General features: G+C 39.7%; 1 protein-coding gene and 2 long non-coding RNA genes across 5 annotated transcripts; all 3 read left to right on the forward strand.

Moving 5' to 3' along the window:
- Positions 1-11,199: 11,199 nt before the first annotated feature.
- On the forward strand, positions 11,200-44,714 carry VRK1 (VRK serine/threonine kinase 1). Of its 2 annotated transcripts, none has more exons than XM_048070444.2 (13): positions 11,200-11,299; positions 16,123-16,284; positions 17,839-17,894; positions 22,434-22,503; positions 22,901-22,988; positions 24,392-24,500; positions 24,643-24,735; positions 25,718-25,850; positions 27,113-27,233; positions 28,248-28,306; positions 29,461-29,639; positions 34,631-34,724; positions 43,356-44,714. In XM_048070444.2, the coding sequence occupies exons 2-13, from the start codon at positions 16,128-16,130 to the stop codon at positions 43,436-43,438; spliced, it is 1,242 nt and encodes a 413-aa protein (XP_047926401.2). In that variant the 5' UTR covers positions 11,200-11,299; positions 16,123-16,127; the 3' UTR covers positions 43,439-44,714. The 2 variants fall into 2 exon arrangements, with proteins under 2 accessions (XP_047926401.2, XP_013036934.1); XM_013181480.3 differs by lacking the exon at positions 11,200-11,299 and adding an exon at positions 11,580-11,600.
- Positions 44,715-64,796: 20,082 nt separating this feature from the next.
- LOC136790980 (uncharacterized) lies at positions 64,797-70,337 on the forward strand. The gene is made up of 3 exons (XR_010831986.1): positions 64,797-66,606; positions 67,676-67,737; positions 69,773-70,337. It is a non-coding gene; the product is annotated as an uncharacterized lncRNA (long non-coding RNA).
- Positions 70,338-71,323: 986 nt separating this feature from the next.
- LOC106036171 (uncharacterized) lies at positions 71,324-80,862 on the forward strand. Of its 2 annotated transcripts, XR_007165763.2 has the most exons (5): positions 71,324-73,042; positions 75,934-76,011; positions 79,179-79,273; positions 79,574-79,678; positions 80,447-80,862. It is a non-coding gene; the product is annotated as an uncharacterized lncRNA (long non-coding RNA). The 2 variants fall into 2 exon arrangements; XR_007165764.2 differs by lacking the exon at positions 75,934-76,011.
- The last annotated feature ends 63,317 nt before the right edge of the window (positions 80,863-144,179 follow it).

Below are 144,179 nucleotides of genomic sequence, written 5' to 3' on the forward strand. Positions count from 1 at the left end.
GAGTAAAGATACCAGCCTGCACAGCTGGTTTGTGGAAAGAAAAATTGCTGTAGAGATTCACTTGATTGGAATTAGATTACGTGCAGACACCAGCAGTGACTTCTTGAACTACCCCTTGATCATATTATATTAATGCTATTTCAACTTGCCTGCTATTTTGTTTTAAATTATACTTAGTGTTGCCACGATGAAAAAAAAGCAAGGCAAATAGGGAATGCTTTGGAGAAGAATGAATGGGTGACCACAAGAACTTCTTTGATATCGTAAGATTGCAAAATGAAGTTGAGATATGTTTCTCTAATGTTAGAGAAGAAACCAGCATTTAATTCTAGCAGAGGTGAACCTCTGAGGCATTAAGAAGAGTGACAAACTAACTCAGAGAAGTTCAGAACGTTAATTAAACCTAAATAAATTCCCTTCTCTTCAAAAGTAACAGAAAGGACCACGATGTTGTCTGCTATCATTATCATGAGTTAAAGAGTTAAAAGCCTATATTTTTTTTTCCCTCAACTCTCCTCTTTATTAAATCAATGTCAGGAGACCCCTTCTGTTTGACCTTAAATGATTAGGAATGTTTATTGCCTTCAGTTCTATTTGCAATATTCACTAAATAAATATTTTATTGTTGTGGGTTTTTGTTTGTCTTTTTTTTTTTTTTGTAGTCACTAATAGAAATCTCATATAAGGAAAGTGACTGGAGAAATGTATTTGCAAGCACGTGTAGTAGTTTGTTTCAGCCTGTGCCACTGGATGGCTCAATGTGTCATAAAAGAAATCTCTGCTAGCAGTATAAGTTAAATTCAGGTTGTGAGGAAACTGTTCCTCTAGGAGGATTTGAACATATTCAGGTATGGATATGAAGATCAGAGTGGCTGTGATGGTCATATTTTTGAGAACTGTGAAGTTTTCTCTTGACTGCTATTCTGTCACACTGCTTTTAACGACTCCTGTAAAAGAATGAAATAAATTCTTCACTGTAAAGAGCAGAAATGGCTTTGGATAACACAGTTTGCTTCTTGATACCGAGAAATCAAGAACAACAGGGGAACACTAACTTGGTCATTGCCAACTCAAAATTTCCCTGCTCATTGACTTGATGAGAAGCAGCTACATGTTGCTGGGGCTGCTCCTTACCACTGGCTTAAACAGATCAGGACCAAGGCACGTGTATGCTGGAGCACGTGCCTCTGGTTGAAATAACACCAGCAAACAGGTAGATGCTTCAGAACAGTTCCTTGAATAGATAAGCTCTAAGACTTTGCTGCTATTTAGTCTGCCGTGATGATGCCAAAACTGAGAGCGCTGCTGCCCGTACTCTTTTTTTTTTTTTCTTTTTTCCTTTTCTTTTTTTTTTTTCATTAGGAATTGCATTGGGCCAACCAAACTATCCACAGTTGCTTATATGAGTTGGCAACTATCAGATGGTTTCTTACCAGTCTTGACAGAGCCAAGAGTTCAAATCTAGCCTAAAGGAAAACACTCCATGCTGCAGGCCCCCGTGCTGCCCAGTCCCTTGTGTTTTGGATAGTAATGATGACAGTAAAAAGGAAACTAAGCTTGCTCTCTCTTGTCCTCCCCCGTGGACCTTGAAAAGCATAATGCTGCTTGTTAAAAATGTGACCTTTTCTTTAAGATGCAATATAATTATGTGTACCAGCCTGAAACTTCTTTTCTACCTGCTGTATCTCACTGAATGGTGATATATCGAATCCGCATTAGAAACCTGCTTTTGGAGTTGCTGTGTTTTGTGTTGATTGCCGTGTTGGATTCTGAGTCATAAATGTTACAACACTGACACAAGGGGCTGTATCCTGCCACAGAAGTGGCACAGTTCGGTGTGACTGAGTCACTGCTCTGACGAGAGGCGGCACTGAAATTTTACACGGGGTATTGTAAGTCGAGCTTGAAGTGCATTGGCAGAGCCGCACAGTAGCAGGCGGAAAGCTAGTCTTTGGTACAGACCTAATTTCACTTGTACAATTCACGTTTTTTCAAGATATTGCAGCCTCACCGTATAACCTTCTAAACTACATCCTGGGTGTAAGTGTCCCCAGATCATTTCACGCAGTGAAAAGGGAACAAATACAACTCTGAACCGTTGCAAATGGTCAACGTAGCAGGTGCCAAGCATAGCATGTGTGGCCATGCTAAGAAAACTTGGCTGGGAACTTGAAGTTGGCAAGTATCTTCTACCTGCTGCCTTGTCTGCTTCAGTTTCCCTCCTTCCTCAGCTGGAAAATCCTTACTTGCTAGAGCAGTGGAAGACCTTTTAGACTGCTATGTCTCATTTTTTTTTTTCTCCTCCTCCTCCCCCTGCTTGTCCTTTTCTTTTCTTTTCTAACCAGTGCTTATCTGCAAAGGCTTTCCAGTTGGCCAGGACTGCTCTCCAGTATTTCCAGCTCAGTTCTCCTTGCCCTCTTCTGTCTGGATTCTCTGCCCTCTTTCTGCTTTACCTGCTTCCCAACAACTTGAGTGCCCAGAAACACCAGGTGCAATTCTTCCGTCCCTGCCACCAGACCAGACCCCTCAGCTGCCCACTCCTACCTGCTGTCATTGCTGCCACTCGTCTGTTAAATCCCCAGGCTTCCTTCATTTCCAGGCAAATGTCCCTTCTGGTTCTTTCTTGGAACGTCTTCTGTGGTTTTGTGAATGTTTCCCTGTGTATATTTTTCATGGTGGTTTTTGATTTTTTGTGCGTGTGTGTGTGTTATTTCCTCTCTTGGTGTATGGTAGAAAGCTGAATTATTCCCATGTTCTGACCAGTGTGTTTATTCACAATTCACAATCAATCAAAGGGATATAAAATATTATTAGATCACACCTTTAATGGTTTGTATTCTCTCCTTGTTCACATTGCCTTGGTAAAAATGACCACATTAAAGACAGACAAATTGATTTTTATGATGCTACATTGTTAAGTTAAAACAAAACAACCTTGCGTAAAAATGGTGTTTTGCAAATAACTTTTCAGATGCCTTATAATAATTTGCATCCTTTATCCTACACTTGTCTTTCCACTGGGGGAATGTGCGATGTAATTGATTTGATCTATCCAGTAGAGGCTCTGGCAATCTAAAGATGTGACAAACATTTGCAGGACAAGGTTATATATCTTATTTGACCAAGTGCATACAGAAAGGGCAAACTTCCATGAATCTGAATTCCTCTTCTGATTCTTTTTGTAAGGAACATCTTTCTTGCATCTCATGCTGTGCATTACCAAATGTAGCCTCTCTTTCATATGACACTTAAAGTGGTCCCTCAATAACTGCACTTTGAGTAAGTGCTTAATCCACATTACAGCACAAAGATACCAGTACTGATGTGGAGGAAAGCATAGCTCTAGCTGATTATACAGGATGTACCTTCAGATCAGGTTTTTGATTTCTGGAGTAGGTGTTTCTGTTTTTTTGGGGGAGCATGGGAGCTTGTGTGCAGGTTCCTTGTGCTGCGTACCGTGCCAAAGCAATGGTGGGGTCTGGATTAGAAGCAGCGTAGCATCTATGGTGAATTGGCACTCCGTGGTTGATGACTACAAGGAGGGAGCTTTTCATCCCGGAATGAATGTTTGAATAGCAGTCTGCATGAGAGGGGGAGAGATGTGGAGTCTGCACTTGGGCTAATTCAGCTCTCTCTGCATGCAACGTCGAGCAAATGGGGCTGGCAATTCTGTGCCTGAACCAGGCAGACCTGGCCCTCTGCTACGAAGGCTGTTTCATGCTCAAACAATAGAAATACAAGTCAACAGCAAATGCTTAGGAAATATTTTCAGCTTTAAAGAAATAACTTAATAAAAAAGCATAAAACACCTGATGAGGTAATCTAATCTTTTAAAAAGTAGTTGTTCCCTCTTGAATTTTCTGAACTAGAAACACGGGCAAAGCAAGCTCTATTTTGGGGCTCTGCAGATAAATTATGTATTAAAAATATGCTATTACTTTAATGATCATTCTCCAAAGACTCTTCAAAAGTGAAGCAAAAGCAAAGTTTACATTGGTGAAGGACACAGGACACAATTCCAAGAAATATTCAAGAATGAGTTATGCAAAATTCATGAAACTGGAAGATTTACTCTTTTACTCATCAATTTTGGCCCAGCTCAGTTACTTTCATCAAGAGAGATGGAATGCTTTATACTTATAGCCTTTCTAGCAGTCAATATAGTATTGACTGTATTGCAGCCAATGTAGCCAGTGTGGTGATGAGATACTGACTGTAGTTTTCACAAGCTTTCATTAGGTTTGCTGTGAAATGCCATATTCTCATATTAGTCATCCTCCCTGCTTTATATCTTAGAAGATGCATTTCAAACTGTTTTTAAAGTACATTATTATTCAGCTGTTCACCAAAATAGACCAATATACATTATAATATGTTTACGAGGTGGCAGTCTTACAATTCAACAATGTAAAACTTGCATTCCGTCTGAGATAGCTACAAAATTGTTTCAAATGGCTGTACTTACTTTTTGGAGCAAGTAGTTCTAAATGAAAAGGTTGATGGCTGCAATTTGATTATTAGCAAGTAAAAGAACACAGATAGAAATATTGCAGTCAGTGTGTTGATATTCCATGGAGAATGAAAAATGTTTAGTGGACAGTTTAGAATAGTCAGTAGATGGTGTCGTAAAAACTGCTGAACTCGCTTCTTTATTTATATCATTGAGGTAGGCTTAATACCATTTAAATATCTTCAAAGCCAGGCCTTTATTGGCAAAATTAGCTGTTTCAGTAATAGATTGCAAATACTTGGCTCCCAGCGTTTTTCAACTGAATACAAGCTATTGGCAACTGGGGAGGGACAAAGCTTGGCATGTCCTGCCAAAAAGTAGCCAGTCTGGAGGGAATACAGAACTCATCACCTCCTCCACAGGACATGCAAAGTGTCTTTCATGTGCGTGCATGGAGACAGGTTCAGGTGACTGAAGGGAAAGAAGGAGGTGATGGGATGTAAAGAAGAGGAGGAAATTTAACCTATTCTCAAGGCATAAGACGGGGAACCTACGTCTATATGCCCCGTCTCACTGCCCTGGTAGGTTCATTGTGGTAGAGCTCATTAAACATGTTTTCTTAGTTGCTACTAGTACATTAGTTAATTCAATCCTTTCAACAGATGTCTGGACGAAAATATGAAAACTCAGCTAGAAAAAAAAGCAGATCTTATGAATAGAGATCTTAGGAGCTGTGATAATACCCAAGTGAAACAGTACTTCTCTGAATAACAGGGCCAGTACCAATTTATGGAAAATAAGCAACTGGGACTCTGAGGACAGAGTGAGCATGGAGAGAAGGAGCACATTTATGGTGCATCTCTTGAGGTCGAGGTGGAAGAGTGCTGGGATTATATGTGAAGTTAGACGCGTGCTTCTGCAACTTCTTAAAAACCTCACACATCTCTCCAGTGAAAAATCCTCACCCAGCACTGGAAAGGAAGAAATTAATTATTGATTCGCTATTGGCTGAGAGGTTGTCTTAAGTTATCTAAACGCATTTAGCTAAGTTATTCCAGTGCAACACCTGTCTGGAAATATACAAGCAAGTGGCTTTTAAAGCAAAGAGCACCGGTCATGTGAAAGATGCCTGAATTAACAACACTGCACACTGAAGTACAGCACTTTTGGTGGTATTGAAAGCATCCCCTACCCTCACCTCCCTCCTCACAGTGAGGAGAACACTCTCCTGCCTCCAGTCCGTTCATCCTGAGCCCTTGCTGCTGGCAGCACTTGTCACAACCGTTGCCAATTGTGACAGTTGTTTTTGTGAAGAGAGACAGTTGTCTACATAAAATCAGGCCGGGGTCTGCAAACTCATTCACAGAGGCCATGAAATAGTCATCAGATGGTAAAAATTACCTTCTTGGTTAAAAGACAAGCTCGTGTCCCAACAGTGAGAGAGATTGTATCTGACCAAGGCTCACCAGAGCCAGCCCAAAGCCTGTGTTATTTGTGGTCGGGGGAACCCTTGTGACTGCTGACAGATGGGTGCCCACCTAAAGGGAGCACCTCTAGGGGCATCTCATATGTTCTGAAGTGCTAACATAAAAAATATGCTCCCCGCCATACACCCAAGAGCAGGAACGTGGAATTTTTGGAAAGGACATCGCTACGTACTATGGATGTCTCATCAGGAATGCAAACTGTTTGCAAACTTTAATCAAATACCCCAGTTTTGTGGATTTCCATAGACAGGACTGACTAAGAGGAGTTTCAACGTGAGCCCTTGGCATCTCATTTCTCTGCTGGTTGCTTCTCTAAATCTTGTGCTTACCTTACGGGCTGCAAGCCTAAAAGCTAAAAAGCCCCCATACAGTTGGTGCCAAGGAAGTAAATTAAAGCTATAGATTTTTAAACAAAAATAAAAATGACACGGACAACATTTCAGCATTTAAAGCATGACAAGAATGTGTACATTATTCAGTGAATGGGCAGGCAGTTGTATTAACTCTTGACGTTCTACCCGATGAGACATATTTGCAGGGTAAATGCATTAGCAGCTCAGTGTTTCTTTAATTTTTGCACAGAAGCATCAATTTTTTTTGTCAGATCACATTTTGTAACACAATATCAATCTTGCCATATCCATGTTCTAGACGGGCTGTAGGGATTCTGCTGTAATTATGTCAAAAAATGAAATATTTCAAAATCTGATTGACAGCTTGATTACAATAATGCATGTGATTAAATTCAGGGTGTGCTGGTGTAACGAAGGAGGGAATGTCAGTGGTAATTAACTGTATTTTTGTTAAATTTTGTTGAGCATTTCTTGCTCCTAGGTTGGAGTATATTAAAACCAATGAGACACCTAGTGGTAGGATTTTTTTAGAGTTACTCACTGCCATTTGGGACTGAGGAAACCAGTTCTTATGCAAATCATATATTTCGTTATATGTCATGTAAATTTTATGTAGATTAGTGTGGTCATGAACACCACAACTACACTGCAGAGCAGCCTGACAGGAAGGATTCCATGCTATGCCTGGGTACAGAAGAGTAGCAATAAGTGTTTTTATTTTTCTCCAGACAGCTAGTTTTGGGTAATAAAGCTTGCCAGAAGACAGAAAAGTGTAGATTATAAGATACACTATTTTCTTTTTAATTTTTGTGGTATGATATCTTCTTTTGATGAAACATTCAATGACTTCTGCCCCTTCTACTTTCTCCAAGAAAGTTTGTATGAGACAATTAATCCACCAAATACTTGTTTATATGAATACGAATTAATGTTTTGTATGAAAAAGCATGTGATATGCACTGGTTTTCTTTCTTTCTTTTTTTTTTTCTTTTTCTGAACAATAAGCTTCTTGGATAAAAACTGCTGTGTCCAATCTTACAAAAGGTCTCAGGTATTTAGGGTGTTGCTTGGATGTACAAGAAAAACGTTGCCTATATGTTAAATCTTTAGTGCTCTCTCTCTGTAGTTCTGCTCTTCCTCCAAGTGTTAAACTGCTGGATAAAAGCAGAGATGGGAATCTGTTATTTCCTAGATTCCAGTAACTCCAGGTGCTGTGCCAGAGCACCAGGGGAGGAACGCAAGAGAACTGCAGCCTTGTGTCCTCACTGCTCTGCCAGTAATTTCTAACCTTGCTATTCGCCTGCCTGTCTCTTCCACCATTTTTACTGTCCGTTTACACGTCTCCCTTACAACTGCAATATCCATTCCAGACCAATGTTCTTTCTCCCCTCCAGCTTTTATTCCCTTTTAAAAGTCATTTACTTGTCAGAAACCACGTTACCTGTATTCATTCAATTTTTTGGGAGTGAGGGGACAGGTTAGAACAACTAACAGAAAGCTTTGGAATTTATTTGGTATTTACTGACCGTAAACTCTTTGAAGAAATGAAACATTTTTCTCTGTATCTGGGTAACATGCAGTAAATTTTGCTTGCTTGCACGATACAGATGGTAAAAATACATAAATAAAATGCAATGTAATATAATAAAGTGAAATATAAATATATAAAGCTGACATCCTCATTTATTTTCTGTGAAAGGAAACCCCAAGGAGATTGCTAGAGAAAGTAACAAATATATGGTAAGTGATTCTTTATTTTTCCCACCACACAAATACATTTTCAAAAAGTAAGGAAAAAGATGGTTTTTTTTTTTTTTCTTTTTTTTTTCTATTTTCAAGCAACAGAGTTAATGCTGCAGTTGTTCAAAAATCTGCTGTGGAAAACCTGCAATAGCCTCGTGATCTTGGGAGCAATGGTGACGTCTTTAAGCAGCGGGAAATATGGAACTGCAGATAGGGAGTAATTATACAAGGTCTTGCAAAGCATGGAGCTCTGCCTGTTTGCACCAAAAGAGGGTTTAAAAATATATAACCTCATTCTTCCTTGCATTTTGCTAGTGACTAGTCACCATAAGAAACCACTATTTGATCAGTAAGTCTATTGCTAAGGGTAAGCTCACCTCATTCAAGAGATCTCTATCCTCTGAGCTACAAAGGATTATAAATAATAAGTTTATAGATTTCTGATTTCTTATTTAGATAGCATGCAGTGAGAACACCACTACTATTTAGCAGAGAAGTGTTTGGAGGTATGCTAATGACCACAAGAAAATTTCAAACCTCCATAATGTGCTTTAATCACCAGCTGGAGATCAAAAGCCACCATGTGATTTTATACAGCATGGGCAGCTTCCAGAACTGCCTTACATGGAAGCAGATCAATGGTAAAATTGGTAGATACAGCAAAGCTTTTGCAGTAAAAGCGTTTTATGTATCTTGTTCAAAGCATTTAAGTGCCTTTTAGATCACTGATTGAACCATAGACATTATAAAGTGGAACCTTTTAATACCAAAATAAATTTGCAGAGTAAAATTCCATTATAGGAAGAAGCATTGCACTGCAACAGGATAGATAATAATTCTTTCACATGTAATGGGATATATGAAATGTTTGATGATAAACAGAAGTTCTTTGTGTCGCTATAGTTAGACTGCCTGTACTGTTGTTTGTCTGCAGATGAATGTATCTACAGTGTAGGATATCCAGCGTTCCCCAGATAAAACGTGTGCATACCTATAAATATAACTTTTAACTAAGATGGGTGAAGACACTTCCAAGACAGTCTGGGTGTTTATTTTTAAGTAGAAAAAAACTGCCTGCGCATATGAGTTTTGGATCTTGACCAAAGAAAACATACAAACCCTGTAGAAACTCATACAAGTCCTATAATTTGGATTAATTTAATGTGCTTCAAACAAGCTCTTGCTTTAGAAGCTTCAAATTATTTAAAATGATTCCCTTTAACAGCTTCAAATCATGCCTGTTAGCATCAGAAAACTGCAGGAAAAAGTGAAATTTCCAAGTGATCTGGCTCTGTAGCATTTCTTCCACACTGTTTTCATTAATGCCTCTAATACTCCATCTCTTTTTCATGAAATTAATAGGTACTCTGTAGAGTTTGGACCTCTTCCTCCCTATCTTCCATTCCTCTATTTACCTATTCAGCTACTTAACGTGAGGAATGAACACAGAAGATATTTTCAAAGAACTGCAAGATCTTAAAAGACCATTCCTCCCTCTGCATCTTAATTTTGAATTTAATATGTTTTGAATAGTACAATTAATAATGACCTTGTGATTTGTAATACAGAATTAGGAGTCCAGAAATCCATTTCTTACTCAGGCATTGAATACAAATTTCCTTTGTTACATCAAGCTAAACAAACTCTAGTCAGCATCTCTGTGTTTGTTTCTTCATTTGTTTTAAGGGCGAAATAGCTATTTGCTGAAGTGATTCTTTATTAAGTTCTTTAAGGACTTGATTCTATTTTAAAATGATATTCTACCTTCCTTTGGTGAGAAGAGCTGAAGTGTCAGCCCTATCTCATGTGGAATTTTTTAGACAGAAATGTAATATCTTTACTGAACAGATCAGTTTTCTCATCAAATTGGTTGAATATTCAAAATTATAGTTGATTCTCTCTGGGTTCTGAAGGAATTCATAAACAAAAATGTAAGGTCCTATCTAAGCAAATACAAAAATTAGTCCAACTTGTAAAGACAACTGGAAAGATCTTAAATGTGTCAAAAAATTATTTGTGGCTACCTTTTAATAGCATTCTGTACAATAGAGTTTTTTACTGCTCTCCTAAAATATACCAGAGCTGTGAGGTTACCGGGCAGATCATCTCTAATTTCTCTTGGAATATGTATTAATGGGTGAACAAAGACAACTCTGCGGCGCCGTACTGCTATTCTTAGGGAACGGTGGCCATCCTTTTAAAGGTTGATAGAAGCACATTAAAGGAAAGAAAATACACCTTTCATTTAATTTGTATACATTGTCCCACTACGGAAAATAATATGAAATGTGAATGAGAGGGGAAAAAAAGGGAAAAAAAAAAAGTTGTTTGAAGTTGTTTGCATTTTTGCCCAGCGTCAGTACAGTCACGCCACAGGGTACCAGTTGGATATGATTGGAAGTGTAACTTTGTGCTCTGTGGTGGACGTGAGATGAAGTGGCTGAGTCAGGATCTGTTTCTTGGGACTTGGTGGTGCCACTGTTTGAAAGAATCGTAGAATCACAGAGTGGTTTGGGTTGGAAGGGACCTCAAGCATCACCCAGTTCCACCCCCCTGCCATGGGCAGGGACGCCTCCCACCAGCCCAGGTTGCCCAAAGCCCCATCCAGCCTGGCCTTGAGCACCTCCAGGGATGGGGCACCCACAGCTCCTCTGGGCAACCTGTGCCAGGGCTTCACCGCCCTCTGAAACCCTTTGTTTCTTCTCAGACATTTTGTGGCCTCTAACCTCAGTTTTTTAGCAAGACTTTTTGGGTTTAATGCTTCGTAGTTTGACTCAGACCTGAGAGAAGTAGACAGGGGCAGGGACAAAGGGGGCAGGAGTGTTTCTGGGGGGTTTGTGAGGCGTTTGGGTGAGGGCAGAGCATGGGGATCGCTGGTGTGGGTCCTTCATGGCCTCGGCACCAACCACCGAGGCCTGAGGGAGAACTGCTGCGCCACCTGGTCCCCCACACCCCACGGCCTGTGTCCCACCATGTCTCCCGGCCAAGGACACCTCCATCGGCCTGCCCAACCCCTCCCTGACGCGCTTCGTTTTACAACCGCGCCGCTTTCAAACAAAACCCCCAAACTCGGTGGCTTTCCGAACTACATTTCCCATCATGCCCTAGAGCCCCAGGCGGGGCGGGCGAGGCGGGAGCGCGGCGGCCAATGGGCGAGGCCGATGGTGGGAGGTGGGCGCCGCGGCGGGGCGGGCCGCCGGCGGGCAGTGCGGGAATTTCGGACGGGGAGGCGGCGGCGGCGGCGGCCGGGCCGGGGCGCGGAGGAGGTACTGGCGGCCGCCGCGGCCCGGGCGGGCCCTTTTTTCCTTTTGTTTTATTTTCTTTTTTTTCCCGGGGACGCTATTTCGGCCTTGCGGGAGACGCCTCGGGCGGCGGGGCCTGGCCGCGGCCCTTCCAGCAGGGGCTCGGCGCCCAGCGGCGGCGGGCAGGGGCTGAGGCGCGGCGCGGAGGGCCCGGTGCGGCCTGCAGGCCTCGTGGCCCCCTGTCCGGGGCTGCTCCCGAGTAAACCTGGGTTACTGCCGTTGTCAGAAGGCCGCTGCCGCCTTCTCCGGAGGAATGAACTGTTGGGTAAATTCCCAGGGGTAATCCCCCAGCTAGGTGGGGTTCCTGATGAATTTCAGAGCTGGTAATTTTATACAGTATGCCAAGCTGGTAGGCAGCCTCAAAGTTGGGTCACTTTCACGTGCGTGGATGTTTACTGTTGGTTTGGAGGTGATTTGGAGTGACAGAGGCACCTTATGAAGGGCTCCGTGTTCTTCATTGCAAGAACTATCTGAAGGCGCAGCATTTTGAGGAGAACCTGACCTTCTCTTCTGTTCAGAAGAAGAAAATGTATCTGCTGAGGACACTTGAGAATTAGTTAGCAGCACAGCAGTTCCCCTTGTAAATGACTGCCTCCTTTCTCTGAGAACTGTGTTCTGAAGTTAGAAGGAAAAAAAAAGAAAGTTGTGTTGGTGTGCTTTTAAAAAGCAAAACCAAAAGCCCCACAAAACAACATATAAAGTTTAGATTGCCTAGCATGATGCAATCGTGATGAAGAACTTCTAATAAATTATGGTCTAACAATACGCTTATTCATTTCGTATTAAAAAAATAATCTGTTTCTTACAAAAAGAACTGTAAGACCTCATTTTCCATATTATTTGTTAGCTGTCAATCTCTGGGAGCTGAGATTATAGCAGTACTCAAAAATGTGAGAAGATAGTAGTGAGCAAAGACTTTCTTGCATATACCGGACACACGAATTGTGGCTGGTCCATGTACCCCTTGGTATTGCAAGTCACTGCTGCTTCAGGTACGTTTTTATGTGTTCCTTCCTGTGAAGCAGTCCTGCAGCGCTCAGAAGTTTTCAGGTGTCGTGTTCTTTCTCTCCTGCTCCCTGAGTGAAAACATTCCTTTTGTTTCTGCTCGTCTTTATTTCCTTTTTTTCAGGCAGAGCTAGGTGTGTTGCTGTGACTGATGAGCAGTATTAATGATGCGCAGACTTCAGGTCTTGCCAGGCCTACGTGTTCATGAAAAGGAGCACAGGTCAGCAACGTGCCTTGTCAGCGCTGAGAACGAGAATAGGTCCTACTGAGATAAACAACCATGAAAACGACAATTTCCAGAGAATAAAAGGAGAAGATCAGAAAGAAACCAGTCAGACTTGTCACGCAGCAGAAATGCGTCCTTCAAAATAAATTTGATTTATATTAATTACAAAGTTTTATTGAGAACGGATGCCACCGCCAGTTGAGAAGTGGCTATTCATATTTATTCTAAGAGTTCAAGTGTAGCTAGAGTAGCAAGCGTTGCAGACACATTTGTAAAGATAACACTACTAATGGAACTATTGATGCAAAATTGTCTGCATATCTCAAGTACGGTTTATTCAGTTTCTTCCAAGATGTTTTATTAGGTAGAAGAAGGAGAAATAGCCTTTGTGCTACTAAGAGGCTTTCAGAGAGAGTTTAGACAAATAGGCTTCTGTTATTCATACTTGTTAGAAGCAAGATCTTTGTTTTGCACATACTGTGACCACATAAAATGCTGCTGTTTACAATCATGCACCTTGAAAATTGTTCTTGTCAGATACCTTAGCTAAGTAGGGTCAGATCTATTTGCTACTTGAATGGTAGTATGGTACTTGACACGGGTGGCACTCTCTTCCCAAGGACTTCAGCATGGCTGCAGGCACTAATGAATTGAGCTTCACAATACCTGTGAGATAGAAGGTATTTCCATTTACTGATGGGGAAAGGTAATTGAGATGCAGGAAAGGTAAAGGTGATTTCTCTTAATGAAATTTTAAGGTGATTTTAGGGAAAAGTAGATGACTGTATTCCAGCTGTTGAAAGTACAGTAGGCAGTTCTGCATCACGTTTGCTGGTTCGTACGTTTCCTGACAAACCTCTCGTGTTTGCTGCTTTGTGAGGAACGCACGGAATGATACAATTTGCACTAAAATGTCATCATCTCGTTTTTTCATTATTTCTGTTGTTATTTTCAATTTTGTACTTGCACGTCGAAAGTTCTTGCAGCCTCCAGGTATTTCTGCTTTCAATCAATAGACGATCTGTGAATGGGTTTACGCACATACAAGTGAAAGCATGTGTGGCCATTGCTTAAATATTTCTAGGGATAACAGCTTTTTTGCAATAGACTCTGTGCTTAGCGTTGTGCATGCTGCCCATTGAAAGCGATCAGTGTTTGGCACCTATGGCCTACTGATAGTTTGACCAACTTGTAAGTAGGCACGCTGCCATCTTAACAGATGGACATGAATATAGGCAGCCAGGAAACCATGTATGTGTATCTAGTGTAGTTGGAAGGGCAGGGTTCCCAGCTGGGGACGTTCAAACTTATGTCCATTTTGAAATTTTGCTTTTATGGATGAAGGGAAGACATTGTTAAATTTGTTTTAAACTAAATACCTTCAGGCATATAATTATTAACCACATTGAATGATAACGCCAAAAAAAAGGGAAGCACCAGCTCCTTTTATACTCTTGTGGACCTATTTTAAGTAAACTTAATTCCCTTTCAAGCGAATCTATTATCAACAGACTTGCTGTGAATGTCAAAGATGTGAAATGTATCAATCGTTTTGGTTCACTGCCTTGCTAGCTTTATTGAAAAAGAGGTTGCAAGTTGTACTTTTACCGGACAGAGGATCAGGCCCTCCCAAGTCTCGCAGGGATGACGTGCAGTAACTCAGAGGTCAAGCTGCAGTCTCTCCAGTCCTCTTCATGTCTCTGAAATTGTTCTTAGCTTGAGACCTGTTTGCTTACTTCCTATAGTTTTGTACTCATTAGAAAATGACAGTGAATGCAATCTTGTCCCACATCTGAGTCCGTTAGGCAACACTGCGGCTTTTTGCACTCTGTTTTTTCTTAAGTGAGTCAGTCTTTGAGTTCCAAACTTTTTTTTATTTTCCCATTACCACTTTCTGAAGGCTTCGGTCAGCCCTCTGTGTTAATGTCTTTCTTCTTCCTGAAGCTGGGTGTCCTGAGAAGCTGCTTAGAAGTCTGCTCTGATCTTGCTGGCCTGCTCTTCTGAGCAGTATCAACATGTTGCCATTCCTTCCTACCTGTGTCTGCTCCTCCGGGTGCTTTGACACCATCGCATTCCCATTGGTATGGTCCTAGCTGAGATTGCATCTGGTGCTTGGCCATGTTGTTTTTCTTCTGCAGAAAGTCTAGGGGAAGAATCTTCCTCTAAGACAGTACAGTGAGTATCACCTTGAAGATTAAAGAAAAAAAGAGATAGGGTGTAAGTTAGCCTTAAATTTTGAGTGTAGAATGTCACAGTTACATCTTGACTACAGGGGGAAGGTTACTTTACCAAAGTAATTGGAAATATGGGAAAGTGATGCAGAATTAAAACATCCTGTTTTGTGATACCGAGGAGGTGTGTGCCGTGTAGGTCCTTCAGAGGACCGTAAGAACTAAAAAAAGAAAACTGATGTTAAGTAACTGCACTTAGGGTTATTGTACTGAACAGCTAGACTAATGAGGAAAAGAGATTTTGCTGTCCGGAAGCTTCCTGAATTGTGTATTAATATTCTTTTCCGCTTACATAAGCAAAATAAAATACTAATCCCAACAGTCAGAACTTTATCTTTTATAAAATAACTGTGTGTGTTTGTATGCCTTTCATCTCCATAAGGTGGTGGGAAAGATCACGTCTGTGTAAAAGCACTCATGAAGGTCTTTCATGCAAGTAGAGCTAGTGCATACCTTGCCTTACAGCCACATCTTCAGTAGGTTCTTTTACTGAATCAAAGCATGGCTCTGTAAAAATCCCAAACATGTATTTGCTCACAGAGAAGGCTGTTCTAGAAATCCTGCTTGTCTGGGACCTGAGGCTGGGAGGTGGCAGCAACAGTACTTTTACATCTCTGATTTCCAGATACGTAGCTGCGTGCTGTTTTCTTGGTGATCTGCTAAGTGCTGTCCTGTGACCAATAAGCAGACACTCACTTCTGTTGCTTGCAGTTGTACAGAAAAATAATTAGCAATTAGTTCTCTATTTTTCTGGTATTTTTTACAGCTAAGAGGAATCCATGAGAAATGTTGAGATTACTGGTGGTGGTGGTTTTTCCTTTTTGGTGTAACCATTAATACCTTTCTGTATTATCACTGAAGACTTGGACTCTCTGGTATTTCTTCACTAAGCAAATTAAACCCCAGGAGAACTGATGAGCTGTGTTTCATTAGTTTACTTTTTCTAAGTTTAGAGTTGTGATTGGGTGTGATTGATTTCGTACAATAGATTCTGAGATTTTTCTAGCATGTGTTCTGCAAAGTCTCCTCATAGATTTCTCTTGTGAAGATTTTTGCTGTTTGATTTTTCCGATGCCTGGAAAAATTAGTTATTTTTTGTTTATAATTCACGCCAATAAAATTACTTGCTGTATTTCTTTTAAACGATCTTTGTAGTACCAAATTAAACAATCTATCCTTACGTGGAAATCTGTCAGAAGGAAAAACAAGGGTAAAACACTGGCATGTGAAGTAGCAAGGCAATAATTCTCGTCATCATGTAACCCGTGTTTTTTTTTTTTTTCCCCTATTTTTCCTTTCCTTTTCTCCCTTCCTATCCTCTCCAGTGAAAATGCCATATATTAAGAAGACGTCTGGAAAAAGAGCCCCTGCAAAAAGGAAGCTTGCTGAAGTGTTTGCTCTAGGGGAGGTTCTAACAGATACATCGAAAAAAGAATGGAAATTGGGTGTCCCTATAGGGCAAGGAGGCTTTGGACGCCTGTACCTTGGTAAGTCTGGTTATCTTTGGTAGTACTTTAAAATGGAGAGTGAGAAGTTTATCCTTGTTCAAAACAATGACAAATTGACACAGAGTATCTTTAGCAGATGTTTTTGACTACAATCAGAGCTTGGTTCATGTTCTTGGAAAAAATTGGCAAGAGTGGACACATGGTCATTGTAAGCACCGGGTTGTGCAAGGTGTTCCAGTAGCAGTCAAAGTGGTGGCTCATTCATTCTTCTTATCCAGGATCTTTATTTCTTTTCAGCAGTGAAAGGATGGTCTAATATTTGTTTAAATGAGATTTTTGGTCTGGCTGAAAGAAAGGATTTTTACGTGAGTGTCCTTATTTCACAAATTCTGAACTGGAACTGCCTAAGCACATTGTATGGAGACAACTGATCAGCCGATGTGTTGGCTATTTTTGACTCTGTGCTGATTTTGACTTCCTTATTGCATTGTGAATTTCTGACAGAAGTCGTATACTTCATCATGTAACCAACGTTTGGAACAGATTGCAATCTTGGACCTTAACAGTTTAAGGCATCGCCACAAACCTTGTCTTGCAATGCTCTTTTATTGAATTCAGAGAGAACTTCTTTTGGTGAATACTGTTCCCTATTTAGTATCTGTTTTGTGCAGATGAACAGAGGTCTTGAGGATACCTCAGGGAATCAAAAAACTTGTTTTGTTCTTAGTTATTTTCCAAACAAGTTTGAAGGGATGAAATATAAGGTGACTGTGTTAACAAGGTTTTCGTTTTCTGTGCACTTACATCCTTCCTCTTTGTGATGAGGTTGGATTGAATTCACACTGATTAAAAAAAATAAAATTAATAATCTGTCTTGGTTTCTAAACGAACAGAGTGCAGTGTAAGTGGATTAAGAAGGAAACGGGACCAATGGGTGGCTTCTTGCCAACCCTCTACTTACTCAGCCTTGCACATTGAGCTAAAAATTCACAGAGACTGGAGTTCCAGCTCTCTGAAGTTGTCTAGTTCTTGTGTTAGCAAAGCTTGCATTGTTCAAGCCCAAACCTGCCCTCTGTTTGCTTACTCATGATTTGCACAAAGCTGCACACCTGACTCCTGTGCTTGGTCCTTGCCTAACTTGATGTCCTTTATACCAGTGGTAATTTTTTGTGGTAATTTTCAACAGCTTGGTACCAAGAGAAAATCATTTTTGGATAAGTGACGTGACAAAAAAATAGAGAAATAGAGAGAATGTTGTTCTCATGTTCATATCCACAACTCTGTGTTCATCACAGTCCTAGAAAATGAAGGAAGTGCTGTTGACTGAGGAAAAAGCTTTTGAATAATAGAAAAAGAAGAGCTTTCAGTAGTAAACTGCCTGTTCTCCTGAAATAGAAGGGAGAATGTGGACCATGTCCATACAGAGTAGTTTTGTCATATATAGTAGTTCTCTTACCAAACCCTAAGATACTAATACAGGCTTCTGCTTCATTAATTGCACTGTCATTTGGTTGTCCATCCTGCATAGCAAATACGTGTATGTTATGTGACGGTTTCCTCTCATACTACTAATAAACTCTTCCTTTTTAACAGCTGATGGTAATTCTTCAAAGTCGATTGGCAGTGATGCACCTTATGTTGTAAAAGTGGTAAGACAGCATTTGAATCTTACTTCACAAATTGAAAATGTTTGTTCTAGAGTAGTATGTGTAATTTCAAACATCTTCTGGCTGAAAATAATGTAGTTTTAGTGTTTTGTTGAAGTGTGCTTTGTTTAAGTCTAACATTGAAAAGCATGGTGATGCAGAGGAACTCTGAGATTTGGGATTCTTGTGTTTGAGGGTGGATAGTGGAACATCAGCAGAGTTGAAAAAGGTTCCTGAAATGGATCAGATTCTGTTTCATTACAAAATTTTTTGTAATTTTATTGTAAGTAGCCCAAGTACAAAAAAAAAAAAAAAAAAGATCTAGGTAGCTTTGGACAATTTCTGTGATTCAAGAGTGAGTCTGTGTGAACTGCTGCTCACCATTGGATGTTGGTAAGCTGACAGATGGCTCGGGAGTAGAAACAGCAAAACTTTGATTCCCAAGGGCCCCACAGATATAAAGTCCTTTAAATGTTTTATCATAAAATACACACACATTCTAATTTCTAGTGAATTAAAATGGCATTGATGCATAATTTTTTAACCTCAGGATTAGGTAGAAGAAAAAGCACTGTTGGTAGCTCAACTTTTTTAGCTCACTGAAGTAAATCAGCAAGTTCTTTTTATTAGTTGAAGTTTTCTTCTGTTCTAATATTAAACTAAAAAAAAATATTTAACTTTGTTTGGCTTTATATATTTAACTTAGGAAAGAACATTGAAGTATTTTTTCTTAAATTTTGCTGGATTATTTTTTATAGATCCCGCTATTATATATGGTTCCCTGGTAAAATCATAGTAAGAGAAAATGGGAATATAGCAGTAGACATAGTAGATCCAGACCCTTCGTTATCTTGGTATGGTTTGTGGTCTGTGACAAAAGCAGATATCAGGAAATTCTACAGGTACTTCTCGATGTGAAAAGTTACTTCTTCAGCACAGGTCGGAAGTTTCATCTTTTCAATATCACTATGTGGTTTAAGAAATAAATGCTTTACTGTAATATCTGGCCATTTATGCAAATACGTTAATACTCCTAACGTTTTTCTCCCAAACTAAAAGATCAGGTTAATTTAGAATAAAATGCATTTTAGTTAGTATGTGCCTTTATTCTTGATGGCTATGTATGCTGGCCAAAGGGAGATTCGACAGATTTTACAGTGCTGTTTTTGATACTGTTAAAGCGCCCCAAGATGCTGTTGGTGATGACCCTCTTTCTGAAATGCCAGTTGCTTAAAAAAAGCACTGCTTACAAAGCAAATATCAAACTACCATGCTTTCAACATCCGTGTAGTGCTGCTGTAGGTGTTGGGCAGGAATTCCACATGGCCTAGGAGCCCCAGCCTGCGTCCTGCTCCTGCATGCCCAGCTGTGCTGTCCAGGGCAGGGAGCGTCCGTTCTGCAGGAGCCGTGCCCTGTTCCAAAGGCAAGGAGCAGACACCTCAGTTAACCGCAGTGCTTTGCCTCCTAATGCCAGCCTCCTGCTGAGTCAGGACAGTTGGAACTGGCCAGGAAGTACAGAGCCTTGCAGTTTTCATGGAGGAATGCAGTTTGACTTGATTGGAAAATCGTCAGATACTCATTATTTTACACTGTGCAAACCCGTGCACCTGCTTTTCTTCCCTCTGCTTTGGGCTCTGATTATAAGAAGAGTTGTCATAACTTTTGGGCTTATTTTATGCTGCATTCACTTTGTTGCAGCAATTCGTAAATACCCCCAGTTCTAATCCCCCCCGATGACCACTCACTTTTAATTTGTCTTTTATAATTTTGCATTTATGGCAGTAAAGAGTAGCCCAGTCCTTGGCTGCCCTCACAAATGAACGATAACATATTATGCCTCCACAGTCTAGTAAAGCACAACTACAGATAAGGGCCTATTTTCAGATGCCTGGGTGATTCCTAGTTGATCCAAAGCAAAGTGGTTAACAGCTTTGAACAATTATTAGCGTTTAACAAAATATGTGCTTCTATAGTAATGTTCTTCAAATTAAGCTATTAAAGTGGGATGGAAATTGGCTTAGTCTTTGACATATCCACGTAGTATTGATGCCTGAGCAGTACGAAATGAATCAGAGCTTTTATGAAAAAAGAAATGCTTTTTAAACATGTGGACCTTTCAGGTGTCATTGTTCAGGAGTGGATGTAGAGTTTAATAACACTTCATTAAGTTGCTGACTGAAAAAGATCGGAATTCTTAAAATATTACCTGAAGAAACTTGTTGGGTTTTGACATGTGTTCTGTAATCTCTTCTCTTCTATCTTTTCTAATTAGACTTCAATTTCAGTTTTGCGAAGTGTGTGTCTGGAATGACTCTGAGCATGAAGTTGGAGAACTTTGTGTTCGGAGTCCTTCTGGATTTAATGTGTTATGAGATGACAAGTACAGCAAATAGCGGACATCATTATGTGAGCCTTTTTAACTCAGCACATGCACTCCTTTCTCTCTATGTAGAGTTAATGATATTATGGGAAAACAGCAACACAGCATGAATTTCTGTTTTGTGGTTAAATTATTTCTTCATCCCCGAGAAGTATGAAAACATAGCAGATCTTCAGCGTTTGTTCTGACTAGAGAAAGATTTTTTTCAGCTCTGAGGCATATTTTTTTTGATAATTTATTTAAAGATAAATATTTTAAGAATTTTTAACACAGTTTTTCACTGCATTTTAGTAACAATAACATTCTACAAATGTATGTAAATTGAATCAAAATCATATGTAGACTTTATGTTCTAATTAAGTTGGAGTGTTACTGGAGTATGCTACACAGAAACAAGCAAATAGGTCAGATAACATACGTCCAAGATGACTGCAGTAAAAGACTTCAACTGTTTAACCCTTCTTCTCCATGTATATAACCTATATATCACCAATTTATTGTCAGTAGTGGAGATAGGAAGTATGTGAAGGTAGTTATGCATGTTCCAAAGTTTCTTTGCATAGATCAGGTGGTCTGTTTTTTTTTTTTTTTTTCAGGTTCATTGCTCAGGTCTAGAGCTTGGTTGCACAGAGGGGCCAGAAAACGGTTGTCTTGGCTCCACTGTTTATCAGGGCAATGGTGCTGGAGAATGTGAGGTGGAGATGGGCTTGTTAATAGTCTCCAGGCCTACGACTGGTGCCCAAGCTGGTATCTGGTCTCATTCTGACTGGTTTTCCTACTCTACCTGTAAACCAATAAATCACATGTACATTAAAGGCCATGTTCGTCAGTGTGTTTGATCTCTTTGCATTGCTTTGTCAGCATCAGACAGCAGTAAACCTCTATTCACTGTGGTGCCGTCTGACATTTAACAGGTTTCTGGATCACTGCATCCACATTTAAAAGTTACAATTAAAACCATTTAAGATCAATGTTATATATCTTGGAAATCTGCTAATATCATGTGATTGTATTTCTCTGGTTTTTCTTGACAGTAAATATATACCTTATTTTGTTGTTTCCTTAAATTGTAGGATATTCCGGAAAGGGGAATTTTCATTGAGAATGAATGAGTTTGGATGTATTTGAGTAACCAGACTAAAATCATAGAATCACAGAATGGCTTGGGTTGGAAGGGACCTTAAATATTATCTAGTTCCAACCCCCTGCCACAGTCAGGGACACCTCCCACCAGACCAGGTTGCTCAAAGCCCCATCCAACCTGGCCTTGAACACCTCCAGGGATGGGGCATCCACAACCTCTCAGGGCAGCCTGTTCCAGTGCCTCACCTCCCTCTGAGTGAAGTAGAAAATAAGTTGCTGAAACGTATCTCAAAATCAATTGCTTAAAATTGCAAGAGTTGAAGTCACTTTTTCTTTTCTGCACAAACTTCTGGAAATGTACAGTGAAGGTACTCATCCACCTGCAATTCTTGCAGTATTTCAAAGCTTTGGTGTTTTCAAACCAATTTCTCTTGCGGTTTGCTTGTACTATGTAGCTGACCATAGCTTTGTCCAAAGAAACTGGAACTGAAATACATTATGTTATCTTAAACTCAAGGTAGACACTTAAGTCAAAATTACTGTAGTTCTTTAGTTAGGGAGAAATTGTGAAATCCTCTGTAATTTTTACCTTGATCAACTAATGTGTGAAAGGAACAAAATACCTTATATTCAGTAAGAATTTAACTTTTGGTGAGATTTTTCCATCCTGTCATTTCAGGTGTTATTTTAGGCTCATTAATGGCTATTGCAACTGTGGCAATCCAACTTTAATTTGGAAAATCTGAGATAATAATGTTGTTTAATGTTCTTTGTTAAACTATTGCTGCCAATTATTGGTAATATTTCTATACATCTCAGTTAATTTGCTATTCTTTATTCTCCCTTGTTACGGGAATAGGTTATTTGATACTCTTAATGATAAGAAATTTATAATAAAAATAAGTTTTTAGAGCCAATCTTATTTTATAAAAAGAACACAGTATTGAATTTATCAGCACTTGCAGAGTATTTGAGGAAGAATGTGCTTTTATAGGGTGGATGTTTTTTTTTTTTGGAGCTTTTAGTAATTATTAGGCACTAACACAGCAGTTTTTAACTAATTTTAAATTGTCTTAAAGGAACCCAGCCAGAATGGACCTCTTTTTACTGAGTTAAAGTTCTACATGCGAGCTGCTAAGCCAGATGAAAGTAAGCAGTCTATTAAAATGTTTTTAATGAACTACAAACATTTAGGATAATAGAGCCTACAGGTATAATGTCGATCTTAAAGAGAATCTTTTTAGATAATTTTCAAAATTATTTTTAAAGAATTAAGAACATACAGACATATAGAGTCATTCAGACATACAGTAAAACTAGGCGTTTTGGTAATGTGTTCATTATCTTTGTGTTGATGACATTGTCTAAATTGAAACTTTAGTTGTATCTCTGTCCCTATAAATGATGCATCATTAATTTTCCAGTATAATTGGCATACTAGTTTCCATAGACGAAGCAGCTCACATGTAAGTGATGGGTAGATCACTTTTCTATGTAAATCTTCACCAATGCAAATTCATGAACTTATCTTTATTTGTATTCTCAGTTCAGAAGTGGACTAAGTCCCATAAACTGAAATATTTAGGTGTACCAAGATACTGGGGTTCTGGCTTGCATGAAAGAAGTGGAAACAGGTGAATATATCTCTTGTTAGCATATACTGGGATTTATTTAATTCCAACCACTGTCCCTTTTAACCTAATTTAATTTCTAAAGATGTATTTTCACTTATCTTCATATTAGTTTTGTTACAAAAGTTCAAGTTCATAACAGGTGATGTATAAAGAATAGACAAATAGACACATTTTATCTGTATCCTGTTTGTTACTCGTTTGTGTCTCATTAAAGATGTACTTTTCATTTGTCTGGAATATTGCTGGAAACAACAATATTGTGTATGTGGTAGAAGCTTTCTTCTAATAAAGTTAACTTTTAATTTATATGTCCTCGACTAATATGACTACCTTTAAAGTTTTTCCTTTTTCATTCCTCTGGCATTGTGTGTACTTAAGAGTATTTTCACTCACATATATGAGGGACTTACTACTCTCCCTAAATCTATTTGATTTTCCGTAGGGAGACTTACTCACAGACTTTATATGTGAGCTAGACTAATTCCTAGTCTCTTGTTCAAATGTGTCTCAAGTTTAGTAATAGTTTTTACTATTCTTGTGTGTCACAGAGGGTTTTTGTTACTTGGTATTGAATAGTGCGCCTATTTATTAAACAGTCCTGGTTTCCTAGTGGACCTTCCTTTCATAGCTGTGCTGCAAAGTTTTACTGTTTCTCTGGCAGATTCTAGTAGGTCTGGCTTTTTTGTCTGGACCGCTTCATGGGCCAGTTGGTATGTATGGCCTAATCTGCCAGAAATATTGTTTCAGTAGGTCCTTAGATTTAAAATTAATCTCACATAAAAACAACATTAATTTTAAAAGGCAAAAGTAAATGTAACAAAGTATATTTTTCTAAGTAAACTTGTATTCACGGTTTAATATATGAAACACTTTCATATAGCTGCTATGAACTTCTACAATAGTAGAACAGATTTGGCCATAGTGATGAATGTCAGAACACCTTTGGCAAGTGAGGTTTTTGTTTTTAATAGTAGGCTAAAAGAAAAGTTGCAATAGATTTTGAGAAACTAACTCTTTAAAGTAACAATGTTAAGTTACTTTGTCGTTTATAAAGCTAAAAATGTATTTCTATAAGCAATTGATTCTGGGTTTTACCTAGAATGAATGGCAATACATTTTTTTTTTCTGTGGGTATGGTACTGCATAAACAGCCAGGCATAAGGAACAGTTCCACTTATGGACAAATTTTCAACTTGCTCATGTAGAAAAGTTCACTGTTGATATAGAACCTTATAAAAAGAGTTTCCTATATAGTTGTTTTCTGTGTACCTGCAGTGTATATTTTCAGAGAAATGTTTTCATTCAGTAATTTGTACAATTAACACATAGATTAAAATACTTTGCTAAGTACAATTCAGTAACTTTGCTAGTTTTTTTTTGTTGTTGTTTTCCCTTGGATTTAGCTATCGGTTTATGATAATGGATCGATTTGGCAGAGATCTTCAGAAGGTGTTTGAAGAGAATGCAAAGCGATTTCCCCATAAAACTGTACTTCAACTAGGCCTGAGAATAGTAAGTTTAAAATATATACATACCTTTACAATCTGGCTTTCTCACATAACTCTTTCAGTTAAATCCCACTTTTGTGCTGAATACAGGTCCTCTGCTGGGTGGAACTGGGTACTGCATTTATGTAACTGTTTTGTTTTGTTAGCTTGATATTCTGGAATACATCCATGAGCATGAATACGTGCATGGAGACATCAAGGCCTCAAACCTTCTTCTGGGTTACAAGAACCCTAATCAGGTATTTCTGATGCATTTTATTCCTCATGTTTTAAACCTTCTGTTTGACAACACACGGAAGTGCTTTGAACCTGTGAAATCTAGCAGAAGCTCATTTTTAAGAATGTATATAGTAACATTATTTCTGCTTGACATTTATATCTAGTTAATATTCTATGATTTTTTTTATGCAATTTGCTGGACAGTTATCAAATTGACTATTTGCCCTAAATAATATTCTAGAGAAGCTCTCAAGATTAAAAAAAATTGACTCTCAAATAGGTATTTGCAGGTGGAAGCTTAAAATTATATAGCACACCAGTGAATTATGTTTGCCTGTCTGCATTGTTACTTCATTCTTTTGTTCAAGAAATCCATCAGATAAGTGTTCTGTTACTTGGAAAAAATGGTCTTTAAAGTGTTTATTGTTCCACTTGATTTACGGAAGTCTTTCATTTGTCTGCATTTTTAACTCTCTTTGCTATTCAAAAAATGTATATTAGAGTTTCAGAATTGTGTATGTATTCTTGCCAAAATGTTTTGGCTCATGAAGTAAGTAAAATAATGTCAGTTCTCTTAAAGTAACTGTGGTGTTAGTGAGGGGTAATAGTATATAGTAGTCAGCGTATTCAAATGGGACAGCTGACTTTAAAGAAGGTAGGGCAATAAGTGTATTTATAACTCCGCACGTTAAGATGTGGTAGGATTTTTTTTTCTTGCTTTTCATCTTGCTGGTAATAACTGACAGTTTTGCTGTATTTGTCCTCTGCATCGGCAAGAAATGACTTTCAGATCAGACTGCTATATGGAAAACAGTAAAGCCTAATACATTGTTTTCAAATCATGTGTACTAATCTCAGTGAAGCAAGGATCATTTAAATTAAAAAAAATCACAGTTTTTGAGTCTTTTTAAGAACTGAGAATGATTGGGAGTTACATTTATTATTTGTGTATTTCTGTATTTATAGTTCTTTAACCTTGGAATTCTTTGTGGCAATTACTAGGTGTACTTGGTGGATTATGGACTTGCTTACCGGTACTGTCCTGAAGGAGTTCACAAAGTATATAAAGAAGATCCTAAAAGGTGTCATGATGGAACTATTGAATATACCAGTATTGATGCACACAAGGGTGTGGGTAAGGATGTAAAACTTTGTTCTCAGCAATAGACATTTGTGCCTCCTTTTTAAAATAAATCCTAAAGATGTTGTTTGCTGCATTGTATGTTAACAACCAGGTAACCAGGTTTCTGAATCTATAATTTTTTTTTTCCTCTATGGACTATGCTGGCATTTTTCTTCTTCTAAATTTACTAACTTTGATACTCTGTTTTTAATGCAACTTTCTTAAATAGGTTTCCTTAATTTACAAAGACCATTAAGATGTTTAGTGTATTACTTTTTATTAACTAGGTAGAAATGGAACAGTACTTATGAGATCTCGATAGACTAACAGGCCCTATTTTCAGGAGTAATAGTTTCTTCTATCAATGTGAACATTGTTCCTTCACGTTTGGCAAAGATACACAATGTTCTTGTTTATAGATTAATTTTTATATGATGATTGAACAAAGCTTTTGTTATGAAATATTAATAATTATGCTTATAGTCACCGAACATCAAAAGGCAAGAAGTAAGAAAATGTTGAACATTAAAAAGCAGATCTGTGGATATAAATTGTGGACCTATAGTGAACACCAATTTTATTTGCTTTATTCTTAAATTTTGTTTTATTAGCATAAAAGTGTGTCTTGCAAAAATGTCAGTTTTTGGAAGTTATTTACTTCAGGAGGAACTGTTGCACATGTGCTTAAAACTGAATGTAAACAAAGGTGACTTGATTTGCTCATTTATCCTTTTAAAGTGTAATCTGTGATCAATGTATGTGTTGTTTATTTTCTTTTTGGCAAGATTTAGGAATCTGATGTATTTTTATCCTCTGTTAGGTTTTCAGGTCACATAAAATATTTCAGCATTGTGAAGTAATTATTTCAGGAGCTGTGTTTCAGCACTATTACCTTTTTATAGAAAAGGGGAAGTAAAAACTGTTTTGAACAGAAAGTCAGTCACTTCAGTAACTTGATCAAATTTTTTTTCCACAATCTGAGTACTTAAAAAGCTTCCCAAATTGGGATAACTGCAGCATGTCATTTTCTTGAATAGAAGAAAGAGACTGGTAAAGGACTTGAAAAATGAAGTTATCCTTCCAGTTACAGGAACAGTATTTTTTCCTTCCTTGCTTTCATGCTTAAAATAAATAAAGAACAGATAGAGTAGTATTTCATTGCTAGCATTGGCTTTCTATTGTTTTAACACACATAAAAAATTTAACTGTAGTTTAACTGTGGTTTTTTTAGCTACTGTTACAGTTTTTTTTTTAATCTCTGTGTACATATTTAGCACCATCGAGACGCGGTGATCTGGAGATCTTGGGTTACTGTATGATTCATTGGCTTAGTGGCCATCTACCATGGGAGGATAATTTGAAAGATCCAAATTTTGTCAGAGACTCAAAAATCAGGTGAGAAACTACTTGTTTTCTTTCTCTTTTGAAATAAAAAACAGAAATGAAAATGTCTTAGTGTGGAAATGCTTTGTACTTTTAGTACGTTTCGTTTTGGTCACGAGGGTATTGTTTTTTATACACCCCAGTTTCTCTTCATTGTGTATCACATGTCCTTGGCGTGTAATTAAATTCTACTTGTACTGTTACGCTTTTGTCGTCTTTTGCATGTTAGATGCTGGTTTATCCACCAGTACTATTGCTTTACAATACTGCCATGCAAATACCATAAAGCATTCTTATCAGTATGCAGGTAACCATTAGTTGGGCTTTACAAAAAGAGAACTGAAGCACAGAGTATGAGTAGCCTTAATAGCATCATACTCTGAAGCTGGCGGCAGAAATGAGACCTAAAGGTAGATCTTCGACATCTTTGGGCATCATTCCAGCTAGAGGGCTGCTATTGTGGATTATTTTTATTTCTCCCTTACTTTGTCACCTTCCACTCAAGCCTTTCACCAGATATTTAGAATGGATAAGGTTGTCCCAGCACAGCAGTTTCTGCCTCGTTAACAAGTATTTGTTATCTTGTTTCCTGGTCTACTTTTAACATTTCTGCTTCTATCAGTGTTAGCAATGTTTTTTTGTCCCACCCTCCCTTTCCAGTTATTGCTTTGGCACGGAATCTGCTCTGAATAAGTCAGCTAGAGAGAGTCCTCCAGCAGGAGGAGTTACGGGCACTGGTATGTGAGGTTTTAAAGTCAAACAGTTGTTTTCTCATGGTCTTCTACTTGCTGGCTTTTATAAGAATCAAAAACTGATGAACAAAAAGTTACATGTTTCAGATAGCACTTACCAGGTTCTCAAACCTCCTGTACTCCTGAAAATAGAGGTAGTCTTACCAAATAGTCATACCAAAAGTTTGTCTCGTAGTGTTTCCTGTCTCTGACAGTAACCTAAGTCAAGTACTTAGGAATTGTCAGAATAGGGCAAGATTTGAAACTTGAAAGAAACAATAGTTTTGTTTTTCAGATGTAGAGATAACATTTCGGATTTGATGGACAAATGCTTTCCTGGGAAAAATAAACCAGGTAAGAGGAGCCATTTTAAATTATAGTGCTTTGATTTGTACCACTTGGTAGGCATTCTTTATTATTTTTAATGAATTTTTTTCTTTAAAAATAAAATATAAAAAAAATTAATGTTTGGTTGCCATCACTGAATTGTAGAAAGCTTTGACAAGTAGAAGCTCTGAAATCCCTCCTTACATTGGGTGTTTTGAGCATGTACAGGGGAAGGCTATTCTACTCTGTATTCAATTAAGAACAAGTGAATTAAGTTGCTGCAAAAGATGAGGAGTCATCAGATTGTCAGCAGCATTTTCTTCCTGGGAGGTGTGTGTCAGGCATTTGTACTCCAATCTGTTGCTGCTTTTAAGACCTCTACTGAAGTCTGTAACCTTTACTTTTCTCAGCAGTGAGAGTGGCACTGATTACCTTGTTGAATAGTAGCAGTTTACCCTTCATTTTGGCTGAAGTTATATGAACTGCAGTGACTGTGCTGCTTCTGACAGTATTACATATTTGCAAGCGTGCAAGTGTAAGCTAATTTTTACAACTGAGCTTTAGAAATTTAAAATATAAAGTAATGCAAACTTGAAGTCTAGAGTGTTTCTGTTCATCATTGGTGATGTGTTGAGTAGATGTTATTTTAAAAGCTGACTCTACTAGAAATCTACTTTCTTGGGATTTCAAACTTAAATGTTTAATTATTTCCAGCTACTTCTGGTGGTCAGTAGAGGGTTGCCTCTGTCAAGTGTGACTTGTCTGGTTTTCAGTAGTAAAATTTGTTTTGTGTATTTTTATATATGTTTCAGTCTTAAACTGATGAAATTCCTAGATGACATTGAGTTTCCTGTTCAACATGTTAAAATACAGACATAAGAAGTATCGTATAAATAAGCATTCATTGGTGAAGATTGGACTATTACATTTTTTACAACTGACTGTTTTCTTCATTGCAGTAAACGTATAAAAAAACCAGTGATGCTGTCATCACTGGGTAATGAACCTTGGTATAATTTTTTTTAAATGTGTTGTGATAAAGTGATAATTATGAGTTTATAGATAACGTTTTCAAAAAAATAGCATAAGTAATGCACACATAATTTCTGACTCTTTTGTGGTAAAAGTGAATGATTAAAATGTTTTCATATAGAAATTAATTGGAGGTACCATTTTTTTAGATGAACTTGGCAAATACATGGAAAAGGTGAAGCTGCTGAGCTATGAAGAGAAACCTGCTTATCAGCATTTCCGAGAAATACTTCTGCAGGGTCTTAAGTCTATTGGGCAAAAAGATGATGGAGTACTTGACTTTGGTTTGTCTGAGAATGGAGACTTGCAAACAAATCCCAGGCAAAAGGTTTTTTCTCTAAATATTTGTCAACTTTTAATGCTTTTTTTTTTGAGCTAAATGAAAGAGTTAAAGTGGTATTGGAAGTAGCTGTCATAAATGTATCAAGAAAGAAATAAGCAAATAGCAAAATGTTTATTTAAGTCCTACTCATACACATCATTTCCATAATTTAACACTAATTGTTATGAAAAGCTAATAAAGAATTATGTTTATAGGTGTACTTTTATAACAGAATATCCAATATCTTGGATAATGGAATGTGTATGTGTAGTTGTAATGACGTTTGAACAGATGAACATTTTGTTAATAGACTTTTTTTCCTTAAGTTGGTAAAACTCTCCAGATGGGTCAAAATACATGTAAGGTAAAATAAGTCTAGTTTTCCTTTTCACAGGATGATAGAATGATTTGGGTTGTAAGGGACCTTACAGATAATCTAGTTTCAACCCCCCTGCCATGGCAGAGACACCTTCCACTAGACCAGGTTACTCAAAGCCCCATCCAAGCTGGCCTTGGAACACTTCAAGACAAGGATGGGGTCATCCACAGGTTTTCAGGTGCTGTTCCACTGTCTCAGCACCCCTGTGGTAAAGACTTTCTACCTTATATCTAATCTAAATCTACACTCTTTCAGTTTAAAACCATTACCTCGTGTCCTATCACTGCATGCTGTTATAAAAAGTCTCTCTCCATCTTATAAGCCCCCTTTAAATACTGGGAGGCAGTGGCCTCCCTGGAGCCTTTTCTTCTCCAGCCTGAACATCCCCAACCTCTCTTCATAGGAGAGGTGCTCCAGCCCTCATGGCCCTCCTATGGACCAGCTCCAACAGGTCTATGTCCTTCTTGTGCTGGGGGCCCCAGACCTGGATGCAGTGCTCCAGGTGGGGCCTCACAAGAGCAGAGTAGAGGGGGAGAATCGCCTCCCTCGACCTGCTGGCTATGCCACTTTTGATGCAGCCCAGGATACAGTTGGCTTTCTGGGCTGCGAGTGCATGTTGCTGGCTAATGCCTAATTTTTCATCCACCAGTACCCCCAAGTTCTTTTCTGCAGGGTTTCTCTCAATCCATTCATCCCTCAACCCCAAACATCAGTACAGACTGCCTCAGCCCAGGTGCAGGACCTTGCACTTGGCTTTGTCGGAACTTCACGATATTAGCTTCCTTTCCAAAACCAGTTCAAAGTTAGTTTTAAATATACATCTTTATGCCATGTATTTGGTACTGGAATGCACATATTGTATTCGCAGTGACCTAGTATGTTATTTATGAACCCTAATTATAATGGTAGACTGGGGGTATTTTATTCCTTGTATTTAAAAAGCCTTTAAACTCTAGATTTGGACTTCCATTTGAATACAGCCTAAGAACTTCTTATGTTTTAGGAAAATAGTATGCAAAAACAGTTTATAATAAGAATAAAAAATGGGCAAGCAGTTGAACAATAAATATTATTCCTGTACTTCAACCTGCATTTATTACTTGTGCACTTGCATTTGTTAATAACAGGTGGGCAGTTTATTGGTTCCTCTAGCATGAACCAGGGAACCGAGAATTACAATACAGGATAATATTGCAAGAATTCTGCCTGCTTACTGACATCAGAAAAAGGTTGTAGGTTCTTAAAGTCTTCTAAGGATATATCTATCTCCAGCCTTCCTTGCTTCATTTTGCCCAGTAAATAGTACTTTGGCTAAGACTCCGTGGCCCTGGTATTTATAGTAGTATTTTCTGCCAAATCGAGTGTAAAGATCTGTCCAAAAGGAGAGTTTATTAGCATAAATTCTTCTGTTCCCCCTGTGGATCGACATGGCTCGAGACCTGTGTTTTGGAAAAAAAATAAATAAATCTGTTTGTAATGGTTGGCTGGCTTCTTTGCTGAGTAAGTTGGCCTGCTGCAGAGCCAGCAGCTGTGACCTTTAATGTCCTTGTCCCGCAGAGATGGCTGGTGCACGTTTCCAGTGGAATAGAACTTCAAAAATCGTATTTACATAGCCAATATCAGTCAAGACCATTCTCAAAGGGTGTTATAATACTTGTGCATAGGTTCTTATGTGTAGCATCAATTAATGTTTTTACACTTAGCCCTTCCCCCCCCCCCCCCCCCCCCCCCCCTTAAGAAGCACATGCACGGTCAGCTTGCTCAGTCATCACAAATGCATCCAATTACTTAGGCAAAACAAAGGATGTTGCTGGCCCTTTTGAAAAAGTGTGTTCAGCTTTCCAATTAATATTGCGGTGGACTTTGTACTAGCGACTTCGTGGTAGCTACTGCTAGGTTGTCCATACGGAATAAGATTGTTTGCTTGAAGTCAGGTTAACACAGTCTGCTTGCTTTTGACAAAATACCAGGTCAAAGGACTCTTGCTTCTGCGTTGGATTTTCTAGCCCTTGGAACCGTGGTGGTGATGGGCTAGATTAGGCAAATAGATTGCACTGGTCGTCCTTCCAAGGATGTATCTTGCACCTCCCTTCAAGCATGAATAGAAAGAGGGTTTTCAGCAGGATGCCTCCCTGCTCAGAATATATGTTTGGGAGTGCTGTCAGGGTGTCTTCCAGGGGGTATCATGCATTAATGAGAGGCCAGGAGAACTGGAAGACAAGATCTGCCAGCTGAGAGGGAGCTGGACTACAGAAATGCTGAACATTTAGATATGTAGAGGAAGAAAGGAAAAACTTAAGTATTTTCAATTAGCATATTATTTTGAGCAGTGGCAAGAAGCTTAACTTGACAACTGCTTGAAAAGTAAGCTCTCTTGAAGTTCCAAACTATCAGAACAAACTGCTTTCTGTAAGGTAATATACCAGTGATCAGTAGCATCTTGCCTCTGAAAGCCAGTATATTCTAGCACATGCTAAATTTCTTTTGGCATGCTTGATGTTTAATTTAGAAAAGAAAAACGGAGTCTGGCATCCATCCTTAAGAAGACGTTAACCTCTACTGTAGAGTATGTGGCATTTTGGTAGTACTGACTTTTCAGTTCTGGCAGGACTTAAGACACCTACTCATCAATTCCTTTGGGGCAATCTTCCGTAATATTGTCTAAAAAGCATTATTTGGTGTTCTGAAGTTATGGTATTTCATAACTAGAATAGAATTTTTACCTTCTGTCTAAATTGTTACAACGTAGGATTCTCTTGTGCAGTCAGCTTGTATGGCTAATTGAGCCACGATGTGCACTAAAGGTTGCGTATAAGCATGGTTGGTCTGGAATCTCAGACATTTTCCAGTATATGGGTATCTGGCTAAAACTCACAGATGCCTGCTATATTAAAAGTTAACATTTTATTTTCTGTATCATGACTCAAGTTTCCCCAGATGTATAAGTAAATGAAACACAGTCCACAGTTGTGCTGGAGATTTTTTTTACTTCTGTAAAATACATGCATGTCGGTTCATGTGTGTGGTATTTTATAATAGTTCTAGCTGAACAAGAAGCTAACAATACCATGTGTTGAAGGAGGTATCTGGAACTCTTGACTAAATTATTTAGGGCAAGAACCACATCTTACTTTTGTTTAGTGCTTAAGAGTCACTAGGAAATACTGGGAGCCAACTAAATTGTAAAATACGTTTTTTTAGTGATTTGTAGTTCCTTCTAACGTTCAGCATCAGATGCGCAGGTGTTGCTTTTGTCAGATGAATGCTGTCTGATTTCTATTGCTATGTAATTCACCTGCATCAAGATTAAGAAACCATTTTTATTAAATAAGCTTGGAAACAAGATAAATGTATTTTGCTTTTGTGTAGCATGTATCGGATATCTGTTTTTCTGATGAGCGTTTAAAATGTTTTCTAGTACAATTGGGAGGAATGCATTATCTCTCGTATAAAAGCAGTACTGCGCTGAAATAGTCCTCCTTAATTTTGGTCAGAATGAACAAAAGTGTCTGTGTTTATTCCTGCCTAATGCATCACAAATCTGCTGACATGCTAACCTTGGAGTCTTGGCTGGCGGTAATCAGGCCTGTGCACCGGCAGGAAAGATGTACCTAATGCACTCCATCAGTGCAGTTTGCATATGGAAGTTCTCACAGGGGAGCTGCCCTGTGCCAGCTGAGGGTTACCTGCCCACTGCAGTTATTGTATGTAATTATCGAACCAATCTGTTCAGCCCAGCAGGGTTTAGATGGTAATCATGAAGCAACACTTTGGAAAGGAAAGATGTAATGCACTCTCCCCTTCTCTCATGAGCCACGTGAAGTTGTAACCACTTTTAAAGCTGTACTAGTAAAGCTATAGTCTTACACAATTCAGGAAGAGGTAAACTCTTCTAATGCTTAAAATGGTCAGCTATGTCTCTGATACGGATACAGGTCAACTCATCCTTTGCAAAAATTATGTGGCTTTGGAAAAAAAAACCTCTAGCCTTAAGAATAATTTGCACTAGTAAGATTAATTATAATACACAGATAATAGTTCTATGCGTTTAGAGGTTTTAAGATAATGTACCTTGAATAGGGTTCAGCTTTCCCAAGTACCTCTCTTTGGAACAGAACCCATAGCTGCTATTAGACAAAAATAATAACGTACCATCAGTGGGTGTTAGGTACCTTTAAGCTGTGCAAAGAAAGCCTTCAGAAGCCAGGATCCAGATAAACTTGAATTTAATGAAGTGTAATTGCTAAAGAAAAAGCAATTAACATCAACTTCGCGTAAAATGTTTTTCTTTGTTCTTTAAGATTCTTCAGATTGATTCCTTTGTAACCAGTTACACAATGTAAATAAAAATAGGTTTTGATCATAAAAACTTGTGCTTTTATACATTAAAATTTCAACTCCTAATGTGATCTGTCGATAGGGGAACTGAACTTTTAAATTGTCTGTTGCCTAGTACTAGTATTCTTGCATTAATATATGAATAAATTTTCTCTACAACTGGAGACCTCATATATTATATGTGGGAATAATGGTTAAAATTACAGAATACCTTGTGAGGATATTTTCTACTTTGTGTGGTCTTCCCTTGTCTTGAGTTCAATTGCCATTTGTTTTACAGAAAAAAAGAAAGGCAGCAGTTGCAACTAATGAGAGCAGTGAAGCAGAAGTGGAAGATGCAGGAAGTCCAGCAAAAAAGAAGCCTACTTCTTCTAGTAAGTCAAATCGTTCTTACAGTCACATCTACTGTTGTGGTAGGTTAACCTTGGCTAAGGGCCAAGCTCCCACCCTGCCATTCACTCCCCACATCGGTGAGACAGAGGGAGAAAAGAGGTTGAAAAACCTCTTGGGTTGATGCAAAAATAGGGAGGGGGATTCCTTATCAGTTACTGTTGCAGGCAAAACACACTCAACTGGGGAAAATTGTTTTAATTTATTGCCAATTAAAATAGATTTTGGTAGTGAGAAAGACATTCAAACAACAACTTTCCTTCCCGCCCTTCCCAGCTCTGCTTCTTCACTCTAGACAATTCTGTTCCACTCCCTGGAATACAGGGGGCATAGAGTGTGTGTTATGGTCAGTACGCAGCACTTTGTCTGCCACTTCTTCCTCATGCTTTTTCCCTGCTCATGTGTGGGTGCCCTCTCATGGGCTGCAGTGCTTCAGGAAATATCTATCATGGTCAAGTAGCCTAAAAATAATAAAGTGGTGGCACTAGACTCTACCTCGAAACAAGTCTTGTTTAAAAAAATATTGATGGAGGAGTACAGCAGGATGGAAAAATGTAACGTTTCAAAGACAGTAATATTGGTAAGTTATGAATTTTCTCTAGTATATTTACTCAGTGTGGTACAAAGTACAAGTAATTAAGCTAGTATTATTCCAGAAGGTAACACTGATCTGTTCATTTTCAGCTGTTTATATTATAGAATTCTGATCATTAAAATCAGTGGTTATTTCTCTAACTTGAATGCCTTTTGAATTGTTGATCTCAATTTATTATGAATTTTCTAGTCTGTCAGCGGCTAAAATAACATTAGCCAGATTATACTTTCTTTGAAGGAAATACAGTTATTTAACATGGTGCTGACTTCTATTCTTGGTTTTAGCAGATTTTATTGAAGGCCTTGTAACAAAATATTTAAAAATACAGCTGACTACGTACTAGTTGTGTTTTGGTGCACATGAACAGAATATACTTTCACTTTATATTATATTATATATTACACTTTTTATTCCTCTGGGATTGTGGATTGAGATTTTCAAAGACTGAAATGAAAAAGCTTCAGGAGTTGCAATCTAAGTGTTAGCATCAGCTTTTTATAAATGTTAAGATTTTTTTAAACTAAAGGCATTTGGGAAGGTATATGAATTTTCAGCATCCAGTGGTTAAAACCAGTGATGAACATAAATTTACATTTAAACATTTTTTTGCTAATTCAACAGATTTACAAATTAAATGGTTCTAATTTCACCTTTTTCTAGTACTCAATTTAATGAATACCAAGCAGGGGTGGGGATACCAAATTATTTTAGATACCAAATTGTTTTAGATAGTGATGCATGTACTTCTTCATTTCATTGTCTTCAAATTTGGAATTAAAAGCTTTACCACTTACTACATGATTCATAAATCTGTGTTGAAGGAAAAGGCAACTCTTTCATAATCTTATGATTCTGGTGCTTTTGATAAATTGGAAATTGCTGATTACAGAAATATTTAGAACTGTATTTCCAAATCTGACTGGTTTTATGTTCCCGTGGACTTGTCTTCTCCCTTATGAGGTTAGTCCCGTGACTAAAAAAAATCCTAGTTTGCTATCCATTAAAACGGATAATTTCCTGATGCATCTTAATTGTAGAAATTGAAGTTTAGTCATACAAGAACATTTAACATATTTTGAAATGCTATTTTATTATAGGTATGTCTGGATAGGGGTTGCTCTTGAGGTGTTCAGATAACATCTCATGAGTATTTGGACTTATGGGTGGCAAGAAGATTGATGCCGCCTCTTGCTGTTCGGCTAATTGGCGTTAACCGCATCTGACGACTCAGTTTGTCTAATCCAGTCCAAAAGATCAGTTGGCCCCAAAAGACCCTGATCCGGCTGTGCAGCAGTTTGAGCACACCACGGTGCTCAGTTGTCTGTAGGGACTCTGCCAGCAAAGAAGTCTGTTACTGCTGAGATTAGGGAGACCCAGGCTTGGTGGGGGAGAAAGAGCAGAACTAAGAAAGGACAAGCAGGCTTGTCCCGTGAAAGGTACCCTTTCAAGGTAATATCGATGATGTTGAAATAATCTATTAGTCAATCTCTTTCCACCAGGAAAAATACTATCAAAAGATATAATTACTATTTGAAAGTTATTTTACACCTTGTTATAGTTCCATTTTCAGTATTAGCTGCCTTCATGTAAAATATGCAAATTTGTAAGTGATGATGCTGTTACAGCAAAATACCAAATTTTGGCATACACTGTACATATCCACCAACGCTTCTGCAGGGTTGTACTGCATGATATTAATAGTTCTAGTATGCTTTTTTAAAGTCAATGTATGGAATAGGCAGCTACTACAAGGAACTTTTGTGAAAATAGCATAAATACTGCAAAAATAAGAGTTTGCTGAGAATTTGTAAACAGTCCTATGTTCAAAGCTACCACCACTGGGAGTTTTCTTTAATCTTGGGGTCGATGATGGGTTGTATCAAACAGAATTTTTTATATGAGCTTTTTTCTTTTGTGATTTTTAAAAACAATTTTGCTTTTTATTAATTGGGATAATACAGAGGTAATACAGAGTGAAGTTCTAATGTAGACATGACATTCAAAGTCCTGCGTTTTTTAATGGGATTTTTTAATAGGTAATACTGCTAGGGGTAGGAATTGTGCATGTCTGTATTGCTGTACAGCATCTAACATGGTTAAGACCTTAACTGAGGTCTTTGGTTACTATTGCAGTATAAAAAAATAAAACCATGTGAACAGCTCTATGTGAAAACAGTTATATTCATGGATTGGTTAGAAAGCATTCAAAAGTGGAGGTTTAATAGCATTTCTCAATTAATAGGTACTTAGCATTATGCTTATTTACATTGTGTGGCTTTGCATAAATCAGTATCTGGGTTTTTGTCCTAGAAATCTTTTCTTTCGTGATTCAAGCAAGATTTATTACTTAATGTTGGATTAAATCTATACTCAGGTTCATTTTTATATTTACAGAATTATTGGTCTTGTCCTCAAGCAAATTATGGGGGGGGAGGGTTGAGCTTTTTTGTGGTGCTACTTGTTTCCTCATCTTTGTAGGCCACACCCATGCATACCTTATAGGTAAATTCTTGCCTCTTAATTTTATGTCTTTGTATAAACATTTTCAGCAAAACCAGTACTTTACAATAGTTGTAATCATTATATCTGTTATTCTTTTGTTCTTTCACTTATGTAATCTTGCTCATGATGATGGTAAGTGCCAAATTTAATTTCAAATTTAATTGTAAAATATGGGAATGCTCTTGTTTATGCCGGTGTCTGCTTGGAACACAGTTTTCTACTTCGTGTTCCTCTATGTTTTAAGCATTTTTCTGTGCATTTTTTTCTGAGTACTTTTAAGACGTGAACACCTTTAAAATATAAAGTACATTAAAGTTCCCTGTTGCATGTCATGGAACACCTTTCTTTCATTTGCTGCTAATGAAAATTATTAAATGTAACATATTTTAAGAGTATTAAAAAAAATCTAAGGAAAACTTTCCATGGGGTAAGTTTTTGTATAATCACTTTACTTGTTTTATATAATCACTTTTGCATAGCTTTATCATTTCAGAATAAAAGTGGTGTCTACTTTTTTGTTGTTTTTCCTGTGAACTGAAGATACAGCGCAGTATTCTGAACAAGTATTGCAATCCAAACTCAGATATAAAATTTGAAATTAAAATTTTTCTCCAGAAAATAAAAGATATATTTGTATTGTAGTGTAGTGACCCAGAATTTCATGGGGAACTCTAACCTTTTTTAAGATTTAAGTAATATTTAAACTTATTTCTTCCTGCAGATTGCTGTGTGATGGATAGAAGGGCTATTTTTACATACATGCTGCATGTGATTACTGATTTATATGTATAGGTACTACTGTGTTTTAATACCTCTTCAGTAAAGCTGTTTTTATAAATAGAAGTAAATCAGGCTTTCAGTTTTATCTGGGACAACTTTGTATTGAAATTTTTAACAGAACACGCATAGACTCAATGTTATCTTGAGGAAATATGCAGGTAGAAAGCCACAGAATAGTAAGTTCTTGTGTCCTGATGTCTTTCAATTTTTTCCACCAGAAATGTATTGGCTTTATTTGTTATAGGAAACATCTATCAGGAAACAGGACTCAGGACAGTACCAAAAGCCAAACCCACCCCACAACTATACTTTCTTTCCTCTCTCTCTTCCCCACCCCACAGTCATTTATTTCCTGGAATTCAAGCCCATGTTTCCATTCTTCTGGTCTCTCTGTTCCTTTTTCTGACTCAAGTTTCAGAGTTTTTTGTAGAGAAAAGAACTGCTGAGAAGAGGGAACAAGTCAACTAACCAAAACTGCTGCCTGTTGCCCTCGCAGTCGCTTCAGCAGTCTTCCAAATACCAGAAAATTATTGTTTGAGAAGTGTTACACTACAGGGCTTCATCAGCTATGCAGGGTTCCCTGGATAAGCTGGGAAAAGGCCTGTCAGAGAACTATATACTCATCTTTACTTTTTATCTTCTTGAAAGAGGGGAAAAAAAAGGAAACCTTACTACACTTGATCAATGCGCTCAACTGCTTGTGCTTCTTTTCTTTTGAGGTCAAGAAGTGATAGCTATATTGTTTAATGATGATTATGACAAGTGTAGTTTTAAGAACTTGTATAGATTATAATTGCTGGTGCCTTCCAACCGTTCTACAGAGCCTTTGCATGTGCTCAGTCTTTGTAAGGTGTAAATTCAGCATATGCAAGTGATGCAGTTGCTCACCTGCAGCATTCTTTCTGCTAGATATTTTTTTCACTTACCTGATATTTGCTTCAAGTCTAAAATCTGTATGTGGCTCTGTTTTTAAATATTCTAGCCCATGAAGTAATCTAGCAGTCACCTGTGACACCTACGTCATACCTGATTTCATCTGCTTAGTAGTGGTGTTTTCATGCTCAGAATCTCTCACTGTCCGTTTACATCAAAGCTGACAATTAAATGGGAAGCTTGGGACTCTCTCTGCTTGTTTTTACCAAAGAAATCTTTGTCATTTGTAGAAACTTTTCATTTTTTTGATTTGAGTACATTTTTATTTCTCTTTCTGCAAGTGGAATGAGAAGGGTGCACGTAGAATCGGAAAATAAGATGAGAAGGGACATGAAAAGGTGGTGGGCTCCATACACCAGCTTAAGGACAGGCTTTTCTACCTACACTTGTGTTAATCTTCATACATACCAAAATTTCCTTTTAAAACCTCCATGATGAACGTTCTAAAACATGCCTGGTCAATGCCTCTTCTAATACTTAACTACCCCTGTTACTGAAAAGGGCTTGATAAGATGGAGTATTTTCTTTTGATACTTTTAGTTGCTACGATGAATTTTCCATGTTGAAATTTTAAGCTTATTAGTTGTTACATCTAACCTGGATATGAAAATTGCTTTTTTTTGCAGCAATCTTTGATGCAAATTTGATGAGTACAAAAGGCTGCACCATCCCATCTCGCCCTTTTATTTTTCCTTTCTATAGATAAACTACATAAATTCAATTATTATTATTATTTTTTTTTTCTGGGGAGGTGGGTTGGGGGGCGGCTAGAAACCATGATCACCACTCCTGTTTTTTTTTTTTCCTCATATTTCTCATTTTTCAGCTTTCTTAAAGGATAGAACCCAAAACTACATAGAATGCTGCTGGGTTTCTTTTGTAGTATTGCTTTATAATACTGTTTACACGGAGAGGATCAGATAGTATAGTCAACTTGTCTAATAATTCCTCTAGAGCCTGTGGGACTCTATACCACTGCTGAACTTTGTTACAGTCTCAAAACAAGCTGTGCAGTGACACCATCTGGTTTATTTTTGCCTATATAATTCTTCCTTATTTAAATTGCTGTTTGAACCTAATTCAGTTTAATCTGCTCTGTAAAAGCCCTCTCCCTTGCTTGTAATAGCTGTGTTTGCACCCTCAGTCGGTGCTGCCCGCACAGGACTGTTGCTGTTTTCAGAAACAGAACTGATGTTTCTCCTACAGGAAAAGTTTGTGGGAAAGGGGCAATATATGTTACTGGGCTAACTAATTTTGGAAAAAGCAGTTGAGCTTGTTGGTATAGGCCTTCAGTTCTGAAATAGCTGCAAAATTTGAACCTAAACATGTTGAGAGCAGTTGTTTTTTGTTTAACGTAAGTTAATCAGATACTTAAAGATAGTACGTTTGCTGCGTAAGCTTGAAATTATGAATAAAGGGCCATGACAAGTATTTTTTTCCTTTTTGGTATGATCTATTTGGAGATTCTTCATGAATATGTTTGTTTAGAAAAGCTTTGAAAAGAACTCGCTAATGCAATAACGGTGAAGGAAAACTTGGAGGCAGGGTGGCTGTCTTCTCCTTTTTGGTGTGCCAGCATGGGCAGTTAGAAATGGGTAAGCTCTTTCTGAGCGAGGAGTTAGTAAGCTTCTTTTGTATTGTACTCGACTACACATGAAATACTACATTCCTGAAATACAAATACGAAAACTAGATAGCACATTTTTTCCTCAATAAACAAACACCTGTAGTGTTTTCCTTTCTAAGGTCATCGTTTGCATTGACAGTCTTCCTGATATTAGAGCATGAATTTGACCTGCCTTTGCTGCGTATGGTCATATGATTTATAATCTGATGAAAAGAAAAATCAGCTACCTCAGTCGAAACTGGTGAAGAGTAATGAATGGGAAAAAGATCAGGCTGTATATTATTTTTTTTTTGGAGGAGAAAACTTTGGTTATTCTCTACTTTCTGTTGCAATACAAAAATTCTAGGAAAAAGTCTTAGCAGAGTGGAAAACCAGTACAGTTGACAGGATAACTGAGCATGTCTGCCACTATAACTACTCAATTTAAAAGCTCACAAGATAAGTCTGTTGCTAGAATTCACAATGATAGTTGCTGAAATATTGTGTGACTTGAGTTCAAATATAAACTAATACTTGAAGGTATTGTGTATGTCAGCTGGGAGCAGGAATGATTTACATAGTGACTTTAATAGTCACTTTAATTTGATACCTGTTTGTACAGCTTTTCAGCTACCAGAACTTCTAAGGGTACCAGAATGGATTTGATTTTTATATAGCAGTTGAGGTTGGGGGGTGTCTGGTGTTTTGCCAGAATAGATCTTTCATTGATAAAGCTGCTCTTCTCAATAAGAAATCTTCCCTAGAGCTGTCGGTTGTTTTGTGATTTATTAATCAAAGATGCATTGTCTGACAAAATCTATTTGTAGTTTTATGTTGAATGCAGCAAATGATTTTGGACAAAAAATATTTCTTCATTCTCCATTTCATTTTCAAGAATGGAAAAATTCTTCAAAGTTGATTTTGGCATTTTCCATTTCAAAACATTTTAAGAGCAAATTAAGTTATGTAAAATAAAACAAACATGAAAGCAAAATAGGCAATAATTCTTTGCTTTTCTTGGTGTGGTTTTGGTTTTGGATGGACTGGAGACTATTTTGGTTTGTTGAGCATTGTTCTCTGCTTCCTTCTTTCCTCCAAATTTACTCATTGAGCTTGAATGATCAGTGACTCACACTGCTCAAAGGCTGTTATTGTCTTATGCAAGCAGTTTTTTTCTAAAGGACTTCCATGAAACTCAATCTTACATCATTTCTGTGTCAGTAACACAGATTAGGACGTTGACAGGAACTTTAGGGTTATATATAGGCTAGCAGGGAGAAATTTAGATAGTTAGGCATGTTGACTTCAAGGTGGAAATTGGGATTAAAAAATAATCATGAAAATACCATGAATAGAAGATGAAAAACTTGTCATTGCTACTGTGTATCTGAAAATGGTAGCAATTTTTATTATATGTAATATTTTCTCAGAAGTGACAAGATGAATGTGATTCATGTAAATGAGCAAAATTTTTTTTCCCCTTCATTTTGAGTGTGGTCTTCTTGAACAACTTATCTGCCAGGGTTTACTCAGGCTCAGTTCATTTCAGAGCCATTTAGACGGCTATGTTCATTATGTTTTTTAATAAAATATTGTCAAATAATAGCTTTGAATCTGAAGGTTAAGTTGCACTGATAGCTGAGCTGATATAACAATGCTGCCAAACAAAAGTCTTTTTTCTGTCTTTGTGCCTTCTACAACTCTTGCATAAGCTTGGTTGAGAATGGTCTAGGCAGCTGCAACTTACTAAATAAGCCATCAGCCCAAAAAAGAAAGTTCTTTACAGAACTTTACAGGTTACAGAGCTAGATCAACTTAGCACGAGGTTCAAAGGGCACCGAAAATGACTCAGCAGTGGGAGGGATCACAGAACAGGATTTTGGCATACGGGGAGGAAGGAGGAGTTTACAATTTGAAGAGGATCTGACTGTATCTTTTGGTGGAGGTGAGCTATTAAATTGGCTCAGCAGTATGTAACTGTGGTTTGAGAAACTGGCGTGCATAATGTGTTTTTTCAGGATAATATTGGTGCCCAGAAATTGTGGTAAATTCTGCTGTGTTTTTTCCCTCCTCATATAAATCAAAACTAAATGGATCATTGGAGCTAGTCTATCCTCTTAAAATACTGCAAAGAATCTTCTTGTCATCTATTTCTATTATTTTACAGAAAATCTTGTCTTTTTTTTGATTGAATTGCAGAAGCAGTAGCTACCAGAACACGGCAGATGACCTCACCAAAAGCCAAGAAAGGCACAGCAACCAGGAAGAGAGTTCAGAAGTAAATAATAAATGGAGCAAAAAATTATGTTGCTCTTCAGCTCATCTCTGGTTTTTTTTTTTTTTCAGTTACTGTAGCACTGGAATCTATTACTTTCCTTTTTACATGATTACTCCTGTAAAAAAGCAAAAAACACCCTTGGACTGCTGTTTGTACCTGTTTTTTAAGAATAAATGTTTTATTAAAATATTTGCATAATTTATGTATGCTTTAGTACTGATGCAAAATTTTGCCAACTTTGAAGTGAGGATGCATTTTTATTCTTTAAGACATGAATTTGTGTATATAAAGGCAAACTAAAAGAAAGGTTTTTTTCTGCTTTATAATGTAGAAATCAGCATTAATGTAGTTTTGTTATGGGTACTTTTTAAGGAACTGTAGTGTATCTGATTTCTTTTAATTTTCAATAAATTCAAAAGAGGTCACTTAGATGTACACTCAGATGATTGGAGTTAGGAGTCTGAAATGGTAGAGACATCTTCTAAATACTTCTCAAGTGTTTCAACCAAGAGAGTAAAAGAAAAATCACCTTTCCATTCTAGTTTGTTATAAAATGTTTAAACAATTCTTTGTAGGACAGGTACTGAATATTTTTTTTTTTTTGCATGGTGTTTGTATCATTTTCACATAATTCCCATTATCCAGAGTTTCTCTGGAAAGAAAAAAAGAGACCAGAACTTCAGACATAAGGCCCAGGGCATTAAAAATAAAAAGAGAAAAAAGAAAAAAACCATGCCCCTCCTCAACCCACACCTCAGGTTTTTGTTTTATACCAGTGAAGAGGCATTATAAATGTGAAGAATAACTTTGTAAGCTATCTTGTTCTAGTGAAAGCCTGACTCACTTGTGCTTCTCGTAAGAAAATAATGGTTTACCTTTTTTTAATAGTCAAGAAACTTGTAAGCTTACAAAAACTTCTTAAAAGCACTTCACTTGGCTTTGGGTCTTCAGTGTTGTAAGTCAAAAAATGCAGTATTTAATTTCAGTGTGAAATACCATTACTTTTCATTTAGATACAGCAAATACATATAATTAGGGTATGAGCATAATTGTCATCAGGGAGACTGCTTTATGAAGTTTGACAAACCAAAAGGAACCCATATGAGCCAATGGATTGTGTTTCCGTGCGGATGTCGAGTATACCGCTCAGCTGATTGTATAATGCTTGGGTAGCTACACACTGAAAAAATGTGCTCTAGCATCAAATGCTAAATGAACGATGAGCTTATGTTTTGAAAACAAGGGTATGTGTTGTTTTCAAATAAAACTGGAAAAACATATTTAGAAATTGTAGTGCCTTGGCATTTTGTTGTGACTGCTCTACGGACTTGTTTTCTTAGGTATTAGCAAAGTGTGCCTGATGGCTTTAAGCATAGCATTCTACTTCAGAAGTAACGGTAAGACTGCTGAAACCCCTCGTATGTAAATCTCAAATCAAGCTGCTGTTTTAACTCATTTAATAATTTTGTTCAAAAAGTGTTAAACTATTCTGAAGAACTATTATCAAAAAAGTATATTGTATTCTCTTGTCTTCCATACTCAAAGCTAACATCTTTCTTTTATACTTTACTTGTTTGACATTTTAGTAGCTTGTTTATTGATAAACTTACTCCTTGAAAACTTGGAAAGAATATGTTTTCTTTTGATATTACCAAAACCAATTGCAATAAACAAATTTTTGCATCCCTGTTTTGAATGTTTGAGCTGCAGATTTCACAAGCTGCCCTAACTCTTCCCACCCCAAATTGTCTCAGAAAAAGTTCTTACTGGCAAGTGTTCTATAAATCACCTTCCGTTCTAGATGACTATTGTTTCAGGTCTTGTCTCTGCTCGCAAAAAACAGCATATAAAACTACCGTCTTCATGGGCACGAATGTCTCTGGCTCACAGTAAACTGCAGTGATGTTTAAACTGTGGGATGGCCAGGATGAGCCAAGAGGAAGGCTGTGATAATGTCTGCACTACTGCTGTATGTATTGCATAGAGTATGTGTTTGTACATGTTTTTACTGTTTTGCAAAACAGTGATGGGGAAATACACCACTTTAGAAGAGGAGAAGGGTGCAGTAGATTTTTGTTGACATCCCCATTTGAAAGTAAAGCCCCTAATACAAAAGAAGCAAGCTGCCTTTAGACTGCATTTACTGCTCTTGATGACTCCAGTTGTGTGTAAATATTAGAAAACAGCAGGGTCCTGCATTCCAAGAATCACTTGAGCAGTGCCATGAAGACAAGTGTCCTTACTGGTATTGTAGTCATACTCCCAAGCTCTCCTGCTGTTTCTAATCTGTGTGCACAGCCGTGAAAAAACTGGACTGACATTTACAGGCACAGCAGGGAGACACTTGAGTAGGGAATGTTAAAGACTCCGCTACCTATGTTTCAAAGTGGCCACCATACATGATAAATCTTCACAGGAGAACTAGTCGGCACTTCAGCTGATGGTGTAATGAGGATATTGATAATGAAGCAGAGAATGCTTCTTTTACTGCTTGAACATTGTTCAGACAGATTGTTTTTTTATTTTTTTCCCTAATCTAAAATATCTGGAGAGAGAATCAAATTCAGAATAGGTATAAGTTATTTTTCAGATGGTGCTAGGTTGATAATCTTTACAAGAATATTTCCCAATAGTTCCAAATCAAATAATAATTCCTGATATCTGTTGCAGCTAGCATTAAGGGAGGGGGTCAGTTGCTTTCCTGAGTAGTTTGACAGACTTTACTCACTGTTTTGTCCCAGTGAGCTGCCAGTTGGGATGCCATAATACCAGTAATGCAATTAGGTTTTCTGCACGTTGTCTGGTTGACTTCTCAGTTAAGAGTTTCTTTCCCTTTGGGAATAAGACTAGACAGACTGTCATTTGCTATTACTAATTCTGCTTAGCATTATCACTGGAGCTTTTTTGTAATTAGCTATCTTAGTTGGCTCTTAAATTTTAATAGCCAATTGAAGCTACATTTTAGCCAAGTTCCATATCTAAATTGCATTCAGTCCATTAACAAAGTTGGTTAAAAGGCTATTAAAACAAAAGCCAATATATGGTGGTTAGCACTTGCATGTTCGCAGCAGTAGCAGTACCAGCCTCCAATGAATATTCTCAAGAAACGGCACTTCCTTCTAGCAAAGGAAGTGCACAAAGGATGACCAAAATTCATTTTGGGAACAAAGGCTGATTATCGAGAGTACTTGCAGGAAAAAAATAAATGGAAGTGTGTCTTTTCTGGGAGAAGGTGGGAGAGACTTGCGGGGGATACAGAAGGGGGCAATTAATGGTTCTGCTCAGATTTGACAGGTTCTGGAAAAGCCAAATAAATGAAGTGATGTTTTTCTCCATTTCAGCTGATCAAAATTATTAGCAAAACCATCTGAAGCACCTTCTGGTGGAATTGTCATCTTGCTGAGTTTAGTTTGTAAAACATCCTGCCAGACATAAAAAAAACTGTAAGCATGCCAGCACATAGGCTCGGAGCACCGCTTCTGTAATTGATAGACCCTATAATTTTCTTTTTTTTTTTTTTTTCTAAAGACTATGGCTGGATACCTCAGCTTCCTGAGTAATTTAATGTAACATCAGTCTGAATTTTTTATTCCTAGTAGCACTTGTTTAAATTAGATTTTTCTCCTTTGTTTTCTTAAAGTGCAGACAGGAGATTAACAGCCTTTGGATTATGCTGTGGCAAATAATGTCTTTCTTAGACATTCCTTTTTTTTTTTTTTTTTTGGATATCTTTACTATCTTGAGAACTAGATATTAATACTGCTACAGTTTCAATAGAGTCTACTAGTTGCTGATGTGTTGTTTCAATGGTGGTTGGCAGTGCCCGGTATGGGTGATGACAGATAAGCACCACTAATTTCATCGAAGGTGGTTTGAGGTAAATATCAGATTACATCTGGATAACCAGTTTTGCATATTCTTTTTCTAGCATATATAGTGGGAAGACTAAATTAGTTTCGACAAGTGTACCAGTTGCATTGTTAGACAAGACGTAGACCTGGTGCTCTTTGGACGCAAGCTGTATCCTGTTGCTTGTAGCTGGACTGGAACATCAAACTGGTTTGAAAAGCTCTCTGGCAACAGGTGCCAGCTCCTTCACTTATCGTGCTGTTTGGAGGTGCTGGACTTTTTGCACTGATGCAGTGAAAGGGAGAAGGAAGCTGTTTTATCTGTCTGAGGTTTGATTTTCCTGATATTCTTTTCCACAGACAAGGAGAAAGCAGGTATGGTGGCATCAACAGTTCTCTAGAAATTCCTAGAGTCCCAGTCAGGATCTTATGGGTAGCTTTATATAACTGCATGCTAATTCACATGCACTTGGGTTTTCTTCCCTGATATTTTCTAGATTGAACAGCTGAAGATTTAGAAGGTGAGTCCTTTGCTTCATTTTAGGCCTTCTTTATCTCTGTGGATGACACCTCTATAGTGAATTGAATTTTGCCTGAATGCAGAGCAAGCCAGACAGCTCTGAAAAATGCAACATGAAGTCACCATCAGTATCACATTTGTATTTCTTTTTAGTTCTCTGTTTTCTCTCATGCCAACCTAAACCTGTCTCCTTTCAAATAGAAGCTTCCGCACCAGATTTTAAATGTTTTTAAATTCCTTTCTTGCACTTAGGTCTACTGCATAGAAATAGTTTAAGTATTTTCAAATGGACCTCAAGTTCCACAAGTGCCTAAGCTGCTGACAGTTGAATCCTGACAGCTTTTTTCTTCACCATTGTGAATGCTGCAACAAGTCAACATTGAGGCTTTGCATTTTCTCATGGATATCCCAAAAGGTAAAAGAGTTGTGGAGGAACTGTCATTGGATAGGAGAAAGATTGCCTCCCATATTTCTACCCCTGTCGTGGGAGGTCAGCTTTCCAGCCCTGCAGACCATAGCAGCTGTGATAGATTTCTTGTAAGTAATGCTTGAAAGAAAAGTGATGAGAACACAACGAGACAGCTGTGAAGTACGGTAGAAGCGAAAAGAAAATACACATTTTTATGAATGTGAACTTTCCTCAACTAATTCCTTTTGCCAGACCACTCCAGACAGGAAGAAGCTGGCACAGTGGTAATCCGCATCTGCAGCTTCTGAGAGAAGAAAAATGCTTCCTTGGCAAAGGGAACAAAAAACCTAGAAAATTAAGGATTAATATGTTCATTTATACAGAAGCACTATGAATACAATAACATGAAATACAACCAAGGAGGATGCATTTAGAAGACAAAAGAGCCCTGGAAGGGAAGGTACTTAGCTTTGTTCAGAATGCAAACTATAACATGCAGTTCTGGGAATTGGTGAATTGCACAGCAGAATGTTAAAAGAAATTACTTGCTACCACAAGAAATGCACGATCTGTGCCTTGAAAACCTGAAGGTACTTTCCTTTTCCTTTCTGCCAGGAGAGGAGTGGAACACTGGATCTACATGAAAGTGAGTAACCCTCCAGCTAATTTTTTAGATCTGCTGCTAAACCTGAGCAAAAATAGTTTTCCTAATAAACTGAATTCCTGTCTGAAAACAGATATATCCATAAAAAATAAAAATGCCTTGATGCTTAGAGTCCCAGTAATCTCCGTTATGGGGCTGTTCCCTTGGAATGGTGAGAGTGGGTCTGCGATAGCAGCCGTGCGATCCCTGACTTGTAATAGTGCTTGGTGGGAGGCACAGCGGAAGGTGCAGAGCAAACAAACAGTACCATAGTTAGGAGACAACGTGTTGATGGAAATATCTGGGCCTGGTCTAACAACTACTTCCTTCTGTCAGTGACAAGAGCTGATCATCAGTAATTCATAGACTTAAAAAAAAAAAAAGTTTAATTTAATTGGTGTTGTCGAACGTGGAAGGAGGTGGAATTTAAAACTCATCCAGACCAGGTGCCGCTTGATACACCACTTTACAGACTGGCAATACTATTTTGCCTCTGTTATCTTCATACATTAGCTGGTTCTGTGTGTGGCAGGGAGTTATCTCACTGATTGCTTCTTTCCCTTCCTCAAGGCAAAGGCCTCCTGAAAACAATTTTGAAACTTGTCACCTGTTTCTGGCCTAAGCACAGCACCTTTTCTCTAAATCCTGCAATTAATTTAGCAGTAGGTGCTGAAAAGAAAGGGGAGAAACATGCACGTGCATTTCAGAAGGAACGGTAAAGAAACATTGAATTTTTAGTGTTTTTGCAAGATGATATGACTTCCTTGCAGAATTATTCGATATTAGAGCAGATAAAATGCAGATAAAACATTTGAATGCTTTTTTATCCCTTCTCTACAGAGGAATCACTTTCATAAGAGGTGGTAGTTTGAGGGTATTTCTGAACGGAATACTTTCTCTGTGTGGAACCTGGTCTGTTTCGGGGGTGAATTCTAGTGCTTTATTAGGGAAGCCTGACTTGGTAGTGCCCAAAGAATCGTTTGAAGCCAGTCAGAGCTGCAGGTATCCAGTATCTCTGAAAATCAAGGTTATGTTCCTCTAAAAATGTACTCCTTGTCTGCAAGGAAGACAATGATACTTTTGGCTGTTAGCACACTTCTGAATTCTCCTTTAAGCATGGTGATAGAACCAAAGCTGCAAGAGATGCCTGAACAGGGCATTGTAATTCATAAGTGAAATTGCACGCTGCAACATGATAACTGTTAAGAAAACCCACAGAACTTGTACTTGAACTTGACATTCCTTGATTAACTGTACTGTAACCAAGGTAATGACGAACCACAGGAGTGAGAAACAAATTTATTGAAATGTGTTTGTGTTTTGCTGTGTTCTTCACCGATTTTGCATGTCAGCTTTTTTTAAAACTCTTTCGAGAGGTGGTTGTCTTCTTACCCATCTGCATAGCACCTGGTGTACTAGAATGTGAGATGTGGACTGCTTATGGCAAGATGAATTTTATTTATTATTTTACTTAATTCATGTCAATATGCTTTTTCCTTTTGCCTTCCAAGGGAATTTTTGGGATATTCCAAGAAGTACTTTATCTTTATTAGACTAATTATTTAGCCTCATTAGTCTAATTATTAGCCTTATTAAAGTGTACATTGCCCTGAAGAGCATTGAAAACAAAGAGCCAGAGGAGACCTGAGGCATTGGCAGGCATTGGTGCAGGCCAGGGCACAACAGACTGTTGTGCTTCTAACTGGGGAAATGGGATTGCTGTTCTGGACAGGTTCTCTGCTCCTTGCCTAGGGATGAAGATTCAAGGTGTGGACTTTTCCTACAACAGCAGTTTCTTCATTGCTTTCTCTTCATCATGTCTGCCTGGCAAAGCAAGGTAAATCCATCTAGCTTCTTTCCTTCATCTGTCCCTTGCAGTCCTGCTCAATCTGATTTTTTCCTGCTTTCGGTGCAGAGAACTCTAGGTGATATGGGAAGCACTGCTCTAATGAGACGTGTGCAATGTTCAGAGCCCTGTGGAAGCAGAAGAGTGAGTCCTGCATGGGTACTGGGGAACCCATTAGGTCACTGTGGGTCAGCTTGGTTTCCCAGCTTGGCAAGGTCTGTGATATTACACGGAACCCTCAAGAGGACAGGAACAGTGGACAAGTTCTGCACTCTGCCTTAGTTTCCATCCCTCTGTTCCTCTTTTGCGCCCCAGCGTCTCCTCAGTCCATCCCTTTGTGGCATCTACAGACACTGCTTTCCCCCTTCCATCCATTTTTCCTCTACTTCTCCCCACAGCCACATCTGAAGACTTATCAGAGAAGCCAACAGTTCACCGTGTTTTCTCCTCATGCTGTTGCCTTCCACAATCCTATTTGTTTTTCTAAAAGACACTCAAACTGGGAATGAAAGAATTGTACCGAAGAAGGGATTTCTTCTGGAAAGCAGTTTTATCCAGATGCCAATTGCCATATTACTGTCTGATGTTCAGCCACCAGAGTATTCCTTCACTCTGCAGGCATGATAATTTTCTGTGGAGATATATTGTCTTGGTATGGCTTCTCACAAGTGTTTGAGTTTCGTAATGCCTTAATGTTCCCCAAGGGAGAGACAGCATAGATTATAAGTCTCTAATTATCTCGTGAGTTCTCAAGTATCTAGATGGGAAGATGGACAAAGATTTTTGTATATTGTCTCACGTTCCACTGGGAGCTTATTTGCTGTGGAAACCTGCTGAATGCATGGATGGCCCATGTAGGTCAGCAGCAAGCAATGGAGAGTATCCAACATCTTAAAACTGCAAGTGTTAATTCTAAATGGAGAAATTCTTTAGAGCAGTGCCAGGGGATATTGTGCCCAACAGTTGATCAGCCTAGTAGAACACCAGCCAAACAAAGATCTGAACCTCTGGTGGCAAAGGGACTTGCATCATTTACTGTCTTGAGAATGACTGCCTGCTCATGAAGTGGAGCTTTAACTGAGAAACAACGTTCATTAAATACATTGTTCATACAGAAAAAAATAATGAATCTCTATTAAGATTTCTGTTCTTTTGTAGCCTTTGTCACAACCTGAAGAAGATATCCTTCTCTGGACTGGTAAATTTCAAACTCTGCTCTAATAGGTGCATTCCAGTTATAGGCAAGAACATACCTGCTGTAGTATCACAAGCAGTGACATGTTTCTAGTGCACAATCTGCTGGCAATTTATTTAAGCCCACAAAAGACTATCAGAATTGCTTACCTATATATCTTATAGCAGAATTTATGGGTATTTCCAGTAACCTATACTTGTACCAACTCTAGTGGTCTGTTTTTCTCCAATTTATGGTGATGTCCCAATGGCTGAAGAAGACATTCATCAAGAGAAAGCTTAGAGAACTTATGGTAGGTGGATGGGAAAAAGGCACACTAGGATATCTGCACCAGAGATGCCTGGCTCCAAGAAGTCACAAATTCCAACTATTCCATGTAGGCTTCCATGTCAGCACCTTTGCCTTTGATACTAGTCTTGTCCTTGGTGAGTCCAGCCTATTTGACAAAAGGAAAGTGAAGAAATTTAAATGATATTTATCATCGTCCCCTTTGCAGCTGAACCCAATTTATTGCACTAGCACTATCATAGGATGCACTAGAAAGTATTTCATCCCTGTCATAACTTCTTCCAGGTCTTATTACAGAATATGGATTTCTTGCCTTGTATTTCTCCAGGGGAATCAATCAAACAAACGTGATCAAAGCCAAATTTTCTATGTTAGATTTCAGTGGTAGGTTAGTCTTGATAATTAATGAAGCACTATTAAATGTATTAAGGTAAACTCTTCTAACATTTCCAACACATTTGGAAACAAATACTGAATTTCTGAATGGAGCCCTTCTTCCTCTCCAAAAGCCTTTTTTTTTTTTTTTTTGGTCTTTCTGGCGTGTCAGCCCAGTCTGAGCACTGAAAAAATAGTGGGAGAATAAAAGTTCAGTGTGTCTTTGATCATTCAGACTCTGCAGAAACTCAGGGCAAATCATTGCTGCTTCTTTCTGTTTTCAGAACAAGGTTTTTGAGAGCAGTCAAGTTCAGCAATTACTATTTTGGAAATTTAAACGGATCACCAAAATGCATTCATCTTTTTGCTTCCTCCTCATCAAAGTATTTGATTACTATTTGATGGTTGGAGGACATCACAGTCAGAAACCCTTTGCCTCTCACTCTTGTATCCTTTGCAAAGAAGAAGATGAGTTCAAGACCTGCCCCAGAATTCATGCCTACTTTCTACCTCCTTTTGAGAGGTGGAGGGGTGTTAGGAGTTGTACATAGCTGTACTGAGGGCATGCACATAAGTGATACCGAATGGAATTGAACTATTTCTGAAGTGTCTAAGAGTACATCTGATGGGAAGCACAGTTCTTTTAAGAATTAGGGCATGCCTCTACAGTTCTTTGCTATGGCAAAAATGAATAAGTCAGTAGATTAAATATGTAAAACATATTTAGTTTTGCTTCACATTAGCGATGAGGGTATCCTGCATAGGAATTTATTTTTACATTCAGGATTTCTTACAGTTGGCCTGTTTTACAAGAGTTAAGATTCAGCTTATTCTCTTTCTGACTTTTGTGTCCTTATCAGCAATGACATTTTATTGATGAGATATAAATATGAAAGGAAAGTCTCTACAAGCTCAAACTCATAAAAAAGAGCTTTTTTAAGGCTTTTCCCCCGTTAAGCTGTTCTGTCCTCCCTACCCTACAAAACAAGCAAGCACTAGAAGAGAAGAATTAATCAACAGCAAACCAAGTGATATAAAGAGAGACATTATTTTTCACGTGTCCTTTTCAGAAGGGTAATTGAAAGAGACAGAAGTCAACTAAATTTAGTACACTAAAACAATGTAGAGTACTGTGAGTTCCCAAACCTAATGGATAAAATACAGTTCTTTAAACCCTTCCCATTGCAAATCCAAGGAGCAAGAATAAATACAGTAGAGGCTTTATATCTAGAGTTGTTATTCAATTAACTGTAAAATAATTCCAAAGATAAAAAGATGTCTTTAATGCTCGGCACAGTGTGGCTTCAAATTGAAATTTTTTTTTATCATACAAAAAGTTTTCATCACCAGAATCTCTCTTTCCTTCCTTGTTCAGGCATTTAAAAACCACACTCAGACTTGTCAAGTCTTATACTCAGAGAATAAGACTCATTCAGTTGATTCCTGTCTTGCATGTTTCTAAAGATAGGCTGGGTATCAGTCAGGGAGTAGATTCACATTGCAACTAAGCCATCTTAGGGGTGCATGGAATCAGTAGCACAGCCCCACTTCCTTTTGCTGCTTCCTAGCTGTGTGTTCCTGCCCCCTTTGCTGTGCCAGCATGGTTGCTCTTTTGAGTCTGTGGTGAGCTAGCTAAACCTGCAGAGGGTACGGCCTGTCTGTTAAATTAGGATTTGGGTTTTTCTTGTTTGCTTGTTTTTGGAAATGAATTTTAAAGACTCTTTTCATCTAGGAAATAATTCTTTTTCCCTGGCCTGTATTACTTTAATATCATCTGCTACTGGGCTGATGGAAAACATTCAGGCATTGGCCTAAAGGAGTTTTTGGGCAGCTCGGAATAACTGTCCCATCCTAAGTGTTCTACATTCCTTTCTCAGAAATTCCCTTGTGCCTTCAAACTAGCCAAGTGCCTGATCAAGCTGCATCTTGCGCCTCATCACTGATATTTTCCTATTGAGAAATATACATATGTAGCATGTGAAAGTCAGTTATGGAAAGCAAACTTTCACAGGCCAAAAGAGAAATGAAAAACCTGCAATTATCTCCATTTTCCAGTATTGCTTCAAGTAGTGGAGCCTCAAGAATCGCTAGGCACTGTCACTCTTAGCCTGGCGCTTGCGCTACAGTTTGATGCTCTCCTTGTCACCAATTAAGTAGGTCACAGGGTTAATTCTAGAATGTCCATTTCAAGCTGTTAACTTTGTAATCAGAAGAAGTGTTGGGTTGGAATGTGATGAACTGATTTAGAATAATTTCCAGGGCTGGCAAGATGCACGTGCTAACCCTCTGACTCCAAGAGACATGCAGTGGAAACTGTTTATATGGAAAGAATAATCAGTTTGCTCCTAGACCATCCTTTATGGGTTCTCATATTCTAATAAAGCTACACTCATACAATAGGTGGATTTGATTGTTCATAAAATGTACGACTAGTAAGCCTATGAGGTGGTCATGACATCGTCTTTCACTGTAACGTTGAAAGAAAACAAAATACACATCCTTTCATACAAAAGCAGTGGCCCCCAGGAAAGCATCTTTGTGTTGGAAGGATAATAAGAGCCTTCAGAATTTTAGGCCTTCACCTAAAATGTGCATGTCTGAAGCTTTGTGTGTTATAATTATGAAGGGAAGGTATTCTTCCCACAAGTCTATTGCCTGTTTGAGAGAGAGAAATTACAAAGAATGTGGAGGATAAAATCAGTCTTGATGTTTTAAATAGTATTGACTTGGGACTCTAAAGATTTTCATGGACTGCTTGATAAAGTAGAAAGAGACAATAGAGAATTTTCTACATGCTGGCTTTGCAGAAACATGTTCTATATTTGATTGTGTTATTGAGTGCAGCAACATAGTATACAAAACATTTAGGATCAATAATGATTTTGTATGTCTTTCTTCCAAAGAACTCAATCTATTCTACAAACATTGAGTCTCACAGCCTCAGTAGGAGGAACTCATATCTAGGAACTAGGTGCCATCTTCCTTTTAAAGACAGGGAAACAGGGGACCAGAAACACTGTTCAGATTGCTCAGCATCACATGCTAAGTCAGGTGCTAAACTGCATATAAAATCCCCAGCCATTACATGTCACTTCCTCTCCTGGTCCTTCATACAAGTCCTGAAAAGCATTTGCTCTTGATTCATTGTCCAACTAAATTATTTAGGGGCAATGTTAATATCCTATGGAGGCCTTGTGCAATAAAACAGCCTCAGTCAACTCAGTCAAATGTAAGGATGTGTCTGTAGTGGAATTTATACAGCTTCTTCTCTAAACTCCTTTGTCTGCCAGAAATGAAGGCTAGTGTGGGTACGTATGTCTTGAATTATTTGTCTTGGTCAGTTGCTTGTAAGTACCAGTGGCTGCCCTGAACTCATCATCTAGCCTCTCCTGGGCTGGGAATCGCATTAATCACCTTAAGATGGCAAATGGATGTGCTGTACAAACCAAGCATTCATGTGGCTCCCAATTTACCAGAGCCTTTTAACATTTAAAATATAATTACCTGGGCGGACAAGAGACGGTTGACTGACTAGGTTGTGTCGTCACCTTAATTAAAACGCTAGAATTCCTCTGGTGTTACAGAGAGCAAAAGTTAGCACATTTCTGCCTCCTTGTCTGAAGGAAACTTCCTAATGCTTACAGCAGTGTGCTGGGAGTCACTGCTGCTGCGTTCAGTGTCTGTCTCTGTCGCTGAGACTTGCTTAAAGAACAGAGGAAACTCATAGTCTGCTTCTGGGAAGTTCTTTGCACTTTAAAGATGAAGAATCCTATGCAAAAGCAAATTTTGATTGCTTAACTATTTGTAACAATTGGCATAATCTTTCCCGTTACGTTCCTGAAACCTTCCGCTTTGTACAGGTAGGGAAATGCAAATAGCATTTTGAGGATCAGGTGTTTTCTAAACGATAGCTATTGTTTTACAGGATGCTGCCAGTGCACCATTAGTAAAAGACCAGGTATATTTACCATTTGAAATAATTATTTACATTTTGTCAGTTTTGTAGTAACACTATGATTGCAATCAGTTCATCAGTTTGTGGGATGAATTCAAACTGTATGTTCATAGAGGGTATTTTCTCAAAATGGGAAAATAACAATGTTCATAATATATAAAAGAAATAGAATTCTTCTGTTGTTTTCACAAGTTCGGTTTAAATGGAAGGTGTTTTGTAATGGTAATAAAAATAGCCATTCTTCACTTTCTGGGGGTAGTGAGGGGAAACAAAACTGGTGCCTACATCTGAAATTTCAAGGGGAAAATGAGATTGTCGGGAAATGGTTTGAAACAGATGCTCAGGTATTGTAAGGAATGCAAACTACAGTGTCCAGCATTCTTAGGTCCATCAGTGTTGAATGTAGCCTCTCCAAGTAGACATCCCAATGCTCTTTTGTATTAAGTGTAATTAGCTCATTACAGAAATGTGTTCTGTCTTTATCTTCTCACTGCTTGCTATAGCAGCGTGGGAAGAAGTTGACCCTTCATGTTACCTTGTATTTTAATAGCTTTATATGCAAAATCTCCACTGCTTGTTGAATTGCCTGCTTGAAGCCAGCTATTGCCTGTCATTAAAAGCAATTTCTCAGGTTTCAAGAGCATGTCACAGTGGGGTGGTAAAACCAGGAGATAGTACAGCCATAATATTACTGTATATAGTAACACATGTAGAGAATATTATACAATCACGCAAGGTGATTTTTTTCTTCCCAGAAACAGAGTTCTAAGATCCAATTGACAAATCATCACAGAATGCAGTGTGTCACTGCTCATGGCTTTGCTCAAGGACAGAGCAAGGTTGGGAGCAGTACGACTCACTGCAGAGGAGCCCAGGGAAGTTTAGGGGTGGGATGTGGGGCCAAAGCCTGAGGGAGACTAAAGACAAGTTCTACATCCACCACTAGATGGGCAGTTGCTGATGCTCCCTTCTCCCCCTTCCTTGTGATTTGTGCACAGCAGGGCTGGGATTAAGACATGCAAAGCAACATCCTGCCTGGCTGAGGCCATGGCCATGGCATCTAGGGCATGCTGGAGGTTGCAGAGTCGAGTATGCACGAAGCTTGAGTTTCATGTCACATGCAAAGCAGCGTGGGCTGCAGAGGAGTTGGGGGGTTGTGAGACCAAGGGTGGCAGTGGGAGGTGATGGCTGGGGGGCTCTACAGGTCCCTGGGAGCAGTGTACTGCCTGAGATTTGGTGATTTGAGTGCTTACAGTGAGGCTCAGTCAAGAATTTGTTGCTGTAGAAAACCTGGGTTCTTACGCACAGAAGAAATCCTCTTTGCTTGGGTTACAGCTGCTGCTTAGCTCCACCTCCAAGTCCATAAAGGCAGTTGAAACTTCCCAGTGTTTTGATCCTCAGCTCAGGTCCCATAAACACACACTAGACCTACATCACAGCTCTGGCTTAGAGACTGCCAAATCTTTTAAAACTTTATGAAGTTATAAACATATATAAACTATATATGCACACTGGAAACACTCCAGTTACGAGAAGCATCTGAGAAAGCACATGGCAAACACACAGCCAGTTACTTTTTTAATATATATAAGCTATAGGTTTGCTTTAGAACTACAGAGCTCCCACCACAGTGAATTTGGGAAGCAGGCTGGCGTGACTTAAGGCAGACCTATTTCTGTGTTGGAGAAATGATTTCACAGGTATTTGGGGGATTTGAGGGAAAGGTAGAAGAGTATTTCATGTTAACTAAAAGTGGCTCCATGTATCTGAGCACCTTATGCAACCAGCTTCCCTAAGTGCACAAAATACATAGTTGTTATCCAGAGCACCGACTGGATCTGAGCAGAGTCCGCGGATTTCCATTTTTGCCGCCATGCTAAATCTCTTCAATTTATAATTTATTTTCCCATACACATTTATATTCTGCAGCTGCTTGTAAATCCACTAAGGAAAGCCAGTTCAAGCCTCCTTCTCCACAAAGAGCATTCACAAAAATGTAGCCATGGGCTTTTGTCCACCTAAAAGTTGTTTCAGACATGGGCACCTCTGTTATTTGTGAACAACCTGCTGGCCTTTAGTCTTATGTGCCACATCTCAGATAAACTAAACAGTGTATTTATCTAATAAATCTTCACATGTTCAGGACTCAAAGTCAGGTCCCACAAATAAACAACAGGCCTTGACTGACTCGGGTGGAAACTGGCAATGTAATAGAAAGATGTTTTAGTAAGTTGAGGAAGACCCAAAGAGGGGCCATCGAGGCTGAGTGATTATATTGAAGGGAGTTCATACAAAGCTGTCAAGAGGCGATGTGAGCAGGGTCTACAGAAAACTACAGCCACTTGCAGCCATTTTGTGGTAACAAAAAAGAGGAACTTTGCCAATAGGTAATTCAGAAAGGAGTTAGAAATTGTTTTCAAAGTAAAATCATCTTTAAGCAAGTGAGGTCTTATTCTCCCATCAGAGGGAAGGTGATTCAGTACTGGCCAGGCCTCAGGGCCCAGACTGGGTTGCAGTCTTCATGAACCCTCTAGCAGGGAGAGTGTGATTGTGGACAGGAGCTTTCTTAAAGAACTGTGCTTATCATGATTTGGATGTTTGTTTTTCTTTAAAGAATATTTGCACTCTCAGTTAAACTTCTTTGCTTCTTGCTTCTCTCTTACATTACCTCTGAAAGGTTAACAGGGAATGAGCTCCACAGCCAAGAGACTTCAGGGAGAACGGGGTCCTGGCGGCCCGCAAGGGCTGTGGGCCCAGTGCAAGGGCCCGGACAGGCAGAGTTCTGGGCTCTGCTGGCTGGACCTGACACCTGGCAATGCTTTTCAGAGGCCTTGTGACAGAAAGAATAAGCGATCTATCATCACTTATCCCCTCCTTTTGCCTTCCTGTGGGAGCCTGAGGGGACAGCAAGTGAAACAGCTGAGACCAAGGGGTGTCCGTGCAGGTGTGGGCTGAGCGATGACCACAAGCGTGCCATTGGAGGGCAGCATTGCCCAGACACAAAGCCGGACGCCTTTCAGCATTGCCCTGCGCATCCATGGAGGGGCTCCTTCTTCTGAGGGCCTCCGGGTGCTCCCTGGTTGGCAGGTGGAGTGTCCCCACCACCGGCCTGGGAGGCCTGCGGGACACCAGGCTCACGCAGCCTGCACGATCACCGCTCCCTGGGGAACGCGGGACTCTGCTGTCCTTGAGCTAGCTCATTTGTGTCTTTTGTCTTCCAGTGTCTTCAAAAGATAATTAGAAGGAGTTGGGGGCCATTTGCTCAAGTTACTTTTAATCCCCATGGTGGCTGTAATGAAGTGTGTACTGCACATCCATTTTACTAAAGTAGTGTATAAGGACACACTTCACTTGCTTTCCCTCTGCAGATGAGAAAGGACAGATCGTTAAGAAAACAGGTATGCTACCTTACTTGAGCCTTCAGACGGATCCCCCAGCCTAACTCCTTTGGAAGAGCTGCAGGTTGAGTGTTTGAAACCTTCAAGACGTTTGGTGGGGGCATTTAAAGTGCTTCCTTTTCCCTCGGTTCGGCTCCTTTTCTCCCAGCATTGGGGCATGGTCACACGGTTTATCTCGGAGCAGACAGATGGCCTTGGTTACCTCCTTAGGCACACCGATAAAGGCATGCTAGTGAGCGGGAGAAACTTCCATTAGAGGAAATGGGGTAGAAATTGCCCTTACTGACAAACAAATACATTTCTGAAGACTCCCACTTCATAACGCTGGCAGGTGCCATTCCCTCATGGCTCAGGTGGGGATTGGGGATTTGGGTGTTTGCTTCCACATGCCACCTGGCCTGCCTAATGTGTACCTGGGGCTCTTACTGAGGACAGACCTCTTCATGCTCAGATCCTCCTTTCCCAGTTCTCGACTGCCCAGAAGGCCAGTAGTTGCAGCACACACACGGATGCATGTTTGTTTGTTGTTTCCTGAGAAATCGGCTCCTCCGAGCTGATCTCCATGGAAGCTCTGTCCTGTGTTCACTCGCAGAAGAATCAGTGATAGGGATTAAAATCAAGCTCTTCCCACGTGTCAGAGGAGTACATAACTCCCAAGCTAGAGTGCATTTTGATGCTGAGATTACACTGGAGTTTTCAAGCTAGATATATTTTATATAACATAATTATGCAGTTTTGTGTTTGAGATACCCACTCAAGTTTCAGTCTTTGATCTAGGAAATGCTCATTTCCCAAAGTGGAACAGTGTCAATAGGAGAGACTCATACCTCAAACAACTTTATTGCTTTAGAGGTGGGGTGCTGTCCTGGGAGACTGAAAACCAGGCTGTTTACTTCAAAGTAATCTACCTAAGTGTGGCGATTTTTGAGTAAAAGACAGGGGTGAAAATGAAGAAAGTTGGCATCAACAGTTTCGTAACAATTTTGACTTGCATTTTCTCTGCTTTTTTGTTAAAAAAAAAGTTACCAAATTGATTTGTTTCAATGCAAACAAAATGCATATTTTTTTCTTTGTCATGGAAAACTTAGAAATGTATATGGTCTGGATCAATTTGATTTTTTTCCCTGTTCGTCTTTTATTTTGGTTCACGTGGTAAATACTTTTTTTAAAAAAATGATTTAAGGGGTCTGTGCAGAGATTCATTGAGAATAAACCTGTTCATACTTTTACTAAACTTTGGTCACTGGACTTAGCATTGTATCTCAAAGTTTTGATTGGCATGACAACAAGATAATGCGTTTTTGCCCTTGGTGACTGATCTGACATCTGCTGGGAGGGAAGAGAATTACATTGCTTTTTCAGGTCTTGCAGATATACAGGACAGAAACGGATGCAGACTCCAGGAAGGAATAGGAACGAATTCTTAATGTTTGTGAATCATTTGCTTTTATGTTATCCTTAATTTCTTCCCCCAGGTTTCTTCATGTCAGGACTTAGTATGCTGAAAGTATTAGGGCTGAGGTAACTGAGGAGTGGATGCTCTTGCTTACCATGAAAGCACCCCACTGTTGATAAGATTTTTCTTCACTGTTCTGCAATTCAAGGGAACTTTAAAGCCCGCATATGTAAATGACCAGAGTAAACTCTGCATGACCGTTTAGTGAAAGGAAACCTGTTTGCTCTTTAGTATTTTATAGCACTGCTGAATGGATGTAAAAAGAGAACACCTCATACTTAGTTGTCTCTGTAGGACCTGAAGGAATGGCATGAAGCTGAAACAGGGGAAATTTGGACTGGGTGTTAGGAGAAGTTTCTTGTCCGAGAGGGTGGTTGGGCACTGGAACAAGCTCCTCAGGGCTGTGATCACGGCACTGAGCCTGACGGAGTTCAAGAAGCATTTGGATGATGCTCTCAGACATGTGGTTTGATTTTTGGGTGGTCCTGTGTGGAGCCAGGAGTTGGACTTGATGATCCTTGTGGGTCCTTTCCAACTTGAGATATTCTATGATTCTATGAACATCTGCAGACAAAAGAGTCGGCATGCACTGAGAGCATATTTATTATAATCATACTACTACTCAACTACTGTGTCCATTTTCATAGTAAGGAAAAGATATTCTCCTTTAGGAATTACTGGGGTCAATCCGTTGCCCTATGTTGAACTGATGGTAGCTCAGACTAAACAACTTTTGTGGTCCTTCATCCCTTAACTATGATGAGTAGTTAAAATCTGCTACTCTGAGTTCAAAAAAATGCCATCACTGTATTAAAGCATTGGAGTGGTTCACAGGAAAGCTTTTGAACTTTTGATTATAATGAAGAGCTCATTCAGAAAACAGCAAAATTGTTTATTTTGCAGTGAGAACAAAACACTTTCTCTAAATTCTGCAAAGAAGATTTTCCTGTGGTAAACTCAGCCAGGTGGGATCTCAGAAGGAACAGCAACCAGAAAGCAATTCCTATGATGTTTAGACTTGAAGTTTGTTGCTTTGCAAAGTGCCACATAAAAAAATGTGTATTTTCAATTAGGTGTCACTGATGAAGCATCTACTTATTTGAAAGCTTGCAGTGCATTCTAATGATGTGTTTTTAAGTTCTGCCATTGTTATTTCAGGAGTTAGTGCTGATTTCTTCTCCACATTCCCCTATGGCAGCCTTAAATGCCTTTAATTTGCCATGAAGCATGATAGGTATCAGTCTATTTTCTTCCTTTCTTGCTGTATCTCAACTTGAACTGAGCTTTTGGTGGGCTCACCCCATGCTTCCCTTAGTATCACATTTAAGGCGTCCAGATGGGGTGACAGAATGGAATAAGACACCAGCCCTCCATCTGTTAAAAAAAAAAAAAAAAGAAAAAAAAAAAAAGAAATGAAATACAAGGTTTTATTGTTCTTTAAGTAAGAACAGATACAGTCTGTATGTCAAGGCCAAACTATATGCTATTAAATCTATCCTTTGAAGTCTTCCATTGGGCTGACCAAGGACAGATGGTAAACTGTTATCATTTGATATGGGATTAGGTCAAGTCGAAGTTCAAGTTTGAAGGTAACAGTGAGAGTCTCAGTTCAGCTGTCAAATGTATTAGTTTATATAATGAATAGCACGTAGTCAGCATCTCTGCTACTGTTCTGCTACTTTAAAAATTGGGAGATTTATTTAGCCACAGATCTCTGCGCTCTTTAGAAGTCTAAAATGGCAGCATGTATAGCTAACTTAGCTGATTATTAATGCAAACTTTATTCTTTTGGAGAAGAAAAAAGTTTAGGATGTACTGGCCTAAAATATAATACATTTTTTTGTATCTGGCCCATACATTTTCAGTATTCGCCTTTGTGTTTCTATTCTCTTTGCATGTGTACTGAAACCATAATATTGTTATTGGAGGAAATGATTACTATTATCAGATGTAGGGAAGGCTGTAGAACCATTTCGTTTTTTACACTTTATTTTCACACCCAAATAATGAACGAAGACCATTGACCGTGAAGCTGAAATGCTGCATATATGTCAGGCTGTCTGCTCTTTAAATTTGGCAGAGCAAATGAACCTGCCTTCTTCTTGCCTTAAAAAATTCCCATCGAAGGTATTTAGAAATAGATTTCACAGAACTGGCTGATGTTTGCCATATGACACATGCAGAGGACCTTAGACATAATTTGGAAGCAGGCAAAGTATTTAAGTGCGTGCCATTTGAAAAGCTGAGACAAAACAAACTTTCAAGATCTGGTCATAATCTACAAGTAATCCTGTGGCAGCCTCGTGGCTTAATAATATGTGCTGCTTAAAGATGCTCAAATGACTTCCTAGAGAATAGCTCTTTATATCTCTATCTCGTCTTTTTCTTCAACTCCTCCAGAAAAAACTCAGTGAAGGGGAAAGTTATGTTAGGTGTGTTGAGGCAGAAGAGAGGAGCGATAGTTATGCAGCCTGACAGTGTGAGGTGCTGTAAAGTCACAGAAGAAAAACGTGGTACTGCAGCATAGGGTTTGTATTTCAGGTATATAAGTCAAGAAAATTTTAAAAAATCTAACATTTCTCTGGTACTGTTCACTGTATTATGGGTACACACTGACTTCTCCATATGACATTTGTTCTTTTATGTACTTATTACATATGTTAATGTGTCATGTGAATAAGTAAATATTGCCAGAAAAGCAGGACTTTTGAAGTTGTGACACTTAGTGCTTCATCACTTGACATTCAACAGCTCTTTTTAATTTTTACAGTTGGGATGATGTGTAGCTGACTGTAGCGTTATACTGTGTTAGTAACACATCCAAACTAAAAAAAGAGACAACCCTAGAACTGTTTCTGGTTTACTCTCAGCTCGAAGAGGTTTCTGTCTAAAGGCTCAGGACTCAATTCCCATTTGAACAGATTTTTAAGCTTGGTTGGAGATGGTGGGAAAGTCACTTCATGCCATTTCTCCTGTCCCCTGGAGTTGGTCTGGCTGCAGCCTGTGGACTTCCTCCTGTCACAAGGAATGCAGGAGTCTCAGTGAGTATTGCTGAACTTAGAGGCTCAAATGCGGCACCGTCTCGTCTGCGGTGTCCTTTGCTGTGCTCCTTTCCTCCCCTGCTGCCTGCTTTGTAGTGCTGAGATGGCAAACCCCAGGCAGAGTGACGGCTGAGGGCTGGCAGGCAGACAGGTACCGCGCAGGTGACAGACAAGGCGTACCGTGGCCCTGCATGCCTGTTTTTTCTTTAGTGATCTGCAATGTATTGCGTTCTATTTGACCAGTCTCCTCCCTTGTACAAGACGTAAGTAGCAATTTTTTTAACTCCAGACTGATAAATCTGGAAACTTCAGCTCTGCAGACTGTTCTTTTCCTTACCCGTCCCCCCGAAGTAGCTTTATACATGTCTAGGAATGGGGATGGGGTGAATGCAGCAGTATCACTTGGAGAAATATTCTCTGGAGGAGAGCTTTGAGAATGTGTTGAGCATTTCAGTGAGCCTTTTCTCACTTCAGTATAAGCATTGTGTAATTACCATGGACTGCAAAAACGAATAACTATGACATCAAGTGGAATGAGGCTAGGATCTATTTTCCAGCCATGTTTTAATGTCACTCATCAAGAGCAAAACATTTTCCCTTAGGAATGCTGCTTTTTTCCACTTTCTTTTTGTTTAAGTTCTCACAAAGCTTACCTGATCTATACTCCCACTTTAATAGGAAGAAAGTTTCCATTATACACGGCCACATAAAGGAATGCTTAATAATCAAAATCAAGCTGCCTTTGCTTGGTGTATTTTGGTATCCAAATGTATACACTGATGTATACACTGATGTATACAATGCTTCGAGGTCCTCCATCCTCTTACCTGTGGTCCTTTCTGTTTGCATTTTTCCTCATGTTTTCCTCTTTTCTTGTTTATTTGAGAAGGGATCCACAGTCTGCCCAGTGTCAAAATACTCTGGTTCCTTCAGCTTCATTTATCTGAAACAAGTAGTTCCCTGAGACTTTAACTAGTGGCCTGATGGGTGGATCGAGAGTAGCCCTGTGGAGAAGAACTTGGGAGTGTTGGTTGATGAGGAGCTCGATGTGACCTGGCAGTGAGCACTTGCAGCCCAGAAAGCCAGCCGTGTCCTGGGCTGCATCAAAAGCAACATGGCCAGCAGGGCAAGGGAGGTGATTCTCCCCCTCTGCTCTTGTGAGACACTACCTGGAGCCCCCAGCTTAAGAAAGATGTGGACCTGTTAGAATGGGTCCAGAGAAGGCCACAAGGATGATCAGAGGGCTCCTACGAAGACAGGCTGAGGGAGCTGGGGATATTCAGCCTGGAGAAGAGAAGGCTCTAGGGAGACCTCATAGCAGCCTTCTAGTGCCTGCGTCTCAAGAGACCTGGACAATTCCCAGAGGCTGATGTGCTCCCCCAGAGGCTCCCCATAACACACAGGAAAGCATAATCTCCTCAGGCTGTGAGGTGCTTGGCTCATGAAGGTAAGACCCCCCAAAATGTGGGAGTCTCTGTATGTCTTTGGGGCATGTCTCTGTGCTCAGCACGGACTGCCTTTGGATGTTTGCACCAGGACAGGCATAATGCAAATAATGAAGGCAATATACTAAAGCAGTCCATGAATGTGAATCAACAGTTAGGCTCATAGTCATAATTTTTCTCCATAAACAGCAGCAGTGAATACATTACTTTGTAGGTGGTTGTGATATAATAAGTATAAATGGTACTATATAAAAAATAAATCCTGTTCTGCAATATCCGGGGGCCATGGCTGTCAAGGGCCAATGCAGCCATCAAGAAAGTCTAAAATTAAAACAGACAAGTTGCCAATGCATAAAACTGCCATCATTGTGTTCACTTCCCAGTTTGTTTCAATGGCCATTCCATCTGTGAAACATATTTCTGCGGGACAGTTAAGAGTTGTGAGCATAAACCAGGCCGTTCCTGTGGATGCCACGACCCAGGTGTCGCTCTTGTTTGAAAAATGCCTGGGTGGCCCCACTGCCAAGGCTATAACTGCAGATAATACAGTCCAGAAATCCCTCTCCAAAGCAGTGAGTAACTGAAATTTATGTACTTGCATAACTCCTTTATTGCAGGGAGAGCGGCGAGTCCAAGGTTGTAAGCTCCAGCCACGGGGGTTGTTCCTGGATCCAAGCGGCCTGTGACTGTCTTGTCTGGATGAGGCCGGTGGTTGGCACCACTGCTTAGAGGCTGGGAAGCACTGGATGAGAGGTGAGGGCACAGACTGCTCTCCTTGGCAGGAAGAAAAATACCTAGGCAGGGGTCATTTACATGAGTAAGGGTTTGGATGTGAGGCCTCAGGCCAATCTGATGGGCTCTAATTATTTTCTGTAGCATGAAGTGTCCCTGATTTGCTCCCATTGCCAGCAATATGGTAGCACCCTGATTCTTTGATTATTTCTATTTCAAATCCAAATGGAAACAGGTTTTCAAGATCAGTTCTGGTTTTATGCATGATTGTGAATGAGATTTGGTAAATAAGATCTGGATATCCAGAATTATATCCTGCTGGTAAAAATCCTTACATCCGGGAGATGTGTTTTCCCTATTTCTGCTCTGTCACAGATTTAGCTGAGTCTGTAACTTTTCCGTAGCTTACAAAGACACATATATGATAGCAAGATGGGAAGAGTTTGTTCTGTGAAGACTCTGTGAAGCTCTTATATGACAGATGCTATAGAAATGCAAAGTATTACTGTATTAATTTGCCACTGAGGTTTGTTTTAACAAGCAGGTGCTCTCATTTCAGGCATCCAAGCAGGGTCACAGTCTCAGCTTCTGGACTATGAGGTTCTTTGTTTTCCTCTCTCTCTCTTCTAAAGCACCCATCCTTACTTCTGGTTCACTGTGTCATGATTGCATTCTCGCCATTTCAGAAAGATGAGAGAGTTCTGTTTAGGACAAGATGATCCTAATGCTCTGTGAATCATTCACTAGCTTTCTTCAAGAGTAAAATCTGGAAATATTATTTCAGTTTCCTAAAGACTGAGACACCTGATGAGCAACCACAACATTGGAAGTATCCTGGTACCTCTTCATTTTTTAAAGCAAAATGAGACAGGATGTATACAATATATATATATTGTAGGGAATGATGAAATGAGACTTTACTTTTCACTTTTAGACCAAAAATATATACTTATATATTTTCTCTTAAATGGGAGAAACATATTGGCTACTATTGCTTATAGTGGCAAACCGTGCATTGAAATTGATACCAAGAATCTTTGCATTCTGAATGGGAGTATTCTTATTCCAAAAAGCTCTGTGTGCTTTCCAGATACTGCAGAAGTGAAACTTCCTGGTAGCCTTCCATAATCACAGAAACTGAGGCATGGAAAGGTCAGTCAAACTAGTCTTGCTAATGACCATAAGAGGACTTAAGCTCTACCCACTTTTCTTTACCTGACTTCACATTTTTCTTTGCACAAACAACTCTCCTATATTTGCCCTGAATCCTGAATCAACTGGATAGTGAGGACTGCGATAAATTCCATAACAGCGTCATCACTTCTTCCTTCCCTGGTGGTGAGAGACACTGGCTGAGCTGAATATATGACTTCCTACATCCCTTTAACCACAGGCCTGACCTTCTTCATAAAAGTCCCTATGTTATGATAGTCTTGGCAGGTTTTAGCGGTTGTGCTTATAATTAATTAAGAGGCACTAAGTTGAAAAAGTCACTAGAAATCAAATCACAAAGGATAAGTTAAAGACCTTTCTGTGAACTTTGGTGTGCCCCTGTATTACCTCTAAACCCACATCAACAAAAAGGGACATTAATAAAATCATTATATATTTGAAGAGTAACACCTTGCCCATGCAGAGTTTATGGCTACAAATGAGTACGTGTCAGGGAACATCATCAGGTCAATTAACCCAAAGATTTCGTTGATGCTATTCATTTAGAGGGCATGGAACTTTTGTCAGTGTGGTGTTGGACAGTAGCAGAAAAAAAGAATAAAAATAAAAGAAAAAATGCTATTTATCCTATTTTTTCTCCTGCTTTATGAGCTATACAAACTTCTGGGTAGGTATGAATAAAAATAAAACTTGCTGCCATGATTTACTCATTCATAATTTTTCTTTTAATCACTAGAAATCTATGCCAGTGCATGTAAAGTCTTAATGAGACCTAGCAACATTATGAGTGCTGGGAGCAATCGCCCTTCAGCCTCATGCCTGCAAACGCTCTCGAGGCATGCATATATCTCATTATGGCCGAACGCCCTGTCATGTGTTATTCCTTACTTAGTGACAATTTGTCACTGTCACCCTTGACATGTCACTCTGCTGCAGAAGGATTTGACTTCAGCGCAAAATGTGACAATCAGATGAGAGAATTTTGTAATCTGAACTGAAATATGGGGCTGAGAGAGACTAATTTCATTCAAACGCTATCCTAATATAACATAAAGGGGAAGAAATGTTTGCATTTAAGGATTTTTTTTTTTAAGGTTCCTTCCTTTGCCTTTTCCCAGCCCCCATTCACCCGTTTCAATTATTCCTTAGGATAATGCTTTTATTTTTGAAGGATGGAGCCTTACATTTTACTACCATGCATTTTCAATTAAGTGCACTAAGATCCATGGATATAACTATTACTTAAACTATAAGTAATGGTTACATGTAAAAATTAGGGAAACATATTGTGCTTTAGATAAATTACATTCAGATTACTTCTTATTATAAATGGGGTAGAAAATGGATTTTTAGCTCTGGCTGGCCAAAGAGCCAACATTTGTATCTACTTCATTTGTTTAAATATATTTCAAGCCAGATTGAAATCCATATTGCTTGACATTAATTGAGTACTGAAGCATCAGTGTACTCAAGTTTCATAAACCACTGATGAGTGAGTTTTTACAGGCTTGATTAAAAAAAATACCATCCCTTTTATATGAAAATTATATTCCGTTTATAGAGCGATTCCTAAAGCCCAGCATTAAATGGTATAAATCTTAATAAGATGAATGTAAATATGACATTTGTACTGATGAGTTGACATCTTGTTTGCTAAGAAAATTATATTTCTCTACTTGGTATTATTTTAAAATATTCTTCTGTGTGATATTCTAGGCAAATGTGTTTTTCTGCTGCAAAGCAGAATGGGGATGAGAGAGGGGTGGGCTGTGAGACCGAGTGTCCCTGAAGGTTACTTGTCGGGTCCTGGTTAGCCACCTCATCCCAGGCAGGATCCTCCACTCCTGGGCATTTTCTGACAATCAATCCTATCAGGTTGCCCAGTAATTTATTGGCTTTGTGGCACTGACAAATAGTCAATCATTTCACGGATAACCTATGGGAAGCCAGGTCTGAGCTCATGTTTCCAGAGGTGAAAGTCTAGGGCATTTTAACCCATTTTTCATACTTGCAGTTCTCGGAGAAGCAGACAGTATTTGAGCTAGATTCTGCCACAAACACACTCGGACACAAAGGAGGTGCAAGGGTATGATTTTTTTCCTTCCAATTTCATCAAATTTTCCTGCATAAAATGAATGAATGGGTAAGTTACTAACTAACTAAAGACGCCCTCATCAAGCAGCTTTTACTGGCTGAACCAAGTGTCCTATGGCCTTCAAGCTGCGCTCTATCTGAGGTAGAGAATGACTGCTTTTAAGTGAACGCATTATGAAGTACCATCTGCAATGTGCCGTCCTCCTGGATATTTTTAACAGGACTAACATAGCTGTCAGGATGTCAGGCAATGAATGTTGGATAATTTGTACGCTTGATTTCCCCCCCCTCCCCCTTTTTTTTTTTTTTTATAAAGCTCATACTATTATTATGATGATAAAGGCAGCTTTCTGCTCTGAGTGCATTGGAGCTTTCTCAATGTACTCACTGAAGTTTCTTTATTTAAAATCTTTAACAATACAAATTTTGTTTAATAATACAAACATCGTGAGGGAAGGCAGTATATACTGAATAAGCAAGGCTTCTGTGAGGAGTTCGATGAGGGGGAATTTTTCATGTGATTTCTATTATTTGTGTCCTTTGCTCACTGCCTTCATCGGAGCCTTCAGAACCAGGAGGAACTTGTCCTTCCTTGTAACACCGCACAACTTGGTTAAACCTTAGGTTTGGATGCCAGGCACACCCCTAATTTTCTCCGAGATTTAATGTGAATTGTTTGGGCTCTCTGTTTCTGAGTTCCCAGTCTGTAAGACACAGGCAACCTTAGCTACCTCACAGAGAAGTTAATGGAAATGCATTGAAATGGCTGCAGGCATTCAGATAAGAACTGGGTGAAAACACAAAGCACCAGGTGAAGTTGTAAACCATGACCAACAGCTTTTGCCTTTTTTGTCCCCTGATCTGTTCACGCTGAGCTGTGCACTCGGGTCCTCTCCCTTGAACTAGCTTGGCAATTATTGGATACTTTGTTGGCCTAATTAATTGTTTAAGCCAGTAAAAAATATTCATTGTATTTGCCATGGTTTGTTTCCTGTTGATACAGCAAGTTAGTTGGCTTAGTGGGACCTCCTTCTTCTGCTGAACTATAACATCACCAACATTTTCTGTTGAATTAACTTTGAGCTACTTCAGTTTTCTGTGTACAAAGGCATTTTTCCAGGACCATCTGAGCCAATCTACAGATCAGCACTGTCAAGAAATGGAATTTAACTGTCCTGCACCCTAACGCCTAGCCAGTCCCAGCTCTGTACATCTATCATTGAACTTATAATGGGTCTGGATCCTGGTGAGCCCTTCAGTTAGGCAATTCAACTCAACTACAGAACGTAGATAAGAAGAGGGGGAAAAAAGGAAGGGAAGGGAAGGGAAGGGAAGGGAAGGGAAGGGAAGGGAAGGGAAGGGAAGGGAAGGGAAGGGAAGGGAAGGGAAGGGAAGGGAAGGGAAGGGAAGGGAAGGGAAGGGAAGGGAAGGGAAGGGAAGGGAAGGGAAGGGAAGGGAAGGGAAGGGAAGGGAAGGGAAGGGAAGGGAAGGGAAGGGAAGGGAAGGGAGACATTTCTCTGCTGAATTACAGTTGACATATACTGACACCAGAGCCACTGACCCAACAGAGGGGTCCCTAGCAGAAACTGTGCAGCTGAGGCAAGGCAGAAGGAAAGAAGAGCTGGTGAGGAGGAGCAGGAAGGGAGAGTGAGAACACCCGCTTCCTTTTGTTAGGAGTGAGCTGTTAGGCATAGTTTTGTGCATGATTATTGGCTAGACTAATAGTTTGCTATGGCTGATAGATGGAGGTCTGTTTCCCCCTCCTGCCTATGTGCCTCTGCTATTCACCTTGTGTTGACCTCCTCATTTGTCCATATGGAAAGGAGATTCAATAAATAGAACATCAGAAAAATAAGAAACTTTTCAGCAAAAAGAAGTAGATATCTTCTTGTCAAGTTGATGAATTGAATCAGCAAGGTGTGAACAGATAAAAAAATGTCAAAGGAGTTGCAGCAGAGGAAGGGGCAAAAGAGGGAAAAATAGGGTAGTGGAGGGAAATGGAGTGAGAGCAGAGCAGAACTGCACTGCCCCCATCCTCTGATGACACCCAGAGAGACCACCCCAGTGATCCTATTTGCCTTCCCCTCTTTCTCATCTCTTGAATATTAGTGATGTTCCAATTTTTTGGAGAGGGACTTAAAGAACAGTTTAGGAAGCAAATCTAAACATTCTTAGGAACCTGGGGATATCCTAGGAATTTCGTTGATGAACTTTACTTGGATTCCCCTTCTAATAGGAGGCAATTTCCATCCATCAGTGATGAGAAACTTCCAGTGCTCTAGGGTCAGCCTAGGTCTTTCCTTCTCTAGGACCAATTGCATCTCTCAGTGCTCAGCTGGACCTTATTTACAGGAGAGAACCTCACATTATCCTTATCGTATATAAAACGTTTGGGATGATGAAACAGAGCTCCAAAAACATTTGTTGGAAGGAATTATTTAGGGGAGTGAAGTTCAGAGTTAATCTATTATGTATCAGATCACAGCTCAGAATTGATGTCATTTCTGCTCCCTTCCCAATACCTGTTTTCCTTAATATACATCTTCAAATTTATACTTAGCAAGACTTAAATTTATAGTTTTAAGGAAATCAGAGATGCTCATACTCTTCTAGCAGCTGGTATTTCTGGCATCAGGCTCACACTAGAAAGCTGTGGCTCTGCACTGGGATCTCCAGAGGCTTATTACAGCGTGTTGGCCACTAGGTCCATCTCTCCCTTGACAGAGTACATGCTTGGAAATTGCTCTTTTGCTAAAAAACTCCACTCTAAACCTCCCTAAAAACAAATAATTTTTCCACAGGATAAATTTCAGGGCTATGTTTTTTTGTTTGCTTTTTTGTTTTTCTAAAATTGTCACAATTTTAAAAATTTTGCTTTGATCTTTGAAGTAAAGCTTAGAGGAAGTTTTTTTTTTTTTTTTCCAATAGGGAAATCCCATGTGCCAGTGAATTGTAGGGTTGTGGGTGAAGCATGGACACCCTGTTGTTTCCTTTCACGTCTTAAGTTTTGTTTTGTTTTTTAATTCCAATAATTCTACAAAGATTGCTCTACACTGTTTACTTTTTTTTTTTCCCAGGGAATCAGATTTTTCTTCACACTGATATGCTTTTGAATTGAAATAGGACAGCCCAGAGAACTGGCCAGCAAGGCACGCTTGGCATGCTAGGAGCTGAAAACTCAGACATTCAGGTAAGCAACACAGGAAAACTTTTAATTCCCTTTACTAGACCCATGCAAATATTTATATCTGCTTTGGAGCCATTTTCTTTGTTCCTATATAGACCTTATGTGTTTTTTGTCTACTCACTTGAGCAAATTCAGAGGATCAGCAGCTAATACACTTATCTGTAGCAATGTCAGCATCCCTTTTTGAAACAGGTTGAAGCAAATGTACTAGGAAGTTCTGGAAATCTCTTTTTGGAGCCTGTACAAACAACAGCTTAGATGAGTTTCTTTACTTGAAACCTAATTTTGCATTGACGAGTTGACTTTGTAGTATAGCTGTCTGTGTATCTCTGTGGTTAAATAATTAGTCTTTTTTAAGATTTGACTTGTCACAGGTGTTTCAGGAAGGTGGTGGAATTCACTCTCCTGAGCATGGAAACATGTCAGCACTGTCCTTCCATACTACTGCTGCTGAAATTAATGAGTTTATCATATTCATATCCACCCTTCTGATCTCACAGAAGGAGCTTTGTCGTGTTACTCCTGGAGTGGCTTAAACTTCATAGGAACTCGTGCTTACTTGCTTATTCTTTGAAATTGCAGATTTTGTGAACTCCAAGATCTAATCAAGGTTAATTTCAGTATTCTAATGCTTTGAAATTGATACTTATGGGTACAGAAATCTGTTAGCCTGGTCACAGCATGAAGTCTACTATTAGTGTCACATGCAAGCTGGTCTTTGCATATGGACAGAATTGCATTAGGGGACAATTAAATGATATCGGTTTAGACCAGGGACTTTCCTAAGCAGATAGCCTTTAGAGCTATTGTGTTTTTTAAACATCAGGTTAATTGAGAACTGCTGTATATTTAATAGGGGGGCCTTTGGGATATAGCTACAAGGACTCTTTGTTGTGCAGCAGTCCATTAGGCGGAAACTGCGATTCTGAGATGGTCATATAAATCCCAGGAGGCGCAATCATTAATGGGACACTAAGCTCCAATTAAGGGCATGGCCCAAAAGACCAAGGTGGAAAACATGGTCCTTAGCATCTGTCCCAGAGGATCGGTCTGATCCAGCTGCTTGATTTCAGCTGCAGAAACATAATTGTAAAGAGCAAAATATTTACTTGGAAAAAAAATCATACTTTTTGTTGTCTGGAATGTAAATAGGAAAACAAACCAAAACCAAAGGATCTTTGCAATGGAATTCACCATTCAAACCAAGGCTAGACAGATAAGATAGCTGCATATCGTAGCTGCAAGTTCTGATCCCTTTCACCTGTTTGAAGAAGGATTTCGTAACACCTGCAGTCTAGTCCTTCAAAGTTCATGTTAAACCTGTGTGATTGAGCATCTCAATAGGTTTATATTCAGAATCTGTGAAGACCTTTCCACTGTGACACTGTTTCAATTTTGTTCCTGATTTGTCCTCTGAGTTTGGTGAGACACAGCTACTCAGTTTAGTCAGTGTGCTGGTTACTTTCCAAATAAGTTACTGGGTCTTACGACCTGCTTCTGTGTCAGATAGACAGAGATTTTCTGGAAAGCTGTAGATACACATTTTCCAAGGACATTGGGACCTATGAATCAAACGGAGGATCCTGCATGACTGGTGTTCTTTGGAAGTTTTATCCTTGATAATTTCAAAAAGTCTTTGCAATTAACTTAGCAAATCATTTGTTGCTTCATGTGAATACCTTCTGCTGTCTTTGTCTGCTTGTAATACACCACTCTTCTCTGAATGCTGTCATATATAACCTAGTTGTTTTTCCAGCTACACAGACCATCGGAGTGGGTTGTTAATTAATATGACACCATGGAATTCAGTTTAGTGAAGTAACAGAAAAAAGGAAATTAATTTCAATCATTGACAAACTTGTCAATTTAGTTGTATTGATTTTTTGATACTTCTACAGCACATGGCAAAGTTCATACATTGTGAAATACATCATTATTATTGGCTTAGTCTGCTGGATGTAAGTAGACCGTTATTTTTTCAATAAATTGACATTCTTTAAGTGTATGAAAATGCAAAATTATGTAAGTGGCTTTTATTACTATTTTTAATACAATATCAATTTGCTGTCTTTAATGGTGATTCTCAATCAGGGAGTTATTTCCCAATGCCTAAAAGCCAGCTGTTTTCAGAGCAATCTGAAAACCACAGCTTCTTGGCTTGGTAAAGTTTATCAGAAGAAAAGCAGGTGAAGTCAGTTGTTAATAGATGCTGGCCCTGAGCCTGCAGGTAGGAGCTGCTATTCTTTAGAGGCTCTGGGGCCCCCTGAGGCAAGTGTGATCGCCAGCCCTTTGGATGAGAGATGCTGTTAGAGCAGTGCATGTGGAGCAGTCTCCGGTCACCTCCTTCAGGGCTGTGGTGTCAAGCTGAACAATGAAGCAGAGCCCTCTCTTTAAGAGCATAGGTCAATCACAAAATGCTCCGTCTCTGCAGAGTTTTAGAAGGTAGTGTCCAATACCGTTTTTTGGTTTTGTCAGGCTCCTGTGATGGAAAATAAAAAATAAAAAAACAATTGTTTTGCCGAGTCCAACTCTAGTGAAAATATATTGAAGGGGTTCTGATTAAGTTCCTGATTTTGGTCTGTCTTTTCAGAGCATATATAAGAGTGAAAAGCCTATATTTGACTTCTGTGTGTAAGTTTCCAGCTTTTTAAATGCAGTACTCTCATATTCCCACCTGAGGTCATTAGCCACAAGGTAGGTTAAAAAAAAAGTTTGAAGGATAGATATAGCTGCATACAAGCCCCAGCAATCTGCACTCATGTTTACGCTGATGCTTCTGAAATTCATCGTGTTACTCTGTTAAATCTCAGAACTACAGAATGCAGTGCTTGTCTAAATTTTCACATAGGTTTTTTGTTTGTTTGTTTTGTTTTTTTTTTTTTTTTTGTACTTAGGATTGCCAGTAATAGAGGGAGAGAAAGCATGTATTCCTGATGAAATCCAATTGCTCTGAATTCCAGTATGTGAGACAGGTTGTATCATTTGAGATTTTTTTTTCCTTTGGAGCATCCTTAAATGTTGTTTCAAAGTCAGTAAAATACACATCAACTGCTGGGACAGCATTAATGCAGAGGGGAGGGGACATATAGTTAGGAAGCTAAATCCTAAACGCTTGAGGCTGAAAAGTTTTTTTTTTCCCCAACATTAGATGTATAATAATGGGACATTTTTCCTTCCATATAGGAGAATGCATTTAGTTACTGATGAGAATTTTTTGGTGAATTTTAGTACTCCAGGTAATTGCAGTCTTTCTACACACAACACAACGATTTAAAAAAATCAAAATACACATTTCTGCAGAATTCAATTTCAGAGCATTCTCTTTTCATGAAAATTTACATCTTCCTGCATTTGCTGTGGAACTATTAGAGCTTTTCCATTGAGAAACTAGATTTCTTTTTGGCAAAAATATCAGCAGAGAAGCCAGTTCTGTTAGAATCCCTAAGTTGCAATCCAATTATTTCAGCTGAAATCATTTAGACCAGCTAGAGCAGTAGTAAGTCTTAAGCAAGACAGCGATGCTTCCTTTTTTTCAAAAAAGTTACTGACTTCAAGGCTGAAATTTCAAAGCAGCTGTGTGTGATCAGCTAGTGTTCAGTCCACCAGACTGAGATGGAGTTGAACACTTAGCTCTCTTACTTGCTCATTAGAGTCCTATTCTAACAATTTCTTCATAATGTTGATGATGACAAAATTTAAGCATATGAAATAGGGGTAGAACTTTATCTATAGCAGATATAAATAGAGAAACTGAGGCAGAACAGGCAGTGACTCATTCTGTCTTCTTGCACATGCTGAAGGTAAGATAGGCTCCATTTTCAGTCCTGGGCTTACAGTGTTTTTCTAAGATAAGAACATGCAGTGCTGTATTTTATCCTTAATAAGGGAGAATATTTGCTGTCTCATTTCTGAGGAGGGGTTTTCAGATTTAGCTGTGACAGCATAAGCAGCTGTAGAGGCAATACTTTCTTTAGTTGCCACAGCTAAATCTGTCAGGGATCGTGAATCAGAGCCCTGAGATGACGTAATTCACCCAGAGGGAAGGACTGCTGGGGGTGGTAATTTCTTTGCCATGAATTGCTGCTTTTGTGTGTTAATACAATTAGGCACCTACAATTAGTCAGTCCAAGGACATAATCTGTCCATTGACCCAGATAGCAGATTGGGCTCCAGGTCATCAGGCGTTACTTCATTACAAGGCTCTAATTATCTCCCTCACTTTTCCCTTCAGGACAAAACGGGTAGGGATACTTCTCAGGAATGTTGTGAGGCTTAATTAACATTTTCGTGGGGTCCTGAAGACAAAATGTTGGTTAAGTACATGGGCCTGGATGACTTTTAGTGCCTAACTCCCACGGAAGTGCTCAGCACATGTATGTTTCAGCATCAGGTTCTCAGTGTTAGTATTAGTCACGAGCTAAGGATGGAAAAGGAGAAGTGATTCAGTCTGCTCCTGTGGTTCTCTCATCTCAGGCCTTCAGGTATAATGTGGCTTTCCGCAGTGGCAAAAAGAATCACACTTTGTTCCTTTTCCACACGAACAATGGAGGGAGGAGGAGAACAGCAGAGTTGAATTCTCTTGTGTGATCGCTGACGTAAGGCAAGAGCAGTGTTGGCCTCTAGGATTTAGACACCACTTTTAAAACCTGCCCAGCAATTTCATTAGCAAGTCCTGGGGCTGTTGTGCTGCAGTGGATACAAGCCTGAGAAGGCACCCTGGCAAGCTTTTCAGCTGAAGTCCTCTCTGCTGCATTAGGCTCCTCTGTACAGGGGACTCGTGCAGAGCCAGGAGGAAGTTTGCTGGCAGATCAGGGCTCGGAAAGCTTAAAACCCCAAGAAACAAGAGTGTGCAGAAGGGTACAATCAGCTATTCATGACTGAAATGTGTACATGTGAAACTACTCAGTAATAAGACATATTGAAAGTTGAATGCCAGCTACTGCATTTGGCCTTCCAGCTATTAAACATTGCCACAAAACAGGCAGCAGAGCAATGTCATCTAGACCACTGACACACTTGCATTGTACAATTAAGAGGCAATGAAGGACTTTCCTAAAAGCACATGTTCGACACCCTGCTTTGTCATGGTTTTTTTTTTTTTTTTTTTTGTACTGTTGCAGGGATGTAAAAAAATTAAATTAACTTTGTGCCAGTGCATATTATATTTGGACAAGGGACTAGATGAAATGATTAGAATAATAGCCTTAGAAAAGATCACGTTTCCCCACTGTGCCAATGTATTTGACTGCATACAGCAACCCTTTTAGGCCACTGTTCACAGTGAATTGTAACAACTTCCTGCAAAGATCTAAGTTCTGCATCTTTTGAATGGCAAATGATTAGAACTAGGTCAGGTCTAAGAAGAAATAACCATCTGAAGCCCACTTCTAGGGTAGTTCACATTAATAAAGCTCTGCAAACAAAATAAATATAAATTCACTTTGTCTTAATTACCATGCCTCAAAAAAAGAAGGAATGAATCATATACGATTGCTAAACATTACAGGTAAACTACCACCTGGCCAGAGGGAACCCCTTGGGAATTTTCTGTAAGGTTTATCATTAGTTTTCTACTTTGAAATCAACCAAGCAATAGAAGGTACAAAAACATGAATGAAAAACATTTGGCAATATTTACATATCATTTTCCTAAAAAGCATTTTCCTGAGCTGGGTGGGGAGTATCATTATGGCAATTTTAAAGCTGAAACAACTGAAGCAGCCAGTAATATGCAGAATGCATAGCTACGTTTTGAGGCACCTTCCTTGTTAGACTAAAATGTTCTTATAGCTCTCCAATGTGTTTTGTAATCTTAATACTAATCTTTATTGCATTTTATGTCAGAATTGTTTAATAGTGCAGGAGCTCTATGTAACATTCATGTCAGGCCATGGAGGCAAGTTGCTCATGGTTGGTCATCTTGTACTTATTAGCTGCTTTATTGTCCCCTTTGCCTCAACAAATCTTTTTCTTATCTTCTTTTTCATCCAAACTTCCTCTATTTGTGTGTCTTTGTTGTGGCCTTCGTGACATTTTGCTTCTGCTGTACTATGTTTGTGAGTGCCTTGATTTGTTACAACAGAACAACTTTTTCAAAGAAACCCAGGAAAAATTACAATTTTGGTTGTATTTTTTGTAGGATTAGGTGCCTAGACACTCCCTTAGATGTCTGTGAAAATCCTATCCAACATAAGAACTAAGTTCAGATGATCACCGTGTCCTCCTTCAGCTCAGGTAACTCTTACAGGCCACCTATCACAGACTGGCTCCTCCTTAGAATAATGTTTGCTGGAACTATCTGTCGCTGTGAGCTATCCATGTGGTTTGTTGGAAGCTCACTGTAGCTTCCTTTAGAAAGTTACGACAAAACACAGAGTAAATGCACTGAAAGCTCTGGGGAGGAATTATGTCATATGCGAAGACTGACCAAGCTAACCACTTTTATAAGGTTGCCTAATTCTTCAAGCTGTATGCTCAGAGTATTTGCCAAAACATACATACAGCTTGTTTTTTTTCTTTCTTTTTTTCCTTCAGAAATCAAGTCATGACAAATAACAACTGAAACCAGTGGAATGGATAGAAAATACTTGTATTTTGTGTAGAATTTCCAGCCAAGCAGAACAGCGAGAACATACTTAGGTACAGTAAATATACACATATTAACAAGCACGTACACCAAAAAAGATTTTTGTTTCAAAATAATCTTCGTTACATGAGGATTATCATAATTGTCATTTCAATTGACTGATTTTAGTCTTTAAAAGAGGGTATAATAGCATTCACTGTCTGAGACTGAATTACTGTCATTATGTTAAAGGTGCACTTTATCACTTAGCTTTTCTCCATTATATATGCTCATAGACGCACACCGCTTTCTGCCGCTGCAAAACCTTCAAAACATAATATGACAAAGTTTTGTATCCAGACACTTTGTTACTAAAACTTCAGAACAAAGGACTACTAAAGACAATCTGCCATTGCTAATAAAACCACATTACCAAAAAACCAGGGAGGATATTTTAGCAGTAGCAAGTTTCTGAATTCCTGCAGAAGAATGCAAACTGTTCACTGAGATCAAAAAGGTATTTTGTGTATCTTTTGCCAGGAGGCAAGACACAGAGTTGCTCTTCTGCTCAGAGCAAACTTATTAAGATGAATAGATCAAGCAAATATCAGCCCAAATGAGAGAAATAGCCATGCGATACTATCCCAGACTTGTCAAACTTCCTGCTGATGTTTAGATAAAAACCCAGACATTGCCATGATATTAATCTGCCAGTTTATAAATGACATTTATCACTTCTACAATCTCTTTTGATCTGGTATCTTAAGACACTTCATATGTAAAAGTTCTCAACACATTGCCCTGTCATCTTGATACATATGGGACATCTTTTACTTCTGCAGGCACAGAAGAACCAAGTCTGGATATGTCAGTACAGCACAACACTTGGGCAGAGCTCTGTTGAAGTAAATGTCACTATGCCTGGAGTAAGAGGCTATAGAGAGGCATAAAGGTATAAACATCAGATCTAGAGAGATCAAGGACAAGAATTTGCCGGAGGAGCAAACCTTTTTCTTTAGGGGAAGAAGGGAGTCTCAATTCTGAGATACTCAAAAAGGGACAATTTAAAAGAACCTGGTTTTCAGAGGCTGTGGTCAGCACAAGAAGAGCTAATTATAAGAGTCACTTGAACAGTTCAGTTCCAAAAAATACTTTGAAAAGCCTGGTCTAAGTGCCAGGGTACTACAGGGCCTTGCAAGTTATTTCTAGAAGTGACAGCACTTCCTCAGTTCCTCTGACCTTTCCTGGACTATACAAGAGTTTCAAAGGTAACTACTGATCCAGAGGACTTCCATTTTTGGTGCTCTGCTTGCCATTTCTGATCTACCTGACCTTTGGGAAATAGATTCCTGTCTCTTGAAAATCAGAGTATTGTGGGAGGTTTAAAGCTTGTCACCCTAGTCACTTCTGAACGTTTCAGCCTACATTCTCCCACCCCTTTATGGGATTTTTTCCTGTTGTAAAGTTTGCTTCTTCCTTCACAGTGATTATTAACAGATTTTTCTAAAATGCCCAAAGCAGCATACTTAGGTCAGAAGACAGAAGCTAGCATGTTTTGTCTGCCAGCTTCTTCCCTTATTTATCATATAACATTTCCCTTATGTATCCCCAGGTGATGCACAGGTCTAGTTCCATTGTTGCTTTGTGGGGGCAATAAGTAGGTTCTTGCCTGGAAACAGACAGAGTTCAAAGGTTTTAGAGAGAGGAGATTCCCTTATTTCTTTTTTAATCAAAGGACCTTTAATAGAATATAGAAAGAATTTGTGGACATTTAGAAATATCTGTCAAAAGAAGAATCTGTAGCTTTATGAAATATTTCTCTAGTGATTTTTTTTTAAATGCTCAATAATGAGACTGTAAAATACCAACAAACAAAATTAATAGCCCTGTGAAAACACTTCAAGAAATAATACTGGAGTGGACTGAGGTGTTAGGTGGACAGGTTAGTAGGCATTTTTCTTTAAAAGTATATGAATGAAACAGAGCAAAAAGATGTTTTCCTTTCTTTGGCATGTTTTTCACTGTATGTCATATTTAGCTCAGCTAACCTTGGGGCTAAGTGAACATTGCTTGGTCGGGAATTTGAATTCAGTCAGAGAAATGTTTGGGTGTTGGCACACTATGTCACCTGAACCTGAAAAATTAGGATGGAAACCTTGAAAGAGGTTTTCCACAGTGAGAGATGATGCTGTCAGCCCTGTGTAGATGTTTAACACTATTTTTTTCACAGTCTTTTTTTTTTTTTTTTTTTTTGGTGGGGGGGCAGGTGGGATGGGGGCGACGGGACATTTCAGCAAATAAGTCACAGGATAGGCAGGTAAAGGGCAAACCTCAGTTTAGGTAAGACTTCTGAGACTCCCAAAGGATACTTGGATCAAATGTAGTTACAGGATTTGCAGAGGGAATTTACCTTTTATCTAAATCTGATCCTCTTCTAAACTCCTGTACCATTTTTGACATAAAAAAAAAAAAAAGGAAAAAAAAAGAAAGGGAAAAAAAAGAAAGGAAAAAAAAAAAGCTTTTCTTCTAGAGAAACATGTAGCCACTTTATTCTGTTTCTCAAAAGTTGCCCAGTTCTCTAATACTGGAACTGACCCTCAGATTTTCTGTATTTAGCCAGGGAAAATTCATTTTGTCTTCAATGACTAATGAGCTGGGACTTTTACTCTAAATGTAGATCTCAGTCTAGTAGGAAAAGTATGGGAATGTGAAAGCACATCTGGTAATTGGAAAGATGAAAAAGGTAATAATAAAGTGCTCATTTTGAGGCAACAATGATGAAGATAATGGATGATAGCCAAGCAGGCCATATGCACTTGGCTAACAGAATTAATCATGGACTATGCAACGCAAAACAAGAAAGACAAGTACAATAAAACATTTAAAGACAAGAATGGATTTTAATTTTAGGAGCAGTATAAAACAATATGATAATAATGATGGCCAAGTTAGCCTTGTGATTGTACAATCCAAACAGGACACAAATTAAAGCTATAAATAATATTTAATCTGCAGTACCAATATACGTTAAAAAGTAATAATGACTAAAAATTATTAGAATTAATCAAATGAGGGGTGCTGTGTCTAGTATATTCAGAAGGGCTAAGGCAATCCCAAAACTGTCGCATGTAAAGTCAGGGTTAGAAATGGAAAAGGAATATTAGAAGTTCCTAACATGATTTAACAAAGACAATGTCTGAAAATGCGAGCTAGCAGTTAGATTTCAATTAATAGAGGAAGACTTATTATTAAAGCTTTGTGATTAGCAGCGTAAAATTCTCGTAAAGCAATTTTATAAATATCCCATCCTGAAGCCATTTTGCAACATCATCTGTCACTAAGCCTCTAGCTACAGCACCTAAGGGATCATGTTTTCTGTCGCTTGCTGTTACATCTTTCTGCTACATTTCTATATACTTGTATTTTAAATCATCCAAACAGTTTGTGTGTAACGAGCCCTCACCCAAGTACGGCATCTGTCTGTTCAAGAATTTCAGGTGAATCTTCAAGGCTTTCTGTTGGCCCAGAAGAGAACCTAATGAGAGGTGGATGAGTGCCCTCCCCTCCCCTCAAATAACAGTATCCTTTGGCCTTTACTGAATAGAAAAAATAATCATACCGGTACTAATAAAGACTACAACAGAATAACAAGTACTCTCTGTTGGTTACACTGAAATAAGAGACTTCTGTACAGCTTTCTGAATTGTGTGGCAAGGTCTCTTACGTCTGTAATACAAGGTGCAAAAAAACTTATGATCACAAATGAGTGACTATTAATTTGAACAATATCAAGTATGATTATGGCTGTGTTCTAAGCAGTCAGGTGCATTTAAAAAGGAGATTGAGTACCTAAAGGCAAGAACAAAGAAAGCATGAGAAACTTGGAAGTTGGGAGCAATTACTGATTTGAATAAAAATAATAAAAATGTAATAACCACAAACAATGAAAGGGGAGGTTGACAGTCAAGTTGCATCAATGTGTTTGCATGACAGGGTAACACCATTTCAGATGTAAAAAGAAGGATGGAACTCAAATGCGTCTAGAAATATTGTTTCTGTCTCTATAAACAGGATAATACTGTACTTAATACAATGGTGAACGTGGCAGTACAAAAGGTATTTCTTGGGGCTTTTTATTTGTTTCCAGTGCTTTGTCTAATCATATTGTGCATATATATCTGTAAGACCTAAAATTTTAAATAACCTGGGTTTTGCAAACACAAAGGATCATGCTAAACAGCAGTGAGTTCTTATTTCTAACCCAAAGAATCTTAAGAAAGGCTTATATTTGATCTTATATTTGATGGTAGCACAGTTTTTTTTTTTTTTTTTTTTTAAGGTCAGGTTTATGTCTGAGGTATGTGCATGTTTATGCAAGTTTGTGCTTATTCAGTTGGTCAAATTCCTTTATGTGTCTCTGACTATGTGTCACCTTTGCTTGCCGTGGACTCTCCTGATTATGGTGAGGGCAAAGATGATCAGCTGGAGACAGCTCATAGTTGAACTTGGGCAGGAAGCCAACCATGTTGTCAGCAGATGTTTTGCGGTATGTGGGTCACTAGGAATAATCTAAGCGTCTTTTTTTCCCCCTTTTCAGCACTGCACAGATCCTCAAGCTGACAATTTGACACTAGAAGCATAACTCCTCTACCCAAAAACTATTTGTTATATAAATTCAGTAAATTGTTAGCCCCCTTTGGGATTTCTGTAGCAAGCTGAACAACTGTTTTGTCAGAAAGGTGCACATGGGGTGTGTTCTCTTCTGCCATGGTAGCATGGTAGCATCCAGTGACCTGGATTGAAAACATTTATATTTCTTTGAGAGAGGCTGGGAGTTGCATAAAACCAAGTGGTGACATGTTCAGGTGGACCTGAAATCTATGCTTAATTTCTCATGATCTCAGTCTCTTCTGCTAGGAAGAGAATAGGAATTCATCTGATTTGTTACACAGGCACCATTGCAACCCCTTGAAAATGACACTGGCATTCTTGTAAGCCCTCTTCTACCTTCCATGCCCCCCCTCAGTTATGCATCCATTTCTGTCAGTAATATACATACATTCATATATGTACACACATACATATATATGAAGATCTTTCTCTGAGTGCATTGCCTCGATGTGGTAATTACAGGAAAGAGAAATTCTCTTTGCAATGGGTGTCCCAGGGCTTTACAGAGGATATGCTCATATCCTGAATCCAGTTTACTAAGAGCAAAGAGTGATCATGAAGAACCTAAACCACACAGTTTTTGGCCACAGATAATTATTTCCATCTTGCACACGTGGATCTCTTCCCCTTTGGACTGATGCCTGGGGCAGAGTCAGCCTGAGGCTCGAGCCTCTAATAAAGGACCAAAACTTTGTTGTGACAGTGACTTTGAATGAAGTAGTAAGCCTTTCTGCATGTCATTATCTGTTGTACAAAATTTGGCTAAAATTAATAAACGATCGCAAATGCAAAGCATTATTAAGCCTGGGTGGAGTCTGCACTAGGATTCATTCTGTTCCTCGTCTTTGTAGCTGTTGGCCAACCCATTCTCCACGCTCCAGCACCATTCCCCTGCAGCATCTGGATGAAATGTGTAGTGAGGGATATTTTCACATTGTCACAAGTACTCTGCGATGTGCAAATTGTTTTGCTTTCCTGGAGCTGCTTCCTAACTTCTTGGACAGGTAAATTGGATCTCCCAACACCCTCACTGGTTTTTGTGTGGGTTTTCCCAACTCTTCAATAAGATAAAAAGAAATTTAATTTCAAACTTCATCTTTTTCTTCTGCTGTAAATGATTAAATGCATGCACATGAAGGAGGCGGAGGAAAGACTTGGTGATTTGTACTGAAGTGTTCTTGTGAAACAAGAAACCCGTCTTGAAGGAAATTGTGTTTCTTGGAGGATTTTTCACAAGCTCATGCCATCAGCAGGATCATCCCTCCTGAGGTTTCATCACCATAAAATGTTTAGACTGACACTGTGGCCATTAGCTGAGAAGCAGGTTTTACTGTCAACAAGTGCACGATCCTGCGTAGCCCATGCTCTGAATTAGATGGAGATGGCAGCTGCCTTGGTGGCACCGCACTCGCGGGCCGAGGGATCTGGGGAGCAGGCGCATGACTCAGCCCAAGGTGGTAACAGTCATTAAGAGGGCTGTGAAACCACTGCGCACAGGTTTCTCTGGTAACCAGTGTACATTTTGTATGAAACTTGCCTTGGCAATAGCAAGGCTGGATAATTAGACTCCCCCGTCCATAGGAGGAAAAGGAAAACTTATATTGGTAAGAACTTCAGCATCCTTCCTTTTTGCTGAGCAGCAGGGAGGTAGGGAGCCATGACAGACACAATTACTACTCCTTTTACAACAAACCCATTTTTCTAGACAACTGGGAAACGGGTTTATCAGCCTGCTAAGCCAGACCTCACCACCACTTTTCATTTTTGGGTCCCCTCCAGCTCTGCTGTACCAGGGAAAAGCCACCGGAGAACAGAGCTGGTGGAGCTCCGTGCCGGGGTGTGTGTCACCCCTCGGTGCAGGACGTGTCCAAGCTGTGGGAAGAGCCTGGGGAGAGAGGCAGAAGTAATATGTGAGGGAAACACCTTCCTCCTGGCTGCGATAACGTGAAGGGAGAGGCGCTGGGGCCTCAGCCCTCCTGGGTGAGGGGAGAGTGGGAGATCCTGGAGAAGGAAGAGCAGCGTGGGACGGAGCGAGCAGCGCTGCTGTGGTGGTATGTTCAGGTCTGTTTGTGTGGCGGGTCAGTGCTGTGGTGGGCCTGTGAGGCAACAGCTAACTCACCTCGGGGCTGAACAGGCCCAGCCCTCTGAGAGGCTGAGAGACATGGGCCTGTCCAGCCCAGAGATGAGGAGAAAAGTATGCTCTGGGAGATCTCATCCATGTATACAAATATCTGAAGGGAAGGTGCAGCCAGCCTCTTTTCAGTGGTGCCCAGAGCCAGGACAAGAGGCAGTGGGCACAAATGGGCACACAGGAGGTTTCCTCTGAACCCCAGGAGGTGCTTTTGTGCTGTGTGGGTGGCTGAGCACTGGCACAGGCTGCCCAGAGAGGCTGCGGAGTCCCCTGCCTTAGAGATCTCCAAAAGCTGCCTGGACATGGTCCTGGGCAACCTGCTCTGGGTGGCCCTGCTTGAGCAGGGGTCGGACCAGATGGCATCCAGAATTCCCTTCCCACCTCAACCATTCTGTGATCCTTTGGTTACACTTTCCATTTGCTCCCCTCTTCTCACTCCAGAGTATCCCCCGGGGCCCAAGGGAGAGTTCGTCCCAAGGCAAGCTGCTCCTCCTGCTGATTAAAAAATTAAAGCCCAGCAATCAGGAGGGGTCTCCTTTCCACCAGTTACGAGGTTGTTGTCCCCCCATCCGTCCCCTTTCTGAGTGTAATGCAGACTGCGAGAGCAAAATTTCAAACATGACGGTACTGTAGGCGCTCTGTGTATGTAGAGAAATTGGAGGATTAAGAGCGAGAATGACTGAGTGGTAGAGCCTTGTATAAAAATGACAGATGCCCTGGTTTAAAAGGTGACAATTTGCCTATGCAGTGAAATGGTTCTGTCAAGGCGTCAGGAAATTTGGGGACTTGAATGCAGAGAAGGAAGCATTTGAAAATGCAGTCTGCCTTGAGCTTCTGAAGTAGCCTCCGAGCTCCAGAACTGATGTTTTGTAATTTTGCCTTATCATCTGCTTGGGTTTATCATGGTGGTAATAGGGATAATGACAGAGAGTCAGTCATTTCCACTTAGATGCCAGTTTTTAAGTAATAATAAGCTCACAGCGGGTTCGATTTGGTCTGTGCTGAGAGTACCTGGGGTTATTTTCCCTTTGCTTTCTCATGGTAAATTATCTCAGCCCACCAGGGCCAAGCTGATTTTCTAGCTGTAAAAACAGAGAAGACGAACATGCAGCACCGCACTGTACACTTAGCTGCTTCCTTCTTTGTTGTTTTCTTTATCTTATTTAGGAAGAGAAAATTCTCTAAGCCACCCAATATGGTTTGAATCCAGGTCATAAAAAAAAATGTAAACTAATAGTGGACTGTCTCCCCTAACCCCCTCACCCCATGCATCTCTCCTCTGTATTGCAATCCCTAATGGGAACATTTAAAACCAGTGCTTATGATAATGCCCTTGTTCCCATGGACACCACAGCGCTGCAGAACCAAGATTAATGGAGGACCATTGAGACTGGTCCTAAAAGATTGTCCCTCTTGTGTATTATGGTCTGTCATGCTGCATCCATTAGCAGAGGAGCAGAGGGTCCTCATCGTGTTGGTATCACTGGGACCAAATCGAGCTACTGCAAGATGGCATTTCCATAGCACATCAACAGATCATTTCACCACTGCTTAAGGCATCGTAAATTGGACTTATAGCTCAGCTGCTGGCATAAATAAGTCCCTTTGATAGTTAGTGGAAGACGTTATGACACTCCAGGGTACAGGAGGGGACATTGGCACTGTCATTTTTTTTCTCCAGCCCTGGCACCCTGGTGCCTCTGATCTTTCTGAAGATTCAGGGCACGCGCTCTTCATTACGGTTTGGGCACCAGGGACTTGTTTTTTTTGCAAGATTAATGAGCGCCACGGAAATTCTCCAGCGCATCTCGATAATTAAGTCTTTGTTTATCAAAAAACAAGTTATATTAGGAGCAGAAAATTCGCAGTAATTATTCATAATTCTAACAATTCAAGTATAGCTACCTCATTTGCCTGGGTAATTCTGCTTTTTAATTTCTTGCATACATTTGCATATTAATTTTGCCCGTCGGCTGCAGCAGGCTTTGACAGTTTGTTACTATGTGATGGTTTTCACAGGGGTGCGACTCAGTTGGGTGGCATTTCGACTGGGTGCAATGATAAATTATGAATTTTCTAATTTGCTGCATAATGAAGTAACCCCTTCCAACCCAATTAAAAAAAAAAAAAAAAAAAGCAAAGATGGTGTCTTTTAAATAATATTTCCCAGGTATTTCATCTCTCCATTTTTGTTGTTGTTGTTGTTTTGCAAGCATGTTTTTTCACTTAAAAAGCAGATGACTGCATTTGCAGCCTTTCAGAATGACTGTGCCTTTCCATACATCAAACATGATTCATGATTCATGTATCCCCAGACTATATTCATGCTGTAAATTGGCCACTCCTCAACCCTCAGGGCAATCACGGATGATAGCAAAGAAGTCCTAGTTTCTTCTCTGATGTCCAATTTGGGCTGTAGTGATCTGTGTGTATGAGTCTGTCTGTCTGTGTGTCGGGGAGCAGGGATTTCAAATGAGGGAAATAAATGATGTGTGTTTGTTTTACATACTTACTCAAGAGGCTGTACTGTTGTAAATTAACTGCTAAACTACTGTGTGGGTTTCCTTCTAATTTCTTAAAATGGTTGTAGAAATAAATGTATATGTATTTATTACTTCAGCATTGCAGAACAGGATCTGTGGAGACTTAATTTGTGGGTGAGAGATAAGGGATTTTAGTTCAGTGTTGGTAAGTGTGTTCAGTACGTTTGGTAATTTTATGCTCATAATGCAGCACTTAGAAAAGCACAAGTATTGCTGGGTAAAATTTGTGGTGTTTCATTATACAACTGCAGACGGGCAAAACAGTTTAGAAATACTGTAGGCCTGATGCCATCCCGACTTTAAAGAATCTGAAATAACCCAGCCAATCTGTTTAGCATGATGCAAATACTGTAATTATACAATTATGCTGCATTTTTAATAGAGAACAATTCCTATACGTTTTGTTGTCTCTTCAAATTCTGCATTATTAAGAAACCGAGCCACGATTTTATCGGAGGCTACACCACAACCACATGGCAGTAGATCACGGAGGATTTTGACATTAATACCCCACAATCAGGCGGCGGAGAGCACACAGCACTAACGCAAACCAACCACAAAGTGCAGATTACATAAGATTAATTCTGCACGTCCCCATAAGGCAGGCGCGGAGCCCTCTGTGCTACCATCGCCCAGCCTGGCAGCGCACCGCACGCAGCTCTGACACCGCCTCGCACCGCTACAGCAGCGCTGCAAAGTGCCGAAAGCCGCCGTTCGCTGCTTCAAACATTATTATAATACACAGCACACGATGTAAGCCTGGCACAACTGGGCAGCGCAGAGCACAGTGATATTATAGCGTAATCACACAGCTAAAATTCATGCCTACAGTAGAGAGCAAACAGCAATAATACTGAGCACAAAGCAGCGCTGTCATAACATATATTAGAGCGGTTCAGCACAGGCACAAAGCATGGTGGCATGTTGCATGTTTATACATTAAAGTGGAAGTGGGCTGCGCTCAGGTGGCAGCTGTGTGGGCTCTGCGGTGCCGGCACAGCTGGCCACAGCTGTACGCGCACCCCACACCACCAAGGGCACCTACAGCCAAAGCACCACAGTGAAACGCAGGCAGCAGCACCCACACACAGCTCGCAGTCTTCTGGAGCCGAATGTGGACCCACAGCACAAGTCCATAACAAAACCAGAATAAACACCTGAGATACGCACCCACTGCTGCACAGCTTGATTGTGTTGTGCTACTACAGCACAGTTGCAAAACACTTTGCCTCGTACTATCGTAACTCATGAGCAATAACTCATTGCAAATATACCACAATAACCTACTAGACAACACCTTGTTGTTGCTTTGTATTAATTATGGGAAAATCTCCCGACATTATATTTTAGTGGAAAATGCAGCTTTGTCAAAATGAGGACTTTTCATGGGAATGCCTTGATTTGATGGCATTTTAACGTTAATGGTTGCTAACAGGTAGATGCTAAGTAATCCACTCAGACTTTTTTCATTCATACATGCCTTCTTAGCTTTGAATTTTCGTATGATCAACAAGTTTTTTAATTAGTTGGAATTGTTCAAGTTAATGTTATTTTAATAGCAAAGGTTAACCTGAAATTTCCATCCCAGCTTAACTTTGTGGCAAACGTATGATTCTGATTAGGAACCATTCCTTAATATATATGTATATATTATTTTTTTTTCTGTGTGAGACAGGAAGTCCTTTCTCCCTCTTTTTTGAAAATGTCAGTGCAAAACCCTGGCAGTGCCTGGGTGATGCTGCCAGTAATCCAAAAAAGTCATAAGGTTTCTCGACACCATGAAGAGCACATGACTACCACAGCCAGGACAGGATGTATACTGTCCATCTGAGAAGTATGAGGAGTAGTGCTGCTATGTGGTGTGCAAAATGCAAAGTTTAGCTGCTGTGATCTTACCGAGATGCTATTTGTACATCCGCAACAACAAGCCCCCCCGTATATCCTGCTTTGGCCGGGGACTGTCGGTCTGGAGGGTTTTGTAGGTTGGGGTGCCCCGTGTGTGGGGCTGTTGAGGCGCAGCACTGGGAGAGCTGAAGTGAGCCCATGTACTGCTGTAACGTGGCACACGGCACAGCCCCATGGCACAGCGTCACAGCCTGGTTTTTGGTGTCTGCTTGACGAAACATTACAACGGTGTAAAGGGAAGCGACTGATCATTAAGTGCACACTAATAACATCAGCCTTTGACTGCAAATGTCGACGTGCCCCAGTAAAGTGCACAGTTAGTACATGACAAATAATATTTATCTAATCCGATTTATACTGGGGCTTTCTGTAATGCCCACTGCTGCATCGTCTATGCTGTGATCAAACACAGCAGACGTTCATAGCGAGGCATCTTCCCAGACTTCAGTCTCTTCCCTTCCCTCATTCTCCTTCACTTTGTTATTTATTATTATTCAAATTTATACATCACTAAACAAAAGAGCACTCATCCCAAGCCACTGATAAACTCTTAAAAATACATCTCATAAAATGAGCAGACTCCATAATTATCCATGGAAAAAAATGCAACAGCAACCACGTGACTACACTAAATTTAATCAAAACCACTAACAAATCACCACCAGAGTTCCTTCCAACCATATTTTGCTCAGCTTTTGCCAATGAGCTATACAGAAAAGACTGGTTTTGCACTGACACCTGAAGGCTGTTTTGAACCAAAAAATCAAATAGATTTGAAGGAGCAGAGCCTGACTGGGAAATGCCCTTTCCCTTTTAGTAGCACTAGCACATCCATTGAACTAGCACACACACCAGTTTGGGTGTAATGCTGCAGCATGGCAACACTATTGGATGAGCAAGGGTGACTCAAGAAAAAGTATTAAAAATATATAAAATTAGTTAATTCCTGAGTGAGGACATAGAACCAATAGTCCTATATAATCAGACAGTAATTTAAAGCCAGACTCAGACACCTTACACCAGCCACGAACTTCTGCTCTGAACTATAGCTCACGGTTGTTTCAGCAGCTGCAGTAGAGGTTAACCTGTGCCTTCCTGCACAAAAAGGAAAAGTCCAGGATGTCCTGGTCAAGAGAGGAGGCACTGGCACGTGTTTGGACCGACCTTCAGCCCTGGTGAGAGAGGTTATGATTTTGTTCTCTCACATGTCTGCAGAAGAGAGCGGTGTACTAGTAAGGAGAGGTCTCCGCGTGCTTGGGGAGGAGGCTGAAGGGTACGGCTAAATGGTATGAAGAGGATTCTGAGGCATGAAACTTCCTGGGATGGTTTTGGAGGGCTTCCTGTGATGGAGAAAGACAAACTTGGGATAGTCTTATCCCTCTGGGAGTGGTCCAGGAGGGGGATTAGCCTAAGGGCCAGGCCATGGTTGCTTCCTGGAAAGTGAGCTGGGGGTCCAAAACAGAGCCAGAAGGTGAGACAGTCATCAGGCACTGGGGCCGTCAGGGATCCAGTGCTCCAGGGCACTCTCCAACCCGCTTCTCTTTAGCTTGTACCCAAATTGCTGGAATCCTTTCCTGATTTCATGAATTACTTTTTCTCCACTTGTGGAGAAAGGTTAGCAGGTTTGATATTCACTTAAACATGTTCCCCACTATTTCTTGACCTGAAATCTGTTTTCAGAATTGGCTGCGAGGTGAGCCTGGTTTAGGGATTTAACTGTAGACCATTCTTTCATGGACCATTTCTTTTCCCAACACCGTAAGCCTCTGTGTTTGACTGTTACAAATGCTTCACTCTGTGGATCACTGTAGGTGTTCCAAATAAGCCAGCCTTTTGGAGGAAGTTAAATGCATTATATTCCCTTTATATATTCCCCATATTTGAGAGGTGACATTGTTCTGTTCATGTTTCTTCTTTCAAGAGTTTGTACTGCACTTTAGAAGTATGCTGCTTTTAAGGGAAGACAAACCCCAGGGCAGCTGGGCAGTGGGAAAGGGCCTCTGTATGCTTCCAGGCGCCTCATCTGCTACTCATCTACCAAGTTTTCTTACTAGTGGTGGGTATTTTGCCTGGAAAAACGTAACTATACGCCATTCATAAACACAAATTGAAAGACTGATTTCCCACTTAAAATTAAATCTGACTCCACTATTCTTGTCAAAAGAGATCAGCAGTATGTGTAACCCATCCATTCAGTCTCTATCATGTTGCTCCTTTATTCACCTCCGGAGAGGTGTGCATCAAAATGCTCCCCAACCACAGGCAGCTAGAGAAAGTTGTCCTTACAACGTGAAGAGTAGAAAGTTGTGTATTTAGTGCTGCAGGATATTGAAATACGCTGCTGAAAAATGTTGATGCATAAATGAAGTTCTGTAACTGTAACAACACTTTTTTCTTTAGGAAAATTTTCACTATTACCCCAAAATATTGAAGAATTACTAATTCATTAGTTAAATTAGATTTTAAAAGCTTCTTCTCAAATAGGAACGTGAATAAGGGGAAAAATAAGATTTTTCATTGCCATAATAAATCTGAAATCTGTTATAACCTGCCTAAAGCCAGAGTATCCTTGAGCCAGAGGCAACAGTTCAGATGGTCTTACCCTGAAGAATCAAGACCTTGTACATTATTCCCAGCTCCCTAAAGCTTCAACAAGGAGGAACTGCATGTTGTTTTCTCTTGTGTATGCAATTATTGCCTACTAGTTTCACTTGCTATTCTTTTAGCCATAGGAAGTGCTCACCCCCCCTCTAGGATGAGTACACAAATAATTTCCCTCCTCCTGTAGAAGTAGGTAAACTGAGGCAAGGATCAATGAAGTTTCTTGCCTAAATGCACACAGCAGACTGAAAACAGGTCAAATGCCTTTTTAGCTATGTGGTTTAGAATGTGAAAGGGACAAACAAAAAACATCTATGAAAAATCATTACCAAGTCTGTGAAGTGATTTTTCTGAAGTTGAACTGGAAAATGATGTTGAGCCCAGCTGGCCAGGGCTTGGACACAGTGCCTGCAGCTGGACTTCCCTCCCTTGTCCTCCATCAGCCGTGGCCAGCTCCTGGATCTGGAGCTGTATCTACCTTGCAAAAAAACAAATTAAAACCTGCAGAAGGTAGGCTACCCCATTCACAGGGTTAGTTTTGGAAGTGTCGACTGCTTTTTTTGTCTGTGTTGCAGTGGCACTGTTTGCCTCCATTAAATATTAGTGTGTCGCTAAAAATGAGTCTCAATTTTTCAAATAAAAAAGATTTCAACCGGTTATCAATCTGTAGTAAAATGTAATTGGCAAATCAGACTGGGATGATATCTTTTCTCATTAAGAATTTTGTTTTTACAATCGGCAAATTTATTTATTCATTTATTGCTTTCCAAATTAAGCGTGGGTATTCTGAAAAACCTAAAAAAGGAGAAGTCTGGATTTGAATCGCCAAAAGAAACTGCTTAGTTGAAAAAATTGCATTTGCCATAAAAGTGTCTTAACAAAATAAAACCTTCTACCCCATTTATTAACAAAACAATACCTGTAAATAATCTTCAGTGTGACAACAATAAATATATGTTAATAATTATTAATGATAAAATATCAGTGAAGGGACTGAAAACTTTTAAAAATGTCTGTGTGAAAAATATGCAAGACAGCAAGTTCAGAACCTAAAGCTATAAATACTCAAGGGAATAGTTATTTAACATGTGCTGTAATTTGCACTATTTAAATCTAATATTAGAGCTGCGGCTTTTTTATGTCAAATCTAGAATTTCTTCAGTGCTTTAGCAATGTTAGAAAAAAAATGGTCATTTCTGCATTTGCCGAAATAGATTATACTGACTTTTATAATCATGCCAGGTAGATCTAATCCATATTACCTGAGATCTTTCTCAAAATATGAGTAGGACATGCAAAAAATGCTTTCATTTTCTTACTTTCAGTAAAGACAAACTATATTTAAATTTCTGTAATGAACTGCAAAGATGCAGTAAAGTTTGTCAAAACGATGATATACATCGCCTTAACTCCCCTGTTAATAGGTTCAGTCCAGTTTATTTGTTTGTGATGTTGGGGGAAAAATTCAATAGGTAATTTTGTGTCATTTAGGGGAACCATGAATAAAATACAGGATGTATAATCAAGGAAGGGAAAGGAAGAAAAATAATAACTATTCAAGTAATTTTAGCCTGAGAAGCAAACAGATTCGACTGCAGTGCCCAACCCCCCTAACTGTATTTGTGTACACTGGTTCAGAGTTTAAGATTCAGATAACACTCAGTATTCAAATTTGTCGTAAGCCATATGTGCAGGTGAGAAATTGCAACGTTTTGAACTGTTTAAAATTCATTTTATTTGAAACTGTGCTTCAAAACCAGAACAGTCCTGCTAACATTCCAAACGTCACTCGGCGCTTCAGTAATACGGCTCAAGATATTTCGAGCAGAGCTAATTTTAAAGCACAGGTAGTTAGCTAGAGTTTAAACCCCTTACCAACTAAACGAGTTGCCTCACATTTACAGCAAACTTGATTATGCGACTTGCTTTTAGTCGGGCATCACATGCATACTGTTGCTTAATTTTATTGCATTTATAATTGGGACGGCACACACGGTGCTCAAAAAGAGGAAAAAAAAAAGGCACCATTTTAATGAGCGCCTCTGTAGCAGTGCTTTGGTAGGGTGATCAGGTTTTGTTGATGTATTAGTGTGTAAAAAGAATTGAGCACAGGCTAGGAACGGACAATCCTATTATGCCATTTTTATATAAGATATAAACCTCAGCCCATATATTGGCATCTTGGGGCTTGCTTATTTCACTGTCTCATATCATTGATGGCCAATCCTGGAGGTAGTTGGGAACGAGGCAAGTTTTACAGATTCACAGATTCACAGATTTCTCTAGGTTGGAAGAGACCTCAAGATCATCGAGTCCAACCTCCGACCTAACACTAAGTACTCCACTAAACCATATCCCTAAGCTCTACATCTAAACGTCTTTTAAAGACCTCCAGGGATGGTGACTCCACCACCTCCCTGGGCAGCCCGTTCCAATGCTTAATAACCCTTTCGGTAAAGAAGTACTTCCTAACATCCAACCTAAAACTCCCCTGTCGCAACTTTAGCCCATTCCCCCTCGTCCTGTCACTAGGCACGTGGGAGAATAGACCAACCCCCACCTCTCTACAGCCTCCTTTCAGGTAACTGTAGAGAGCGATGAGGTCGCCCCTGAGCCTCCTCTTCTCCAGGCTGAACAAGCCCAGCTCCCTCAGCCGCTCCTCGTAAGACTTGTTCTCCAGACCCCTCACCAGCTTGGTCGCCCTTCTCTGGACTCGCTCGAGCACGTCCATGTCCTTTCTGTAGCGAGGGGCCCAAAACTGAACACAGTACTCGAGGTGCGGCCTCACCAGAGCCGAGTACAGGGGCACAATCACTTCCCTCGACCTGCTGGCCACACTGCTTCTTATACAGGCCAGGATGCCGTTGGCCTTCTTGGCCACCTGAGCACACTGCTGGCTCATATTCAGCCGACTATCCACCAATACTCCCAGGTCCTTCTCGGCCAGGCAGCTTTCCAGCCACTCATCTCCCAGCCTGTAGCTCTGCTTGGGGTTGTTGCAGCCCAGGTGCAGGACCCGGCACTTGGCCTTGTTGAACTTCATGCAGTTGACCTCAGCCCATCGCTCCAGCCTATCCAGATCCTCCTGCAGAGCCTTCCTGCCCTCGAGCAGATCGACACACGCACTTAGCTTGGTGTCATCTGCAAACTTACTGAGGGTGCACTGGACGCCCTCATCCAGATCATCGATAAAGATATTAAAGAGGACCGGCCCCAGTACCGAGCCCTGGGGGACTCCACTAGTGACCGGCCTCCAACCAGATTTGACTCCATTCACCACAACTCTCTGGGCCCGGCCATCCAGCCAGTTTCTAACCCAGCGAAGCGTACGCCAGTCCAAGCCACGAGCAGCCAGTTTCTTGAGGAGAATGTTGTGGGGAACGGTGTCAAAAGCCTTACTGAGGTCAAGGTAGACCACGTCCACAGCCTTTCCCTCATCCACCAAGCGCGTCACTTGGTCATAGAAGGAGATCAGGTTCGTCAAGCAGGACCTGCCTTTCATAAACCCATGCTGACTGGGCCTGATCGCCTGCTTGCCCTGCAAGTGCCGCGTGATGACCCTCAAGATAATCTGCTCCATGAGCTTCCCCGGCACTGAGGTCAAACTGACAGGCCTATAGTTCCCCGGGTCTGCCCTCCGGCCCTTCTTATAGATGGGCGTCACATTGGCTAGCCGCCAGTCAACCGGGACCTCCCCCGATAGCCAGGACTGCCGATAAATGATGGAAAGCGGCTCGGCCAGCTCCTCCGCCAGTTCTCGCAGTACCCTCGGGTGGATCCCATCAGGCCCCATCGACTTGCGCACATCCAAGCTCCGTAGCAGGTCGCCAACCATTTCCTCATGGATAGCGAAGGCCACATCCTGCTCCCCATCCCCTTCCACCAGCACCTTTTGTGCTGAGGCTAGGGCTCAATGGGAGGCAGAGCTGCTGGAGTCTACACGAGCTCCATCCTGCCAAACTTCAGCATATCATCCTCCTTTCCCACCCAGTTTGCTAAAAGTTTTACAAGCCTATTGTTTCCTAGCCACCAATGATGTATTTTGGAATAACCTTTAATTTAGCACCCTGTCTTTATCAGCCCACAGTGCTTTTTGTTCTCCACAAAAGCAAAGTAGTGCTACTTGTTTGCTAACCTAAAAGCTGTGGCAATATTGAGGAGAGAAAGCAAGACAAACAAAACTGATTAGGGCAAGATTTGCTTTCAGAGAACCTATTTCTGTCACAGGGGGATGGATAAATAAAATAATGTTTCAATAATTTATGCGGTGCGCACATGAAAAACATTGGAAATCTGAAACAAAAACGACATGCAAAGAACGACTGAAGTTGATAACTGCTTTAATCAGTTCAGGTGATAATTCTAAACTAAACGGAAATATCGCTCTTATTTTCAGTTCCTGCACGGCAAGAGGCTTTTGAACATGCTCTCCTCTGCCAGTCTCGTTCTCCTCACTGAAATGTGGGGCCAGATGAGATGTGGCCGTGACCTGGCTGTGAACCAGGAGGCCGTGTGGGCTGGTGGAGCAAAGCTGGAGGAACCAGGCCCCTGCACTTGGTCCTCAGCTCACGACTCGTTTTGGGAACAGAGTGAAGCCCCTTCACTGCCCCGTGCCTCAGTTTCCCTGCCTGTAAGAGAGGTGCTGACCCACATCCCTGGCAGAAGGGATGTACAGACCGTGCTCTGGAAGCTCTGTGACCCCTGATCTCCCCTCAGTGGCGAGGACCTCTGCCTCCTTGTCACTCCCCGAGCTCTGCATGCCCGCTGGGTCGCAGCATCCTTCCTCAGATTCCCATGTCGGCTCACTGCAAAAAGAAAAAGGGAAGAAGTTGCTATGGCATCGACTTGGTGCTCTCAGGGAAGGCAGAGAGGAGCAAGCGGGGCTGCTCAGGGCCTGGGCAACGGCAGGGCCGGGGCAGGGAGGGAGCCGGGGGTGCTCTGGGGCGACTCTGGGGGCTCTCACACCTGCAGTCTCACAGCCCCTGTGTGCAGGGGCTGGGGTCTGCCAGCCCCTCGGTGCACACACCCTGGCTGCTGGGCTCTGGCAGGATTTATGGGAGGCATGCTATTGTTTGGCAGCAGTTCTTTGTGCCTGCTTTCGGTGGCCTGTGGGAGGCAGGGGCAGGTCACTCGTGTCACAGCCAGGAGGGCCAGGCCCAGGGCAGCGGCGGTGGGAGGTTTGGGCACTATGCTGGCACAGAAAGGTCGGGTCCCAAAGGGCTGGGCCCGGAAGGGTGCTGGCACGTCACTGGGTGAAGAACTTGAAGCCTCTCTTTCTGCCTCTCCCTCTCCTCTCTTTCCCCTCCATCTCTGCCTGCCCCCCCTCCCGCCAGCCCTTTGTCGACACTTGATCATTTACATCAAGTTGACATTCGCAGAGTTTACTCAGGGGTCTGTAATTGTATTCTTTCACCGGTTCTGCATTACCAACCATGAAAATGGAATCTTATCATCCCTGACCAATTTTTAATGTACAAAATGATTTGGCCGAGGTTCAAAGGGAGTCACAATTGAAATCAGGTGAATGATACATGTAGGTTTTTTTCAGTTTCTCCGTGCCTTGATTTGATTTTTCTCGTATGGCATACAGGGAGACGTAGCTTATTTTTATGTGTGTGTGTGTGTGTGTGTGTACAAGCTATATAAATGCATGTATATACTCTGCACATGTATCGATGCACTATCTGCCTATCTATATTTTGTGTACATATCACTCAAATTTACCCATTTGCAATGCAATGGGTGACAATGACGTTTGCTCTAATCCCTAAAAAGCAATCAAAGAATTGGAACAGGGTTAAAGCCTGCTGATAGTGCACTGCGATTAATAGGACATTATTAAATAGCCCCCCTCCTTCAGCTCCTTTTTGCTCCACCCCCCTCCCCCACCGTCTTGCCAGATGAAAAGGGGCCTGGGAGACAAAATAAATAAATAAATGAGGTTACATTTACATTATAAAGAATAGGGAAGAAAACAATAGGGAATCCTCCTCACTGAAAAGCATACCATCTCCAAAGGGACAGAGTCCTCAAAGTATGGGGGGGAAGGGGAGTTCCTGCTCTCAAATATCATTAGAATGTTTTTTATCTTTTGGCAGTTTCATATTGTGAATAATATGGACATTTATAACTCAGTCAAGCTGTTTCTTTCAAGAGTACAGTTCCTTAAGATCAAGGAATCTATCAACTTACATAGCTCCCTTAGCTATCTTATCTAAGTGCCTCACAAACATAAATGTATTTATCCACACAGTCCCTGGGCAGGAGAGAAATGTTCTTGTCTCCATTTTATAGATTGAGGAGAATGGGAAGGAGATTCAAGGCCTCAGAGCAGCTGCTGGGTTTGGATTGAGGCACCCAGGACTTTCTTCCTTCCCTCTTCTGTAGGAGCTGCCCTCTGGTCTCCCTCGCAGATGCTAGAGACCTCACCTGTATTTCTGAATGAAATGAATGTTTTCTGAAAACTACACTCAAGAAATGCCACATGAGTCACTGGACATTTTTAGAACAAGTGACTTCCTTGATGTCATGCTGAGAGCAGGTTGCCATCCTGGGAACTGAACCTGGCCCCTTCTGACCATAGGATTTTTCCTCTCACTCATGTAGCTGTGATTTTAGGATGTGTTTCCTAAGATGGTGGAGAGTCTATTCTGGTGAGGGAAGTGAATCTGTACTTTGTGTCCATATATACTTCATACATCAAACACATAGCTCTGAGAAAAAGATACACCAAACCTGGAAACACGCTTAAACAGATGTGCTAAGAAGTAAATCTTGTGGCTAAATTCTCACAAGATTCAATGTGCTTTGTGCAATTACCATGGATCTTCATTTGCAAATTAAGTTATTCGACATCCTTAAGTACATTTCAAATTTTAATCCTACTCCATTTTTAAAGTAAATGTCCCTAAAATATTTGATCACTATGAAAAAATTGGTCCCGGTAATGGAATTATAAGTTTATCTAATTTTTGGTGGAACTCAGAATTGGGAAGATTTCTGAATTCAGTGTCCTTGTGCCTTATTTATTTCTTTATTTAATTTCTTTTCCTGTGAAAGAGTAAGTGTAGAAGCTGTACTTCTAAAATTAACATTGATAAACTTTGGTCTTCTGATATATAACATAATGGGGAAAAAAATACTCCTGCAAGCTGTGTGTCTGTTAATGGTGACTTCAATGGCAGAATGTAGACATTTCTGAAAGTCTTCATTCAAGTTCAGGCATTTTGCTTGTTACATACTCTATTTCTCATCTCACTCGTGTAGCTGTGATTTTATACTAAAGACTAGAGATTAGCCTGACCAGAACAAAATTATTGTTCATCTCCCAGATGTATCCTGATAGTGTTTTGATGTTTCATGGTGAATAGTGTTACTAAAAAGGATTTGCATACTCCCTTTGGAGTTGTTCTGGCAGGGTGGTTTTCCAGACTGGAGTCAACACATTGCACACGACAACGGGGGGAACGCAGTTGATTTCCTTTCTTCAGAAGTATCCAGTGACACATCTAAAAATGTGATGATGGTTAAGCACTGGCTCAAAGACGACAAAAATCAAAGAAAGCTTTTCTATGCAAAGCTTTGTTTTCGCAGTCTCTGTTCTTGAAAAAGTGCACGTTGGTGACGAAGTAGTGGGCTCAGCTACTCCTCTCGTATATAAACTGTTTGACATTGCCATGAGAGAAATCAACAGAGCTGCAACTGTAAATAACAGTTTCCTTGATGCCAAAACAAAGGCAGTGTTTTATAAGGAACGTAAAATGGGAAACAAAATAACACGTAATTCCTGCTTGAGTTTCAGGATGGTGCTTAACATGATTGGTGATTGTCCCGTGAAACACATTTGGGAATGGCTCTGTCTTTCTTGTGGAAAGCTTTGGATCTTTTTTGTTTGCTTGTGGGGGGCAGGAAACTCAAATAAACATGTTAGTTCAGCTATTCTAACGTGATTTTCATGAAACCCAAAATGAATTACATCTTTGCACAGCAAAAAGAGTAGCAGAAAATAAAGAGAAATGCACTGAGATACTGGGAAGGTGAGAAGTATTCATTTCCTGAGTTAATTAGCCCAGCACTATGTATGCTATATGACCTCGTAATGTCCATGTGTGCAGAAGCTTTGTTCAGCATGGTCCAGACAAGAGATGAAGTTTATACTTTGGAAAACTGGCTATACTTCAACAAAACCAGTGTGAGTGACCTGGGGAACCGAAAAGACAGTGCTGTGGGTAGCTGTCAGGAGACTGTCAGGACGATGGCTCCGATTCTGGCACGGGTGAGATGTGTTACAGACCGCTGGGGCATTTTTACAGATGTTTAGTTCATTGACTGCTGCATTCTGATATTTAATGATCTAAGTATGATTAAAGACCGTAACTTTCTTTTGTCTTTGCTGTGGTACAAATCCTTGTCATGATATAAAAATATTAGCACCCACTTGACTGTTTTACATATGATTTCAATATGCTAACTTCCGCATTTAGCTTTACTGTAAAAATGATTATGTATATAGCACATCATAATTCAAGATGTTCTTCTGGTTTTGGTCACAGTGATATAGAGGACAGTAATATATAGCCTTTGTTAAATAGGAATGAGATGAAAATTTATAACTGGCTGTAAGTATTATAATGAATATCTACAATAAAGTCTGCTTTTAGCTGTTGATTTTTATTATTGGAGGATCACCTGTATCACAGGAGCATTCCTGACATTTGCCAGAGTTAGAAAGATTTATCCTTGGGCTAAAGTGAAATGCCACAGGCAGAAACTGTGATAAATTATGAGACTTTTTCACATTGTAGATTATCTACAATTAATACTAAAACAAAGGCAGCTGAACAGACACCTTCCTTCCCCCAAATCAGTTCTGGAATCAAAACAACAGGACTAAAACTATGTACTTAAACATTTCTGTCCAAGTTTGGAGAAGCCGTGAGTGAAAAAGAGGAGCTTGTGTAATGAAATCTCAAAGAAAGCAGAATTGCAGGTAATTAAATTATCTCCTTTGGGATACTATCATTTCACAGGAGATGTGTTAATCTTTGGAGAGAAGGAAGATTGAGAGTTATCCAAAAAAGAAGTAACACGAACTAAAAGAAAAAACTGGGGCAAACATTCTGATGCAGCTGATAGAGACAAGACATTTTAATGCAAAATATTCTGTGTTTGAGCTTAATTTTGTTGAGTTTGTTCATTGTGAGAAGGTATCTAGGAACCAAAGCTGATGAAAAACTGAGTTTCCATCTCAGAAAATACACAACAGGATAAAGATAAAAATACAAAAGCTTTTGTAATATAACACATTCAGATTTTTTTTTTTTTTTTTACAAGAGGCAAACTGTTTCATTTTTATAGTTTCGATTATTTCACCATTGAACTGCAGCTGCTCTGATTCACACTACAGCTCCAGTCTGGGTGTGTGATGACCCAGTCAGTGCCATATATTGGGCTCACAGCTGAGCTTCATTTTGTGTGATGCTAGTGCTCAGGGCCATGTGGGCTTGCTGTAGGGATTTGCTAGAAAGAAGGAAAAAGTAGCTTTAACTATGTTTCAGCTTCTTGCCTAATTCAGAGTTAGAGTATGGATTGACTGGAAAGGGATGTGGACAAAGTATTGAGAAAGATATAATCAAGGTAAGGAGCTGGATCTTGGCTTTCTGTTTCTTCCATGGAAAAATGTATGCCTATTAGTCAAAAGATAATATTGTTTCAAAGTGGTTTTTTTTTGTTTTTTTTTTTTTTTTTTTTTAGTGCATATTTGCATATAGGGAACGGCAGAAAGCATCAGTCACAATTAGAGTTCTGATTTTCTGACCATACAGACAGCTGTAAAGTGTGTGGCTGTTCCTGGTGTCTCTGAGCTTGTTCTGGATGTGTACAGAAGCAGCACGAACCTCAGGAATGTTGTCCCATGGAGGCACAACAGGGTCAGGCCATACTCCTAGGGCAGCTGTATTTTATGCAATGGAGTAGGTAGCTCCTTGTGGACTTGCAGCACACATATGTTGCTTTCTATTGTCCATGAATGCCTTTGGAGAAGCTGTTATAAGTCTTTTTAGTACCTTTTTAGTACCTAATTTTTCTTGTTTTTGTCTCTTTTTTTTCTTTTTTTTTTTTTTCCTGAGCCTGTGTAGTCCCATCATACACAGAAATCTCTTTGTCTAGGCTTACATAACTTATCTTTTATTGTCATTCTTTAGTCCTTAACTATGTATTTGGGGAAATAATAGAATAAATTGTGGTTTAAAATTTAGGAAATAGTGGTGAAAGAATTGAGAAAAAAATGAGAAAATTCTTGAGTGTCTTAAAGGGGAAGCAAATTGCTAGGAAATGAGTTTTATCTGAAAAAGGCTGAGGCCACAGCCTTGAGAGTTGTTTTTTTTTTTTTTTTTTTTTAATAAAAAAGATATTCCAGATAAACACTTTGTAGACGTGTTCTTGGATTCTGGCTTTCTATTGTCTCTTGTAGCCTTTCATCAGATAATCAGTTGGGATCACTTTCCTAAATTAAATGACTTGTCCAGTGCCCAGAAAGAACACTGCAGGCCTATCTCTGGATCCAAGACCCAAAGTGAGCTGTTTTCTGGTCCTCACCAGGTCTAAAAGTTCTAAAAGACAGCAGCTACATGCAGTTGAGCAGCTTGCATGGGCTGGCACTTCTGAGTAGAACCACGTGTGGAACACCCCAAGAGGCCACAAGTATGTGAAAAGGAGGCACCTACCTCCTTCCAGCTTCTAGTCAAGCTTGGGTCTGCATGCCAGGAGTATAATTTATTGTTGCCTTTTAAATTTTACTCATTATGTGAGACACTGTCAAGTCAATCTAATATCAAAACTGAGGTTTTGTAAATCAACGATGTATAAAGCCTGGCAGCAACAGAAAAACTTTCATGACATTTAAAAAAAAAAAAAAAAAGTCTGGGGGAATCTTAATTTTAAAGAAGCAGCATTTCTCTGCATTGTTTGTTACTCAAACATTGCTGTATCTTCATGTGTGAAAAACAGGCAAGGAACCCAATTAGAAGCAGGCACAATCAATAAATGTGAGATTGATTTCTCCCCTCTTTTAGTCTGATTTATTTATAAAAAAAAAAGTAAACAAACGGTGTACATGGGGAGATGCAACTTTGTTGTCAAGATAATCCTATGTCTTCTGAGTACAGCTGAGAGTAGTATTTCATCCTTTTTCATATAAATGAGATTACTAGGCTTTATTTTATCATCTCTTTTCATGCAAATATTTTCTATTCCTTGTGCATGTGCAATATTGAAAGTAATTTTTGGTCTGCAATTCTTTAAATTATTGGATGTGCTATTTGGAAAAGGCAGGAGATCATCAGGCCCTTTATTTGGGGCTGAGCTCAGGTGTGGTAGCCAAAAGATCAAGAGATCTTTGAGATCTGCTTTGCCATTTGGTCTTCATAATGTTGCTGTTCAGTTAATCCTGGAGTACTTTGGACTCCACTGCTTTGCCTCGCAATAGATTAAGGCATGTGGTACTGGGGCCAAACTTTGTGGATAGACTTGATGAATACCTAGTTAAAGTAACAACTCTGTTGAAGTATCGGTACTTGAGTCTAATGACTATCTGAAGGTACTTAACGTGTTTGTATGGAACTGGAGGTCAAATCTCTCATGGATAGAGTTAATTGCATTCTTGGTTTAAAAAACAGACTTTTGAGAACCCTTTTCCCTAATTGCTCGTTTCTAGTTATCAAGCCTTTCTATTCCCTTTCTACCACCTGTCTCCTTCCCTTCTAGGTTCTCAATCAGCCCTTGAATTTCTCGCTGTCCTCTCTCCTACCCACTTCTGGTCTTTTACCATATTGCAGCTGCTAATTCCATCATTCTGTCTCATTCTGAGAGGCCCAAGAAAAAGGTATTTGTCAACTTTTGTTCTTCTCAGTCCTTTGCATACGGAAGCAATCAAAACCACAATTTTAAAATGGGAGAGTGGCTAACCAGAAAAACTTCTATTTACCCAAGGAACTTGGATAAATGCAGTGGTGCTTTAAGCTACTGTAGGCTCAAAAACTTCTAACAGTTTTGCTTCATATTAGGATTAAGTTAGTTTTTTGAACAGTTTTTCTTTCTGCATTTACCTATGCTTCTAAGGAGATGCACAAAGCTAACATTTTATAGAACCCCACAAGTCAGGCATTTTATAGAAGCTAACATTTTGTAGAACCCCACAAGTCAGGAATTATATGGATTCACCAAATGTTGGGACAGTTTAAAGAGATGGGAGGTAGTGCTTTATATCGTTTTCCCTGTTCTTGCCTTTATAAACTGCTGCAGTGTTTATCCAGAAAATGCAGACCTCTATGAATAGTTCTGTGTCTGGAGTTTGAACACTCTCTTAAATAAACTCTTCCTATTAGTAGATCCTAGTGACATCAGACTGCTCTACCATGTTTAATTGGAAGTGGCAAGCAAACACTGTACAACTGCTTCTAAAAATGCCTGGGAGCTATTTGAAAGCTTTAGCATGTTTGAGGGGAAAATGGCCTGGTTCTACCTCCCTTTCTTGAGAGAGGGGAGTGGGCGTCGAGAGGGGGAAAAAAATACCCTTCCTATGCTCCAGAACTCTTCTGTCTGTATCTGCCTGGCCTTTGGGATATGGCTCATTTTGGATTGATTGAATTTCTGTGGATACCCTTTCTGTGATGTGATTATTAAAGCAACCAACTACTAATTGACAGCCAGTTTGTTCAGGTGCTATTTATTTTTAATTGGTTATAAGAGAGTTTGGCTGTCCTACTGCACTTGTGTTTGCTATAAAATAACGTACTATGCGAGAGACCAAAGTAATAGCCTTAGATATTAAAACAAATTTAGGAAAGGGCATTCCCTGTTCTGAGAGCTAACTGGCATCCTGTTGCCAACAGTAGGAAATGACATAGCATCTCACAGTTACAAAGCCCTCAGATAAGTTACCTTTATGTTTCCTGGTAGGAGTCCTCCTGGCAAGGAAGATCACCTTTAGTAGATTCAGAAACTATTTGCTTTCAGTCTTTAATATTAAGTAAGCATTACCTCTATCACTTAAAAATATATATTTTTTTAATTTTTAATATTTAATTTTCAATTGTTTGAACACTGTTTAGAATATTGTTGGAAAAACACGTGGTCAAGAAAAAAGCCTGGTGAATGGCACTGTAGCCTACTCACATTCATTGATCTCTCTTTTTACGTCACATCTCCTACCACAGTCTGAGCATTTACCCAGCAGTTGATTAAATCTATTAGAGAGCTGCTCTTGCTTAGCTGCCTAAGTATTGTGGTTTTAGAATTTCATGACGAGTCTGTAATTAATCCTGCGGTGCAGCTTTGGCAATTTTCCGTATATCATTCCAAGTGGGAAAAGGTAGCAAGGTTACTGTATGGGACCATGACTACTATTTAAGCACTTTTAGCGTTTTGATACTGAAGGGCTTATAGCACCATTTCATATATAAATGACAGAGGTAAATATTCCTTTAGCCCTATTAACATCAAATTTAAGCCCTTTTCCTAGGAGATAATTAGCTGATATCCCCATTGAAGTTCTAATTTATTTTGTAAGAAAAGCCTATAATTGGACATTGTTCCCACCCAATACCAAAGAAATCACATGCACAAGTGGTCGTTTCTATTCCAGCAGCAGCACATGCCTCTTCTCAATGTAAGCTTATTTGTATTGCAGAGCAGCCTTTAATTTCTATTTATTATGTGGTCTTTTGTGGCCTGTGTGTGCAAAGCACCACTTCACAGTCCAGAGGGTGAGACCACAACCACTACACCACAAACCATCCTGGGACTGTAGTGTATCACTTCCGAGGTCAATAGGCAGAGAATAATAGAGATGGAAAGGGGAAGATGGAGAGAATCAGTCCTAAAGAAGAAAGAGTAAAATAAATATCTAGAAGGATTTGGAGACTGTAGGCAATGAGAAAAGAGAAAAATTGCCTGGCATACTCCAAAGAGGGATTATCAGGAATGATTGCAGGTTAGCAAAGTTATACCTATTGAAAAACGTCTTCTGGTGTTGAACTCTATTATGCTTAATGCTACAACCCTTTACTCAAGTGAGCTATCCCACTGGCAGCAGATGGACTACTTCTTTGAAAACCCTTCTTTATATGAGTTTTCAGGCCTCTTAAACTGTAAAATAGTCTTGTGAGAAAAGAAAATGAGGTTCCAGTAGGGAAGACATTTAGAAGTGGTCTGGATGAAGCACTATGTAACTAATTCTGGAGGACGGTCTTGCTGTGGAAAGCAGAAGACTTTCATGAATTCTTTCTCAAACAGTAGATCTGAGTGTAGGACTAAATTGAAGGAGCTGGAATTATCCCGTTACTGTAAAACGTCAGCTAGGTCTGTCAGGAAATTATGGCAGGAAATATATATATGTATATATATTTTCACTTTGTTTATTGCAAAGTTGTCAAAGAAATTAGGAACATGGGAGAAAAGTAGCATGCACCTGTCAGGCTCCTGATTGATACAGAAGGGGCAGCGGGGTGCTGGCATGGGGTACAGTTCACATACAGTCCGTAATACTAGTGAGAAAGAATGGAAGATCAGACATGCCTTATTCTCCTAATTAAAATATCTGTATTGAGATACCTCATTACATATTTGAGCAAGTGGATTACTAACACTGTGGTATTCTTAACTTGTGAAATACACAGTGACAATTCTCAACAATAAAAGTCTTACAAAGGTTTAGAGGTTAGGTTCATTTAATTAATTTATTTTATTTATTTATTTATTTTTTCTTCCTGGTAGGCAGGAATCAAAACTGTTTCTTTTCCCAGATTTGTCTAGAAATAAGTTCTTTTAAAAAGTTAACTTTTGCCAAAAGTAGAGGACAAAGAAAACCCAGAGCTGAGTTCTTAATTTTGTCTTTATAGACCAAATAGAAATAGGACACATGATCTGTCTCATTCTGATTCTCTAGGTCAGTTTATCCACATCTTTAAATTGTACAAGACTTGTGTCGCAGAAAAGCCAGTGGCTTGAATATAGTTGCAGTTTTACTTTGGGATTGAAAAGCATTATTGGAGCTATATTCAGAAACCTCTGTCTTTTCCTTTAGCCAGTACAATCGTTCTCTCAGAGACCTGTGTCTGGGATTAATATTTTATGCATGAAATGTTTCATGTACAGTAGTGACATAATAAGAAGAGGCATTTTATTAGTTTGTGCATGCGAGAAGAATGGATTACAGAAACAGGAAGTGTGTAAGGACTTGCCTTAAGATGCCATTTTTATTAACACCTAAGTTCATCGTTTTAAGGCAAACATGGTTCATGCTTTTTAGGTTTTTTATTTTATTTTGCCAAGCCCTGTCTGAAGAAGTAGCACCCCATTTATTCATGTTCTTCATGCATATCTTGCACAGAAAATAGCCCATGTGGAAAGACAGCAAACAGATAGCTGCAGCTGTTGCCACTTATGCTCCACAGCACAATTTTAGGAATTAATGGTTTCTAATCCTGAAAATAATATAGATACAGAATGGTGTTACATTCCAAACTGCCAGGCTGAAGTCCCTTGCTCTTATTTCATAAATATGTTTATAAGAGTCTGCCTTAATCTCTCAACTGCAAGAAGAGCTTTAGAGATCACTCTGTGTTTGAAGCTGAAGTTATTGACCTTTGGAAACTCATTGGTAGCCAGGGAAATATACCGAGGTATCTCTTTGTTGAAATATTTAAGACAATTGTAAAGCACCAGAGCTACTGTGAGATAAAGCTCCTTCTGGTCTTGCCATCTATTTCACTGACTGAAAAATGCAAATGGTTTTGGCACTTTTGTGCTATTGTTGAAGTGATGGAATACAACATGGTTGTCTGACAATTGCAGGTTATTAAAGACTATTAAATTGATAATCCCTGGGTAATAGAGGTAAATCTCTCTTCAGTAGCAGCAACAGGATAACTTTTGTCTAAGATCATTATTATTACTTTATGGTTTAGTAAAAACGATCTGCAAATTGTTCCTGACCTCAGATTTTTCAAAAATCATGAATCAAATCCCTTTTCTCTCAAGACATGAAACAAAATATTGTCCTATCTGTTGTTTTTGTTTGAGCGTTATGGGAAGGGTCTATTTTCTAACTCTTCTTTACAACTGGAGAGGTTTTACTTTCCAAAAAAAAAAGGAAAGGAGAGGAGGTACTAGCATGAGCTGCACCCAAGGAAAGCACCCAACAATATAAGTGTAATGGTATAATCATGAGAATTGGACACATTAATACATAAACCTTTCATTCTAGTAGATTCTTAAGCTTGTATCAAATGGATCAAGTTATTCACCACAAATGTACAAGTTTGGGAAGGGGAAGAAAGTAATCTTTTTCTCAGTAGTTCTGATATCCCGCACTTCCTGATGAAAATGAAGAGATATGCTGGTGCATGGTGCTTCTGAAAATCAGGCTGCCATTCATATTGCATCCAGCTACCAAAGCTGGGTGACAGTGACAGGGTATTGACAAATAAGATGCCTTCTATTCCATCCTTGTCTTCATGCTACATTAGCTTTACTCTCATCAGGAGATGCATTATTAAAATAAGTGATATTCAAGATGATAGAGGGAGAGCTACTGTAGGGAGCTTGATGTTGCCAGGGTCATGCCAGTCCACTTGTTATTGAAGACTTGCATCCATCTTCCTAGTTTTATCCTTTATTGTCATTTTTTGTTGTTGTTGACCTTTGAAAGTAAGTAGTTTGCCTGTTCTATGTGCAGAAAGTTTTTCTTCCCATGCTAAGCTTTTATCATCTCAGTTCTCTTTTCTCTGGCATCGTTACTGGCAGTCACTGGCAATATGAGTACTATGTAGCCCTGGGCCCCATCCCATTCCCCCTGGTTCTCACCAGTACCCACCACTGTACTCTGTACCATCCTGGGAAGTGGGAAGGAGAGAACAAAGATGTGCAAGGAAGCATTCCAGAGCTTGAGATGTTGTACTGCGCTGAAGGGGTATTGCTCTGCAGTCAGCAAAGCACTCATGAGTTGTCTTGTTCATTTAGGACTGAATTTCAAAAGGGCTTGGACTTCTACTGGCTTCCAGTTCTCCTTCAGTCGCACGAGAGAGTTGCATGCTGTATTTCTATGGAGCAGCCAGTACAATGGAACTTGAAACCTGCTCAGGGTTTCAAGGCTAAAGACAAAACTTGAATGGTAATGTGAGGGGGAAAATTACATGCTCTGTTCACTGTGAATCCTGAAATGATTCTTCATCTGTTATTGACAATTCAGGGGATTGTCCCTGAATAGTGGCATGGAGGGCTGAGCGGACTAATTCAAACTGTCATGAGGTCAATCAATGCGATACAGCAATCTGTGCATTTCAAAATGGGATAAGGCGTAAGGTCCATGGATGTTTTTTAGGTTCTGTTTTATAAAACACTTTGTAAACAAAAGCAGGCACAAATGCTAAATATTGCACCTTCAAGGGAAACTCTGAGGCCAAGCACATTACAGGGTCTCAAGCATTACACCAACCCATCAGAATAGATGTTAGAGAAAGTTTAGAAAAGAAACAGATCGATGGGCTACTAATAAAGTGAATTATGTACATTCTTATATTCAGATGAACAAGCAACTAGCAGAGATAACAGAAGGAGCGAGGTCATGCTTTTGTTCTGACTGGCTAGGCTGCATTTAATAAAATCTTATGAAGCTGGGCCAGTTTGACAGGGAAAATACTAGACTGCATAATGTCATGAAAAAGTCAAGCTGGAAAAGTACAAAGATTTAGCGAACATTGCAATGATCCTAAGAAAAGATGATAAAAACAAAATCAGTTTTAAGTACAATGCAGAGCTCAAGTGCAAGCAGGAAAACTGAAGACTGGGAAGTATAGTAATGAAATGGGAAGTGTGTGAAACAACAGAATCAACAGAAGAATGGAGAACTGAATTGCAGAAGACAAAAAAATCAATCCATGACTATGATGAAGTTCCTGGAAGAGAAACTGTAGGGGATTAGTAGCAAGCTAAGATCAGATAAGGGAGCATAAATAATAGATCAGCAAGGAGAATGGCAAGTTAATCTTAGAACCCTGAATTTGCTTTAGAGAAGGATGGGGAAAATCCTGAACGCTGGCTGGAATGCAGGCATGAAATGATCCCACGGCATTCACTTGACATCGCGACAGAAGGTTTTCACGGATCATCATCTTGTCTCTCACTTACTGCAGCTCTGGTGTTCGGCTCCGAGAGCAACTTGGGAAATTTGTCCTAGTGATGCTCCTCTATGTTGCCTCCTTGCCTAGCCTCCATTTGCCTGGTATTTATTTCTTTGTGTTTCAGCAGGGTGAGGATGAGTAGCTTGAAGATGTGACCATCAAAGTTAATGCAGGTTCTTAGGAGGTGCATCCCAACGCATAAATAAACTGAGGCTCAGCACTGATTTCTGCCATTGTCCTTGGCTTTGTCCACCATATGTTTTCCCATTGGATTGTTTTATGAGCAAGGCAGTTGCTTTACAACTTAATAACATGGACATACCATGACAGGGAGCTGTCAAGCCATTTTAAGTATTATTAAAACCTCGCCTCAAGGAATATTTTAAATCAGATCACATTATAATCAGCGTGGACTTTGTGTTTGTGTACTAATGTCATATGCTCTTGCATCACTTTGTCTGAAAATAGTTTCCTTAACTCTTGTGTTTGACTCTAGAGGTCTCTTTATCTACACAAACTCATACTGACCTCACCCCTTTTCATAGATTTTGTAACCTGACAATAGGCAACTATCAGAACAGCATGTTGTGTTGTTCTCTCACATGCATTGTTTGAGGTGGGGAACAAAAAACAACAGCAAAAAGGTTTCTGTGATAATTCTGAACTTCTTAAAGAATGTAAGGCTCTGAGGGGCTGTTGTGACAATTTAATCTAACCTCACACATAGTGGTCACAGAACTTCCTTGGATGATTCCTGAGTCAAGGAGTATGTTTTAGCAAAGCTGGCCAGATAATCTTGATTTAAAGATTATAGGAGATGAGAGAACCTCCCTGCCCTGTGGCAAGATGTCTCACTATTTAATTGCTTTCAAAATGTTATTTTGGCTTTGAATTTATCCATCTAGCCACGGGTTCTGCAGAGGATCTGATATATATCTATATATTATATTATATATATTATATATGCTATATATATTTATATATATATTATAGTGAAAGATTTAGGGTTGTTTCACTATCAGCAGTCTTTCCTATTTACATAACCACAATCTGAGTGAAGCTCACTATTATCCTTCTTCTTGCTAAACTAAGTACTCAGCACCTTTCATCTCCGTCAGTAATGCAGGGTTTCCAGGCTTTGGGGCTTCTTTTCTGAAGCCTTTTAAGCTACCAGCTTTTTAACAGTGTGGCCACCAGGACATGTTATCTGAACTATTTCTAGTATACTTTAAACCTGTAACCTGTACTCCGTTCTTTTAAGAATACACTTTCTGATGGTGTGAGGAACTCTCAAGCATTTGCATGTATTTCACCAGTAGTGTGTGGTGTGGTGTTTTTGTCTTTTTGTTTGTTTTGTTTTGTTTTGTTCTTTACACTTTGTGGAATTGGTGGGGGGAAAAAATGAAAGTAAATGCGGAGGACTGTTTTCCTTTTTAGATTAGGAAAAACGGAGGCCTGTGGGTAGCACTTGATCAGCTACGGTAAGTTCTTGTAATTCTGCACATGGCAAAAACAATCCCTCTTTTATAAAGAAAGAAAATAATACAATTAGAAAGGAATTAAACAATATAAGTTTTAACCTCAGAGGTCAATGCTTTCTGTTGCAGAAAAGATTGCCATTCTAGCACAAGGTTTTAACCTTTGTTCAAGCCAGTGTCAGATAGACTGAACCTCATTTGAGATGAAAGCCCTTACCGGGTTTGAGGGGGGTAAATGTTTGTGATTGCAGGAGCTGATGATATTTCAGCACTGTGATGAAGAGACAACAGCATTCAAAGTGCTCTCAGGCCTGTGTAGCTGACAGGCCAATATAAACATAGGTTATGTGAAGGAGAGCAAAGTATTTTAGAAAAAAATAATATGTATGTATTTCTTATTCCCTCTGCAAAATCCTTTTGGAGGCAAAGCACTGAAATGGTTATTGAAAGCAGAATAGATACTGGCGATGGCGTTGAGCTTGCCTAGGTAGTGTATTAAATAAGATAACCATCTCCTATCTCTGTGAGAGTTTTGCTGAAGTATGTTAATTGTATTGTGATGAATTTTTTTGGTGATGAAGGCAAGGGTGTAGTCTCTGATATTTTACTAATCCCTGGAAGAAGGGGAAGTGAGAGAATACATGGAACCCCCGGACTGCAGTCCAGGTTGCCTCCCAGCCGTCAGAGGTGATGAAAGTGTTTGTTCCTGCAGCTATCCATTACAGTTTTTAACTTTTCTTTTTCACGCTGTTTATCATGTCTTTAAATTAAAAATAAAAAATAAAAATAAATAAAAATCCACCTGTCTCAGGCCAATAATCTCCACTTTCTGTAGAGGTATTTTATCATGTTATATAAGCTAGGATATGGTCTCACTGAATTATAATTCCCAAATATGGAACTTCAGCCCTATTGTCATCTTCCATGTTATCCTGCCAGATGTATTAAGGTGCGTGGGGAGGCCTTAAACCCAGGGGGATTGTTAATTTCTCTACAACAGCCTTTTAGTGCCCGGAGCTTTATTCTCTGAGTGTGATGCTAAATGATAGTCTAAGGAATTTGGGCAGGGAAGCCAGCCCTCAATTAAATTGGAAGGGGACATGACATATGAAAGAAGACACTGACTTCCTTATACTTGATCTGACAGATTTTGAGGCTGTTGATCTAAAACTCACCCTTTTCCGTACACTGTGGAGGATGACAGATGTTCAGAGGGACCTAACATGATTAGCGTTTTTGCTCTGGGAGGCAGGAGAGGATGTTATGATTTACTTATATTGTTGATTCAGTGTGCTTTGTTCAGAAGTTTGTAGCAAATGCTGTTGTTGCTTTTCTAAACTAATGCCTGAATTCTATGCTTTTTTTTTCTACTTTTTTTTTTTTTTCTCTTCCACTAGCAGTGGCTTATTTTGGCTGAGTCTGGAGGGTTTCACACCTCAGCTTCAAGGCTGTGCCTCCAGATCATATTGCTACCAGTGGGATTATTTTTTCACTGTCATTCACCTGTACTTCAGGCAGTCATCTAGGGTAGGCCTTATACTTAAAATAGCTCTGACTTCTTGTTATTTTCTGTAATGATGCACAAGGCAGAGAACTTTATGGGGACAGTAGAAATATAAATATCTTACCAATACAGGGCAGTTAGGTGTTTTGGTTCCATAGTAATTGTCTGAGGAGCAACTTGAATTTCAAGTAGGTTTTGTATTTCTTTGTGAATATTTCACATACTTCTAAGAGACAGCCAGAATCCATAAAGGTCATGTACTATTGTTGATTCTATGTCATTTGTCACAAAACAGCCAGCTGCTAAGATCCCCCTATGACCAACATTACCTGGCAGCTCAGATAGTTTTGGGAGGGCCATGTAAGAAGCAAAGGAAGATCAACACGGAGATGACACTGATGCTGGCAGAGTGTCAAAAGGCCTGTTCAGAGACAGAGACACTGTCTGTTCTCCCCAGCACCAGCCCACGACTCGTATGAAGTTAACCATTGCATGATAGGAAAACTCTTGTGCCACAAGACTGCAGCCCTAATACCCCCTGCTCCATGAACACCAGTTGTCTGCTCTGCTGAAACCTCCACTTTCCTTTATCTCCAGTGTAAATAAACTTTTTTTTTTTTTTCCCCTCCTTCTACTGGGGAGGTTTTAAACCTGAAGTGATAGAAAGAACAAATTATTGGCAACATCAAGAACTTATGAGCAAATGAAAACACTCAAAAATCAATGGTGAAACACAAATAAACTGAAACAAACCCAGCAAGCTATGCTTAAGGTAGAATATTCCACCAAAAATGCTCTTGACACATTATGATACCTGTATATCTTAAAGTAAGAAGCTGCTCTTTAGCTTGCAGGCAACATAAATTCAGTGTGTTAATACGTAGGCTGACAAGGCTTTTATTTAAATACTGTCCTGAACGCAACATGCAGCCAATGTACGTTAACGGCATGTAAATCATTGCTGTGCTATAGCTGCCTTAACCTATTTCTTCTTCCTCTTTTCTAACATTGTCAAAATTTTGTTTCATTTCTCCCCTTCCCTTGAATAAATGCTGTTTTCAGTGCACAGCTCCAAGCTACCTCTTTATTGCCAGTTCCAGGCCTATGGTACCAGGAGTTAATCGCCCTTCAGCTACATATTGTTAACTGTGATGTGCCTGCTACCTATAAAGGAGGAAAAGGCTCCTTTTTATACCGGAGAATAAGATATATTCTACAGAATTGCTGGGGTGGGGGGAGGCCTTTGTTGAAAGAAGGGGACTACAGCTATTTTTTATTAGTATTATAAAGAAATCCGTACTCCACTGAGAGCACATGCTGCAGTGCGAGGGAATGTAACATTTCCTGTGCTATCAAGACATTATTTGCAGCTTGTTTAATGAACTCAATTTCGTTTTTATCTGTATTTTGTATGTAGATAAAGAAACAAATAAAGGAATCAAAATAGGAGATTTCTCCAGCAGCATATTTTGGGGAGGGGAAAAATGATATATAGCAGGCTCGACCACAGATATCTTGGTCACATTGTCAGAATGGACAGCTCAGTCTGTCATTCATTGCCCATGGCAGTGAATTGGGACAAGAGTTGTTGATATGACACTAAACAGAGAATTACATTTTTCCACACTGTATGGAAAACATAGATGTATTCTTGTTCTCTGTGCCTCTGAACAAGAGAACAATGCTGATAGGAGCCCACTACTTTAAATCGTTGTTGGCTATTCACAGCACTGACAATAGAAGGCAGTTGTGAACTGGCAAAAAAAAAAAATCTACTGAAAATGACAGTAAACTGTTTGGCATACGCTGAACAGAAAGCAGGCTGGTTTTATTCAAATGATGGCTGAATTCTTAAGTAGCTGTCAGATTTGTTTTGGGGTGTGGAGTAGTTGTGGGTCTCCTGTTCTCCTCCCCCTGGTCCGATTTCAGTTCTTTGCATACTAGAGTAACACGCTGAAAACTCCCAGTTAAGATTTAAAAATGTTATGGCTGCTTAGTATTAAGCATCAAGCAGTCAGAAACTCTTGACAAAAGTCCTGCCTGTGCTCCAGGAACAGACATCGAGAGATACACGTGGAGTGATGGTGTGGGGTGTGTGTTTCTTAGTTTCTTGTTCCCACTAAACTCTGTACGAGTTAACACCTGGGAGCCTTCCTACAGGGGCATGTAACTAGACCTCTAGGTATGGAAAGAGAGAGATGATGCTCTCCTCCAGTTTGGGAAATGAGTGCAGTTTATCTGCGTATACAGTGGCGAAAACAAGTTTTCAAAAGTCCTGACATGCCTATCTAGACATATTTGTATGGAAAGTTTAAAACTGTGGTATATTCAGTATATTCACATCCAGTTCTGTGGAGGGCCGTCCATGTGGGAGGGTGCTCTGCCTCTTTCTTTAAGCCGTAATTTTATTCTAGATGCTGTCCTTTATTTGTTTAAATAAATATTCCCATTAGCCTTTTGACTATTGCTCCTCTCGCCATGTGCTCTGGGCACAGACAGCTTTGGGGCGGGTTTAGGCGTGTTGGAGCAAGCGAAGTACTGAATGTGGTCACTGGCTGCAGAGAGGCTCAGCATGGCTGAGCATTTATCTGGGTTTCTGTAGCTGCGATGCCACAAGTCCTGTAGTGCTCCCCGGGCTTTGGAAATGAGGAGGAGAAGTAAAAGTACAGCAAGGAAAAAATCACCATTCTGCTTCCTAGAGACGGAAGGAAGGCAGGCATGGGGCAAGAACCAGATCTTACAACATTCTGGCTACAGCTGCCTAGAGAAATGTCTCAGGAGATGTGGGGAACGCATATTTGGCATTCACTGGACTGGAGTGGTTGGAAGGAGCTTCTGGTTTGATAGCAAGCATCATGGGGAGGTAACAGCAACATGACCACCTTCCATGGATTTACTACTGCTGGAGAAACAGCTTGGTGTGTCGTCATGTCTGCCCTCCTCCCTTAATATCAAGTAGATTTTATGGAGCATGTAGATTTAACTACAGGACATAACCACCGGTGTCAAAACGGGGATAAAACCCTACAAGGGACTTAATTTCATTATTGAAGGGATTTTTGACCTGGGAGTCCTGAGGGGGACACTTGGGGCCCCACAAGGGCCGCGTGTAGTGACAGTTCCCTTCTGTTAGTGACAGTAGGTCTCTTTTTTTTCCCCACATCTGAGTTCTTGACAGTGACAGTGTCAGAAGCGGGCTTGCTGCATTTATCACCCTGTCCTGGCACAAGAGCACTTGTCCACACCTAGGAGCTAAATTTGGTTCCTGACACCGGTCCTGCAGCAACCGAGGAAGGGCTGTGCTCGCTTGTAAACTTTTATGTGTTGTGGGGGAAGCTGCGATGGGAGGCTGGGGATCCATTTTCTTGGAGAGCGAGTTGAAGCAAGCAGGAGTGTCTGTTGGTGTCATTTACTGTGCCAAGTGTACCTCTGCTTATGGGACGTGGGAGAGATCCCTGCGTCCCCAGCAGCAGCGTGTGCCTCTGCCTGCACAACTAGTATAGATCTTCCCAGCGGTGACTTACTGGAAGCTGAGACAGCCAGCTAATAAAACTGATGGAGCTTTGCAATTGTGAAAAATCTGGCAAAAGAAAAAGGAACCTCTAGTGATATCTGTGTATAAGCAAAGTAATATAACATTAAACAAGCAAAGCTACTGTCAGAGCTGTCCTGCGAAGCCTGTCCTTGCGATGCAGTTTTGTTGCTCAGCTGCTGGTCTGCATTATCTGGAGAGCTCCCAGAAAACACTGTGTCCTTGGAGAATGAAACGCATGTACATTTTCCTTTCCTGTACATCAAACAAGACAGCCTGGCTTTTTGACCTGCTCGTTGGACGTGCAGAAGTTCTTCTACTGCTCATTTGCAAAGGACAAGCAGAGCTCTCTGTCACCTCTGAAGTTTTCACTCACCCTTCCTTGAGTCAAAGGAGGGTGGCAAAGCTGATGGCGGTGTGTTGGATGTGTGCTGTCGTTTTGAGGGTTAAACAGATTGTGAGAATTGGAGGCAGGGAGGAGCGTTCTCCTTGGGGGAGGCTTGGCAGATCTCTTGTGTATTTTGCTTGCTGTGACATGATCCTTTATTGATCCTATAGAAAGCATGGTGAGACAACCATGAGTGAAAATTATGGAAGTAGGGATTTCTCTGGGATGGGCCACAGGGGTTCATATTTCCAGTGACTACTTGAGGTGTAGTTCTGCAATTCCTTGTATCTGCTACACATGTTAAATGGCTGTTGGTGATGGCTTACCCCCATGTTTGAATCAAATCCAAAAGCTCTCCTGCTGATGGAAGCAGCAGTTAGACAGGCAAATTAGGAAGCCACTGAGTCTGAATTTAGGAAGATTAATTTATTACTACTTCTCTTTTTACAATAACAATTAGTAGATGTGGACAGAAATGATGAAAAAGATTTTGCAAAAAAGGAGTCAAAAGATTTTTTTTTTCTCCCTTTCTCTGGAGGAGAAAGAAGGGAATAAAATAACATTTTCAATGGATTTTTTTCCAACCCAATCCACTTTATTAGTCATGTTTCATGTCCAATATGTTTGTGAATACTCTTGTGAACACAAATGTAGTTGGTGATTAATTTGCTCTGTGTTAGTTGTGGGGAAGAAAGGGGCAGGGAAATAAACATGTTTGAAAATGAAATCATATCTTTTGACAATAAGGTCAGAGGTAACAATGACCATATTCAATTACTAGTTTCCTAAATTTGGGAATAATCCAAATTGATTAGAAATTTTAACTGCCTGCTTGACTTCTTCACTACTGCAGTATTGACCCTGACTAGAATTCATCAGTTCTTGTCAGGCCGTGGAGCAGCTCCTATAATGAAGAGGCTACAGCTGAAGATAATAGTGAAAAGTTATAATACTTTCAAGTCTATTCAGCAGGTTTTTGTTCTTTTTTTTGGTGGTGGCTGAAGGGAGCTAGTATCCGGGGTTTTTATTACTATTTTATTTAATGCAGTCTAATTGTAGTATGGTATTAAGACAGTACATCTTTAAGTTTTCATATGAAAGTATGAGCTTTCATATGACAGAATATCAAAGTGAAAATTAATGTCCGCCACTTGTATATTGCCTAGACGTTACTTTAGAGAGAAAACAACAGGAGCGAGACGAAGCCATACATATGTTAAATTCACATCAGTAATAAAGATTAAGTAGAAGTTAATAGCATCCCAGTCATGCTTGTGGAGGTAATCTCCTTTCTGAAAATTCAAAATTAGATTTGGAGGATCGAAGCAAACAGGGGGTGAGACTTTGGCGTAATATTTTAATCAAATTGTCATGAATGAGTGGATACAATTAAGAATTCTGTCAGTCACAGTGCTGAGCCCCTTTTGTTAGTCAGCTGTTGTGAGGGATGCACTAGGGCATCGTGGGTAGAGATTAAACTTGACCTTTCCCAGGATCTTCATTTTTGACCCTCTGGCTAGGCTTTGCTTGTCAGATGGCTATTTTTTTATTTCATTTATTTATTTATTTATGTTTAAAAGAGAGGGTAGCAGAGGTTGGGGACAGACAAAGATGTTCTCTCTGTATTTTTTTTTTTTTTTTACTTTTGCTAAATACAGCAGACAAGGCTCAATAACGGCTCCCCGTCAGCTGCAAAGTGCCCATCTAAACCTCTTTCCTTCATTACTTCTCTGATGTGTACTGTATGTCATTCCTTGGACAAATTTACAGCTGAAGAATCTGTGCCAAAGGCAATACAACTTAACGTGCAGGGAAGTGTTTTCTATTCAATAAATTGTGCTAGAACATTGCTACAGCAGGGTTGCTTTGCTTTTCAAGTCCCTTAGATAACTTGGGCTTCTTTCTAGAAATTTTAACTGTATTTCTCTGGGGATTTTTAAGCGTGGCTTTGGACAATCTTCTGTTACTGAGAAATTTTATTCTGTGCAGTCCTCTTGAGATTATGACAAATTTAACACTGAGATTAAAAATCAAATACTTTTTCCTTTCGAGTTAAGTCTGATGATACATATTTTAATTGCTGTTTATGTAAAAATGTTCTTCAGTATGGAACTTTGTGCACTGATTCATGATGGAAATATATTTTATTGCAGGAGATTCTGTGAATTCGTATTCTGTAGGACCAGAGTAATAGGTGTTCGTCTCATGGTCTGTTATAACAATTTGTGTTATGGAATGCTTCATGGCTCCAACTGAGATTGGACCCTGCTGCGTTAGTCAGTTTATGCACACCATCCCAGACAGTTTCTCTCTTCCTTGTTTTGGGATCTGTGGAACTGTAGATCCTTAGCTATCACACCAGCCCCAAATACCTCGCTTGCCTGTGGAGAGACTGTTTTAAGCACACAAAACAAGCAAGCAAACAAACAAAAACATCCCAACCTCAAAACAATAAGAAATTATTTTGTATCCCAAATTCACACTGGTCAGCAGTATTGTTGAAAACCCCATCAAAAAGTGAATTGGAAAAGACAACGTAAGTGATTTCAAAAGACCAATTTCACATCTCTTCCCAGTGGCTTTACCATTGTCTAAACATTGAAACAGTCTGTACTTGAGGTTCGAAAAACTGGAGAAAAAAAAAAAGTTATTTCAATGCCATAAATGGCTCCCCAAGGCATTAAAGTACACAAACACAACTACAAGAAATGCAAATATTCGAACCAGGGCTCACCACTCATTTATAAATGAAGATAAATCAGTTGTATGCAATAAACCAAGATTAACTTGATGCCTGAAGCATGTTCCATATTAGAGATTTCCACAAGCTCACACATAGGTGTGTTGTCTTTTTCCTTTTATTTTCTTCTTTTTTGTTAAATAAAAATGAATTTATTATTTTAAGCTGATCCCAGATGATTCTTTTATCCTCTGTCTTCTTTCTTCTTTTTCTTCTCTGCCTTTTTATACAGTGTGTTTGGTAAATAGAAAGAAGTGCTTTCGACATTGGGTGACAGTATGTAATCTACATTCCCACTGTTTGTTTTACCTTTTGTTACAGAAAGAATAAAGTCTGAGCAACTTGCGCTAGTACATCAGTTTCTTTGCACTCCTCTGTACTGTAGGACCTAATTATATTTTAACACCACATTTACTCCATTTGCCTGGAGAATTATTTCAAATAAACTGACAGACCTATTGTGTTGTGACATCATAGTAGCTCTTTTTTGTTTGTTTTTTTGTTGATTCTTTTTGTTTTATTTTATTTTTATTGTTGTTGTTTTAACCACAGAAAACAAGCCCTTCTGTGAATTCAGCAATAGCACAAGAAATTGCATTAACAACAGTTAAGCAAAGTGTTGAAAACACACCGAAATAAACGCTACTGCACTTCAGGGGTTGAAAGGAATATGCATCAAAATGCTTGGCATTTAATTTTTTTTTTTTCTTCGGGAATTTAGCCAGTGAAATATAGCTGCCAGTGTCTCAGGCCTGCGTGTGTTCTTCTGCAATATGCTCTCGATCAATCAGATTTGCATAACTAAACTGTCGGCAAGCCCGCTCGGCTGCCCAGGTGCAGGGCCATTTGCATATAGAACAGTGAGGAGGTCCCAGGAGTCACTTCAGACTCCAGTGACTGCTGAGCCCGCAGTCCACACCGCACTGGAAATGAAATTGGAATGACAAAAAAATGGTAGTGCTAGTCTGCAAGGGTGAAATATGCACTTGTGTTTCAAAGGTTATGTAGAGATCACAAGACAGCATTCAAGCACGAGAATATGCACAAGCCTACAGGAAAGCAAATGCTGTTGTGTATATTTTGTTTCCCTTCCCCCAGCCACACTGATATGTATGTATTTATTTTTATGTCTGTATACAGATATATATGTGCCCCCGAATATCTGTTTTATTCTTTTAAAGTTGTGTATCACAATTTCAGTTATTCTTCAGTCATTTGGTATGGTGGAGGCAAGGAGTGCAGGTGAATTTTAACTGTACAGTTCTTTCCAATTAAATCTCCTGAGGGACAAAATAAAAATAAATGAGACCTTTCCCTCGAGTTTCTTTCTCTCTGGAACGTGCTTCCACTTTTTCAGCATGCTTGCCTAGAAGTGTATCTCCTGCTTCCTGGACTATTTATTACTCAATTAGAAGAGCTAGATGGTGAATAATTACCACAATGTATTGATACAGCTGGAAATAAGAGTAAGAAGAAAATGTATTACAATACTGATTACTAAAAGCTCTTTATCTGAGGCTTGCCATAGGTATTGTTATCCCAGTTCTACAGGCAGGAAACTGAAATATGGAGTGGTGAAGAGATTTTCCTTCAGGAAAGCAATGATCCATTGATACTCTGGAAAAAAGTGAATGCTTTTATGGCACTGTGTGAGATCTGGTATGAGATTCTGTATTCTAACCATTAAGAAAGGCGTCCTCCTTTTCCTCTACCATGTTTTAACAAGCATTGAAAGCAAAGGATACTCTTCTAGCTCAATTGATCAGGCTGTAATGTTGGATGCTATTTTCCCAAGGCAGTTTTTGGGGTGCAGTATGTGGCATGTGGGGCTGGAGCCAATCTTACCTCCTCCTCACAGCTGAGTGCATCCCGGCCCTGGCAAGGAAGGAATACAGCAGATTTGGCCCCTGCTGAAATGTGCTGTTTTGGGGGGGGGAGGCAGGAGAGGAGGTGTCCCTCCTGGTTTGAATGTCAGTTGTTGTCAAGTTGGCATCCCGAGCTGTTTCCATGACGACAGCTTTTTGTGCTGGGGGACGAGGTCATGCACCTGTGATCTCAATGAAAAGGACAATGAGAGAATGTACATTATTTAAAGCTTTTATCTTCCAGTACATGTTTGAGTATAACCTTGAAATTGGGTGAATAAAGGGTAAAGTACAATTCTACATGTAGGAGTGAGGCAAACTAAATTGGTTAGGAAGAGGTGTGAGAAGACTGGGCGCATTTTACAGCATGGACTCTTCTCTAACCCATCATGGATGGGTCAGGCTGTCTCACCAACTTTCCATCCCATATATCAGCAAAAGTTTCTCTGGAGTGAAGGGAGTCTGTCTTGCTTGTGAGAATGAAAAGAAGGGGGAGAAATAGGCAAACAGTTCAGCAACTGGCTTTAGGTTGGTGTGTTCTTTAAAGATGCTTGGATTAAGTTGACTGTTGTGGTTGTGCTTTGGATGGCCACCACAGCTCCTATTGTGTGAGGCTGTGAGTGAAAACTGAATGAAAAAAATAGTTGTTAACCCAAAGAGCTTCCAGTCAAGAGTGATTATGTATCACTCCCCACCTTGATTTGTTATGATTGCCTAAATACTTCCAAAGCTTCACTTAAGGCTTCAGTAAGATGGGACCTGCTAGAGACAAACATGAATTGTATTCTACAAAAAATAAGCTGGGTACTCCTTACATTTTCTTGTATCCAAAATCAAAAGGAAATTCTGTAAGACAAAAGTCAAAACCATCCAGAGATAGTCAGCCTTTTTGGTAGCAACTTCTTATTCTATCATTGTTGTTGGTGTTGTCAGTTTACTAACATCAAAGCAGTATTGGGCTGACTATAATTTTCTTCCTTTCAGAAATACTGGAAAACATTTAAGTATTTTGTCTCACGAGGAAAGATGTCTACGGGTGGCTCAATGTGACTAAAAAAAGAGACACAAAAGACAATTCTTTAAAAGAATATTTAAATAATGAAATCAAATGAACTGGCCTGAAAGGAGGAGGGAAAAGAAAAAAAAAAAGGAAAACTTCAACTCAGTCAGATACAAACACTAATTGTATTCTTTCCACTCATAAAATGTCCTTGCATTTTTGTAGGTGTGTATAATCTATATAGGTAGATACACAGATTGTCATTTTTAATTTAAATACTTGTGGGGTTTTGGCCATGAGAGTTACCTTCTGCACAGCATATTTAAAGGCAATCTATAGCCCACCACAGTACAGCAGAAGGTGCAGTGAGAACAATTGAACAAATTTACCTTCAGATATAAACTTCATAGATGATTTGGATTAGAATTTTCACACTTCATATGCATCACGTATTTCTTTAAAATCAGAGCATTTAAAGAAGATTTCAAATTTCTGCTGTTTATGTAGGCGAAAGAAACTGCAGCAAGGGAGAAGAAAGAAAACATCACAAAATGAGGAGAATAGTTAAGACTGTCTGAGAAATGGCTACAGTCATCAGAAAAGACCGTAAGATTAGCTCTTGTAGTTAGGGATGACTGCAGCCCAGGCATACCTTTTCTTCCTTATGCTGCAGGAACCCAAATGACCCCTACACTGCTTTCCCAATGGATAACAGGGATTTCCTGCAATTAGTTCTCCTCATATCCATGACCTCTTTCTGCCAATTTGGCATTGGTAGAATCCATGGCAAGTCAGGAGTGGTTTTGTGAGACTGACACAAGAAAAATAGACCTATATAGCCATACACAGTGTTATATCAATCCGCTGTTGCCAGGGCCACGTGGTATGTCCTAGGAGGTAGACTCTAAGGCTAGACAAATTAAAGAAGGTAGACTCATGCTAAGGCAAGACAAGTTAAAGTAGATGTTTCCTCAGTGCTTGCACTGGCACAGTGATGATTCCAGGCCTTGATAGTTAAACATCTCAACTTTTGTTCTCTTCTCTCTTAATATGCGAGAGGAGACGCTCATCGGCACAGGTCAGCTGCTGTGCTGTGTGCCACTGGGCTAGGAGATAGCTGAGCAGTGAAAGCAATGCGCAATTGCTGTTACTGGTGATGTATGAGGGAGAGAGAGATCACTGTCACAGTGTATCCGCTATTTTCAGTTTAATTAGTAGTCAGAACTTCATTTGTCAACTTAATCATTGCAGACAGACACCGCAGAGATGCAAAGTGTGTGCGTGCGTGAGGGGGGGTGTCAGGAAAACGAACAAAAAAGGCCCATTTATGGCTCTAAGTGTGTTTTATTTGTTTCCCACACATATATAAATATATATATATAATTTCAGTTATGTTAAAGTTTAGTTAAAAAAAAAAGACGAATACGTGTAGTCTTGTCATTAAATTACTGGTTGCAGAGGAACTGGTTTTCTCAAGTACTTTCAGTAAAATTGTCCTGCAGCCTACAAAACTACCCAGCTTCTCCATATCTCCAGTTTCTTTGTTAACTAAAAAAATACTTATTCTTGTTTCAACTGAGGGAAACAGTAGATTTTGTCATTCAGATGCCGCTAGCGAAAGCCAAATTGAATGAAATTTTGCACAAAATACGGAGAGAAGCCAGCTGATTCATGCAAGCCACTGACTGCATTTGCCCGCCTTTGGTTAAAGCAAATTTTGTAAGAAAAAAGTCGTGATAGTTCAGCATGCAGCTGGAATCTTCAGTAACCAGGACTGATTTGGTAAAGTTTTAATGGGCATCAATCGTGCTTTCCTACGTCACTCAGGTGTTTTGAGATTTTGTTTAAACCTGTTGGGTTTGTTGTACAATAGGAAAATCCCACAAAGTGTGTCAAGTTCCTGTTCTCTTACCTCAGTAATCCACTACTGACTGTTGAAAGGCTGTGCTCAGAACATGGCACCTGGAGCAGGTGCTTCTTGGTTAAAATGGAAGACAGATGCCACTGCAGCCAGCAAGCACAGTCAGAGGGTGTTGTTGCATGGCTTGCAGGGGCAGCAGGCTGTGTGTGGGGGGTGCTGTGTTTGAACAGCTGTTCTTGGTGACTACAGCCCACAAAAACTGGCCTCACCCTTGCCTCACAGGGGCAAGCTGGCAGCCTCTCTGTTCCTGTCTCCCTCAGCCATGGGAGGGGACAAAATGGCCACCAGCCTCCCCCTTCCCTCAGCTACCCTGCTGTGCCCTACAGGGAAAGTGACAGCACTTCTGCCCTGCAGGCCTCATCCCTCATGCTGGTGGCAAGGCAGGAGATGCCAGTATGACTATTAAGGTTAAAACTTTCCTCTGGATGCCTTAAAAGGAGTTGAATTACTTGTTCTGGCCTCCTCCCATACTATGTGACTGTGAGGAAACCCTTGCTGCCCTGCAAAGGTCCTCCTTCCCTCCTTCTTATTCCTGTTGTCTTATAATAGTTTAAACTCCTATAAGTCTACTAATCATAAGTTTCTAAGTAGTACAGTGCTATTACTTTGATGAAAACTTCAATGGAAAATTGCAGTTCCTTACAGGATGGTGTTCTTTAAATTTTTATTTATTTATTGTACTTGCTGGTGTTTAGGCTGTGTTTGGGGGTTTCAGGTGGCATAGGGGGCCCCTCAGGGTGGCCTGCAGCATGCAGCCCCTGCCCAGCACTCCTGCTGCCTCTGTAACCCCCTGAGCCTGGCTGCGATGAATACAGGCTGGACCGCCTTTTTTGGCTGGCCTCTGGGCCATGCATGACTTGGGTAGTGTCTGCTGCAGTTCCTTTTGCTGCTGCCCAGCAGTATCTTTAGAAAGGAAAAGAGGAGTAGAAAATGTTCATAAAATCATAGAATCGTTAAGTTTGGAAAAGACCTTCAAGGTCATCTGGTCCAACCATCATCTTACTGCCAACGTCACCCACTAAGCCATGTCCCTAAGCACCAGGTCCAACCTTTTTTCTTTTTTTTTGGAGGGGAAGATAAGAATAGGTAGGGATTGAGGTCAGATGGAGCCACTGGCTTCTGGGAGAGAGTAGTGGTGTAGGATATCCTCTAACGCACAAAGAGAATTGCAGTGTATTTTAGGCTGCTTCCTTGGTCATGGCTGAAGTCCACCATGAAATGGTCCTGTGGGGACCAACAGACTTGCTGAGTAATGGGAGGTCCATGGGAGAAGAAGAGATGGACAGTCTTACAGCCCTGGAATCTTGTTACCTTCTATCACAATCCTATTATATCTTTGGGACATTTTTGATACCATGAACTTAAGTGGTACCTCTCTGTTTAGGCGTGCTGCATACGGTCTGAGGAGAGCACCTGTAAGCTGGGGTTCTGGTCACCCCTCTCTGATGTGCCACAGCAAGTGACCTATGTAGTAAACTGGTTTTATTCAAATGTGCCAAACATTTTTTCATGTAAGCCTGCAGGAAGATGAATACTAGAACTTGTAAATTCCTATTTCAGCCACTGTTAATGAGACCAAAACATTTTCTTGTGCAGTAATGATCCCTGTAAGTAATTTTTTTCTCATAGTCACTCCTGCAGTTTAGTTTGTAAGGCTGTTTGTATGCAGTCTTTCTTGCTAAGCAGGCAAAATAATCTGGGCATCACTTCTTGAAATAGGTTGGAAAGGCAAATGTGTAAGTGGCTGAGGCTGTACAAATGTGACTGAGGTCAGGCTGATCCAAGTATCAGTGGCTGGGAGTCTGTCTCTGCCTTGAGACAGCATTGAGAACATGCCTGCAGAGAAGCACTTGGGGGTTCAGATGTGTGAGAAGCTCGACATGAGCCAGCAGTGCACGCTTGCAGCCCAGAAGGCCAACTGCATGTCGAGGGAGGTGATTGTCCCCCTCTGCTCTGCCCTTGTGAGGCCCCACCTGGAGTGCTGCGTCCAGGTCTGGGGCCCCCAGCACAAGAAGGATGTGGGTGGATGTTAGAGCGGGTCCAAAGGAGGGCCACAAAGATGATCAGAGGTCTGGAGCACCTTTCCTATGAAGAAAGGCTGAGAGATCTGGGGATGTTCAGCCTGGAGAAGAGAAGGGGAGACCCCTCATTGCAGCCTTTCAGTACTTGAAGAGCAGCTTTTTACTTGGGCAGATAATGATAGGACAAGGGGGAACAATTTTAAACTAAAAGAGGGGAGAGTTGGATTAGACATTAGGAAGAAATTCTTTACTTTTGGGGTGGAGGAGGTAGGGGACTGGAGACTAGATGAACTTAAAGTCCCTTCCAACCCAAGCCATTCTATGATTCTTGCTGTGCTTCTTATTACACCAGTAATGAATGGTAGTAGTGATGGCATCAAGGTTGATGCTGGGAGGTCCAAATAGATGCTGTTGAGGAAATATCCTGAGTAGGTGACACAGTCTCAAATGCAGAGGAGGAAGTGGTGAGTGTCATGAAGTGATGTGACCAAAGTCACCGGAAGGGAGGTGAGAGAACTGGGACTCATGTTCGGTTCCTGTGCTCCCTTTCCTAAGTGAGTAAATTTTGCTCTAAAATCCCTGCTGCGACTGCCACCCTTCCAGACGGCGTGTCGTCTCTCCTGTCATCAGCTGCTGAACTCTGGCCTCTAAGGACAAGATTTATCATGTGTTTATGTGGATTTGCTTTGTGAAAACACAATGGTCCGTGTATTAATTGAGGTCTTACGAAACATGTAAGCTGATGATATCTGTTTGGACTGTGCTTTTTTTCCATAAATGTATAGCTTGTAACTCTTTTTTGGGGGTAGGTATTTTTAGAACAGAACTTAAATTTTGTTATTATCTGTCAAACATGAGTATAAGAGGGCATGCAACCATTGTCAGAATATAAGGTGTGTGAATTTGTCTAACTAGCCACAGGGGCTGGAATACCAAATTGCCTGGCTTCTGCTGTGGTGTGACAAGGCACAAGTTGCTCCATCTCCCCCTGTGTCGTGCTGTATCTTTCCCTTTGAGTGCTTCAAATATGGCTCCTCAGTAAAGTTTTCTTCACTCTGTAAGTTATGTTCAGCACCCAGCCTTGTGTGGAGTGAATCACAGTTGCATCTCCAAGTGCTGTTGTAACATAAATAATAATTAAAATATTGCATATGTGTTATAATTAATTTAGTAACATGGCCTCTCATGCAAGATTCATGGAGCTTTTAGGTGACATTGTCTTGCTTTCTCAATTTAGCTTTACTGTCATTTGTAAAGCTTTCCTGAAGCTTCTTTGTTTTGAATGTTTCTAATGTGCCTGAAGTATTTTGGTACATGGTATTTGAATACAATAGGAATCGTCTTGAAAAACAGAATACTGATTCTGACGATGTCACTCTTGCTTCCTCTCCTTTAGTCAGTCTTCTAGTTGGTTTTGTAAGAATTTTATATCAAAACAAACCAGCTCTCACACAAAGCTGTTGGTCAGATCTAATCAAAATGAGTCTTACTCCTACTTTAATAATTTCCCACAATGAATTCTTTCTGTCTCAAAGGAGCCCTTTATTAGGAGAGCTCATAGCCTTTGAAAGAGCAATGAACTTGTATTTCATTGCAACAGCCTGTTGAGTTGAGTGGTTATGATCCCCATTTTACTGATGAGCAAACTGAGGAACAGAGAGAAGCGACTTGCCTGGGGCTATGTGGTAAATGGGATTTGAACACGGCTGACTTCTGATTTCAGTCACTTAAAGTATTTTCTTTTTTTCCTTTTTTTTTTTTCCTTCTTTTTCTTTTTGGTCTTATTTCCCTAACATTTGTATTCATTCACAAGTCCCCTTTCTTGAAAATTAGTGTAAATTGAATAGTCACTCTCATTTGTACTGTCTATTTAAAATTTCCTTTCATTTCTATAAAACTCTCTCTTTCTCTCTCTCTCTCTGTATCTTTACACACACATACACACATACAGAGACAGAGATTTTCTCTCCCTCCCTCTTCCTCTGTTCACATTCTAAACAGGGGAGCTACAGCTCCAATGGGAGTATAGGGACTGAGCCCAAGCTGTTGTTTGTTCTAAGTTTGCTTGTTTGTTAGATGTTGTGGCTCTAGGAAAAGGTGCCCGTTTATTTGGTGTATTCCAGTAATCTAATTGTAAGTGGAATTACTACTTAAAAGATGTGCAAGAATGATGGGGAGAGAAGATCTTTAAGCCATGAAGCTAAAATGAACTGAAGTTATAGGCTGGAAAGTGCTGCCGTTGCTGCTGTGGAGAGAAGCTTTATTTGAAATTACAAAATGAAAATTACCGATCAATGCAGCCAGAATGGAATGATTGATATTTCAATTGCACTTCTAGAAAATGTAACATAGCATAAAGATACACTATTTACCTTCTTTTCAATTCCAAGTTTTTGCACATTATAATAACATATATAAGTGCATAAGTGAGCATTTCCAGACGGTGCAGTTGGGAGCAGAGATGAAAAGAGCTGCAGTATATATCAAACTTCAGGCAAAGCTCAGCTGCAGTAGTATTTGCTTTCAGGAAAATGGCAACAAGAGTGGTCTCCCATGGTTGAATTTGTGTTTCCTTTCTCTGAGTGATATGCAAGGGTCAGGCAAGAATTGTACCTATCATCAGCTGCACTGATGCTATTACCTGTGCAATGACAGGATGAGGAATGAGTGCTCTGAGTGCAGGACTTGTTAACAACTTTTCCATCCTTACAGCATATCCTGGGAAGTACCTAAAAGTTTGTATCTTAGTTCTTCCACGGTGAAGAACACTTTAGTTCTTCTGCCCTTGTATCTCTGTGTATGCTACTGCAGTCCTTGGAAGTGGACTTTTGCTACTTAAGTTCTCTGGAGGTGACCTAACAGAATAATTTGTGCTCCGCACCTTTTTGATGGATGAAATACATCACAGAGATGAAGAGCTTTGCTTCGTTTTACTTTATGTATGAAATTAAACGCTAAAACATTCTTAACATAGTAAAATAAATCACCATTATAAAGCTTAGGCCAGGTCTCCATCCTTGTACTGTGTTCCTACTATTGATTTATGATTTCTGGCTATGGCTAAACTACTGAGCACTTACTTTAGGAACAGGGAATATTTATTTACTTACAAATATTCAGCATGAAACTACACAAAATTTAAAGAATCCATGTAAGAGTAGAAAATTTATTTTGGCTTTTGGAAAAGCCGTGTTTGTACAGTATCTACACCTCTGGCTGTATTTGACCTGCTGCTACTTCAAGGAAAGAAGCTCCCTTTGAGAATGCAAAGCTGTGATTTTGAAACAGCCTATTCATTTTTTTTTTTTCAATTGTTAAAGGTGTCTACAGAGACAGGTTAAAACAGCTATATAAATATTATGATTTTCAGGAATGTTTAGCTCATTGTATTCCGGTAATCAAAAGAAAAGGTCAAGTCCTGTGTGTGGTTATAGAACAGCAACAGCACAATTCCGTCTTCTGCTACAGACTTTTAACAAATGCATGCTGCTGTAGTGGAATGTGGAGTTTGGCCCCGCGGTACCATTATGCCCTATTCATTTCCATAGCAGAAGGTCTAATTTATATGACATCATAAGTGGTTGCCATGGATATGATTGCTGTGACACAAACATGGTTAGTGATTAGGACATCAGATGAAAAAAGGTTATGTGAAGAGGAACTCTTCAGGAACTGCAGTCTGTTTTCATGCAAATGTCCCTAGCACAAAGCGGCGGACGAGGAATGCAGAAAATAGAATAAATAACCAGAATTGCCTCTAAATGAAATGTTTTACCAAGTTTTCCCTGAAGCGTCAGCAGCTCTTTAAACATGCTGGTGATGGCCCATCACAAAGCCAGATGTTACCATTTATCAAGTAAAGTAAAGAGCCCCTCCTGCTTCCACAAATATGAACTGAATATGAAATCGAATGGGAAACTGCTGCACTAACACTGGAGAAGATATAATGCAACTTTTAAGCTATCGACAGACTTGAGAGTAAAAGAAGTGTCTGACAGGAAAGAGTAAGTGTCGGCAGCATTACTTGATTCATCTTTCAAAGGCAAAATTGCAGCCATATGTGTAGGCTTAAATCAGTTGATGGATGTCCTACAGGTTACGATTTCCTTCTCCTCTTTCTCTGTCACCTTCTCCTCCCTTTCCATACGCAGGTCAACTGCTTCTTAGGGAAAGGACCCATACCAAAAGCTCTGAGCAAGCTTCCCACAGCCCCAGGCTAGCAAAAACAGTGCAACAAGACACAAGGATAGCATTTGTAAATAATTATTACACTTCCTTGCAAGCATGCTTTCTCTTCCATATCAGTCTGAAACGTGATGAACAAAAAAGTTGATCTACATCCAGCTGAGCACGGCTGAGCCAGTCACTGAGTAAGAGTGATGTGTGTAAGGAGAAGCTAATGCAGTCTGTCCCCCAGCCTTTTCACCGACAGCATTTGTCCTTCTGCATTGCAAAATGCCATGGAGCATCCAAATTCTGATTGACTCCAACACTGGCTTATTTTTTCAGGCAACATCAGCAGTAAAAGTACTTCTTGTTGTTTCTAATGGTGTTTTACCTAGAAATTTGTCCTTTCCACTCAGATGGGGACCTGGCTATGTAAGATGAAGTAACCATTTTAATGCTGCATTGATGTAACAGTGGGTTTGAGATTAAATGGAGAATAATTCAAAGACTCCAGGTCTTCCAAAAAGGTATGTGCAAAATGACAACAGCCCAGCGTTACTGGAGCTGTAAAAGACTAATAATGTAAGCATGGAAAGGTTTGAGGCAAGAGGTGCAGGAAAACTGATAAAGTTGGAGAAAACATATATGCTTTCATGCATGTAGCGGCTTTTTCAGGTCTGAAGGTTAAGCAGCGAAACTTCAAAGTATGCATTGAGGGTAATTGTTTGGCTAACTTAATCAGGTTAACTCCAATTAGACACTTTGAAAGAAAAGGGCAGTCAGGACCTGTGGAGCACCCGGAGGTACTAGCAAGAGAGGTGATGAGTTCATTGACTGAATGGATTTTTATTAACATTTGGAAGTTTGAGTTAGTTGGAATGGCATAGAAGGAAAATCATAAAATGCTGTAAAAACAGTATTGCTACCAAGCTCATGATTTTTCATACCGTATTAGGTTATATTTTAAGTTCCCAAGGTCTTCTTTTTAGAAGTAATGTGTAGGTTTTCTTTACATGCAGTCTGAGAGATCAGAGACTGAAAAGCTGTACTGTGAAAAATGTTCTCCAATTACTGTTTCTGTCCGTTATATGTTGTGTTTCTGTGTTCACTTGGTGCACAGCGATGAAGTGCACTACGTCCTGGGATGAAGAAAGGGTAGCTCTGTTGTGCAGAATTGGCTGCGGTGGCTCTGCAGATAACGTTTGCATTTCTGGACATGCTCTAGCGCGAGCTGGTTCCTTTCAGCATTTGGCTTGATGCTCACGCATGGACTACAGAGGTCATTTTAGTAACTACGCTGTACAGCTGGGGTATGCTTGGTCAGGTGATGCTGGTGGGTACACAGCTGAAGGGGATGGAATAAGTTCCCTCTGCAGCATATGGGCATAGGCGGCATCTGGGCTCCTCTTCAGGCAGGGGCCATTCTGTCCCAGTGCTGCCACTAGCAGCGCGCTCTCCTCCAGAAGGAGGACCGAGGCAAAGTCCACCCATCTGCAGCGGCTCCTGGAGGTCCTGTGCACAATTTCTGCCTTTCAGAGCTTCCCCCCCGTTTGGTGCCTGTCGTACAATTTGAGCCCAATATGTTTCAGGAGGGTGGTTGGGGAAGCGGGGGAGGGGGTCGCTAAATTATGGTTGCTGTGGGAACCATAACTTTGAATTTCTTGACATCTGTCCAATGACAATCTCAACATTAACGTTGCATTAACATAGTTTTTTTGCATTTAATTAAAAAAGATGATGGCCTGGAATCTGTTAAGGAATTTAAAGCCAACATTTAAACTGTTTGCTGGGAGCAGAGATGTCAGAGCCTCTGCTCTGGAAACACTCATGTACGCTCGCTAAGCATTCTGACAATGTACAATAGCCACGGAGACGAGGAGTGAAAGCAAAATGTTTGTAAAACTGTTGTCTGTTTGTCTCCTTCTGGTGGCTTTGCCCATCTTCCCTGTCTGGAGGAAAGTGCTCTGACTGAATTTAAAATAACTTGGAAACTAAATAATTGTCTCCAGTTCCTCCATACGCCATCGCCCAGTGCTGGCCACTGACTCACTTGTGTGCGCAGGCTGAGTTTTCTGGGAGCTTGTTTCTCCAGCCTACGCTGTCGTCCTGAAGGTTCTTAAGAGCTGACTGCAGAAGCTCTTTCCATGTATCAAGATACGCCTGACTATAAATGCCTGACTACACTATTCATCCTGATTTCTGGACTCTTCAAAATGTGTTTGGGTTTTCCACAAAATATTCCGGCGCACTCGCTAACTGGTTTCAATGCTGAAGGTTATGCAAGTACCATTTAGAGCTGCTAGGTGTTTCACCTCGAAAGGTTTGGAGGTGCTGAGCTTTAGAACTCTCTTTTGTAACCTCGTGTTATTTCAATAAGTTCAGCTATCAGACAAATAGACATATGGACTATGCTAAAGTTAGGTGCTGTAGATAGGAGAAAGATGTTCATATGGCACTCGTGTTATTTAGCCTTCTCTCATAACAGAATACCATACTGTTAAAAATTGTCTATTTTTATGTAATTCTTCCACTTATATTGAGATAAAAAAAATTATTAGTCTAAGGTTGGCTCACATCATCAGAGCTTCTGAATGTTGGCAACTTCCCTACAGTCTGTTGCAGGCAATAACTGCCAGGGAAGTTGCTTGAACACAGGCAAAAAATAGGTCTTCCTGCTGAGCCACCAGCCCAGCAACGTAAGGAAGAATTTAATACCATGGCCTTAAGAAAGTTTCCGTGTTCTTCACAGACAGTCGTGCCTTCGGTAAGGTGACGGAGGGAGAATATAAAATCCCAGAGTTACTTCAAGCCTCGAAAAAGTTGTGAAAGAAGACTTGGCAGTTAGTAGCTTTATGTAAAAGATTTTTGCATATAAATTGCATATGCATATGACATTTTAGCTCCAACTTTACATGTGTTTTGGAGGTTGGATGCAATCTTGTCCCTGCCTGTCTGTTTGCTTTTGCCATAGCTGCATCAATATTAATCCTGTTGTTTTTTTCCCCTCTGGCTTTTTTCCTTAATTTCCCTCTCTTCCAGTTTTGACTTAAAAACTAGCTGGTTCATTTTATCCTAGAGAAAAAAAAAAAAATCTAGGCATCTCTTTTTTATTTTTTATTTTAAAATGAATTATTGTATTTAAAGCGTGCATATTTCTTTTTTGTCTTTTGGAGTAGACTCTCCCGTATTCATCTGCTGACAAGAAATGGCTAGAGAGCTGATAAGATGAAGTGAGATTCCTTTACTGGAGACCTTTTCTCTTCTTTAAAGGGAAAGAATCATTCTTTAAGTAGCATTGCTATCCTGTCTCCCACCCCTAACAGTATCATCAGAGAAACACAGGCTTTGCCTTACCAAGTGGCTGCATGCTGTATTTGAGAAATACTTCTATTCTAAGCTCAGAGTTGGATGGACCACTTGAAAATGACTGGTTATAAATCAGGTCCTCTTTTTGTTTGCAGATTGTCAGTAAACAGCCTAGTTTATCTCCCTTTCTTTTTGTCTCATTATTTGTATTCTCCCAGGGAACATATTTCATTCTTTGGGTTTCTTATAAACTGTTCTGAGAACTAGAATCTGGGTTTGGCTTATGTTTTTGAGCCCTGTTTTTAAGCTGCACTGCCGTGGTGTAGCTGCCCCTCATTGCCTGCATGATGAGGTGGTTGTGAACAGGGGAATCTGAACGACCTACAGCTCTTTGTCCCCATGAAAGGCAATCGGAGGTAAGATTTCCACACTCAGCCGAACTAGGAACGGCAGTGTTTCCCCCAGTATTAGCTGATGAAATAAGCAGTTCCCCGTGCCCTCCAGTTCTAGTATCAGTGATTCATTTCAGTTAACTCACTTGGAATTGCTTTATTACTACAGTGGAAAAATCGAGGATATGGTAGGACATCACCAGTACCTGTAGCGGAGGGGAGCTTCAACAAGCAATTGCAGAACTGAATTTCATCTCAAAGCAAACGTGCTTTTCCTCTACCTAATATTTTTGATTATTTAAAATCATATTTGGATTCCAGCTTTTTTTTTTTTTTCTACTAAAACTTCCCACACTACTGATTTGTTGTTTTAGTTTTAATGAACTGAAATTTAAAGAGCGTTAAAGAGCTAGGGATTATATTTAAAGCTGCATATTTTCTAGCATTTTTTTTCCCTTGAATGTTTTTAAGTCAAAAAGCTGTTGTCTCACAATCATCCTCACTAATTTCCTAAGATGGACACATGATGTAATTAATATCTTGAACCTGTGGTCCAAAACAAATGAAACTGACAACTCAGTGCTTTAAGTTAGCACAACACTTAATTCGATTCCTAAGCACATAAAAGTTGCTTCCAGTTGAATAAGAGAATGTAGCTGAACACGGGCTGTAATGATGCATCAAAAGCTGTGACATCCCCGCTCAAATCATTTATAAACAGCGGAAGAATTTTAAGAACTGAATTACTACCTGAACTTCAAAAGAGACCATGTATTTCTATTAATATAAAGAACAATTGCGGGCTGTTAGCCGTTAAGTTATTTGAATTTGAAATTCATCAAAAAGGTGGTGGAGGAGGAATATATCTGCACTCTAATGTGGATAAAGGATCTTCTGTGTGAGGTAAAATTACTTCTGAAATAAGAAAAGTTTGAATAAACTCTAAAGAAGAGTTGCAACTTTCTCTTCAGAGTGCCTTTATTCTAGCCTCATATCAAACTGTCAGCTTCTTTCCAACCAGATCCTGAACACCCCTAAGACATTAATTTCTCTTTCTACAGCCTGGATCCATTCCTGACTACAATTTTTCTGAAACCAAACTTTTAAAAAAGTAAAAAATAATTTAAAAAAATCCATCTTTTACACTGTTTTCCCTCTTCCCTCTTCCCTTTACTTTTTTAAAATAAAAGGACAACTCCATTAGAAATACAGGGTACATGTTTTTCCTTAACAGAGGAACGCCTTGTGGAAAGTGGAGGATGCTGTATACAGGGGCTCTGTTCCTCATTACTACAAACCTCCACCCCTACTCTTTTCACAAATCTTGTCTCCCTGCTGTGAAACAAAGTTCTTTTTTTTTTTTTTTTCTGGAAATAAATAGTTGTTATACTGTACGCTGTCACAACAGAGCTTTCCGATATCACCTTTTCACCTCTGTTTTAGCTGGTGAAAGCCGTTTCAAGGTGTGAAAAAAGGCCTGTATTGTGAACTGGAATTTCTCGCACAGTTTTGCTTTCACAGAGGTGTAGCAAGCAGCAGATAAATTTGCTTTCTCCCTCAATGTGAGTAAGCAGAGGAGGTACTGCAGGGCAACCTTTGTCCACGAGGCCTGGGCAGTGAGGTTTGGCTTGACAGATAAATAACACATTCGATTTGACAGCTTATTTAAGGGGTAAAATGAGCAAATTTAGCCTGACTATACACTGAGTCTGTCTTGCTAATTACTACTTGAATGAAAGCTGGTTTTCAAGGCCCTGATGTCTGCTATGCACAGCAAAGGAAAACAATAAAGAAAGGAAGCTTGACATTCTACCTATAAAATGCAAATTATGTGATCTTAGACTTCTGATTTTTAGATTTTGCCACACGTTGATTCAGAACAAAATACATCAAAACAAAACAGGTAATCGTGGGGCAGTTTGAGAAAGTCTGCTCCTGTTCTGTATGGGAGACATACTGAAGTTAGCAGTAGGAGCACAAGCAGGATCCTCTGACACTAGATTCATTCAGCTCAGTTTGTAGGTCATTTCTCCAAACTTTTCAAGCTCTGAAAACTCTTAAGGTTTGTTCACTCTCTCACTCGCTATAGGGTCAACTTGGGATGGGGGGAAAAACCTCATAAAAGCATGGAAGTTCAAGTGAATGTGTAGATAGGACTTGTTTTAGAAGGAGAGGGTGGGGAAAAGGCAAACAAACCCACCAAAATTAAAATATTCTTTGTTTTATTCATTTTGATGTCTTCCAGATTGGCAGTTGTGGGTACAGGATGAGATGAGAGTTTTGTGCAGTGAAACTACGGTCACTAGAGTGTAGAAGAAAACCATCAAATTTTATTTCGTGTCTGACACAGAACAAGTATCAAGCCAAAATCTTTTATTTTACAGAACTAAATCTGAACTTGCATGTGAAAGAGAAAAAGGAAATAGAGAAAGAAGCTTAAAGAAGTAAAAAGAGGAAGCGGGGGGTGGGGGGGGTGGGGGGAAGGCAGTACTAAAACTGCAGTCTTAGCCTTCTAAACCCTTTTGCTTCTCTGATTGATACTTTTCAATTATACCTTCCCATTTCACTGACATTTGAAATGCTATTTTTTTTCTAGCGATAACTTCAAATGCTTAAGTTCCAACAGCACCAGTAACCCTGTTTAGCTGTAGTAGTAAATTGGTTCCTTGTACAACATAATGGCAGTGACAGCCTTTTGCTAGGGAAATGAGTTCTCCAATGGGACATGCCTATGATAAGACGTCCGGTTTTGAAATTGTATTTCTCTGTATCAGAATTAAATCTGGACTTTATATTTCTTTGCTGCCACTGCTCTGTAGCTGGTCCCTATACAGTACGACCAAAGACTGACAAGTAATGCTTACACAGGAACCCTTTCACTTAAATTGGATTTGTCCTTTTATGTTTCCTCCTATTATTAGCTATTAAAATCTCTCAAAACCCTTTTTAAACAGTGATAGGGTTTGGCAAACCTGAAACTCACTGACTGGGAGGAGGAAAAAAAAGAATTCTAGTATTAACAGCAGTAATTTCCTTTCCTAGGTAAAATTAACTCACATTTAGTAAAATACAGTATTGATTCCCTGTGTTATACGGTAAGATATACGGAGTATCTTCATTGTGTTGAGAAAGGTCAGGATTTGAATGTATTATATGGGCACAGCTAAAGGCCTTTTAAAAAGGATACCAAAGAAAACACAAATCAGTGCCACTCCTGGGTACCTTTAGAAAATCCAAGCCTGCTTTCTTCTGGCTGTCATCTTGTATTTCTTTGAGCCTTTAATGGTTAAAACAAAAGTAACGTGCCTCCTGTGCTGTTTGATTTGCATTGGTGCCTGACAGTACCGTAAGTGTGTGCATTTTGTTAGTGTATTATTACTATATGCTGTAATGGAACAGCACAATGGAGGTCACTAGGAGATCATCACCGTATGTAATTTCATTTTAACCTTAGCTTTACATTATCACTTAAATAACAAAATAATAATCAGTCTGTGGGAAAGAGGAGTTCTTTTTCCATTTCTTGTGGTAAAAATTAACTCAATGTGATCCCTGTATTGGTTGTTTCATTATGGATACCAATACCATTTCTTCTTTCTTCAGAGAAATGTTCCTTGCAAATTTAGGAGAGAAACTGCTTCAATCTTCAGAGATCTTCGGGAAGAAAAAAATAGTTTACATTTCGACAATGGCCTCTGACTCATTTCTGATTTAATTTAAGTGTGGGATGTCTTTACAGTAGAAGTTACAGACAAGAATATGTTCTGACCAAGATGGGTCTTGAAATACATTTTCTTGAAAAGGCAACTGGACTCGTACTCTATATAACACTTATGTGTGATTTGAAAAGGCTGCAATTTTTTGTCTTCACTTTGCATCAGCAATCTCTAACAGTGGGCCAGATGATACCCTTCCTTCTTATGGTAGTGATTCCATCACACCCACTAAATGATTAAAAATTGTTTTTTTAAATGATTAAATTTACTGTGTGATGAGTATTTGGCCCTTTAATTGCTGATCTTTTCACTTTTTAAAACATTGACCGGAATATAACTTTTACAGCCTCTGCCTGTGTTTTCTAAATGTCATTAATAATCAGAAATGTTGAATACAGAAGGGCAAGTTAAATCCTGTCATTGAAACAGCAAACAGCTTTAGTCAAATGTATTGGCACAGGATTAAAAATGCATCAAGCATGTATTTGTCTTCTCAATGGGAAGCCCTTATTAATAGTTTGAAGAGTAGAAAGCTTAGCCTTATACAACAAGCACTGTAGTAGATTTTTTTTTTTTTAAATATATTTTAATGTGTGAAATTGCAGGATGCCAAGGTTGCCATTAGAGCTCCTCTCTCGTTCCAGTAATTTTCCCACTTAGATTCATTCTTTCCTTTCACAAAAAAGCACTTCATAGTGGTCACAGCAGAAATGCAGTGATACTGAGTAGAGAGCAGTACTCTTGCAAGGTTAATTACTACACCACTGTCAAAATATTGGACATAACTACAAGGACATGAGTCGGCTCACTTCTCTGAGAAATCTCTCCCTTTTTCTTTCTTATGTGTAAGACTTCTCTAAGGAAGCGTATGTGTTTTATTCATAATTTTCGTAGAAATATGAAGCTGCAAGGCAGGATATTTTAGAGAAACCACCTTCTTTCATTGTGACCCCAGCGCAACCCCATAGCACGAAACCACTGAATGCAATAGACCTATGGACATGACTCCTACCTTAGGGGTCACTTTGAAAATAAATCAGGTGAATTGTCTGTATTCAAAATTTTGTTTTGGCTTCTGACTTTATAAATTTAAAAGCAAAAGTATTTGCCTTCAACCTTGTCGTTCATCCCTACCCAGCCAAGATGTGGGAGGTTTGGGGAACTTGAAAAACGGCTTCTTTGTGTTTGGGGGAAAACCACATCTAATTAAATTTTAAAATGAAATTAAGGGAAACCACCAAATCTATGTGTGGCCTGGCAGTTACCACAGTCTGTGTTTATTAGCTGTGGGCCAGCAGGTTGGAGGCCCCTGAAGCCCTTACTGGAAACCTACAAAACAAAATTAAACTGATTTCTCTACCTCATTCACAAACTTGATCAAACTCTGCTGTAATGAAGAGTGTATATGAGTCTCTCCCTGGCTTGCAATTTCTAGCAAATACTCAGGAACGCTTCTTCTACAGATGGTGACAGAATAGCTGAAGGCAAAATCTGACCAGATTTGTTCTGGACTACAGTCTCCTATTCTAATCCAGCCCATTGATGCCCCTCAGCGGAGTTAAATAACTCTTGTTAAGAGGTCAACATTAGTCCCCTCCTATGTTTCACCCAGATCTTTTTGGGTTGTCATTTCTGCTTTTTGACAGCCAGCTGCTGTCACTTGACCACATTACTGTGGTCCTTTTGCTGATGCGTCCTGGCTGAGTGTGCTCTTTTCTCTAGCTGTCAGGTCCAGCCCAGTCCACTGCTGCCACTTGATGTAACCAGTCTGGAAGTTTTCCAGTGAGGAGCCCAGATGTAGGAAAGAGGTTTCTGCATTATTGTCTTTCACGAAACCTCTTTGCTCTCCTTTTTTTTTTAAGGCAACACCAGAATTTTGGGTGGGCTATCAGGTCTTCAAAGGTTACCTTGTGTGTTTGCTGAAAAGGAAAGTTGATGTGACCCAGCAAGGTGAGTACAGTGTTTATTTTGAACTCCCCATGCAGCTGGGCTGAGAAATGGGTTGAGTAAATAGAAATGAGGCTGAATTTTGAAAGAATGTGGAAAATGTTTTGTGCTTTGCTCTACTCTCATACAGCACACATTTTACTATTTACTCTTCTCAAATCACTTTTGAAATGTGCTTACCACATTATTCTGTGAGCAAGAACAAATCATGTTAAATTAACAATGCAAATAAAAACAATTAACAAGCTGACCACATGTCTGCTAATAAGCTCAACCGAATTTGCAAGCTGACATAAAAAACTAAACAAAACATCACCACCAACAAAAAAACAGAAAAGCAGCCACCACCACCACCCCCCCGCCCAAAAAAAGAAAAAAAAATAACAAAAAAAACCCCTCTAAACCATTATAATTCATAATCTTATAAAAACCTAATGCATCTTTTAGCCTGCTTGGAAGCCTGAGGCCTTTCCGACAAGTGGAGCTGTGAGCGATCTCTTCATTGGTGATTCTCATTTAGCAGACAACTGACCTTTAAGTCTGGGGACTTTTACCCTGTGCCCTTTAGCAGAAGTTAGCAGTTAGAAAAGTGAGAAGGGTGGCTTTTTGAATAGTCAGTCTTTAAAGGCTTTGGTGAGTTAAAATCAACACCTTAAATTATACCCCAGATGAGCTTGTCATCCCATTTGTCCTGGCGAGCAGTTATTAAAACCCTTTCTGAGCACAAGAACTGATGGGTGGTGGGATGTGCACTAAACGAAACCTCTCTGAGATATAAATCTTAAAGTTCTTCACAGCTTTGCTGTCCCCTCCTACGATTAATGGTGAAACTGAGGCATGGAAACTAAGTGTCCAAGGCCTGATTTTGTATTCAAAGCTATCTTACCTGTCTTAATTGGCAGCTCAGTTTTTAAATACCTGGCTTTCTGAATCCCTCTCCAGTTGTGTACACATGGCATTTTGTTAGTTGAAGCTTATTGTCAACTGGCTTTTTTTTTTCCTTGTAAAAAAAATCAATGCAATTTGAATTTTTCTACCCAGACTGAATCCTTGGTAAATTGTTGTGGATAGTTATTGATTTCTTATATCTGTGAGATTTATTTATTTATTTTATTTTATTTTTTTAAAAAGCATTAAGGTAAACAGAAGTCTTACTGCGTTCATTTACAGGATAACACTTATCTAGACAAAAGAACACATAAGCACAAGGCTTAGCTATAGGAAAGATGCAGCAAATCACTTCCAATAACACAAAATAAGAAGAACAAAACCTTTCCGTTGCTGAGCAGAATGGGAAGATTGCTTCTTCTTGTCACTAATTTTGATTGAACTGGAGTTTGTGCTTTTGGAACTGGTTCACTGATACAAGAAAAAGCATCACTTAACTATTCCTTATGCTTTCATGCCTACAGAAAACACGGTAAAGGCAGAAAGGGTCTTAAATGAGGACCACGAGTGTGATCTTCCCATTGAACTGTTAAGGGAAGGGTAGCATATCTTTTAGACATCAGACTGATTATTTCCTATTTCATTTTGAGTGCAACTGGAGTGGCCATTTCTAGAAGCACAAGAAAATGTTAAGGAACGCTGATAAGTTTACGACGTCCCCACCATCAAAAAGGTAAGCATTTCCAATGATGCTCAAGGCTTCCAACGTTTAGGATAAAAACCTTTCAAGAAGGTACTGCAAGAATCATTTGCTATGAGTCTGAAACTGACCCTCACCCTCATTTAACCTTTGGCTGGAAATCCAAATCAGATTCTGGACTGAGCTGGGTATTTTGACATCAGTTTATTTTAGCATACTGTGGTAGCATGCTAAAATAAAGAAATATTGAGATGAGCTGCAATTCCATAGTGACACAAGTAATAATAGTAATAACTTTGATAAAGTAGAATGAAGGGAAAGATAATGAATTCTAGCAGATTAATGAATGGCTAATGTGGGCTTCTTGGGACAAAGAGCAGTTCTAGGGAACATGTCATCCTAGGAGTGACTTGAGTGTTGTGAACACTGATGCACAGTGACAAACAATTATGAACTCCAGCACTTCACTTTAAAAAACTCTGATATTTAGCTTTTATAAAGTACAAATGTTTTAGGGTTAGGTCATATATCAAAGCTACTGTGGGGAAAATTGAAGTTAATTATTGCTGAATGGGATACCATATAATTGTAATAATCCAGAGGAGGATATTTTAAAATGTTTGGTGTCTCTTTTTTCTCTTCTCTCTCTTTTTTTTTTTTTTTTTTAAACTTTCATTCTTTTCTGGTTCCCTGTGGAGTATTCAGTTCCTAGGGTGGCCTGAGGAGAGATCAGCGATGCTGTGCTTTGTAGTCTATTACAGCACAGCTGTTCATCAATTAGAATGGAGAAAATAATCCTGCTGTTTTAGAATAGCGTGATTTGCCTGCTACGTTATCAGGCAAAATGCAAACTGGATACATGAAACCCACGCAGTGAGGCTGCCAGTGTGAGGGGAACCTCTGACTCAGAAAAGTTCTCCTTTATTTTTCTCCTTTTCACTCCCAGTTTAAAACTATAATTACAAACTTGAGCTCCCACT

The sequence above is a fragment of the Anser cygnoides genome, chromosome 5, assembly GCF_040182565.1.
Source record: "Anser cygnoides isolate HZ-2024a breed goose chromosome 5, Taihu_goose_T2T_genome, whole genome shotgun sequence".
Taxonomy (NCBI): domain Eukaryota; kingdom Metazoa; phylum Chordata; class Aves; order Anseriformes; family Anatidae; genus Anser; species Anser cygnoides.

What these genes read in the sequence shown, in the direction of transcription:
- VRK1 (XM_048070444.2), top strand. Translation starts at nt 16,128, where the DNA reads ATGCCATATATTAAGAAGACGTCTGGAAAAAGAGCCCCTGCAAAAAGG. An exon ending in CATGAAAGAAGTGGAAACAG is followed by an intron (nt 22,989 to 24,391) that starts GTGAATATATCT and finishes CCTTGGATTTAG; the next exon opens with CTATCGGTTTATGATAATGG. An exon ending in GTTACAAGAACCCTAATCAG is followed by an intron (nt 24,736 to 25,717) that starts GTATTTCTGATG and finishes GGCAATTACTAG; the next exon opens with GTGTACTTGGTGGATTATGG.